The following is a 143401-nucleotide window of genomic DNA, read 5'->3' on the forward strand; positions in this document are numbered from 1 at the left end:
ACTTTGCCACCTGGGATGGCAGTGGAATATGATTTAACAAGATGCGTGATAGATGTGGTAGAGACATTCAAAAAAGTGCTCTAAGAAAGTACTTTAGTCTAATACCAAATCCATTGAGGGTTAACTTACAGCATGATCTGCTAATTTTAAAGTGCTCTAAGAGCTTTGAAAATTCAGTTCAGTTACAGCTTTAGAGCACTTTATGGGCACCTAATATGCAGTAGGACTAATGTCTGTGTCTACCAACTGTGAACACCTTGCATCTTTCGCTAGAACATAAGGTTCCTACTGCAGTCAGCAGCATGCTGCAGTGGATGGGCTAGTGCTCTGATTTGTTTTAGCAAATGTACTTTCCTGTGGCTGTACTGAACTGTTTTACATTCTGAGTCTCTAGGTCCTCATTGACTATATTATTTGAGACTGGTTTGAAATGAAGGTGATTATACATGGGTTGATTATTGTAACTACTCCTCCATCCTAGGGGAAAGAGAGGCCACAGGAAACAATAATTCTGAGCATTACTGAGTGGTCCAGGTATCATACATGAGTTATACTTTCATAAACTGATAGAAGCTTCTGAAAAATAATGGTAGTGTGTGATGCAGCCTCCTCTCCAACTCCATTATGTGTCAAGAAGAAGTGATGTTGTGTAGTAACATGGAGCATGGGACAAAGCATTATCCTTCCATTTTCATTCTTCCCTGGCTAAATCTTTGCGGGTCCTGTATTGATTAGAACATTGTTCTCGTTGCCATTGGTAGAACAGGCTAGGTTTCAGCATGCTCAGATGGGATGTCCAATGGCTCTTGAATCCTTTGAATTACTCATAGTACTCTTAAATAGTTTATTTTTTAATGAGTAGCCTCTATAGCTGGGGATAGTTGGAGATGGTTCCGCTTTGAGCAGGGGGTTGGACTAGATGACCTCCTAAAGTCCCTTCCAGCCCTGATTTTCTATGATTCTATGATTTTATTTTGGATGTGGATGGGGACCAAACCAGACAGTAAGAGCAAAAGTGAGGATGTGAGTCTTGTCTCATAGCATTTACATTCAAGACATATCTGTCCACTCCAGCTGTCCCATGTGTGTTATTTTCAGCAATACAGTAATCCCCAGGAGGTCAGGGGGTGGAATTGTGCAAATATATTAGGTAAAAAGGCTTGGGAGTCCTCAGGCACTGCCAGAAGAGAACTTTAATACACAGGGGAGAGATGATCATGGTTTGCAGACTTGGCTAATCCCAAAGGAAAGCAGTGAATGTGGTGCTTTTGTGGCTTGTGAAATCTGCCTGGTTGTTAGAGGTCACTTTAAGAGGACAGACCCATGTGTACGTGGCTTATCTTTTTTTACATTTGCAAGGAGCACCTGTTCTTTCCTTAACAATCTATATATTTCTCCTTCTCTGCGTTTATTTTTAACCCCATATAAAGGCTTCCAACAGGTTTGAAAGATGCTGCAGATTACACCGGTGCCTGGCAGCACTGCTAAAGTTAAGGGCTGTTCAGAGTTTCCATTATAAATCTTTGTTTTCAGAGGTGTTAAATCCTAATTCTATTATGAGTTAATGTAGGAATACCCACATTTTATTTAGTATTTTCCTAAACTTTCATAAACATCAATTTTGTTGACTTAACATTTTATATAATCACTTGGCCATTTGGCAAATTTGGAATATATATATAATCTTTGTAATGATCAAGATTTCCCAAAGGTAATGATTTTGAGGGCCTGGTTTTCAGAAAGTGCTGATCCTCCATCATCTGAAAAACAGGCCTCTCTCAATCATCTAAAGTGTGGGAGCAAGTTTCATAGTTTCATAGTTTCTAGGGTCGGAAGGGACCTGAGTAGATCATCTAGTCCGACCCCCTGCCATGGCAGGAAAGAGTACTGGGGTCAAACGACCCCAGCAAGCTGTTCATCCAGCCTCCTCTTAAAGACCCCCTCTCTTACCTCTTAAAGGGTAGGAGCTAGCACGACTTCTCTTGGAAGTTGGTTCCAGATCCTGGCTGCCCTGACAGTGAAGTAGCACCTCCTGATGTCTAGTCTGAATCTGCCCTCTGCCAGCTTGTGACCATTATTCCTGGTCACTCCTGGCAGTGCTCGGGGGAACAGGGACTCCCCCAGTGCCTGCTGGTCCCCTCTGACTAGTTTGTAACAGGCCACTAGATCCCCCCTCAGCCTTCTCTTGTGGAGGCTGAACAGGTTCAGGTCCTGTAGCCTCTCCTCATAGGGCCTGCCCTGCTGCCCCCTGATCAGGCGAGTGGCCCTCCTCTGGACCCTCTCCATGTTGTCCACAGCTGTCCTGAAGTGCGGTGCCCAGAACTGGACACGGTACTCCAGCTGTGGCCTGACCAGTGCCGCATAGAGGGGGAGGATCACCTCCTTGGACCTGCTTGAGATGCATCTGTGGATGCACGACAAGGTGCGGTTGGCCTTCCTAACTGCATCCCCACATTGCCGGCCCATGTTCATCTTGGAGTCAATGATGACTCTAAGATTCTTTTCCGCCTCTGTACTGACAAGAAGGGAGTTCCCTAGCCTGTAGGTATGGTGCTGGTTGTTCTTCCCCAGGTGCATCACTTTGCACTTGTCGGTGTTGAATCCCATCCTATTCTCATCCTGAAGACCAAGCCCTGGGGGACCCCACTGCCCGCATCCCTCCAGGCCGAAAATGACCCATCCACCACCAGTCTCTGGGTGCGGCCCTCCAGCCACTTGGCGACCCAATTGACTGTGTGGGTGTCGACATCACAGCCCCCTAGTTTCTTAATGAGAACAGGGTGACAGACAGTGTCAAAGGCCTTCCGAAAGTCCAGGAAGACTATGTCCACTGCTACCCCTGCATCTAAGGATTTGGTGATCTGATCATAGAAGGCCACCAGGTTGGTCTAACAGGACCTGCCACTAAGAACCCGTGCTGGTTGGCCCTAAGCATGACCTCCCCTGCTGGCCCCTTGTGGATATGTGCCAGAATAATTTTCTCAAACAGCTTGCCTAGGATCGAGGTAAGACTACAGTTCTCTGGCACCACACCAGAGCACCACGAGTGCTCATAAAGCCGTGCCAGGGGTCCTGCAATGACCTCAGCCAATTCCTTTAGTACTCTAGGGTGGAGATTGTCTGGACTGGCTGACTTGAATACATCCAATCCCTCCAGAAGCTCCCTAACTAGTTCCTCACTAATCCTTGGTATAGGTGTGCCTCCCCTGGGGCCTGAGGGGGACCCAGCAGGGGGGTGACTGTTCCGATCCCTGCTTAGGAAAGTGGAGGCAAAGAAATCGTTAAACATGTTGGCTTTGTTGTCTGGTGTGACGACCAAATTTCTTAGCGTGTCCTGCAGGGGTCCTACATTACCTGGAATCTTCTTTTTACCCACTATGTATTTAAAGAAGGACTTCTTGTTTTCCTTAATCTGGGAAGCTAGTCCCAGTTCCATCTCTGCCTTGACCTTCCTGACTGCCCCCTTACATCCCCGAGCAACTGCAGTATAGTCACCCTGGTGATGTCCCCTCCTTTCCATTGGGTATACGCCTCCCTTTTAGCTAGAAGACATTCCCAGATACTTTTGATGAGCCATGGGGGCTTGTGTGCCCTCCTGCTCCCTTTGATCCGCATTGGGATTACCTCCCTTTGGGCTTGGAGGATCGTCTTCCCGGGACCTCAGTGCTTCCCTGACTATTCTCCTAGGTTAATTAAAGTTTGCCCTCCTGAAATCTAGGGCTGCTGCCTTGCTGCAGGCCTCTGCCACCTTGCGCTGGATGGTGAATTCCAGCAGGCGATGATCACTATTGCCCAGGTGGTCGAGCACCCGCAGCCCCCTCACCAGGTCATCTCCCGTGGCTAGCACCAGGTCCAACAAGGCATCTCCCCTGGTGGGGCTGTGCACCTCCTGGGTTAGATGGAGGTCCTGTATCTCAGCTAGGAACCTACGTAAGCGGTCAGATCTGGCTGACTGCTCTTCCCAGCAGATGTCCGGGAAGTTCAGGTTCCCCATGACTACCACATCCTTAGACTTCACTACCTCCGTGAGCTGACCTAAGAATTCCTGGTTGAGCTCTTCCCCCTGGTTGGGAGGTCTGTAGTAGACCCCCACTGTTAAGTCTCTTTCCCCTTCACTGCCTTGTATTCTAACCCAAAATACTTCAGAGTGCCCTTCCTCTGGTTCTTTGTTAAGTGATGAGGATGGGTATTCCTCCTTAATGTAGAGTGCCATGCCCCCACGTTTCCTTCCTATCCTGTCTCTCCTGTACAACCTATAGCCCTTAACATTCACCACCCAGTCATGCGTTGAGTCCCACCACGTTTCAGTGATCTCCCCACAATGTCCAGGTCGGTGTCAGCTAGCAGGAGGGTGAGTTCCTGCTGCTTGTTTCCCATACTGTGAGTGTATTTAAGTTTATTTGTCTGTTGACAGTAACAGCATTAGAACTGGGGCTAGACCCATGGCCATATAAATCAAAGGATCTGCTGTCTAGGATAGCTACAAGTAGAACAACCATACCTGGGTTAGCACTGATATTGGCCCTCAGTTACCCATGTAACGAATACAATGTCAGCTGCAGAGTTTTGTGTTAAATGCCTTAAAGTTCAAAAGTAAGGGGGGAGGAGCCAGTGCATATAGTAGTGGTCAAATGTAAACGAAAAAGGTAACCCAGAATGTACACTGTTCTTGTGAAGCCTTATGGATTTGTTATTTCTAGTTTCTTCCTTCCTTTTATTCCCATCTGTCAGGTAATCAGTGATGATGGAGCCAGTGTCTCATCACATATTTGGCCCATGGTCTAGTTATCTGTTATCACCTTTTGGTTTGTATCTACAGGACCTAGGATTCTTCCAACTGGGTGCGTCTACACATTAATTAATGCACTTCAGGTAATGCACATTAAATCTACTACTTCCATTGTGAAGTACTAGAAAAATGCACATTAGCCTATTTTAACACACATTAGCCAAAGAGCAGTTTTTCATGATGCTTCAATGTGCATTGAAATAGGCTAATGCACATTAAAGCACACATGTAAACACATCCGCTGAGTATTAGCCAGGTTTAGGATTGCCTAGCTTCCATAGTGAGGTAAAGGCAGGTGCATTAATCCTGGGATAGTTATTCTTATTTCCAGTTTACACAGAAGGAAATGTAGATGCAGAGCGATTGAATGATGAAATGAATCAATAGCAGAGCTGGGAGCAGAATGCAGGCAGGGTTGGATTAACAGATAGGCAAACAAGGCACATGGCCCTAAGTGAAAAAGGGGCCCAATTGTGCTTATTTACATATTATAATTGAGTGAAAAAGTAATATGCAGTATTAAGTAGGGGCCCAAAAGTCTGTTTACCTATGGCCTACTAAAGGGCTAATCCAGCCCTGAACACAGGAAGCCTGGCTCCTGTTCTACTAACTAGGCCATATAATTTATATGAGGGTTTTGAAAGATATTTCTGAACTGGCTTTAGTACAAATGAAGGCAAAAAAGAGCCTAATATGAAGAAGTCAATGGGATTCTTTCCCTAGACTTCAAAATGCTTTGAATCAGGCCCTAAACCAGGATGAGAGGTGTGGACTGAGCACTTGGGAGCCAGGAACTCCTGAGCTCAAAGTCATGATCTCATGCAGATTGGCTTTATGGCCTTAAACTGGTCACTCTGTGCAACTTGGAATCATATTAGTGAAATGGAGATTATCCTCTCTTTTTCCTCCCTGCCAGTAAGGTTCTTAGTACAAAATCTCCTAATGTCTGTAAAGTGTTCTGAGGAAGAAAGCTAAATACTAATGTGTTGCTTTTGTATGTGTAAGGTATACCTTACAACAGTACTGTCCATGTTTTTTTACAGTAATGCCAAATATAGGGTCAGAGCTGTCATCCCATACAAAACACTTTTCCTCTGTCATCACCCATCATTGCTGTTCTGATGTATATGAAAGCTTTTGTAGTTATGTGTTTCTCTTGCTTTTTACTTTCCTACCTTTGATAGGAAATTACACAGCCCACATTACTGTAGTTGCTGAGTGCCTCTTAATCTTCATCTCAGTTTTCACCCTGTGCAGTAGGAAAGTGCTGTTATCTCCATTTTACAGATGAAGAACTTGGGCATAGAGAGCCTAAAGTCACACAGGAAATCTGGAAGACCAGAGACTTGAAACCCACTCTTCTAGGTTCTGGACTTGTGATATATCCACTGTTTTACCCTTCCTATCACTGTTCACCACCACTTAGCCCAGGTATTGAATTAATCAGTGCTCTCCAAAGTCACATTGCTTCCAGTTTTTGTTTCCTTAACTCAGAGTCATTTAATGATCCTGACTGAGAGTCTTTAAGAGGCAGAGATAGTTTAAAGTGGCCCAGGCAATGATATTCTTACAGTATTGATATTCTTCAAGTACTGTGTGTGCTGTCATCTTATAGTAAATTGTTGTTTAAAACCATTAGATACATTTAAGTGTCTTTCATGTAAGATACTTAAAGACCGGAAAGAAATTACATATGGTATCAATCTTCAGAATAGTAAAACCATTCTGAGAAAGAGTCTGGAAAGTCTATTTTCTATTTCTAGTCAAATACTAGAATAAATGTGGAGAAAATAATATTACTTAACCTCCAGGAGGGGAATGAGATCATGGCAAAGAACTAGAAGAATATTTTTCAAGAAAGAAAAATTCCCAATCAAACTTGATTGTAATATGATGAGAAAATAAAATGAATGGATGAGAGTGATATGATGGATCTTTTTAGGAAAGATTTTATCACCTGTATTCTTATTCCCAGTTACATTAGTTTTAAGTATTTTGCTAATGAATGTTGTTAAATAGATTGAAAACTGAAAGAAGAACCACAGTGCGTCAACGTAGGCTAAATTTGTCAGGACTTTAAAGGGCAAGAGGGACCTAAACTGGTATGTATGGTGCAGGGGACAAACCACACCCTGTGATTTGATCCTAGAATTTCTGTTAGAACGGACATATCTTTCTAAGAGACATATCTTGATTTGAAGCTTGTAAGAAAGAAAATATATCCCATCCCCTGATAAATGTGTTGAATTAATTACTATCACTCTTTAAAACTGGGCTTTTGCTGTGCCTTTTTCTGTCAAACTGAAGAGACTCTTAATGCTAGAGTAACTGCTTGTATATCAATACCAACTCACCTCTTAACTGTCTCTTGAATAAATGAATAGATTGAATCTCTGTTCTTTCTCTGTAAGATGTATTTTGCAGAAGACTAATCATTCTTGTAGCCCTTTGTAGAGCTCTCTAATTTGTTGATAACCTTTCACAAGTGACAGCACCAGGACTTGGAACATAGTACTCATGAGTGCCATGTACGGAGGAATAATGCCTCCACTTCCATTTGACATTCCTTTGCTTATACATCCAATAATCTTATTAGATCTGTTAGCTACAGCATTGTCCTGGAAGCATGTATGCCGTTTGGATTGAGGAAATCCATTGCATATCTACAAAGTGTATTATTGCTTTTTAAAAATTTAATATTGTCCCAATCTATTTTGAAAGGGGCAAAACCAGCATGCCAATTACATTTCCACACACCATATTTACTCAAAGACATGACAAGGTTTTTTCCCCTAAATAACATGGGGACAAAAACTCCTTCTCTTATATTTACATACAAAGAAATCTCATTAAGTCCACTGTAAGTGAAGAACAGATGTGCTGTGGCAGGAAGAAGATTATCACAGACACTGTGGTTGATAAGAGATGTATTTTCCTTTATTCAAGACAGAAAGTTGAACATGGTGATAGCAAACTTAAATCTAGAAAAGGCCTACAATAGGACAGAACGTAAGTTTCTATCTGCAGTCCTTAACAAAATGGGTTTCCTGGAGAAAACAATCAAATGGATCAAATTGTTGTATAGCAAACTAAGAAGCCATGACAGTGAGGAAATGGGAGAAGAGAAGATGGAGACCACATGGAGGAACAAAGTGGAGACAGTTATTCATATAAATCAAAGAAGATAAAAGTGGGGAAATGTTTAAAATGTTTTAAAATATTAAGTGTATAGCAATTAGGATGTTAAGTATAGACTTTAGGGCAGGGGTAGGCAATGTTTTTTGGCTGGAGTGTGGAAAAACACCACATTGCTTACCCTGGAAGGTGCCAGAGTGCCAGCATGCTAGAAAAACAAAATGAGGGCAAGGGGTACATGGCAGGATGCCCTGCTTGTGCCCCTTGCCCCCCCAAAGCTCCTGCTCCCCAGCCCTACTGCCCTTGCCCCCAACCCTACTGCCCCTTGCCCCCCACCTAAAGCCCCTGCCTCCCAGCCCTGCTGCCCCTTGCCCCGCCACCCAAAGGCCCTTCCCCCCAGCTCTACTGCCCCTTGCTGTGCCTCTTAGCTCTACTGCCCCTTGTCCCCCACCCAAAGCCCCTGCCCCCCAGCCCAGGTTCTGTGGCGGCCAGCAGCTACCCCAGCTCTGGGTAGCTGCTGGAGCCCGGGCTCCTCCCAGCAGGGCTTGCAGCATCCCAGCTGCCTGCTGGGAGCATCCTGGGCTCCCAGCTGGCAACAGCTACCCAGAGGTTAGCTACCTGGGAAGCTCCAAACAGCTGTGCTGGGCTCCAGGCTCCGGCATCAGCTCCCTACTGGTATATGCAGGCATGTCTCGGAGCAGGAGGTGGGGGAAGGGCTTGAGGCAGCGCAGCTCTGGTCTCTCCCTCACTCCCAGCACAGAGGTGATGGCAGGCTTCTGGGGCCCGTTTGGAGCCTCCTGGCTGCAGCCAGCCCTGGCTCTGGGTAGCTGTTGCCAGCTGGGACCCCAGGCTATTCCCAGTGGGATGCTGCAAGCTGTGCTGGGAGCAGCCCGGACTTCATTGCCGGCAGGAACTACCCAGAGCTGGGGCTGGCTGTCGCGTGCCAAGCAAAATGGCCTCGCGTGCCATGCTTGGCACACATGCCAGGGGTTGCCAACCCCTGCTTTAGGGTATAGAAGTATAAAAAGTTAAATTATGAGACTGTGTGGGTTGTTTTATATTTGGTTTTGGGGATGGGTTGTTGTATGTATATAGTGTTTGTAGTTTGTGTGTGTATAGATGTATATCTATCTATCTATTGATATATATATATATAGTTTTATAAACAAAAGTATGTGTATGGAGTACCTGTGCTAAAACCTGCAATATTTTCAAGAAAGTGAAAAATGCTTCAATTCTGGATGAACTAAGTCTATGGGTACTATATACATATTCCTATAGGCATATTTATTTCAAGGTCATTGTTTTCAAATTTGCCTTTTACTCATGCTCAGGGAGAGCAAGTCCTGATAGTAAAGGAACAGGGGAAGAGGTTGAAGGGGGATGAAGTTGTGGGGGGGCAAGAGTGCTACCTGATCCCCCCTCCCCCCCCCCGCTGATTTATTTTCCCTGCTGTAGCAGTGGGAGGGGAACAAATTCAAAGCTAACTTCCAATAACTAGATTCTGTAACTGGAAACTTATAATAAATATATAAATTTTCCATATATAGCATCTAAATTTTGGGGGGTCTTGGGTATGACCATAAACTGCATCCAACCAGAGGGCCTGGTGGCAACATGGTGGGGCTACTCGTGGAAGGGTAGCTCCTATAAAATACCAGTGCTGCAACCTCCAGAGTAAGGTGAGTATAGGGTGCCCCAAAACCCTAGCCCTCACTGCCTTGTGGGTACTTCTTGACTGGAGAAAGGCTAAGGGACATCACCCTGACAGAAATGTGCCCTTGCTGAGGCATTAGTAGTGTTTTGCATTTTCAGTTTTTATTGAAAAAAAAATTCCAGGAATTGTTCAGGTTTATCTTTCAAACATAAAAACTGGGTTGAAATCGGGATAAAAGGAAGAAAAGAAAAAAAATTGGTTTAAATCAGGGAAAATAATAGGTTTGTGCAAAACTGCTAATATTCACTTCAGATTCAGTTTTGGCCAATTCAGGGGCAGTGATTCAATCTGGTGATTCGAAATCACTGTCCTGATTCGATTCAGCTGAATCAGCCAGGCCCATCCCTCACCCTTCTCTGAGCCCAGCAATGGCTGCCCCAGCTCTTGGCACTTGTTAAAAAAAAACCTCTGGTGCTCACTGGGTGCTACCAGGTGGGAGACCATACCTGCTGCCCCCCACTGCCCCACGCTGAATGGGGGGCTCTGCTTGAGTCCCATGACTCCCCCTTTGGTCCCCTAGCCCCTGCACAGGTGCCCTCTCCAGCTCTGGCCCTTTAAGAAAAAAAAAAAAAGCCCAAAAACCCTGGGACTCACCACTCCTGCCAGTGGGGGAGGGAGGCAATCCCCACTGCCTCCCCTTGCCCTGAGCCACATGGGAGACTCTCCATGAGCCCCTAATGCCCCGAGGCCACATCAGGAGCAGAGAGTCCTGAGGCTTTTCTTGTTTTGTTTTTTCTTAAAGGCCTGGAGCTGGCCGGGGCAGGGCACCTGTGGTGGGGCCCGGGGAGCAGGGCCCCCCATGTAGCAAGGGGCAATGGGGGACAGCGGGGATCATCCCCCCCCCCGCAGCACCCAGTGAGCACCGGGGCTTTTTTTTTAAATACCGAGTTGGGGTGGGGGTCAGTGGGGTGGGAACCACTGCCATAGCTAGTGTCCTGTCTCCACCTACACGCATATGATTACCCTAGGTCAGGGGTATCAAACACATCAGATGTGCCAGCCAACTGAGTGATGTGGGGCCGGTCCACAGGCCAGGTCAGGCTCACAGACCAGGCCCACATGCCATGGGCAGCACAGGCACTGTGTGCAGGCCAGTCTGGGCTGTGTCACATGTTGCATGCGGGTCCAGTCCAAGACCCAGGGGCAGCACTATGGTCTGGACAATAGCACTCCACAGGCTGCATCTGGCCTGTAAGCAATATCTTTGACGCCTCTCCTCTAAGCCCATATAACTACTCTTTCCTCCCACCCGACTCCAGCATGACTGGCTAGAGCTATGGGGGTGCTGCAAGAGCAGGGGAGGTTGGGGGGCTGGCAGGGGTCCCCCCATAGTCCCCCTCCCCCACCCCTAGTACTTACCAGTGCGGAGTTTGCTGCAGCTTCCTGCTGCAGCCACCAGGGACTGGCCGAATCATCAATGCTCTCCTAATCTTTTCTGAAGATTTGGAGAGCTCTGAATCAATTTGGACCTTTAAACTGGTCCCTTGATTCGGAGATTATGCCACTGAATCAGGCCGAATCTCCTCCTAATCGAATCACCACCTGAAGCTTTGCAGAGCCCTAGAAAATAATAGTGCGTTCCCACAGCGGTGAGGGAGGAAGGGGCTGGAATAAGGCCCACCCTAGAAGCAATTCCCGCGGCCCCTCCTATCGCACCTGGGGTCAGAGCTAGGAGCCCTGTGCCCTCAGGCAGCGGCTGCAGCCACCCTCCCCTGGCCTCTGCATGGCCACCATCACTCCCTTCGCCCTAATCTGTCACTCTCTGGCAAAAGCTACAGCTATTAAGGCACTGAATGTATGGACTCAGTCTGGCCTTTGGATTCTGTCTCAGTGGGTCTAAAGGGGGAATGGTAGGTCTTGGGCAGCTTCCACTCCTCCATACTCTTGACTAAGTATATGCATTGAAGGTTGGTGTGATAGTCACAGGACTCCATACAAGCAGCTTCATCAGGCACCTGACTAGTCATCTTACATGCACGCCATGATCCAGAGGATCAACAATTGTCTGCTACTGGGTGGGGGTCATCTTCTGTTTGAGTAAATAAAGTTCTCAAGTAAGAAATCTGGGCAATGTCAGAAAAAAGGAACCTGGAGAAATGAGAGCCCTGAAGAATGATTCAGGGGAGATATAAATGCATTATCTGGGGAAAAAAACTCTAAAACCCAGGCATTCAGTAGGAAGGTAAATAAGAGAAAATGTAATACCTAAAAAACAAAGATAGAGGTTAAACTTGAGTTTTCACTGTGACCTTTCAGCAAAAAAGACTAATAGAATTTTAAGCTGCTATATAATGGTATGAAATGGGGGACATGCTAGTACCATCCTCTATGCACATACACAATGCTTTGTGGCACTGGGCTCTGACATAGCAGAAAGGTCAGGGTGGAACTGGGCACAGTTTTATTGAAAGAATGTCACTGGGCAATTATATTATACTACATATTCTCAAGCCACTTTTCAAATAATAACAAAGCTCCCAGCATCCATGAGAAGTGAATGCATATTATGTTTTACAAGTGAAGAAACTGAGAGATAAAATAAGTGAAGATCCAGATTTAAAAAAAACCCCCAATATTCAAAGGTAGGAGCTTATTAACAGGCTCCAAAATTAATTAATTAATATTTAGCCACCTAAACCAATGGCCTCCACATTATTTTTTTTTCACTTGGCACTCTTGAAAAGCAGGCCACATATTTAGGTGCCTAAATATGGATTTCAAGCCCTTCTGCTTCTAAAAAATGTTGTCCAAAAATCACATGGCAGGCCTAGATCTATGTGTACAACTTCAAAGCTCTCAAAACTCTCTCCATGAAGCATATATTTCTGTAGATCATGTTGTCTTTAGGATTTGCATCCTGTGAGTTTCTAGGGCTAGAAATGGTCTTGCTTACTAATCTGAGGGCTTTCAGGATTCATAAATCTCACAGATCTTGCATATGCAATCAGAAAGAAAATATTGTTATCCATGTGTACTGTGGTTTTGAATGGGAATTACTACTCATTATGGTTGGATAAAGATTGACAAAATCAGGTAATTATCGTTCTACTAAATCCACTTTGTGACATGTAAGTCAAGGGTCTGATTTTTAAGCATACCAAGGACTCAGGAGCTCCTATTCAGTCACAAGTTGAGTACTTAAATATGCATTTAGCAGCCTAACTTTATGCCCCCTTCTTTTTTTTTTTTTTGATCTTGGCCTTAGCCTGACATCTATCAGACTGATTTTCTTAAGGGTGTTTTTCATGTTTAACTCCAACTCCCAGGATTTTTTTTCCCCGGAAGTAAGCAGCTGGCACAGCATCTGCTTAAAAAAGAACTAAACAAAACAAGCAAGCACGTTTCTGAACTTGAGCTGACTGACTTCTTGCTATTTTGATTCCTTTTAAGGGTAGAAGCTAGAGACTACAGCAAGTTTTAGTAAAAGCCATTGCATACAAAAGAGAAGAGTGTTGGCCTGGGGCAACAGCACTGTGATAAACAGGAGGGTTTTGTTCTGACATCCTTTGCATATATTCCTAATATTCATTGGAGGTGTTTGTGGTTTTATAAGGCTCCCTGATCTTTTTTGGGAAGGGTGGTATATAACTCTAATAAATATATATGCTATTTTTGTATCATTGTCATGAACTTTTGGATTAGGCATGCATCAAGCATGCATGAGGAAATCCAACTCATGGCTGTGGACTGAAGTTTCAGAGCCTTTGGGTCTGAATAGTTGTAGATTTATTTAGGGAATCCACATCAATATAGAATTCCTAACAGCTTTCCATTGAGCCCCAGCCCTTTTGGTTATCGTGGGATGAGTTGAACCCAATGAAAGTTGGTCTCACCTGATGCAAATTCCCCTTGTATACTTCTAAGAAAGATGTACATATAAGGAATATACTAGTGCTGCGGAATCTGGAGTTTTATTGCAAAGGAGAACTAGACATTTAGGCATTTATGAAAATACCTGGAGATACTCTTCCTAACCTGAGAGTTATTTAACTTCTCCACTTTCCCCAAGGCACCTACTTTTTACCTTAATTTTTCCCAGTCAGGCTTCTGTGCTCTGAAATCCCTGTCTCTGTGTAACCTATGGGTAAGGAAAAGAGGTGCTGCCTTCTGGGTGCAGGAAATCTTTCTGTTAGAGAGTAGGGCTGTGCAAAGCTTCGGTCCCTGATTCAGTTTGGTGGAGATTCGGCCTGATTCGGTGGTCAAATCCCTGATTCCGAATCGAATCAGAGGACCCTTTAATCTCTTCAAATTGAATCGGAACCCTCCAAATCTATTTGGAGAGATTTGGAAAGATTAGGTGATTCAGCCAGAGACACAACTTTAAATGTTTTTTTTATATACATCTAGGTACCAGGCAGCTTGTGAACACTGCGATGCTGGGGCAGATGGAGCATCCCACAGAAGCATGGGGGGCTCCCCAGTGTGCTCAGCAGCATGGGGTAGATGTGCTTCCCCCAGAAAGTCTGGGGTCATCCCCTGGCTCCCCCTGGCTTGGCGACTGGTGCCTCCTGGGTCTGGGGGGGGGCACCCCATAGCTGATCATGGAGCTGGGGGGGCATGGCCCTTCCCCCCTCCCCCCCGGCGCACTCCCAGGCGGACCCAGAAGTGGACCAGAAGTAGTTCCGGTCCACTTCCAGGTTCACCGCTGCACATGTGGAGGACCCCCCCCCCCACTCCTGTGGGATGCTCCATCTGCCCCAGCATTGCAGCAATCACAAGCTGTGCTGGTACCTTGAGGTATGTAGGAAAAACATTTGAAGCTGTGTCTATTTCCAAATCTCTGATTCTCCTAATCAGTCTCGAATCTTCAGATTTGGATTCGGCCAAATTGAATCAGAGACAGTGATCCGAATCAACAAATCGAATCACTGTCCCTGATTTGGGCTGAATCCGAATCCGAATTGAATAGGACCCACTTCATACACCCCTATTAGAGAGCATGTGATTTTTCCCAAGCACAGAGACAAATATACTTTGTCTGGCAATAGGCTTGCCTTAGGAACGGGATTCCTTTCAAATGCAGTTTGTTCCCATTTCATAATTCTCTATCCTATGCCATATCCCATCACAATAGGGTTCAGATAATGTTTGCAAGATTTTTTCATGACGATTTCTATATGAGGTGTCTGCCCTAGGCTGAATTATTTATAGAATTTCAGCAATAATATGTCTGGAAAGTAGATTAGGGAAAAATACATGAAAACATAAAAAAAAAAAAATTAATACCTGTTTTATTAAAAAGTTCTGGTGCCCCCTTGCTTCTGACTTGGAAAGTTGCCTTTTGTTAGAGACCTACCTTTCACTCTTGTGAAAAACCACCCATGTTTGGTTAAGATATGAGTCTTCAGAAAAATCACAGATCGTCAGAGGCTTGTTACTGTTTGGCATCTGTTTTTTTTTTTTGAAAGGTCCATTTCTTTGAGTGTACCCAACTGGTTTAAAGCCAGCACAGGTATCTCCGCAGAATGAGATATAGAACAGTACTGTCTCCTGATTGAATGGAAAAGGATTTTGTATCTTACATGTATTATCACAGTGATCTTGCCACCTTCTCATCTCCTTTAGAAAGTTATTTTCTTTCCATTTGTAATACAGTTCTTGTAGAAATAAGCCGAGGAATGGTTGAGTTTTTTGTCCTCTTTGATTTCCTCTTTTTGCTTGGTTCACAGCAACATTTTAGGGCCTGTATTGTGACATTTTAAGTAGGTGCAACTAACTGGTAAAATGTATTGATGTTTTAAATAATAAAAATGCTCCTAAGGTAGACATAACCCAGAAAGACCAGGTGAGCAGTGACTAAAGGACATTAAAGCAGGAGTAAGACCTCTCATCAGACCAGCTAAGAAAGAAAGGGGGTTGTAGTCTCTTTTACTGTAACCTGTCCATGGAAGCTATTGATGGATTAAGGACAGGAGTCAGCAGTCTTTCACTAACAGTGGGCCAAATTCATAGATTCATAGATGGGAGGGACTGCAGTAGGTCATCCCCCTACCCTGGGCAGGAGAGAGTCAGATGACCCCAGCTAGGTGCTTGTACAGTCTCCTCTTGAAGACCCCCAAGGTAGGGGAGAGCACCACCTCCCTTGGAAGCTCATTCCAGATTCTGGCAACCCTGGCTGTGAAGTTCTTTCTAACGTCCAACCTGAATCTTCTCTCTGTCAATATGTGGCCCTTGTTCCTAGTTACTCCAGGGGATGCCCTGGTAAACAGAGCATCTCCTATTCCTTGCTGCCACCCCCTGATGAATTTGTAGGTGGCCACAAGATCACCCCTCAGTCTTCTCTTGTAAAGACTGAAGAGATCTAGGTCCCTCAGTCTCTCTTCATAGAGCCTTGCCTGCAGGCCTCTGACCATACGAGTGGCCTTCCTCTGAACCTTCTCAAGATTCTCCGCATCCCTCCCTCTTGAAGTGCAGCACCCAAGACTGGGTGCAGCACTCTGACTGTGGCCTGACCAAACATGGCCTGACCAGTGCTGCATGGAGGGGAAGCATCCACCCCCCCGGACTTGTTTGACATGCATCTGCACCATCATGCATGTTAAAGTGCAGTTAGCCTTGTTGATTGCTTCATCACATTGATGACTCATGTTCATGTTGGAGTCAACTATGACTCCAAAATCCCTTTGTGCTGCTGAGAAGGTCATCCCCCAGCCTGTAAGTGTGTTGGTGGTACCTTTTGCCGTAAGTGTGTTGGTGGTACCTTTTGCCGTGGTGCAGCATTTTTTACTTGTCTTTGTTGAACTGCATCCTATTTCATTCTTCCTATTTTTCCAACGTGTTCAGATCTTCCTGGATTTATTCCCTACACTCTGGTGTGTTAACTTTGCCCCATAATTAGGTATCATCTATAAACTTGGACAGGGTGCTTTCCATGCCTTTGTCCAACTCACTGATGAAGACACTGAATAGCACCGGTCCAAGGACCAAGCCTTGCAAGATTCCACTGCCCACATTTTCAGGTCAATATCGACCTGTTCACCACCACCCTTTGGGTGTGATGCCTAAACCAATTTTCCACACACCTGACCCAAATTAATGCAGTTCAATCTGAAGATGAGTCAGAGGCAGCAGTTGTTAAATATTCCACCATTCCAGGACATTTGGTGCAGACAGAAGAACAGCTCCTGTTATAACTCATGGTGCTTCACAGAAAGCACCATGAATTATAACAGTCTCGTGGACCCAACAGACATTTGCTGTTGGGTCCTGGGGTATTCAGCAGCTGTTTAGAGTGGCTGTGAGCCTGCAGCAGTTCTCCCCTAGCAATGTCCCTCCCCCACTGCCCCAGCCCCAACACTGTTTTCAGAATGGGATGGGAAAAACAAGTGTAGAGAACTCATTCTGAGGGTTGCTCAGCCAGTGGTGATCCACCTTGGAGGGACTCCGAACCACCACCTTCTAGCAGCAGCTGAGCAGCACACAGAATAAGCTCCCTCTACTCCCTTTCCTCCTCCTCATTCTGAAAATAGTGCCAGGACCAGGGCAGCTCAGCCCTTCTCCCGGAGCATGCAGATACAAGTTATTGAGAACACTTCTCTTTGGAGCACCTTTATCTGAACTGTCATTAAATGAGAGTTCAGATTTTCATGGGATTCGACCCTTTTAAAGCACTCTGCAGCCATACACTTGTTTGTTCATGTACAGAGCACTTTCAGGCCCCAGATCAGGTGAAAATTCTCATATTTGTCTGTGCTTATAGTGAGTGGTCTGAAAGATCTTTTTTTCTTCATTCTGCCTTTCAAGGACAAAGTGCATAGTATACTCTGAGAGTATGTTGCATACAAGAAAATATGGTCTTTGTAGGAGAATCCCCTAATTCCCTCTGCTGTTCCAGTGTATTTGGTGTTCAGGTGGGCATGCCTACACAAGATGCCATAATGTGCAGCAGGCTATTCTACTGTGCATTAGCATGTCATGGCAAAAACCGTGCTAATGCACAATAGAATTAGCCTACTGCACATTAAGCATCACAAAAATACCTTTGCTACTGTGCATTAGCACAGCTACTTCCCCTTTATGTAGTACCTCATGTCAGAGGTACTAAATTTAATGTGCAGTAGCAAAGAAGCATTAATGAACATGTAGATACACCCAGTGTAATCAACAACTGGACTTAAAATATTAATAATTTTAGCTACGTTGCTCAGTTGTGATTGGTGAAATAAGTCACATGGAATTGTTTCTTGGTACTAGGATAGCCATAGAAATATAGACTGAATATTTGCATATACTAATTTAACATTAGGGTTTAGAGAATGCCTCTTCTTGGGGCTGAAATTCCCTTTCCTCAAATATTTTTGTAAGTTAGATAGACCCTGTTGCACAAACATGTGTGGTAACCAGAAAAGGGACATAAGCGCATTTTAAATTAACTAAAAAATGTGAACAAATACTCATTGGAATAAAAGTATATATTTGCACATTTCTACTAATGAGAAAGCTCAGTTTTATCCTCTTTACCTTCATCCTATTTACCATGACTACTATAACCATGGCTTTCAGGAAGTGTTTAATCACATCCAGACACTAAATTCCTATAGCCCCAGAAAGAGCTTGAATTCTCTTGGTGATATAGGTGTCAGTTAATTAAGGAAAATGTAGTTATTATCTTAGAAAACCTAGAACACTGTAAATAACTATCCACAGTGCTTGGTGGATGGCCAACTCTTCCCACAGGAACACATGATTTGCCATTTTAGATCAGAACCGGGGCCCATTTAAGTTGTAATCCTGCCTGCAGCGGTGCTAGCATGGGGTGCTTTTCAGAAAGGAGTGAGAAAAACCCTCTTGTGGGCAGTCATGGAACTCATAGAGGAACCCCAGACAAGTTGGATCTACCACAGTTCATGAGTGCTTACAGCTTTCATTGTTCTGTGTTGTGAGTGCTAAGCTGGTTCAAAAATTGTGCCCTCAGCAATTGGCTTGCACCTTGAAGCCTGAGGTTTTTACATGCCTTATCCTCTCTAGTTTGTACAATGTAAGTGGCTGAGCTCTCCATTCATATGAAAGCCTGCTCCCTTTTATTTCAGACTCATCTTTTGCCTCAATGGCACTTTGTGACAGCAAGTCCCATGGATAAATTGTGTTTTGTTCATTTTTTCTCTCTCTTTACAATCTTAAACACATTGTTTGTCAATTTATTAAATGTCTCCTTGCTCTCCCTGTAGGAAATGGGCACACTTATTGTCTCTGGATCATTCATTATTTTGTATACCTCGGGTCCGCTTTTGTTTCTCCCCCTTCTAAACTGAACTGTCCCAGTCTGCTGTTTGGAAGGAGGGGAGAAGGCTGTCGTCATGAATTATTCTGGGTATCCCTGCTTTATTAGTTTTGGCATTAGGGAATTTTTAAATATAGATTTTATTTTTATAGGATAAAATACTTTTGCACTAACAGCCTGGCTAGACTTTGCTTGTTCTGTTCTCCTAGCTCAGGCTCCACAGCTTATAAGCAAAATATTGTGGAAGCAAGACAAGTGCTGGGATGTTAAGACAATCCCTGTGTCTGACCTGTGAGCTAGAGGAGAAGATGCTCCTCTGGTCTAAAACTCCATGGAGGGTGAGAAGCCCTGGTGTTATGAAACTAATTAAGCAGCTAGCACTCATGCTGCACAATTCGAAGTGCTCAGAATATGGAGCTAAACCCAATTGGAGGCTTCTTTTTTCAGACTCTTTTTGTAAAGCAAATTCTGTGCCTTGCCTTTCTAACACGAGTTGGAATGAACACCAGCCCTAAGGTTAAATTTAATAAGTATTTCTAATCTAGATCACAGTCTTACTGTCACAGATCCAGCTATCTTCTACACATGTTGTTTGCCTGAAATGACAGCACTTGCTCTCCTGTGCACTGGAAGTAAGCACTAACCACTCCTGTTGTGGTATGATTAGACAGGTGGCCTGGGCAATGGATTGCAGTAATCATAAGCATACAAGCTGTCAGCAGATGCAAACATCCATCCATCAAACATCCTCCACTTGTTATATCCAGGAAACAGAAACATCCAGAAAAGAATGGGAGAAGCTGAGAACTTCACTCTGGTGCACATATTGTCTTGGGAGCGGAGAGCTGGTGCCATTATACTGCTGTGGAGCTATGACTTGGTCTGAGATGGTTGGGTTTCAACACAGACAAGTGCAAGGTGATGCACCTTGGGAGGAACAACCGGCACCATACCTACAGGTTAGGGAACTCCCCTCTTGTCAGCACGGAGGTGGAAAAGGATCTGGGGGTCATCATTGACTCCAAGATGAACATGGGCCGCAAGTGTGGAGAGGCAGTTAGGAAGGCCAGCCGCACCTTGTCATGCATCCACAGATGCATCTCGAGCAGGTCCAAAGAGGTGATCCTCCCCCTCTATGCGGCACTGGTCAGTCCGCAGCTGGAGTACTGCGTCCAGTTCTGGGCGCCGCACTTCAGGAGGGATGTCGACAGCATGGAGAGGGTCCAGAGGAGGGCCACTCGGATGATCAGGGGACAGCAGGGCAGGCCCTATGAGGACAGGCTGCGGGACCTGAACCTGTTCAGCCTCCAAAAGAGAAGGCTGAGGGGGGATCTTGTGGCCTGTTATAAACTAGTCAGGGGGGATCAGCAGGCATTGGGGGAGTCCCTGTTCCCCCGAGCACCGCCAGGAGTGACCAGGAATAACGGTCACAAGCTGGCAGAGGGTAGGTTTAGGTAAGATATCAGGAGGCGCGACTTCACGGTCAGGGTGGCTAGGGTCTGGAACCAGCTTCCAAGAGAAGTGGTGCAGGCTCCTGCCCCAGGGTGTTTAAGAGGAGGTTAGATGCACATCTTGCTGGAGTCGTTTGACCCCAGTATTCTTTTCTGCCATGGCAGGGGGTAGGACTAGATGATCTGCTCAGGTCCCTTCTGACCCTAGAAACTATGAAACTATGAGAGATGCATATGAGCCAAAACCCCACAGGTTTGGCTCATATCTTCCTCTGTTTAGGAAAGTTGAGATGTGAACCAGAGATCAGCATCAGCAGTACTGTAATTGATAGGGAGGCAGGGTGGGGAGGCAACCAAGGCAGCAGCCTTGGGCACCCACTGAGTGGGGTGCACAAAAATAGTTGCTGTAATCAGCACAGCAGCAGTCTATGTTGCCCAGTGTGTCACGGCTGCCCTGGGCACAGATCTGGCCTGCTGCACCCCTGTTTGGATCCATTTCTTTTCCTAAAATAAGAATAGTCAGGCTTATAACCTGGATTGATGCCCTCTGCAAAAAACCAAAGGAAGGGTGTTTTAGTGAAGTGGCCCAAAGCTCAGAGAGACAAGTGCTTAGGTATGTCATGCACTTTTGCCTGCTCCTTCCTTAGGCCTGGGACCTCCCGCCTTCCCTCCACATACACACACACCTGTCAGCTGGGATGTGTACCTGAGACAGCCACACTCAGAAGTGCGTGCACACTGCTTTGAGAATTGGGGCTGCAAGAACTCATCCTTCTTTGTGGTGCTGCTGGAGATGCCATCTTTCTGCTGGTTGTTATTTGTGGCTTTGAAGGGTCCATATCATTTTCACCATGATTTGGCCCTAGCCCAAGTGTCCTCATCAGATTCCAGCTTGGGTACTGGTACTTCTGGTCTCTCTATATTTCTTTTTTGGGACCCACCATCCTTCCACCACTTCCCCTTCCCTCCCTCCCTCCCCTTGCCCCTCTTCTACCTTCCAACCTGCAAAGTTCCACGGACCTGGGAGATGATGTAGTGCGAAAAAAGTGGGAGGAGCACTTTTGTGTTGGACAAATGAGCAAGGAGGACAAGTGAGCAGGGAGAAGCTGGAGCTGAGGGAAGGATGAGAGCCTTTCAGTCAGCTCCATTTTCTCCTTCCCATACCTCTCTGGACAGTGGAGTTGAGGGAGTTTGGGTTGTACAACCTGATCTTGGGAAAAGATGAACACCTACAACTGCTCTTTGTAGGCTGGGATAATTGTTGGTGTTTAAGTCCTCCCAGGATTAGATGTCTTGAAGAGCCTTTCAAGGGACTGCTCCTATTCCACTGATTTGGGGGGAAGCAAGGTTGGAAGTAAGGACCAAGTTTTGCCACCCTTTCCCCCTATGGGCCTGTTAGACACAGAAGGGTGTCAGAATTTGGACCGTAAGGGCAGGCTTCTAAAAGTAGAACCAGTGGTGTTTTTGTATTGCCTATCTTTTCAGATAAACTAAACGGACTGGGGTCAGGCTGCTTACTTTACTTTACCAGTCTGTAAACCAGCTGTTTTCCAACATTTATCGTTAACCCTAGATTTTCCATACTGTCTGCCCACCCTTTCCCTTGGTCAAATTTTAGGACACTGGTAATGTTTGGGAAGCTGTGTAATTCTAGCTGGACAGAGATCAGGATGGATTCCCATAAATGCTCGCCACTCGTGCTTGCTTGCTTTGCTCATTCTTGGCCATTTGAAAGGAGAGACTTAAACAACAGGAGATGGAGTTAGAACTTTATTAGGACAAAACAGGCACAGTTCAGAATCTCTTGTTAAGGAGGCCACACAGCTTTGGGCTCAACAATCCATGCACATAAAGCACCATAGACAGACAAAAAAGCAAGTTAAATTGTTTTCCCCGGGCACGCACATGTGTGTGTGTGTTTGTGTGGGTGTGCAGGAAATTGTACCAAATCAAACCCCTCATTACAAGCAAGGAATCGCCATGCTCTCAGCAGCAAACGTTGGAGGGATAAGCAGAATCCCCAGTGAAACCATTCTCAGCTCATATACACCCAGCCCACTCATTCTGAAAGGGCGAAGCAGGGTAAAAGAGAGGGAGCAGGTTGAACCTTAAATGTAAACTTAACCCCTTTGTTTCAGTTATGTGGTGAGTAATAGAATCAAGTATGGTGAGGTGGGGGTCGTGGAAAAGGAACAACCCAAGGGTCTTCTCAAACAGCTCCACTTTGGGGTCCCCAGCATTTTGAGCTGATGACCGCTCAAGATCACTCGCAGAGTGAAAAGCAGCGAGGTGCTTGTCTATTTCTTAATGAACTAGTGCCTGACAGAAGACTCAGTATTTTAAGAGCCCTGATGGGCAGGCCCAGCAGAACAGCCAAGACCTGGACAAGTCACGGAGACCAGACAATATTCTTGTAATCAAAGTCCCTTCACAGTAAGGTTGAAGTGCAATGACAAGGCTGGTACAATCGCTGTCCAGGTTGCAGCCCTTCTGCAGGTAAATAGAGGATGTCATTCTCCAGGGAGGCATCGCAGTAGTGTGCAGCTGGCTTAGAAGTCTTGTTAAAGAGGAAAAAAAAAAAATCACAGCTCTCCTCCCACATGCTATTCTTTACTCTCTTTTTTTAGCAGTGACATTTGCTTCCATGGAAAATCCATTTGTGTTTGTTAGGGGGACCTTTCTTTTGAAACTGATCTAACAGAGTGTCTCAGGAAAGTTCCTTCAGCCCACTGTAATGGTTGTCTGGGTTGTATCCAGGGATATTAGGGTCCATCCACTGGTCTGACCCTGGGATCATGAGGATATTTCCATTGTTGGACACTGAGGCACTTTGATTTTGTGGAGAAAACAGACAGTTCTACAAGAAGGAGTTATATACATAGTTTCAAAAATTCAAGTAAAATTCATAGTGTAAGTAAGGCAAGTTGGTATAATGCATCTCAGTCCAGGCAGAGGAGGGAAAGGGAGAGAAGTTAAATATAAAGATTTTTTTCTAGTGTATTCTTTCTGGTTTCTCCTCAGGGGGGAGAAGCTACAGCTCATCGTGCTTGCAAACAAAATGGGATTGTCCGGACAATGTATGGCACTTGTGTTCAGTATTACAGCCTGTGGCCAGTCTCATATTTAAGGCAGAGGAACAACCTCAGAAACAGACAGGCCCTGGCAGGAAATGCTCTGAAGGGCTAAGAGCAGGTCCTGTAATCCCTGTGGGTGGCTATGACCTGCTGCTTTTTTTCGGTTGCAAATTAGGTGTGGTCTGGAGGATTGTGGCAAGTTGCCAGTGTACCCCCTGCTGGGTAAAGCACAGTCACCTGAGCTGTAAGGCACAAGAGGTGCTGTTTGGAGTATAGCAAAGCCATTCACAAAAATGGCAGAGCGCAATGAAAGGGAGAGAAGAGTGGCAACCATTTCGAAGCCCCACTGCAGAAGTTTGGCTTAGCACTGAGATGTCCCCTCCTTCCTTGCCCCACTTGGAAATCAGTCACACTGACAGGTCGTCTGACCTAGCCTTGCTGCTGGTGCGGCTGGTCTTGCTGAGCCGGCGTTTCTCATTGAAGTAGCCATTGGCAGGCAGGTGAGGAGAAGATTCGTTGGCTACTTCAGGACTCTGTGCATAGTTGATCTGAATAAATTGCTCTTCCCTGACTGCATCGTCTTGGTTATGGACCCTTTCAGTGGCAAAGTTGGCTGTATTCTGCTGAGAGGCCATTTTGTTGCTGAAAGGGCTGATGAATTTCCCGTTGGCGTTTGCCAAGCACTGATTAAAATCTGGAGGAGGAGTGCAGCTTTGGGCCATCTCCACTTGTGGTGCAGTCTCTGGCTTGATGCTGACCATACTGGGACTGGGTTTGTATGATCTAACACATTTCTCCTTTGCTTTTTTCCAACCCAGGTGGTAGAGCTCAGCTACACTCAATAACAGTGACAGCACTGCTACAGCAAGCATAAAGACGATGAAGACATTCTTCTCTGTGGGCCGTGAGACATAGCAGTTCACAGGGTGGGGGCATGGTGCCCGTTGACAGATGTACAGGGTCTCCAGGAAGATCCCATACAGGATGTATTGTCCAACAATGAAGGCCACTTCCATAGCGGTGCGGATCAAAATGCTGTAGACATAGGTGTTCAGCAGGTTGCCTCTGAGTAATATTCTTCCACTTGATTCCTCTTGATAGACAAACTCAACTTTCTCTGCTACAGGATATTCCTTTTGGTGGTATGAGTCACCACCACTTTTCATCTCCTTCCTACTCAGTTCTGCCTCCTTCATTTTTCTTTTCTCTTCCATGCGCACCTTGTGCATTGCATGTCCCATGTACAGCAGTGATGGGGTAGAGACAAAGATGATCTGAAGAACCCAGTACCTGACATGGGAGATGGGAAAAGCCTTGTCGTAGCAGACATTCTCACAACCAGGCTGCTGGGTGTCACACATGAAGTCGGACTGCTCGTCTCCCCAGGAGGACTCTGCTGCCGTGCCAAGCACCAGCATCCGGAAGATGAAGAGCACTGTCAGCCAGACTTTCCCCACCACTGTGGAGTGTTTGTGGACCTCCTCGAGGAACTCTCCCAGGAAACTCCAGTCACCCATTTCTGCTTCCTGGGAGAATAGCCTCTGTGGAGAGAATGACGGAGAGAGAGAGAGAGAGAGATGGTCTGAGCAAGGTGGTGATGGGAGAGAAAATGTTGCACTTGAAAAACTCACCGAGGAAAAAGTCTCTGAGGATTCAGCTGTTGATATATTCACTCAAAAAGCCCACTCAGAGAAATCACTCACACTTTTACTTCTCTGTACCACGGTGGCAGGGTTATGCCCTTCCTTGGAGCAGGTAGTTCTGGGGATCATCTCTTAAGACAGAGCATGTGGCTAGATGAATTTCTAGGTCTCTTTTGGTTGTGGCAGGTTTTAAAGTATAAATCAGCATAGGCACAGAGTAGGGCAGGGCGAAGATTTTATTCAAGCAAAAATTTAATTCAGTTGAGTCAAAACAATTTGCAAATTTAGGTTGAATTCTCTAAAGGGTTTGGCTGAAGCAAAAATTAAAAGAATTGAGGGGATTTAGGTGCCACTGGGGAAAGGATATGGGCTCCTGTCCTATATCTAGTAGTTAGGACCCTCACCTGCAATGTGGAAAGCCCATCCTCTCTACCTGATTCATAGCTGTGATTTGATCAGAAGTTTCCCACATTGAGGGAAAAGCAAACTAACCAGGAGTCAGTAGGGTATTAGGTTATTCTGGAATGGGGGATCTTGCAGTCTCTCTTAGTGGAGCTGGTCTAGGTTAGAAAAAACCCACAGTGCTGTGAAGTAGTGATTAGAAGCCAGGTATCTCCTCCTCCCGGTAAGTGCCTAGGCACCCAGCTATAGAGTCACTCTCTGTCTGTCTTTGGGGCCAAATAAACACTTAAGCATTTTATTCAAAGAGGAACTGCATCAACAGAAGCAAGGCCAATGACAGTGTGCCCAGTAATCTAGTGGTTAAAGCAATCTCCTAACAGCTGTAAGATCTTGGTTCAGATGCCTACTCTGAATTGGGCAGAATGAGGCTTTGAATCAGACACACTGATCTAATCACTGGCTAAAGGTTCCTCTTTCCCTGAGCTTTGCTGATCTAGCTTCTTTGAAAAACTCAGGAAATAAAATGGTTTGTTTGGGACTGAAGAAAATGTTTCATTTGGTCCAAAATTATTTTTGTATTGTGACAGCCTAGCTGGCAGTGACTTAGCCCAGGGGTTTTGAAAGGGCAAAAGATGATTGGAGGACTTGGGATTCCTTTTCCTCACCAATCAGGCCTCAGAGACTCACCCTCCATGTCGCCTGATTGGCCCCTTGGGTCACCTGGAGGGGGATAAAAGGGACAGCCTGGGCTGATGCAGAAGAGAGACCGGTGAGAGACAACAAGGAAGGAGCTTCACAGAGCTGAGCCAGCGGGGCAGGGGCAGTGCCCTGAAAGAGCAGGACCTGCAGGCAGCAGTGGGGCCCTCAGCAGCGCGGTGTGCGGCCGGCAGGAGGGGAGCCCGATGCCCTACGAGAGGCTGCAGCCAGCAGGAGAGGCTCCCCCCAGCTCCAGGAAGGATCTGAACAGTGACCTGAGGGGTTCCCAGCTCTGCTTCCAGCTCCTCCAACTAGAGGCCAGGCAGCTCGACATGAGGCCAGGCTCCGGGAAGGTCAAGACCCCTAGCAGCCTGGAGTATTACTAGTGCTGGTGGCTGTGTGGTAGAGTTTCTGCCCACCAGATGGGAGATTGTAGTTTAAGTCCTAGGTGGGGTGACTTGGGGTGAGAAATTCCTCCTGCAGTTGGAAGGGGCCATTGTGTTTTCCCCCTTTCTCCCCCTCCAGGTACCTAGGCCCTATATTCCTTGTCATTTGACATTTTGTATTCTGTGCCTTTTTATATTTCACCAACCTGTATTATTTGTTCTGCTGTTCGTGTTTTACATTTTGGTTAACCCTGTCTTTTGTCAACTGGATGAATATGTCTATGATTGTAAATGTCTAACCTTTGTTGAATCCTGCCCCCTCGGGGCGTTGTAGTGTCCCCTATGCCCCCTGGTTTATACTGGTTATGTTCCCAGTATTGTTCTCTCACTAAAAGGTATATGGTTAACTCCCCATTGGTGGTCTGGCTCTGCTCTATAGGGGGAGGAGAGTCCCTATACCTCCCACAGCGCTTGTGTACCTGCTTTGATCCCTTCCGTTGGAGAGGGGGTACCTCTTGGAGTACCACCCAGGTTACAGTATGTACAAAATGTTTTAAAGAAATGGTTTAAACCCAACCCAAACATCAACCCCAAATATTTTCTCTTACTTTTTTTTTCTTAGTTTGACCACTAGACTGACAAATGAATTATTTGAAAAGCTCTGATATAGGCTTTTTAGTGGACTGCTAAAATCTTTGAGGATGTACTAGACTTTCATCTATTTTCCTTGAATAAAATCTTTACATTGCCCTAATCTTATTTCTGAAAGACTGAAGTCTGTAGTCTGAGCTTAAATCTGTTCTCTTGAGAGATGTACACCCTAAGGTGGTACTTCTTCATCTGTATAAATGGCAAAAGTACTTACCTGTGATTCCCCAAATTTACCAATTCTTTGGGAGGAGAGATCAGAATAAAGCCAGAGCTTGCTGGCACCCTTATGCTTTCTCTTTTATATGCCAGTGCTGTCCTGTAAAGTGCATTCATCAGGGAGCAGAGATGCAGAAAGTTTAAAATGCTTGCTACTTCATCTTATCCTGCTGGGCTTCCCTTCCAAATTGAGTGCTACTATTAAAAGCAATGTGCAGAAAATACTTATCCAGCTACATGATTTCATTTTGTTTTTGTTGTGAGTAACCAATTCTGACCATTTTGGTCACAAATCATAACCAAATCAAGGCTCCCTGCCCTGTGCTTCCTGGGGCAGCAATGATTTCCAGTCCTCTTTTGGTCTTGCAAACCAAATTCTGATCTTTGATGTTTGTACCAGCATCTTCCTTTTCCAGAAAATCGAACAATTGGCTCCTGCTGTATTTAAGTTGCCAATATTCACTAACCAAGTGAAAAGGAACCTTCCCCTGAGATATCCACCAAAAGAAATAAACCTATTTAGAAAGATTATTAAAATGTCAAAATGAGAGGGAAGCACAATGGTCTTGGACTCAAAGTACAGGGTTAAGACAGGAAATCTGAGTTCTTATCTATTCCAGACTATGCTACAGGCTTGCTTTGGTCAATTTACTTAACTTCTCCATGACTCAGCTCTCGTGATTGCTAGAGTGGAAATAATGGGTTTAAATCATCCTTAGTGTAGCTTCTGGAATAAAGCAGGTCAATTTGGTCCACTTATAGTCACTGTGCTTTTGTTACAGGGACACTGGGGCCATGTCCCCACCTGCAGGGATGTGCTCTTGTAACGGCACAAAAAGTAGTGGCACAAATTTGTGCCATTACTTTTTGCCACTATGCACAACCCTGCACATGTGCTGCGGTGTGAGGCAAAATGCTGCACTTTGGGCAAACTGCCCATTCCCTGCTTCTTCCAGCTCCCAGCATGCTAGAGGAACCAGGGCAGACCTAGAGGAGGGGAGATACTCTTGTCAACAGCCTCCAATTGCTCTGGCCTATGCTTCAGGAGTGTGAGCTGTGATGCTTTTTTTTGGCACAGTTTTTTTTTTTTTATACCGGGAGTTTCTGGTATCAAATTTTGGTGTCACACTGCAAACTTGCAGCATGGTGAATGGTTGTACATGTGCCGTGTGCAGTTTGCAGTGTTTTAAACAGGTTGCAGCAACAGGTTTGAGGTGCCACAAACTGCATGACATACAAAAAACTAGAACTCTTGGTTCCAAAATGATACCTGTTATTAGACCAACTGGAGAATGGCAAGAAAATTGTCCTTTTCTGCAAGCTTTCAGGATCAAAGTGTACTCTCACCTGGGCATGCCCTGGGAGGCTATTGTTCTCACTGTTCATATTGTACAGAGATGCTGTACAAGTACACAGCTGTTATAAAATAACAGTCTCTCTAACTCACTTCTTTCAAAGGCATAGTATCTTATGGTCTCTTAACAAATTAATAGAAGACTTAAGAATAACAGTGATACCTGCAACACAATAAATACCACTAGATGAGAAAACTGCTGAAGCCACAGAGCAGCAAGAATGTGACTCCCTTTCCTAATCCTCCTTTGTCATGTCTACAGGCTGGCAATCCCTGCACAAAGAAACCTGTGGAGCAGGCAGTGTTAAATGTTGAGCATTTAATGCAGCAATGTACTAGAGATTTTGTGCGTGAAAAGGTAGGAGAACACAAAGATATGAATGTTGTAGGAACCACAATGCAGGAAATGTAGGAACCACGAGGCAATGAAAATTACAAAATGAGAATGAAAATTATCCCCCCCCCGGTTATATAACAGGGATAGGTCAAAGCAGCACAACAAATGCTGTTATGGGCATGTACAATGTCACCCTGTTACAACCCATGTGGCAATATCACAGACCTAAGCCTCAGACTTGGCTCTGGCTACTTTGTGCTGCCACAGATTGCCTTAACAAGACAGCTGAGAATTCCCCCTAGCAAAGGGAGATGCTAGGAGGCCGTTCACTTCCTTCCATTCCATGTTGGCAGTATGTCACGAGGGGGGAAAGGACAATGAATAAGGTTGTCGATCCTTAGAAGATACAGCTGGTTCTATGAGACTAATGTAGACCTTACAATCAGAGCAACCCTTGTGTTACTCTGAGTCAGCGGGGGCCAACCTTTCTGGCAAATGTGTCACAAACTAACCCCACATCCTCCCTGGGTACCACTCGGATCCCTCCCCCTTACTTGGTCTGTTGTTCTTCTTTTTGCTCCCTGTCCTGTGCTTCCTGACCAAGCTGCTGCTCTGTTTCCTGCCTTGTGTTCCCTGCCTGAACTGCTGCTCTGCTTTCTGCTCCCTGCCCTATCTGCTGCTGTGCTGCTTGTCCCCTCCCCAGTGCTGCCCATGCCACTTGTGGCATGTGTGCCACAAATTGGCCACCCCTGCTTAAATTATTTGAGGGGCTATTTCAGCCCCCAGTCAGCTCAGCCTTAGGGGACCAGAAACATGACTTAGAGTAACCTCTCTCACTCCCCCCTTCCTCTGCATGTAAACATGGTGCAGCTGGAATTTTATCCCATTGTCTGAATTTCCTGATTTTGGTATGTTTGCCGTTTCAATATTGTGGGGAGATTGACTATTGATTCTCCTATATCCGGAGAAGCCAAGGCAGGAATGTTGGTGTTATGAGTTATTTATATATAATCACTATACAGTATTCCATTGTTTTTCTCGTAAGGTGTGTGGTGACTTCATTGGGAATGACATGCTAAGTACCCGGTTACCTCCTGATAATAAATACTTCATGAACGAATGCTCTATGTCCGGTGTGGCAGAGTTGTATGTGTGAGATATTTTCCACAGGCCAAAAGGAACAGAGGTTTGGTTATACTCTTTTTCCTTATCTTTTCATAGTTTCATAGTAGCTAGGGTCAGGAGGGACCTGAACAGATCATCTAGCCTGATCCCCCTGCCACAGGCAGGAATGAATGCTGGGTTCACAAGACCCCAGACAGGTGATCATCTAACCTCTTTTTGAATTTACCCAAGGTAGGGGCGTGGACCACTTTCCTAGGAAGTTGGTTCCAGATGAGTATCTGCTGCTTGCATGTGTTCCTCAAGGCTTCTGCCTCTAATAGGCTAAAGTAGATGTCTAACTGATGCCATTGTACTTTATCGTATCAGGTTGACATGAGTTGACTTCTCCTTGTATGCCCTTGGTTAGGCATGGATTTGCAGTGTCCTGTGTTACAATAAAAAGACTTTAACCCAGCAGTTGCCATGATGGCCTGGAATCATGGTCTCAACACACCTTCCTGTTAACTCTAGCAGTTTGAGGCATGTAGCGGCTATGTTCAGCTTTGTCCTGGAGTCCCTACAGAAGTACAGCCAATATTATCCTAATGGCAGGTACTTTGCATTGTTTGGCATGTGGCAGGCACAGAACAGGAGTAAATGTGGAGCATGTTTTGATGGCTGCACTCCCATACATTCAGAGGCAGTATGGACATGACCTATAATGGAGCCTAGTGTTTGCCTTGGCCTGCCACCGCATGTGAAAAGGACTTATGGCTTTGTCTTCATTAGGATTTCACCCCAAATGAGTTACCTTGAGTTAAGAAACCACCTTTCTTCCTAGAGAAAAGGAGTTAGGGATGTATTTACCCAGTCAAACTTGTAATGGAAAACACATATATAAGCCTGTTAAATTAACGTTACACAAAGAGATCTTGCAATTTTTATTTTCTGGGTTTTTCATGCATTTAAATGTCAGCCTCATATTGTATTAATAGCATATTTTATATTTAATTCACATCTAGCACAGTGGATTTCTCTAACTTGGACAAGGTGTAGTAAGACTTCAATACTGGAACATTTTTTAACCTCATTTTCAGTTATTAGTGAGCTGTTCTTAAAATTTCAGTCAAGGTTCAGAAATGTTTCCAAGTGACGAACTCTTAGTACTAGTACTACAGGAAAAAAATGGTTCAGGACATGCTTCCCATCTAATCACAATCTGACATCTGTTGCTGTACTCCCTACTTGAGAAACTGTGACCTAAGCTTTGACCCCAAACTAGGATTTCCTTGTTTTTTTCCCTATCATACTTCTGTATCTTGGGCCCTAGGGCCTTTTTTCTCTGTGAATGAGTGGATGGACTAAACCCTTTTGTACTCCTAGGTTAGAGCTCACTGGACAGATTTGATCTAACCCTCCTATGACTCAGCATACATTTTGCAGGGGCCAGGCACCTGATATTAGCATGACTCCACAAATTAATTCTGCATGTACATAGAGTCTTAGACTCTGCCACCCTGTTAAAATCTCTTAGGCAATTAACATTATTTTAGATAAATGAAATGGCTATGTGGAGTCACGAGGTCTTGGCAACAGTGGAAATTTAACAGAGAAGGTGTATGTGACAAAGACCAGCCTTACATGACACAAACCCATCAAGATGGCCATGCTAGTTTTTCCAATCACCTGGAACAATATTAACTCAACAAAAAACCCAAATATCAAACAGCCAGACTATACACAGGAGTCAACCAACTTTGTGCCTGGCGACCAAAGAATTCCAAGATACAATACCTCATCAAAGGTAGCACCTGTAAAGACACTACACTGATGTGAGTACAAAGTACCTGTATCTGTCATAATTTGTGTTACCTTCTTCTATCCCCTTTATGATGACAATAACAGACAGGCAGGATTTAGCCAATACAGGAACCGTTCCTTCTTGCTCTGGATAATCTACTGACCTTGATCGTCTAGAGAAGGCTTCAGAAAATGGTTAGGTGAGTCACACTGATGAGGTGGGTGGGGCTGTGCTGTCTGGATGAGTACCCATACTTCCCAATCCTCTTCTTCCCACCAGCCTTCCCTCCCCTCTCTGCCCTCCTGTTGTCAGAAAATTCACCAGTTCCCTCTCCTGTGAGGACTGGTTTGAATATCATCAGCAGCGATATAAATAGCAGAGCAAACCACTTCACACAAACTTTTCCCACAAGAAAGTGGCAGGAGGATGCCAGCTCTCTGGGATGTTTCTAAAATAAAGTGGAAAGCCTGATTACAGCAGTACTTCTGCATTCTCTCCTCCCCAACTTTCTTCCCCCCTTGGCATGTCCCAGAGCCTAGGTGCATTCAAAGAAGCTCTGAGAGAAATATTTATTTGTACACTGCAAGTCTGTTAATTAGCAATGGTTACATTAAAGGGTTGATTCTCTCCCTGATGTGACATTCATTGGATCAGCTGGGGTGGTAGTTTCCATGGCTCCTGCTATAACTCCCTGCTTCTGTGGGCTGGCCTGCGCCTAAAACCTTCTCTGACTTTATGCCAGCTCATTGTGCCCATAGCAAGGATCAGCAGCATGGATCTCTTGCCTCCTCCAGCATGCAACTTGTGCCAGGGAGGGAAGGGTGTTTGGCAGAGGAGCCAGTTGCACTGGCTCCACACAGGGAGGGAATTATCAGCTGTTTAGTTATCTGGACTCCCTGGTTTCTTTGTGTTGGCTGTGCAGTACAGAGGACCAGGAAAGGAAACAAGACCCAGGTTCTTTGTGGGGTGTAGAAGTGCTAATTGCCTGTCTAGGCCTTTCAGAATTAGGGAGGGCTCCTTTGAGTCTCTCTGGGTGCATCTACACATACATTAATGAGCTTTTTCTAATACTTGTTAAATTTAGTACCTCCAATGTGAGGTACTAAATTAGTGTGCATTAGGGCACTCTAATGTGCAGTAGTGTTAGCACATGCTTTTTAGGTGATGTTTAACGTGCAGTAACCTGTTTTACTGCACATTAGTGTAAAAGCATGTTTTTTTTACATACTGCTTTAATGCACAGTAAAATAAGCTACTGTGCATTAAAGCACACATATAAACATACCCTATGTGGATCTTGTCTTAGTCCAAGAAAGCTCAGATACTTAGGTTCGCTCACAGTGCCTCTCATCTGTGGAACTCAAAGTGTTTTGTAAGCAACAGGGAAGCCGCCCAGCTCCCTGCAGATGGTATGGGAAAGATAACTGACTTGTTCAAGGTCACATTGATGAGTGGCAGGGCTGGTGACAGAACCCAGGAGTCCCAAGTCTCAAACCAGCATCCTGAGCTCTAGACTGCTCCCTCTCAGTTGTCATTGCAGTGACAGAGCTCTACTTTAACACATCCTGTCTCAGACCATAGCCTTTGGCTGTACTTATGTAAGCCAGATGCCTCTTTGCTCCTAGTCCCCCTCCTCAGTTCAGAGAGATTTGTGCAAGGTTCACACTGATATCTGGACCCTTGGGCCCTCGTGGAATCACAGACAGCTTGTTATTCCTTCTATGATGAAGTGTCCTTTCCCTCTGCACTCCAAATGTGGAAAATCTCAGAGTTCACAAAAAGAGTGAGAGAGAAGATAAGGGATTTGAATTAGCTGTCACCTCTTGGACACATACACCCATGCAGATGTACACAGAGAAACAGACACACGGAGATCACTCAACACCTTCAAGTGAATACATCAGGGATGTGTTGCACACACGAGCCACTATTGTGCTGAGTATTTTCATCTGAAGAGATGGTGGAAGTTTCAGACTCTTCTAGCTGCTGAATTAAATAGTTCTAAGCATTCTTAATGTTGGTCTGTCTGCGAAACTGCTGCTTTGTTTTCTTGATCAGTATGCATTGTGTAGAAGTGTGAACAATGTACAATTGTGCATTAACATAGCTAAATATTTGGGGGGCCAAAGTCAGCCCTGGTGTAGCTACATGAATGTCTAGGCTCTAAGGCTAGAAGGGACTTTAAATTCAGTGGTGTTGCATAAGGCCTGAATGTGGCCCATCCCATTAAGTACTCACAGCTGCAGCTGAAGTCATTGGGATCTCTTTTTTGAGCATATGAAGCACTGTATAATGCAACGTATATATCCTGGGCACCTCACACTTCATTGACACCTAAACTTTAACTAAGAAAAATGGCTAGGTATACACATTTTAAAAAGCCAGAGGCAGAATCAATCCAATTGATGTGGTTTTCTGAAAGCAGCATAGTTTAGATCATAGTTTCTCAACCTGCGGTACACGTACCCCTGGGGGTATGCAAAACACAGGTAGGGGGTATGTGGGTACCCAACACTCCGTCTTTCTTGCCCTCTTTTCCTCTCTCTCTTGCCCCCTTTTCCACTCAAAACTATGGCAAAAAAATTGGTAAATTCCTCAGTAATAATGTGACTCAGCACTCCTGGGTTTGGGAAATATCACTTCTAACTCAGGTACATACTTAAGTTGTGCACCCCTAGTGTAAAAGGTGGCAACCCTACCCACACCAGATCATACACGTGTCGTATCACGGCCTTAAATACACAGCCCTTCTTCCAACATACGGCACACATTAGTCTGTAAATATAAAATCCCCTGGAAAATTGAGTGTTGGAGTACTTATTAACATTTTCCGAACTGAGGGGGTACTTGCTACTTAGAAGGTTGAGAAACACTGGTTTAGATCAGTAGCAAACAGAACACACATTTGCCGTTTGGTGGGGGATGGTGGCAAATCTTAGACTGGGTTCCACCATTTTTAAATCAGTCGATGTGCGCTGAACTTCTGGTCTGTCATGGATATAGATCAGTTTCTGATCACTTATACCCATACACTTAAAGTGTAATGTCTGTACCTGGCAAGACTTGCCTTTAGCATGTAATGAGTCCCTTCTGATTCCCTTGTGATACTCTCCACCCCTGAAGGACTGGGCTCTTGGTGGGCAAAAGGAATGCAGCAAATTCAATAAAACTGGATGTTAGTTGGCTAAGCAAAGTGTTTGATACAGCATCATACATGCTTTTGCTGAAAAAAATCAATTCATTTTGAGGCAAACACACAGACAGAGATTGAAAATGAGCTGAAGGACCATAAATTGTGGGGAACAATAACTAACTGGTGTGTGTGTGAGTGTGTGTTCATGTCCAGTGCCATGCTTCAGAGATCACTGTTTTCTTTACTATCTTTTTCAGTGATCTCAGAGGAAAGTTAACTAGTAAAAATTACATTTGGAGAAGGCACTGAATTGAGAGGTAGTAGTACAATGGCAAAGATAACCAAAGTGGAAGTTATTATGGCATTTAGGAGCATAGGCAAGAAATAAGTGAAGTGGGCAAAAAGCAAACTCACATGGCTGGGAGAATTTAACCTGAACTGCCCATTTTCAGTGGAAGTAGTAGGCTTCAAGGGACTTTTGGGGGTAACAGCAGATCTCTCTTCCTTCTTCCTGGAATTCCCTCTACCTCCTTAAACTAAACATGTCCACAGCTGAAATCTCTGTCTTTCTAAACAATCACCTGCTCCCAAATTCTCTAGCATTATCAACCGCCACACCATTTCCCATGATGGCTGGACTTGTAACACAGGGGGTCACTTTCAACTGTTACTGTCTTTCTCGCCTAACATTGGAGCCTCACAAAATCCTGCTTCTTCTTTTATACAGTCTCTAGGAGTCTCATCAGTCCTCATCCATATTTCTCAACATAAATGATGGCAGCAGTTGTGGCTCTGTTTCCAAGCAGAACAAAATTGGTTTATTGCACACGTGCACATGCATACACACATACCCTATTTTAAAAGAGCTTTATTAATTAAGGGTCACATACTGAAAAGTGAGGAAATGCCGAAATCTAGATTTTCTGTGCAATCTTAATTTAAAAGATCTTACCTGAATGGTTGGCCACTTTGTGTATATACAGTAAGAGGCAATACTTAATCATATAGCACCTCTCCCTCATCCAGCACACAGGAATCATGTTACTCACTTAATGAAGAGCTATCCAGTATTGCCTTTCTCCTCTTTGTTCATTGTGCAGACACATGGCTTATTTACTGCACACTACTCAAACCTAACTCTGACGACAGAATTATTAATTCCTTCATTGGCTTTTGTATGACTTTCTTCATTATGGTACCCAACAACTTTAGATGTGTTTCTAGAACCTTCCCTACGAGGTGAGTGGGTGATATTTTACAATACCACTCAATTTTACAAATAGAGAAATGAGGCTGAGAGAGATGAGTGTCAAAGGTGACCACTAAGCGTGAGATGCCCAGGGTAGGAACGCAGCACTATAAAACACGTGCATGCTCAAAGGAGACTTCCACTGACTTCAGCTGCAGCTGTGAATGTTTGGCATGTCCACAAACCAAGCTCTAGGGGCTCAAGCTGCAGAACCAGAAAATAAGGAAAACATGCCTAGAGGATGTCTTTAAAAAGTTTAGTTTAAGTGACAGACATACGGGTCTGTGGTGGGGAGAGGTTCACATTTTCCAAGGTGGGATTCAATTGCCTTAAACTTGGGACTCTCTTCTTCCTCTTGTGCTCCCCTAGCTTTCACTACACGCCTTCCAACTTTTGTAACAAAAGGAGCAGGGGTCCCACAGATAAGAGCCACCTTTACTGCAAAACCCTGATTCAACCCCTCAGCAGGTCCGTACAGTGCACTTAATATACGGCACTCTTTTCCTTTTTGAGGGAAAAAAGGTTTCACATGAAAAAACGTTAGGCTGTCCAACTCTCCAGGCATGCTAGTAATTGCACCGTCAGTGAAAGAGAGGAACAGAAACCACCGGTGTAGCAACTTTTTAATGTCTCTGTTCTGAGAGGCTGATCCTTTGTTCCTTTACATATAATAGACAAATCTGTCTGTCTGTCTATTCCTTGTGTGGATATTTCAGGAAAGGCCTGGAGTGTGGAGTGTTCTTCATATAGATCTCTCTGTTTTCTATCGGTGGCCAGAAAATTGATTTCCTTGCCTCTTTATGTATTCTGATCCCCTCGTGGGGGCCATTTCTAATTTGAAGACTCTTTCCTTGTGCCTCAAACAGCAATACCCATGGTGTGCAACATATTCTCTGAAATGTGCTCCCTAACCATCAGGCCGGAGTGCTGATTGCTCATTCCTTCTAGTCTATTTTCAACACCGTGAGATAAGTCAGAAAACCAGAATAAATGTGCAGAAATGTGTGAAATCTGTCTGAAGGTCAAAAAGAGAAAAGGGTTTTGGGCAGGAAGTCCTGCATTTTCTGACAAGCTTTGAATTCCTTCTAGTAAAGCCCTGGAATTCCAGCTCCCAATGTATTGGGATAAAATATAATGTAAGGGAAAAAATAATATCCAATGCTTATAGCAGCAGGAATACTTAGCATAGTTCCCATGTGACCAGTGCTTCAAAAAGAGCCTAACCAGCATTTTGAACTCTGAACTCTCAGGAATTCTCTCAAACTAGGATATTTCTCTCAGTGGACAGAAAAACAAAAGTGTTGTGCTCCCTCCTCAGAGCTGAGACTTTCAGGGGGAAAAAAAGAGCAAACATAGTGCTATTTGGCTTACACTGAAAATGTAGCAATTGTGTAGGATTTTACAGTACACGTGCAAGTGTGCCTAATAAGTACACATATGAATATCTTTATTCATGGATAAGGGGCAAGATAAGCCATAGAAGAGCATACATACTGTCCCCCCAGTGCAGTTCATACCTGAGCTTTAAAACTCTGCAGTCCCCTCTCTGTAAGACAGGAACTCAGATGCTTTGTCCTAATCAGTCTATGGGCTTCTTGTCTCAGGTTGGCAACAAGGCTGTTGATTTAGTCCTTATGTGGATACCCGTCTCCTGTCAATTGGACTGAGATATCTACTCACAATTTATTTTGGACATTGAATTGACATCAGAATGACATGATGTCTACTAGGGACTTTGCTATTGCTATTGATTTTATTTGGAAGGAGCTTTGATGCTGCAATGACAGGCGTCAGTACAAGCCCTCCTTGATGGATCTGAGGTGTCACTACACACTTTGGACTGGATTTGAACTGACAATCAAGAGACGAAAGGCTCCATCTCCCACTTCTGAGCCCTGGGAGCATCTGAATAGCTTGACAGAAGGATAAAGACACCAGATTTTCAAGCTGATTATACCATGGAAACTGTCACCATAATACCAACACTACTACGTATTCAAAGGTAGATTAATTCTTGTTTAAAAGATAAAATTTAAAAAGCCTGAAGGGTGTGTAGGGGAAATAGGATTAAGAAAGAAGCTATTAGTACAGGTGGAAGGTGTTCTTCTCACTGGATTTTTGAGGTTATTGTGTATTAAAGGGGTTGGTTTAGATCAGGAGCTGAACCCAAAGGAAGTTCACAGAACAAAGATATCATAGTCCTGAGCGAACTTCGCATGCAACCCGTTTGCTAAAGACACTTCAGCCAAGCAACACTGTACATTTCCATTGCTCTCTCTAGGAATGTCAAGTAACAGTCTCAGTCCCCATGTCACAATTCAGCACTGGGATATGACATCCTCAAGAAAATGAAGCTGGAAAATTTTTAAACCCTTCTGCATGCCTTAAAATAAAGTGTTTTGTGAAGCAGTTGTACATAAGCAGCTTCTCATAACAAGCACTTCCCTGCACTCCTTACCCTAGAACAGCTTCCTTGCAAGCAGAGGGTTGCTCTAACCACATCTGCCGTCTGTACATCATATTCTAAGGAATTTTCTTTCTGTTTCTTATTAAGTTTCAGATTTTCTGGGGTCCCAGTTCAATTCAGGTGGGTCCCTCTGTAATTTCTGTAGCTGTTTAGAATGGAAGGAGTTACATTTTTAGGATGTTCAGAGTTGTCTATATTAGAAGAACGTATACTTACAAGCTCTTATTCCTTTTTTATAATTCTTATCTCTCCCCTTGCCCCACATTTGTCCTTGATTTTAGAAACCTGGCCTCCCAGTGACACTTCTGAACTCTATTATTTTTTTTCTAGATGACATTTTACTTACCTGGTTTTGACAGCTCTTCTATGGTCTCTTCTTCCTTGCTGGGGCTCCTTTCTTACTTAACTTGGCCTTTTGGTTCTTCTTTTCAGCGGCTTGTATTTTACTCTTTTAGTCTGTCTCTCTATCCCCCCACTCTTTTTCCCTGTCTTCTACCACTTTCTCTCTGCCTTTCCCCCCTCTTCTCCACCTACTTCCTTTCTGTGGCTCTCCCTCTCCCTCTTTTTTTTCTGTCTCCTCCCCACCCACCCCCACCTTCTTTTTCTTTTCATGTCATCCCCAGTGTCTCTCTCATGCCTAGTTACCCATCTTTCTCTCTTTTTAGTTAATAATTCTGTTTGTTTTCTCCCTTCCTGGTGCCTACCTATATTTCCTCTTCCCCTTTGCAGGGGGATGGCACTGATTGCTAGCCTCACTTTGCCCTTTTCAATTGCCAATAAGCATGTTTCACACACTGTCTCCTTAAGACAACAAGCCATGTTTTGAGCCTTTCTCTAAATGAAAAATGCTTAGGCTAGCCCTTCGCTTATCCTAACCAGGGACAAGGGAATTTTCTCCACATGGAGCACAAACCAAAGAGAAGCCTGGGTGGTGTTTTAAAAGGCCAACCAATCAAAGCAGAGTTTATGCCATCCAGGGGTCTTTTATTTTGCCAAGAATCTCTTGTACAAAAAAATATGAAGTAAACATTCTAAATATAAATATATATGTGGCTCCAAATATTAAAATTAACCCCAAATGTAGCACATACTATTTGGAACAGAAGAACAGGCATAACAGATCAGATTCAGAGTCTATTTGCTCCAGAATCCTATCTCAGAGAGTGACCATTACCCAATGTTTCCGAGAAAGGTGGGAGAAACCCCCTTATGGAAAAAATATGCCTATATTTGGAGGTATCCAAAGCTCTAAAGCATGAAGAACTATGCCCTTTCTGAGAATGTTTAAGTCTTATCTCATGTCAGATGTTCTCATTATCAACATCCACATCAAATCTTATTTTTCATTCCTATGATGTTCTTGGCCTCAGCGATGAGAATGAGAATTCAGATTGCAGTCCATTGGGCCCAAACCTGATGTCAGAAAGCAAATCCAATAAGAAGTGTGATCTGAGATTGATAAAAGCAAACCCTCCTCTAGAGACCTTTTATACCATGCATTCTGTGTGCTCTCCTGTGTTCCTGCACTCCAGTGATCCTGCTTGTAGCCATAGTTCATTCCCATCCAAAATGAACATTTGCTGCAAACCCTACATCAAGGGGCAAAGGGGCTCATGTAAATTGAGCACAGGGCCAAGAACAAAAGACTAATTTCTGCTCTGATACTGATGTGCTGCATCTCCTTGGTCAGCAAACCTTTGGCTTATTTTTCCAGGAAAGATAGTGTGCAGTGAGGTATGGTGTGTTGTTTCACACCAATTTTCCATGTGGACAGTGTTTAGTGGCACTAAGAGAACCTTTATGTATACCTCACTCCTCTTTGAAAGTGGAGTAACCTACCTTTCACTTAAGTGTGCACTAAATGTGTCCACCTGGGGATTGGTAGAGTATGGCTAATGACCTGTACTTTTACAGGTATTCCTAGGTATTTTGTGTCAATTTTGCTGGATAGACAAGCCCTTTGCCATTTTGCCCTTCATTTTCTTCTTTGCAGAAAAATCCCATGTAATGTAATATTATACAATATATAAAAGTTGCTTGAACCATTCTATGGGGCTTAATAGACAGTTATGTACCTGCTATGGAATTCTATTCTACAGGTTAAAAAACATCAAAGAAAGAAAGTACAAAGAGCCATTCCCCGTTAAATTATTTAGGGTTTTTTGGGAGTTATTTCCCTAGATCCTTATTTTTGTAGTTTTTTGCTTTTATCCTCATGAAATACCATAGGATTTTTTCATAATGGCTTATCTGTAAACGCATGATATGGCCTGACCTGACAAAGATGGTTTTAGAATTGGTTAGTTAATGCTTGTAAAGTGATTTCCATTTGCTATTTAGGTGTGAAGTGCTGCTGTTATATGTGTGGTCTGCCTGAAATATAATATACCCTCTTTGCCTCTGTTGGCTCCTTGCTGTTCAGTCAGCTGTGATCCCCTTTTCCTTGGTTATTTCTTTACTTTTTCTTACTCTAACTCTGTTTCAGGGCGATGCCTTATTGTTCCTTTGGAGATTACCTGTAATCCTGGATAAGATCTGGTTCTCTTGAATGAACACTGAGGCTTTTTCTAATATACATACATATCATATATACTAAGGGACTGATCCTGTCCTATTCCGATTCCTCAGTTGCTTTACTGTATCCGTTAGAATGAACTGGCCAGAGGGAAAACAACAATGGGTAGCCCTGAAAGAAGTAGCATTGGGCTGGAGGGAAGCTATCACTGAAGTTGTTCAAAGGTCAGTTTTGGGGCTACTCTTGCTTGATGCTTTTCATTAACGACTTTGTAAAAATGCCCATAATGTCTGTCCCTGGCCACAATGCGGAGAGTGTAATGATGAAATTTGCTGAGGAAGTATTGTCTATGCAGAAGATACCAGCTCATAACGACTGAGCTACACATGCAATACAGCAGTGAATAAGGCAAATGCAGTCCAAGGAGACAGTAGAGAGAGGGAATTTTTAATGCCTCTGTACAAGGCACTGGTGAAAACCTATCACTAGCAGGGTCTACAGTTCAGGTCCCCTTGCTCCAGGAAGATGAATTAAAAGTGGAACAGGTATGGAGAAGGTATGGATCACTACTACAGTGATCAAGAATATGAGAAGCCCGTTGTATGAGGAGACAAAGGATAGGTGTAACTGAGTCAGAGGAGTGACTGCAGTGCTGTGCAGGGGCACCCAGGCTAGTTTTTAACTATGTAGCTTATGTACAAGTAGCAGTTTAACCACAGTAACTAGGAATTCAGTGCAAGCTCATTTACTCTGCTTTTCAGGGACAAGAATGCACTAGGAGTACAGCAAGGGAATACACACCACAGTGAAGAAACACCATTTAATCTAAAGGACAATGTTGGCAATGAACAGACGAGTGTAAGCTGGTTATAAATACATTTAGACTAGAAATCAGGAGAAAGTTTCTAGGCATCTGAGTGAAGTTTGGATATAGCCTTCCAATAGGAGGTGTGGGGGCAGAATCCCATGACCCACCTTGTTTCCTTAATTCCTATCACTGCCCTATCCAAGCTGCCAAATCTCCCATGTAATGGCAGAGAGAAATTCTGAGTAGGTTATCAGCACAATGACATTTTAGAACCAATCCATACTTACTCTGTACCATCAAATTAAAATAAAATGATCTAAGCAATAAAAAATTGGTACCCTTAGAAAATTCTTGCAAATGCCCAGTGCAGGTAACAGCTTCCTGAGACTCATGTATTTGAAGGGGCTTCTTTGCATAAAGTAAATATTCCTGGAATGTTTTGCTCTACTGGGAAGGATGATTCATGCAGTGGTAAATGTTCTCTTGATACATTGGTGGCTTTGAAAGGTCATCCCAGAGGAAAGCACATGATTCCTTAAGCTTACTGCAGTTTTCTGGGAAGTCAGGGGGGTTGTTATGCCAAGGGACTGTGTCCCTTCTCTTTAGCTGTGATGAACTAGAACATTATAGAGAAAAGAATTCTACTATTCAGGCTAGAATCCCGGCTATTACTGCCATCATCACTCTAGGAACCTGCTCCTCAAAAGGCAGGAAACTATTGAAGAGGTGGCTAAACTCCTGCCAGTGCTACCTGAGCTATTAAACAGGTGAAAATATTTGTCTAAAATTCCCCATTGTAGACATTGCTTAGATTCTGGACCTCTGAGGAAGGTAATGTTGTGAGGACATCTTCATCCCCAAAGTCCAATTTCCAGGACTAGACTGGGTCCTTGGGTATAGGAACAGGGTGTTATGATAAATTCTTAGGAGTCAGGTGAGCTGTTTTATACACTGCTATGTATTTCATTTGTAGAAAAAATATGAAATGATTTAATTTTTACCCTAACCTCTGCCTATTCCAGAGTTTCACTTTAGCACAGGCTCATCAAAAAAGGTGAGACAGAAGAATATCATAGAATCATGGACTCCAGTGCCTGAAGAAGGGTGTTTGTGCCCAAAAGCTTGCAAAGAACACCTTTTCCAAGTATTTAGTTGGTCTAATAAAAGATATCACATTTACCCAAAGAACCTTGTCTGCCATTGAATCATGGAATCATAGAACGTTGGGGTTGGAAGGGACCTCAAGAGGTCATTTAGTCCACCCCGCCGCCACTCAAAGCAGGACCAGCCCCAACTAGATCATCTCAGCCACGGCTTTGTCCAGCCGGGTCTTAAAGGCCTCAAAAGATGAAGATTCCACCACCTCTCTGGGCAACCAGTTCTAGTGTTTTACTATCCTCCTAGTGAGAAAGCTTTTCCTAATATTTAACCTAAACTTCCCTTGCTGCAACTTGAAACCTCTACTCCCTGTTCTGTCACCTGCCACTACTGACAACAGTTTAGCCCCATCCTCTTTGAAACCATCCTTCAGGTAGTTGCAGGCGGCTATTAAATCCTCCCTCAGTCTTCTCTAGACTAAACCCAGTTCTTCTTAAAAGCCACAATTTCTCATTCAAATTCAGAAACTGTTTAATCAGTAGAAAATGAGGAGATAATTCATTCCTGTGATTCAGAAGTGAACATCTTCCCTGAAATACACAGTCAGCTTCCAGCCTGCTGTTAACCGTAACAATCTGCTGCACAGTCTCATCTAATCTTACTCATACTAGACCCACCTTTCACCCCCAGAGCACCTCTCAGCACATGGGAGTCTAATCTGTTGAGGAAGGTGAGTACCAGCCCTATTTCATAAAGCGGGGACTCAGTCAAGGGGAGGTTAAATGATTAGCCCAGGGCCTCAGCAAGCGCTCTGCAAAGTCAAGCGCTGAACCCAGGAAGCCTCACTGCCTACCCCCTGCTCTAGCACCAGACAGCTTTTCCTTTCTTATACATCTATGAACTTGTGTTAAATCGGTGACCATCTCACACACATACATAATCTCCATTTTTTAATGTAAGAAGAAAATAAAGTATAAACCATTACCTCTTTCTGCTGGTTCTGGACAGGTAGAGGGAGAAGCACAGAGTAAGGTGGGTGGAAGTGACTGAAACTTAACTTTGGCCCAAACTCTAAAGCATGCTGGAACCCACCTCTCTGCTGATGCTGAGCACCCAGGAGGGATCCTTGTCTGAGGGAAGACCCTTTAAACAGGATAGGCAGACCTCAGGTGGCTCCTGGCACTCAGCCTCTTGTAGTCTGACTGTAGCTGACTGGCTGGAGATTCCCTAAGCTTGAAGGCAAGAGGCTGGGGGATCCCAGCTCCTTTGCTGTGCCTGACATGCACTGGCAGCTGTCTGCCTACTATTCTTTTAAAGAGGCTTCATGGATTGGGATAAAAATGTGATCTTACGCAGGCTGCATTGTAAGCAGCAACTTGGCTCCAGTTCAGCTCTTTCTCTGGCTCCCAGCTACTCTATTTTTAATGAAGGAATTTGAGGCTATCAGAAAGGAAGTCAAATTGTTTTAGGAAAACAATAGCAAGGCAACTAAAAGTTTATTAGTTTCCTCCTGAGGGCCTGGGACCAACTTGTCAAACTTATTAAAATGATGGCAAGGCAATTTGTTTTAAAGGGCTAACTCCAAGACTCGCAACTTTATTTCTGTTTGTGCTGTTGTGAAACAAAGGGAGAAAGCCATAAAATAATGATTCAGGGGAGCAGATTTCTAGTCTGAGAAAAGTGCAAGTAGGATTTCCGAGTGGGCAACTCAGGGCACCTACTGTAGCAATGGCTACGGTGGGATTTTCATTATAAAAAGAATGCCTATCCGGAGATTTTATAACTGTCTTAGAAAAAGTCTCTTTCTGGTGGAAATTTTATTTAAAAGTTCAGAAGGAAGATTTCTTTGGTCATTTTGAGCCGTGCAAAGGATTAAAAAAATATACACCAGGCCAGTGACAGAGCTGGGAATTGAATCCAGGCCTCCTGATATGTGCTCTAGGGTTCTAGCCCCGGCCTATAAAAATATTCACATAACTTAGAGACAAATGCACCAATTTAATAGCCTTGTGAGTCCATTAAATCACTGGAGCCATGCTAGTGTACAACTGGTGTGGCAAGCCCAGGTACTGAACCTTTAAATGTAAGACATTCAGGCCGAGTAGGACTGTCATTTACAAAGAAAAAGAAGAAAAGAATAAAGCAGTCAAGCGATAAGCACTTACAAACTCTGTTTAACACAGGGCTGTATCACTTGTTTCTATTGCTATCTGCTTCCCTGGGGTATTCTCCTGTTCCTACTGAACACAGTGATGAAACTCACCTTCCACTTCAACGATGCAGGATTGATCTCCTGAAAGCCTCTTTCTGAAGGGTGCCGACCACACACAGCATCAAAATTCTCACATGCCAAAATTCTCTGAGCAGCTCAACAATCACTTGTAAAACAAGACACAAAAGAGGCCGCCACAAAAAGCCTCCTCCTCCTCTCCAGTTAGTGTGAAGGTGTTAAAAGCAGAGATTTAAAATATCACTATTCTCTGAAGCCTAGGACAATATTCAATCCTGAATCAGTAACAGCTTCAAGATCTTGTCCTTTATTTTGTAATCCAGCAAGGTTAGAATCGCTTGCTATGTTTTGTAGCGGAGCTGGGATTACATGATCTCTGGAAGATCCTCAAACTGGGACAGTCTGATATACAAAAGATATCTGATATACAAAAATATCTTGTGGATATTTCTTAGAAAATTTAACACTTGCGTCTTAACCATTTTGTCGCTCAAAGCTTCACCTGATGACTGAGACTCCAGTTCAGAACAGTGTCCCTGATCAGCAAAACCTTTTGGGCATAAACTGAACTTTCAGCACATGCTTCGTTTCCCTTGATTTTCTTGATCTTACTAATGTAAGTTTAAAGTTAAGCACCTCTTTAAGTGCTCTGCTGAATGTGACCGTAAGGCAGCCTGCTCTGTTGGCAGCATGTATGGCAGACATTAGCTATACAAAAACTGTTTCTAAAGGGCTTCTGTTCTAAAGTGTGCCCCAAGCAAAACACATGATGATGTGTGTTGATCTAAATGTTTTATTTGCACTTGTTTGGAATGGCTTATGTAATGTATTCATGGTTTTATGGCAAGTAATACTGTCATCCTAAGCTTATGACACTAGATCCTTTATATGAGCATCACACCAGCATCTAGTCTCTTAATAATCCCTTAGGCTCTAGGTCAGCCCAGACTTGGGCATGTGAGTAGCTTTATGTGATTCCTCTGACTTTGATGGGGCTACTCACGTGGGTAAAATTACTAATGTGCGCAAATGGCGGCCCATTTGTAGGTCAGTTGTGATGCAGGCAAACGTCTTCAGAGAAGGCAGGGTAGATTTGCCTCTTACAGACAAACCAAAGCAGATATAGACAGATAAGAAGAGCCACATGTAGGTCGAGAGAACATGGCTGGCTTCAGACGAGATTACTTGGAAACTACTGAGACAGCAGATGTTGTCAGATGATCAAATGTATTATGGCTCTTGGACCTGGAGAGCTGCCATCTGCAGGAGACTTCATGAGGCCACCTGCCTGCTCTCTGGTGAGGTACACAGATAGCTGCAGCGCTGCAGAACCACCTACTTTTAGAGCAGGAGCTTCTGTAGGAGAACGGTGCCAGAAGTAGGGCAACATTGCCAGTGCAGACAACTTCAGAAGGGAAGAGATGAATAGTCCAGATGGGGACTGCGAAGAAGGAAGACATACAGGCCTTGGAGGTACATTGCCTCATCCCAAAACATATTCTTTGCTGTATGGAAAGAGGACCTGTGGCCTGCTTCTCAGTACCTATGCTTGGGGATGGAGAATGGTGAAGACTGTGCTGTCTGCAGACTGAGAGCCCTGAAGCCTTGCCTAACAGGGAATGTCCAAGAAAAAAGAAAGTCTGAAGAAAAATATCCACACTGCTAAACTTACTTGAATGGCTGCAGTGCATTTAAATGCAGTTGTTCTGAATTACAGAGAGTTCCTCAGAAAGAGAGCCCATTGTTCAGAGCCTAACTGCTGTCTTCAGAGATTGGCTTGAGGCATTTTATGTCCCAGTGGGTAAAATTAGGAACTTGTTTAATTAATCACACAAATTAATGAGCAATATATCTTATTTTTCACTATCTCTTTTCGTGATTTTAGTGCTGATGACAGCTCTAGCGTCAAACGCCATCTTCTTGCAACAGAACAATTTATAGTAAGGGAAAGGGTGATGCTACCTTATCCTGTTCTGTGGGGTCAATGTGTCATAACCTTAAATGACTACCTCCAGGAATAAAATGGTGTTAATTCTTCACAACTGAATTTATCCTTGGCCTTGCAACTTCTCTCTGACATGTGGAGGATTTTTCTTGGTAATAGGTGTAGGAACTGGACCCAGGTTTCATTTTGTATGGGTCACTTGGGTTTTCAGATGAAGACTTTCAATTTCTGTTAACATGGAATGGTTTTAAGTACAGAGGTGAAGGCTTTACTCTTCCATTACCTGGTGTCTCTAGGGACACAAGGCTGTTGACCGGCTGCTTAGTTTAATCTCATCTAAGTGATAAGACAGTATGCTCTTGGGAATGACAAAGCATGTGATTACATCACTGAATGGCACAAGGACATCTCTGGCCAATAGCAACATAGAATGTTGCAGTTTCTTTTGGGAGGTCACGCACCTTTTTGAATGTGTGCACGCATGTGCATCTATATGTACACATGCACATGCACAGACATGCCCAGAGTATGTGGTCGCAGCTCCTTTAGTAGGCAAGTTTCAGCAGCTTACTCCACATTTTCAATAGCTGTTGCAATAGCCTAACTTCTACCACTTCTGCATCTCTTGGGTCACAGTCTGGTGTCTTCCAAAGGGATTTGGCACTCCAAAATCTGTAGAACTACCCTCTCAACCCTAGAAATGGTCCTTCCAGGTTAGACTGAAAGCAGTGGGACCATGTGAAGGGAGTCTGTACTCTTGCTGTTTGTACTGTACCTGCACTGTGAATCATGAGAGGACATCAGCATCCATACCTGTCAGCCTAGCACCTCCTATTTGCCCTAACAGCCACCAAGAAAAAAGGTAAAGCTTTGAAGAGGTTTGTATCCAGTTCCGTTTTTTGAATGAACCCAGGTTTGAGTCTGCACCTATTTTGTGTGAAATTCTTTACCCATCCTTACTTGTGTTCCTAGGCACCGTGTTTTTCAATAGAAAAAGGCATATTGCTGTTCATTTTTGATAGCACCCCAATCCAGCATTGCAAATAAGAACTTGCACTGTGCAAAGGAAACAGGTGTGGGAGCTGATCACATTCATGTATAAAGGGAAGGAAATGACTGCCATCATTTCTCAGCAGCAACCACCTGAGGCAATGTAAATAGCCACACTGAGAAACTACAAAGGAAGTCAGTTTAATTCTCCTTGGGTAAGGTCACCCTCCTAAAAGAGGGGTAATAGGTTGAGAAAGTCATTGAACAAATCAGCAATATATTGCCCACTGTATAACACAGGCACTTCCCAAGCTAGTCAATTGTTCATCATACTTTATTCATATTCTATCCAGTAGTCATTCATTTGTCATGATTTGTCTTACGCTTGAATCACAAGAGTTAAGAGTGCTACATAAATCCAGAACTTTATTCTCTCTGTTTCCTTTTTGCACTTTTGGTTGTTCTTTGCAAGGCATGATGCAGTGAAGATAAAGTGTAATCAAGTGATCTAGAACATCCCAGGATAAAACTTATAAAAATCTTATAAGCAGTACCCATATGTTCACACTGTGAGTTGCTGTTTTTTTCATGTCTCTCATCTTGACACCAGCTTATGACACCAAAGAGGGCAGATAGTGGTTCAGATCCTTTCTAGGTTAAATTTCACATATGGACTCCTACAGAAATGTGGTGCTAACACCTGGGGAGTTATTGATATCAGTTAGAGAGGGGGATGGAGGGGTTTTTTGAAGTTCTGAAGTTCAGAATTTGTATTAAAAAGAAGTTTTGTGGCTAAGAACTTTTCTTTGTCATTTTAGTGAAAATTTTCCATTTCAGCTTCAAATACACAATAAGACTCCTTAAGAGGGGCCTGTGGGAAAGTGTAAATTTACTGGAAAGAAATGTAAAGCAACAAAATTGTCAAAAAAAGCCCAAAAGGAGATGTCAGTTAAATGAGACATCAGAAGTGGTAAGGACAGCCTTAAATTCCGAGAAAAGCTGTTCCCCGGGCTTGATGGATGATTTGTGGCTCTGTCTGTGAGAAAGAGAGGGCACTAGCAGTACATGCTAATGTGATAGACTATTCTTGCATGTGATACCTATGTGGTTGACACTAGAATTTCACATAATTAGCCAGGGCCACCATGAAGGAAAAAACCAATCAGCTGGTTTTTCTCAGATCAAAAGGAACTGGAGACTTGTTCTGGAACAAGGTACTCAGTATGTGTGAATGCTGTCACCCAAGCAGGAATACCATGGGATGTGACTACGGAAAGAACAATGAAAAATATGAATAGAAATGGTTCAAAGCCAGGCAAAATTGTCCCAGATTGCTGAGTTTATGTAAAAATGTGAACTCCGTCCATTATCACAGGTCAAAGATTTCGGTTCCTATTGCATGGATGGTAACAGTTTAACAGAGCAGAAGAGAAAGCAACTTTGCAGTGTGCTGGGTGACATGATATAGCATCATTAAGTAAAATCTGGTAAAGGTTTTATAAATAACCTCATATTCATGTCATGATTCAGCATTTCTAGCATCAGTAGTTTTATGGTGGTAGTCAGTGAGATCTGCATTTTTAGGGGGAGGATAGATGCCTGCAGGCTGGGGCTTTCTGGGAAAATTTTTTTAAGGGTCCTGAAGTCTGTGGAAAGGGAAGTACTGAGATAATTTCTGGGGTCAGAAATTGGTATTTTCTGCAATTCCAAGACTTTTGGAAACCATGTTGAGATGTGGCTCAGAGGGTAGTTGTTATAGCTACCATTGCTGTAACTCAAACGATGAAAGATGGTGCCTTCACCAGGATCTCCAAGGGCGTCTTTACACGTGTCCCAGGGCTGAGGGTGGACTTTAACTAGAGCGGCTCCAAGAGCTGCTTTAAAGTGCCTGCACTGTCTCATGTATTCAGCATTCCGTGCTTCAGAGTGATGGGAGGGGTGCTTTAACTAAAGCTCATTTGAGAAGCTTTAGTTAAAGTGCTCTTGCTGCCATTTTGAAGCATGGGGACACTGAGTACATGAGATGCAGAGGCTGCTGGAGTGCACTAATTAGCATGCTTCATACTGTAATTACACTGTGTCGGAGATGTGTCCTTGGATGTCTACAGCGCATTGGAGAGGTGTCCAGCAGTCAGATGTTACAATGTGTATATAATCCCTGGAGCCTACAGGGCTGTCCACCCTATGAGGCCCTCATGAGTCATCTGTTCTTGCTTCTCCCCCACCAAAATTTGTGAGGTCTTTCTTCTCACTGCCGTCAAATGGTAAGTCTTTTCCCTTCCAGTCTAGGCTGCACAACTCTTCTTTCTTTGGGGGTCGGACTAGATGATCTGTCTAGGTCCCTTTTGACTCATTGATTCTATGATTGATTCTATGATTCAGTCTCCTTAGAACCTGGATGATTCTTCTCCCTTCTTCTCCTCCATCCAGGTCTTTGTGACCCTTCTCTCTGCCAGCAAATTTCCTTGGAGCTTAGTATAAGAAACACTTTTAAAGAGCTACATCATATACTAAGAAAATGCAGATGGCATTTTCCAGTATGAATCAGATTCCATCTCCAGTGCACAGGAGGTACTCTCATTTGAGACAGGTTTTAAATTGCAGTCAGGAAGAATAAACACCTGGGGCTACTAGTGGCCACTTTGGCTCTTGGTATTACTTAGAACAGCCTTCGGGCTATCCTAAATTCCGGCTGGCTCCAACAACCTCAAGGAGCTCTTCTGTTGCTAAAAGCTGCCAAATCACAGCAGTACTTTGCCCCTACTTTGAAATCCTTGGCACTTTTTTCTGATGCTGGGGCTAGGGCAGGATGAAGTAGACCTACATAGGCTAGCCCTACTGCCATAAAAGCATTCAGTGGGCTCCTTGGGTACTTGTTGAAGTTGGCTTCAAGGATTCTCAGCACTCTCAGTGAAGTGCAAAGCAGGTTTCACTGGGAAGTTGAAGGTTCAAGATTGGACCCCCCTACCATTTTCAGTGCTGGACTCCAAGATGAGACAGCGCTACAAAAAAAATGTCAGAAGAAATTGATAAGGTAAAGAAGAGAATGTCATCAGAAGCAGGTGGGGTAGACCAAAGGGTACTGAAGCAACTTCAGAATGAAGTGCCTGAACCAAACTATCCAATTTTTCATTAAAATTAGCTAATATACTGGAAGACCAGATGGTATACAACCAAGATGGGTGCATCCATTTTTTAAAAAGTCACAAGGGCTGTGACCACACATGTGGATGTTTGGCTCCCTGGGGAGAACTAGTAGTGGTGCACCATGTGCTGCTGCTAATCATCCCTAGGAAACACCTAGCCACATGTCCTCTGACATTTGGCAGGTTGCCCTGGGTGGGGTAGGGGAAGGCTGGGGCCAGCACTGTGCTGGCCCCAGCAGCCTTAGGTGGGGTCCTGGGGTCCTCCCAGGGCTGCAGCAGCAGTGATCCTGTCATGCAGAGCCTGGCCAACAGCTAGAGTGTGGCTCCAGCCGGTTAGGCTCTGGTGTTGAATGATGCACACTGCTCCCATGTGCGCTGCTTTGCATTTTTTTTGCAAAAAACCCCCAAAAACCTCTCCCCTGCATCATGCGGTGAGCCTTTGCAGCATGGAGAACAACTGAATGTGTAGTATGTAGCACCACAGCTCGTCTGGCCAGAGTAATCTTGGAATTACAGAGCAACTAGCCAAGACCTAATCCTATAATTGTAACATTTCTTGAAACAACAATTAAATACAGAGTTATTAAAACCCCTGTTGATCAAGATTTGGGGCAACAGTAGGAGGACCCACCTGCTCATGATCCCTGGTTCTAGTCTGGACCTTTGCTTCCCTGACCTTGTCTGTTCCTGATCCCCTGGGCTGTGATCCCTTAGGGTTGAGTCTTGACTGCCTACATCCCAGTCACACCCCTGATGTGGACCCTGTTCACTACTGAAGATACAATCCAGCAAAGAAGTAGGAAGTACAACATGCTGGAAGGAATACTTTGAAGTACTAATGCACTTTAGCTTCTAAAGTTATCTTCACCTGACATGAGAAAGTTCTAATAGGTATCATTACAGCCAGACAGCTTCCTGATAAAAGATATTCTATAGCTCACATACAAGCCATAGAATCAGTACCAAATCTATAGTGAAGTTGTTTGGTCTGTGCTATAAGAAGGCCAGACTATTTCTTATCTTATCTGAATCCATGAACAACTGCTCAGTGCACATTGGTACCCTGAAAAGCAAGGTCTGTTAGGAAGCATGAAGAATGAGAAAGGATGCTACTGAAAATGCTGGGAATAGCAAGAACAGGCCCTCAAACTGCATCCTGTTGTACTTGTATGTGTCTGCCTTTTTGGCCTCTGAAACTATGGATAAAGTGACAGAGTTGGGGAAATATGGCTGTCCCAAGGAATGAATGATAATATAAGGGAGCTGACATCATAATTAAGACTCACAGACTGGTGCAGATACTCTATAGGAACCAGATTTAGTGTGGTGTATATAGTAGTGGTAAAGGAAGAACATTTTTTGTATCCCAAGTAGAATGGATATTTGTCTGGGAGATTTTTCTGGGGCTGTTATCATTAATTTGCATGCTGTAGGATCAAACTGCCTTTGACCAAAAGTTCAAATAACTATTTATTTGGTTTTTTAGTTTCTGAAAACTGGAGAACCACATGTAGCTGAATCCTGACTGGGATTAAAAGAAGGCTCAGAGAGGAACCCTTGGATGAAATGAATGTAAAGCATGATAGGTCTCAGAAAAGGTTGGCTCATTCATTGTCTCTGTCTCATGTTTTACAACACCTTGCACAGAAAAGAGTAATGCATGATTACGGAGAATATTTTTAGATCCTGGAGAAATATTCTGGGAATGCTCAAAATATATCCTATGGTTGTGAGGTTGTATTCTGATAATGCATTCTGGATTTCCTAAAGTGAATTTGTGTGCTCAATTTTTTCTGGTCACTTACTATGGAATTTTTTTCTGTTTACTTTCTTAAAGTTAGAAAAGAACAAAGGACCTCAATATACAACCAAGTGGAAGTTTATGGGACTCTAATGGAAGTAGAGAAAAAGTAGTTGTATAAACATCATAACTAGCCACGTGAATCTACTCCCCAAGAGCAACCAGGGAGATTTTTGTTGCTCAAAATTCTGGCTGTCATACATGTGGCAGCTTTGCCCTCTACTAGATGAAATTACACCCATGGAAGTCTGTAAGACTCTCTTATACCAGTGGGTGGCCACTGATAAAGTGAACAGAAGTTTTATTTCTATTGTGAGCAAATGGTAGTTCTCTTCTAGCTCATTTGTCTGAGGTCTGTGTTTTAGTGAGAAGGTCATGTGCTCTAGCCCCTAACCTGCACACGGGCAGCTTATCTGGTGGCAATAATGTCTGAATGGATGTGACCAGGAAAGGAAGCATGCATCTCCAGAGTCCAGAGGAGAGCCACATGCATGATCAGAGGGCATGAGAACAGGCCTTATGAAGAGAGGCTGAGAGTCATGGGACTCTTCAGCCTGGAAAAGCGCAGGCTCAGGAGTGATCTGGTGGTAGCCTATAAGTATATAAGGGGTGAGCATCAGGATCTAGGGGAACATCTGTTCACCAGAGCGCCCCAAGGGATGACAAGGTCCAACAGTCACAAACTCCTCCAAGACTGTTTTAGGCTGGACATAAGGAAGAATTTCTTTACTGACCGGACCCCCAGGGCCTGGAATAGACTCCTTCCAGAAGTGGTGCAAGCACCTACTCTGGACTCTTTTAAGAAACATTTGGATGTTTATCTTGCTGGGATCCTTTGACCCCAGCTGACTTCCTGCCCATGGGGCAGGGGGCTGGACTCGATGATCTTCTGAGGTCCCTTCCAGCCCTAGTGTCTATGAATCTATGAAAAAAAATCTCTGGACTGCAGGCATTGCAGCTTGCGTAGAGATACCTGTGTTAGCTTTAAACTAGTTAGCTTGGGAACTACTAGTGTAATCATAACACCATGGAGCTTAACATGGGCTGAGATGCTCAGTAAATACTTGAGTGTTCAGCCTATGTTGATACTCTTTTGCCACTGCTAGCGGTATCTGAGCTGCATAGTTGAAGGCAAGCTCAGATGTTTTTACAGAAGCAGTCACAGCAGAAGTTGTGGTGCAGAGATACCCATATTTAGCTCTTCCTTCTGAAGAGAAGTTCAGATGTTATTAGTATATAGCAACTCTTCAGTTCTGAGCTCTTTTCTGGAAGATCATTAACCAAGTTTGCCTGACTGGTTGGAAGATGAAAACACAGCTCGTTTGGGGATGTTAGACAGCCGATGAACTAAATTGTGTAAAGTATGTAGGAGGTGTTTGTTTGGCATCAGATGTACATGCCATTCCCACAATGAGGCTGTCTGCTCCAATGACTCTCTCTCCTTATCAGTCCTATCGTTTTCTGTTCCCATGGGTACAGAGACCCTTACACTTGACATGGTGATGAAAGCACTTTTTAACACCAAAGCTGCTGTATTCCCACGCCTGGTGTTGTCATGAAGCAGGCCAGTGTTAAACAATAGTTGAGCAGTAAAGAATAGCCTCTCTAATCAATATCCTGCCTAGACACTGAGTCAGGTAGCAGCTTGGGCCTCTTTAAGGCTCTTGCATTGTTGCTGGTTTTTCATTTGATTGATGTTAATTTTTATCTTTAAGGCAAGAACACACACAGGAACCGTCTCTTTGCCTGTCCCCTCCCCCTATCACATTTTGGCTGTCTATATCTCTGCTCTAGTGTCTACCAGTGAAGGAAAGCTGTGGTTTGTTAGCCAGGGCTTTAAACTCAGTAGGATTTGCTACAGTTTGGACAAACTGGGGACTGGTTTGAAAGGGATTCCTCAGATGACATGAACCTACCAGACTTTGCTCTTTCTTTTCTTTCTTATGAACTTTTATGAAATCCTTGCCTCTTGTATCATTCCTTGACCATCCTGGCTACAACATCACTCTAACACTTTCTTATGACCTCATGGAGAGAAAAACCTAGTCCCCCACCCTCCTGTTTCCATGTGGGCTGATATAAAAGTGATTGGTCCTAAAATGGTCAGAGGGAAAGGCAGGAATGTGGATATGAAATCCTAGCAAATTTGTCCATGGAAGAATGTTTCCAGGAGACCTCGAGCCCCAGGAGGGCACTAGGACAACTTGGTTTCCAACAAACTTTTGGAGAACTGACAAAATTAATACTCAATTTAAGCAAACTAAGCAAGATACTTTGGCTTGGTTTCTTGGGTCTAGCTTAGCTGCAGTCAGTACTATAGCCAAAGGGGGAGGCTGCCAGCTTTACCCCATCTTTAAAGCTCCTCAGCCCTGAGGACTGGCCAGGTCTAATTTAGTCCTTGGTGCAATTGCACGTGTAAATGTGCAGTTTAGTAACTGCACATTTACACGTGCAATTGCTGCACCTGAGTAAACTCTAGAGCTTTATACAAAAGCCTGCACAAGGGAGTTGAAAACATCCACAGCAGGCTACCTGCTTCAGTGGAAGGAGCTCCAGGCATCTGGCTAATCCATGGCTCCTTTGTTTTGCTGAAAATTAATGGCGCATGTACACCTGTGCTTTAATGCACATTAACCTATTTTAATGCAAATTAAAGTATCACTTAAAAACTGTGCACTTTTGCTAAAGCACATTAAAATAGGATAACGTGCATTAAATATCACTTAACAACCGTGGGCATTTTTACACATGCATGCATTGCAGCGCTGGGTGCTTTGAAAATTGCCCGGTGCTGCGACTCATGCAGTTGTATAAGCAGAAAAATGCACGTCAGCACTGAGAAAATGGCTGTGGCACACTTTTGAAATAAAACAGCTCAGAAGTGCTTTAGTACACCACCACCATTTTTTGTGCTCTGAAGTGCATTTCGCCACTTGTACAACTACACGCAGCACAGTGCAGTTCACCTCAGCTTGTGTGTGGAACAGACTCAATTAATCAAATCTGGTCTGAAGCAATGGATCTCTGGCACATTGCTGCAAAAAAAGTATATGTATAAATGCCCCATGCTCTTTAGTTAATATGCATTAATGTAGACTAATGCCAATTTCCTAGTACACAATGGAGGTGCATCACAGTGGAGGTACTAGTGCACACTTTTCTAGTGCATCACAATGGAGGTACTAGATTCAATGCGCATTAAATAAAGCACATTAATGCATGTGTAGATGCACCCTTCAAGTCCATGTATAGGGAATTCTGGCCCTGAGGTAGGCAGAAACCCTTGGAGCTGAGAATTGGAATGCATTGTATGGACTGAGCTTGGGTATGTAGACGCAAGATAAAAACTGACCTAATCTTCACCCCCACCTGAATTTGAACTTTCTGAGATTTGACATAAATTAGATTCACTGCTTGTACTCATTTTGGGGGAAAATATTCAAGGCTTATGTTCTTTCTGGTCCTGTTTAGGGCTGGGAGCAGATAACCTCAGAGAGGCTACATTTGAGATGTGTCTATCTCAGACAAAACCAGGAAACAGTAGTGAAGCAGCCTGTTCCCAGAATAAAAAGCTAGAGTGAATTGAGAGGAATGTTTGGGATTCAGGGTACGTGTCCAAATCCAGCCAAAGCTCCAAACTCTCTTGAGGGTCACACAGAGCTATCACAGAGATAAATGAGAAGCTGACACCTGGAAAGGGGAGCACTTGGGCTAAAAGCTAGGGTGTAGGTGCTCAGCTACTGCATTGCTAGGCAGAATACAAAAATAGCTACAGGACTGGCAAACTGGGGAAGCTCAGAGTCCTATGGTTCTCAATTTTAACAAGAACTATTGCTGATTTGCCAGACTAATTACTTGGCTAGGGCAACCAGTGATGACCTGTCCTTGCCTTCCTTTGGAGCCACATAGCCCCTCCCTACGTTCACCTTCAACTTCCTGTGAGGCCTTTGTAATGTGTTTGCTTATGCACCCTCTTCTTATTCAGTTATACATTCTGGTCACATCTACACAGGATCCTAACTGCACAGTAGCCTAATAATACTGTGCAGTAGTGCATCACAGCAGAAACAGTGCTAATACGCTACTGTGTAGTATTATTTGGCTCAGTAGCATCATTAAAATGGTGTGCACTTGTGCTACTGCACAGCAATGACCATTACTGTACATTAATTTAGTACTTGATTATACAAGTACTAAATTCAATGCACAGTAACTATAATGCATTACTGAATGTGTAAATGTGCCCTCTGTATACCCCCACAGCCAACCTTGTGGCACTTTACTCCCTAGGGATACTCAGAAAGAAGGTCTTAGTGAGGACCCTAAGGATAGGGATGATATCTAGTTAGTATTGCAGAGGCAAAAGCATGGCAATGTAGAAGCTTGCCTGTGCATGTGGCCCACTGCTGCTAGCCATGTTTTGAACACCATTCTGCAGGAGTAGCCAGGGAAGCATGAAAAACATTCTACCAAACAAATGCCCTATTCATGATCCCCTTCCCTCCCCCGTCCAAGCTCTTTGATTGGCCAGTTCTAACATCAAAGATGGGAGGAAATTAGCATGGCAAAGGCCTGTTTCAAGGAACATAAATGGTAATTACTGGCTATGTAAAGGTATAAGTGAAGCTTTGTGGGTTGGCTGGGTTGGTTGTTTGGTCAGTGACAGGTCTCTGTTTCCTTAGCTGGTGCTTGTCAATGTATTTGGGTGGAGAGAGAGGGAGAAACAGGGAGAGGTTCATACAGGCACCTGTTAAAGGACAAAGGCGAGGTGGCTTGCAAATCCTTTATTTGCAGCCTGCTGAAGTCCTGCTCAGGAGGACACTAGCTGCATGCTAGCAGTACAACTGTAAAGGCTGTTGCAGTGGCCTCTGAGCCAGGGAGAGGGTGAAGAATAGACAGGTACAGTCTCACCAATCAGCCTTCTGCCTCTGATCCACCCATCTGCCATCTTCTGTGCCATGTTTAGCAGTCCCTCCGTGCCCTGAGGCCCCCTCCCCGCCCCCCCCCCCCCTTTTGGCTTGATGATATCTTTTTCATTTAAGGCTCCAGGAAAAATGGATGAAGTTGGCAGTGGACAAATGGGCAGGGATATGATCTGCATTTAGGACTAGTGCCTTTGCTATGTTTGGGAGAAAATAAATATGCATAAAAATTGTAGGCATTTCAGGTCATGCTCAGATGGCACCTGCACCACTTAAAGTAGCCTGGTATCTTTTATAACATTATTGCGCATGCTCCCTTTATAGTCTGACTAGGGGATTTGGGAAAAGCCACAGGCTGATGCTGCTCTTGGGTACTCCTAGAACAAAGTTGCATTATAGAGATTGCAAATTGTTGGTCTGTCTGAATGTCTCACTCTCTGTCATACACATACACATACACAGAGCCCAGTCCACACAGGGCTGTCAATGGGGTTTCCACCAGGGCGAAAAGTGGGAAGCCTCTTCCCAGGCTGAGCTAAGAGTAAGGGCAGCGCTAAGCTGCTGTCTGTACCTAGGTGGAAAAAAATTATCATTGAGCTCCCAAGGTTCAGTTTTATTAAAGCAGGGTAACAAATCTGTGGTCACATAGGTCTTTGCTGCTGCCACCATACAGCACACAGGCCATATAACCTGTTTGCTGACAGCAAGGATAGAGAGAGCCCAGATCTACCTGTTTCAAAAGCACAGAAATAATATTGGAATAAGAGGAGTCTACATTACCTGATGGAGCCTTTGAGATGCAGTGTCAATCCAGCAGGGGATGATGGTGAGACCCATGCAACTCTGGTAAGTTAATTACAAGAACTTTTATCAAGCTTCTCTGAACACTAGCTGGACATGGACCTCGATAGGCTGGGAAGGATTTTAAATATGAGTGTAGTCCTAGAATCACAAGGGATGAAGGAAGTACCCCAGAAGTGAGTCAATTAGTACTAATCTTTGTGAGTGGAATGAGAAGCATCCTATCTGAGGGGACACTCAGCTTCACACAGCTCCAGGTCACCTGGGACAGCTGTCACTGAGACACCCGGTCGGTCATTTGGATGGCAGTTTTTAGGAGTTAAAACAAAGGCAATGATGATCCTGTTTTGTCTGAGAAATTAAAAGTCTCCTTTCTACTTACCATAGAATGTGACCCCGCCAGGATCTCATCTCTCGGAGGCCTAGAGCAGAAGTTGTTGCTGTTGCTGCTGCTGCAGTCCTATTGGAAATGATCTGGCAAGAGTTGGGTTGCATACAGAAGGCTGAGCAGCAGCTGGCAGGAGCAGCACTGGACTGCACAGCATCAGGACACACATGACTGGTGGGGACGCGTGAGCACAACTGCAGTCCTTGTCAGAGGCACCTCGTTGACTTTTAACGCTTCCTTATCATCTCTGCAGTCACCTCATAGCGGTTCTGATAAAATACCATGCTAGGCATAATCTCCTGACCGAGCCTACTGAGAATGCTTCAGTGTACAAGAGACTGAACCAGCTCCAGACAGCCACCAGGATGGGACCCCGATCTACTCATGGTAACAAGGAAATAGCTATCACCTGGGTCAGTATTATGGCAGAAGAGCTTTCCAAATGCATGGAATACCGGATGGACTGGGTTGGTAATAAGACTGTAGAGAGGCCCAGGAGGCTGTGGTAAAGGTTCAGTGTTTGAGGGGAAGTTTGATGAGGTTGGGGTATACATTGCTTTCTGGTAGCCACTGAAGGTGGGAATGTAAGCTGTAGAGAGTCTTGAGATGTATTATTGATTAGAGCTGCAGGTAATAGGGAAGTGGAAGAAAATGTACAAATCTTTTCCTAGAACTTCTTATTTCTGTAATTTTTAAGGTCTTGAGAAGCTGGGTGTATCTTTGGAACTTTAACTTTGTGTCCCTGAGTGTTTGGACACAGAACACAATTACTAGTGGGTGCATCTACATGTGCAATTAATGCTATTTGGCTTTACTGTGCTGTAAATTTACTACCTGCATATGCGTGAAGACTAGATAGCATTCATTGCATGTATAGGCACACCTGGTAGTAATTGTGTGCATATGCAGGTAGTAAAATTACTGCTCAGTAGATTAATTCACTGCACAGTAAGCACCTGCATATGTAGACAATGATGCTTTACTGTGCAGTACATTAGTCTACTGTACAGTAAAATATCTTGTGTAGACATGACATGACCACTATGGGGTAATTTGCTCCCAATTTCACTTGCCAGTAAATGTGCTGTCATAGAGGGGACATATGACTAGTTCTCCCAAGCCAACTGACCATTAGATGACAGGGAGGTACTGAGCAAAAGGTTATCCCTGAATGAAATAAACTAGGAGAGTAGACACGTGTTTGGTATTCTGGTGCAACCAGTAACTTGCCGCTTTCCAAAGGGGTGCAGTGAATTACAGTATGGTGCAGGGCTGTACATTATATATCCACTCTACATTTTTATAAAGACAAGTTATCCTGGATTAAACATATTGTGTGCCCAAGCTGAAAAGATTTTTTCGTTTTAAATATGTCATTGTTACCCAGCCTTTCTGGCTGGGTTCACAGCAATTCAGTTCTTTGATGCAGAATGCCACTTATATTGATATCTCTCAGTCAGGCTTTTGCAGGGATTTAGAACCCGAGTGGTTGTTCTTAAAAGCACAAACCTCCACAGAATTGAAGGAGTAGGCTCATTAGCTTCATAGCAGCATCAGGATCATAAACCTCTGTGCATAGCCTAGACACTAAAGAAAACACTTGGCTACACGTTACAGAATAATTAGAGCTGGTAGACAATCCAAATTTCCATTTTGAGGGAAATTCTGACATTTAGACAAGTCATTTTTTTCCCAAATAAGTGACCAAAAGTAATTTTTTAAACATTCTGCTAAACAAAATTTCTGAAATAATGTATCTTGGGAAGATAAAAATATCTTATTTCAAGAGTTTGCTGCAAAGCGGTCAAAGACTTTTGATTTTTATGATATCAAAGCACTTCCTAGCCACTTCAGAATTTCAGCTAGTGTAGTTTAGTTGTGTCTAAACAACAGTCAGAACAACATGCTTTGACTTTACAGAAATGAAATATTATAACAATTTTACACTGAAAATTTCAGTTAAATCAGTATGAAATCTTTAAATTTTGTTACATCAGTACTTAAATTTTCCATCTAGTTCGAATAATACTATCTGCATCTGTTTTTCTCCATGCCAACTCTGCACTGTCTTATCCACTTACCGTTTATGATTCCAAATAATTTAAATAGCACCAGGGTTCGAATTACACTTTGACTCTTGTGGGGATGGGGTCTGCAAAAAAAAATTGGACTGCCCCTCACAATGCCATAATAAAATCAGAGACCCCCTCCCCCTGGTTATGATTTTCAAATCTTACAGGGGGGCTCTTGTCTCTTATGGCTCAGCCTGCCTTCCCTACTGAGCTTCCCTGTAATAGCACCATACATGTAGACATCACTGTATTGAATGTAGATCAGGTAAGAGCCAGGTCCTGTAGACCTTACAAAAAATGAAGTAGCTTAGGATCCCACTGTGTGCTGTCTGATCTTGCTGCCCTGCTTCTTATCCTCTAATTCTCCCTTGGGTCCCTTGCAGTATGGCAAATATCCCAAAACTCCTCTCACCAGGTTAAGTTTAAGGTCTCATGTTTCTCCTTGTCTTTGATTTTTGTTCTGCTTCCAATACTGTTTTCTCCCTTCAGTTTCACCCTTGGCCCTTTCCAACATATAGTTTTGTTCCTGTTTGTCTTTTTACACCCTCAGCATCCTTCCTGGTAGTTGCTGCTCTCCAATCCAATGTCTTTCAGATTAGCCTAGACCTTTTCTTTTCCCTCTGCTCATGCACCCTACTGGCCTTCCATCTCCACTAGCTTCTCCTGCACCGTGTCCTGCCAACATCTTAAGATCAGTATGGTGAAAACTGGGCTTCTTCACAACTCTGCCCCTCCCTACCTCCATCAGATTTCCACCATGTTCCATGATTGTAATAGCCAGGTTTACAAAATATGGCATCATACCCTAGCCTTGCCCCAATCCACCCTGCCGAAATCCTATTCAAACTTTCTCTGTGTCATCTCCAAAATCTGACATTGCCTCTTTATCTTTATCAGTCAAAACCTCACCTATTCTTCAGGCATCTTTCTTCAACGCTTCTCAGTCTTTCCATTGGTAGTCCAACTGATCACCTCACCTTTCTACACTCCATCTCAAGTCCTGCTGCTCTTGTCATGTCACTCTTCCTTCTTCAAACCCCTTCAATGGCTTTCTCTTGTCTTCTGCATCAGTTTCAAAATGCTCAGCTCCATTTCATAAACTCTGTATGACCCATTCCATGGCTATATCTTATATCTTAGTGCCTCCTATTTTCTTTTCTACTAGGGACAGTTTTCCTGAGCTCACTACAGTTCCTCTGTTTTTACCTTTCCATTTTCATCTTCATCCCTTCCCCCATGCTCCGCTTAAAACTCCCTTAGTTCATGAATAGTGAGATCCACCAAAGGGCTTGGGCATTCAATTCTACTGGCCTGATGTTGTGAGCATCTAAATCCAAAATGTAGATCCTTAAAACCTTTGATCAGCTGCTGCCTAATACTTGAGGTGTGTAAAGTCCATAGAGGTCTAAAGTTTCAGTAAGTAAAGTTGCCTCAGTGCCTAAAGGTCTGCTTCAATTCACATCAAGTGATGCCTGAATCCCGAACAGTGTGGGACTTACCTTGCATCTTGGCCTGTTGGCTTCTACAGACCATACATTCCTCCTCCTGTCTCACCTGCAGGGCCAGATCCACATGTGTTCTCCAAGCATATTGGAAAGAAAGCACAGCTGGAGGTGACCCTGTTTAGCTTTACATGTCAGGACCAGAAGGTGAAGTATCTGAGTTCTGTACCCTCCTTTTATGGAGAGATTTCACTGGCTTCATCGACTTCTCCCATCCCTCTGAAGGGTGCTGCCATGCAGTATGGCAGGTCAGGGACTTTTTGAATTCTTCCTGTTGAACCTGTTTCATTTTGTCTTTAGCAATAAAATATTCTTTGCATCAAAGAAAGAGAGAGTGTGTGATAGTATCCTAGTGATTAAGGTGGATCCTGGGTTCCATCCTCTGCTGTAAAGATGGTTGAAGTAAAGGGGGGACATGACCCCTGCCACCACCACTACTTGACATATGCTTTGAGAAAAGGTGGCTTCAGTGCCTGTTGTCACACTAGAGTGCAGGGCTGTGAATTGTGAGTAGAGATAGACACCTCTCTGCAGCCTGGATATAGGCACCACATCCCTGAGAGGGGCAGGACTCAAGTCACATCACTTTTCTCAGCATTTCTGACTAGTTGGCTTCTTTAAGGCATTGTAGTTCATTTGGAACTGAAGGATAGCCTCACACAAGCTCCAGAGGGAATACTCTGGCCACAAGACAGACTGAAATGCCAGGCATGAATGGGTTGCCTGCCAAAGCAAGGAGTCATAAGTTAGACTTCCTGAGGGAGGTCAGGGTCAGGGGAATTGTTTGTGTGGCTTTCAATATGTATATGGTTGCTCGGAGGAGACTCCAGGGACTCATGAGAGAAGATGGAACACTGTGAGCTGGTGTCTACTATTGGTAGCAACTAAGGGTTGACAAGTGATGTGTTTCAAAATGGTGGTCTGAACCCGTGAATGCTGCTGAATTGGGATGTACTGGTAGTATGAGGAGGAGGATAGTAAGTAGAGACAGTACTGCGTCACCACGGGATGGAGGTGAGTGTTACTGGGGAACAAATAACTGGAACTATTGAAGGTGTGGTAGGGTGCATTTATATGTTGCCCTATGGCCATGTTGTTACTGTGCCATGCACATGGCATATGGTTAGTTTTCACTGCTACTTTGTTGTAGCAGCGTGCTAAAATGGGGGAGCGTGCCGCTACAGCAAAGTAGCTGCCAGTCATGTGTAGGCCCATGTCAACCAATGTCGCTGCAGTGATGCACTACAGCAACATAGTGTCACTATGGCGACATAGGATGATGTGTACATGCACGCATAGTGTAGCAGGGAGGATAGCTGGAATTAGGAATAAATGAATAAGCCTATAACAACTGCTACTATAGCAAGGAGGGATCCCATAACTGAGGATTACTGAGTTTATAGATAGGGTGCTGATAGGCATTTGGTAAGTAGAGGTTTAGATGATCAAAGGGTTTAACAAGCCTTTCTGACTCAGCCTTTCCTTCCAAAAATGCCTTGTGGCTGTGAGGAAGGTCGGGTCCCAAGTCCCCTTAGACATTAATCATCCCCTCAGATATAGATGGGAGCTCAGATTGCATGGCCTGTGTAAACACTGGGCTATATGATAGTGCATTTGCTGAGCTGTAAGGTCTAGAGGTAAGGTTGATATCCGTAGGGCCAGGATTTTTGTAAGGGTGAGAGAAGAGATTGTTGTGGGGGAGGAAGAATTCCTCATCTCTTCAGCTGTTTGCCCTGAAAATGGAAGGAGAACACATTTCAGATTCCAGAGGTCTTTGTGGACATCAAGCTATATCCAGTCCCATCACAGTGTTGAGCAACAAGCATCTGGCAGTAATGAGGAGACATCCATTTGTCCCTGAAGTCTAATTTTACTGAAATGTGCATTCGTGTGGCACCAGCTAGAGGGGGGCTAGAAGTCTGGCGCTGCTGGTGAGGATGATCCAAGAGAATGAACATCATGAGATGGATGTTTCATGAGATGAATTTTTGGGGTAACACCTAGAAAAGGAATGGGAGACAGAAATGGAGAGCGGCAGAAAGAGAAGGCGGCGGGAATGTGGGAACAAGGAGTGTGGAAAAAGGATGAAATGGAAGACAGCTAGAAGGGAAGAAGCAAATAGATACAGACATTCCTTCAGATAGCAGCAAACCACATACACTGAAAGTGCCAGCCATTAAACACATCCCAGAAATGCTGAATCTGGGGTATGGTAGATCTGAGGTTACAGGCTGAGTACCTTGCCTGCAGCACTTACAGTACAAAGAGTGTCTCAAAGTGCTGCTATGAAAAGGTCCACCAAACTGAATAAGAGCAAAACTCCATGGCAGTTACAGATATGAATGTGTTTCTATTTCCCTAACCTGGTACAGGTTCTCTAGGGTGGATCTTTCATTGTGGGGTCCATGTTTCTACAAAACAGTTATAGCCCGGATGTTTTAAATGGATCTGTAGGCTGTTATGCTTCCACACCCCCTAGCACATTTTAGGATGTTCAACTGCTCAGGCCATTTCAACCATGCAGTCAGAGGTTTGTGTAGAGACTGTATGGGCACACCTGAGCTGGTGTCAGTTGAGTTAGCTTCGGTTCCATGAGCAGTGAAGTTGTGATGGCAAAGGAGTGGCACAGGCTTATAAAACTTGCCCAGAACCCTGGGATTTTAGAAGTAGTGAAGTCACAGCCAACATAGGTTTTAGGACCTAAGCTAGTGAGATTAAAGCAAACTTGGGTGGGTCTATACCCAAATATCCTGCAACCACACTTCTGGCAGCAGTGCAAACATAGCCTAAATGTGTGGAGACACAAGAGTGCTGCTAAAGTCATTGCTCTTTACTGTCTGGTCCCAATGAGTTGAGCCACTGTTACTGGTCACATGGCAGGGGTTGCTATCTACTGACTCCAGTGGCTACTGTTACACCATGTAACCCCACTTAATACAGCAGCCTAAATTGCCACCTGTTAGAAATGCCAAACCAGTGTGGTCTTAGATACGCTGGCTCCTTCTGTGGTATGTGATCTGACCTAGGGGCAGGTGAACCAGTTTGGATGACATGAGAGCTGCCTGCCCTCTCAACCTGTCATTCAACATTTAAACCTAACCTTCTGGGAGACAGGTTTTCTTACTACTTCTAGCTCAAACAGGGGAAGTACTGGCAATCTTGTTAGGAGAAAGCTCTTTCCCACAAGGCTTATGGTTACAGAACTTTTGATTAATTAGGATAAACCAGCTCTTCCCATCTTCTTTCATACTTGGCCTGACTACATGTTCATTAATGTGCAGTGGTTACTGTGCATTTAATTTGGTACTTGTATAATCAAGCACTAAATAAATGTGCAGTAACCAGAGTTACTGCACAGTAGCACCGGTGAACACTTTTAAAGTGATGCTACTGTGCAGTAGCCTAATAATACTGTGCTGTTTGTGCTGTGACACACTACTGTGCAGTATTATTACTAGGCTACTGTGCTATTAGTGTCAGATGTAGATGCACCATCTCTGACCCCATGGTGCAGCTGGAAAAAGTTTCAGGAGCTCATTCCTTTTTGTGACCCTGCCCCTGGTGCAGAACCCCTTGTGCACATCATTTCCTGAGTGACCTTGTTTGCTGAAATTAAATTCTAACCTTGTCCACTATTAATCTGAACAACAAGGAATTGTTTTGTAGCTACAGGTAATCATGTTGCCTTCCACCCATTGTGGGATATAGTTTGTAGTCAAGTGCACTGCAATATTCTTAGCTGTACTTCTTCCACATTGGGGACAGAAACCCATATTTTTGCTGACTCGTAATTTTGAAAGTCTATTTTGTTCAGTTTTGATCAATTAGGAGCCAAGAATTCTAACCCAGTATTTATGGGGTTTTTGTAATCACAAAATTGAAAAAAATGTAGATGCAGTTCTGGATTTGCAATTATAGGTATCTGATTCTCTCACTGTGTCGCTCCATTTGTCTTCTGCTTGTCTTTTTAGGCACAGATGCTGCAGACTGAAACATATTTAATCATATGTACTATGAGTGGCCCCAGGTAAAGGTAAAGTGTGTGCATAAGTCTTTGCAGCATCAGGGTCTTAGATTGGAAACTCTTTGGCCAGAGTTATTTTGGGGTATATGTTTCTCTGACACATTCACAGTAGCTGTGTCTACACGAGCAGCGGGCTGCGCAATTGTTCCTGTGCAGTCATTTAGTACTTGCATAAGGAACCTTATGCAGGTTGCATAAGCAAGTACTAAATTACTGAGCAGTAACCTGTATTACTCAGTACCATTGCCGCACGTTTTTTCCCCAATGCTCCTGACAATGCTACTGCACTGTAGCAATGAGCTACCGCGCAGTAGCTCATTGCTACTGCGCAGTAGCATCTGGTGTAGACATGCCAGTCTCTCTCATGCAAATATTCACATCAGCGACATGAGAGCTCTAACTCTTGTATATGTTCTGGTCAGGCCAGAAGACCATTGTTACAATAGGACAGAGAAGCTCCACTGTGGAAGGTACTGTGCAACTATAGACTGCCAGTCCTAGCTTCTAATTTGAAGGGATGCATCTAGGTGTGTCCTATGGCCCACATTATGCAAAAGACCAAAGTGAATTATTGCTGTGGTGCTCTCTGGCCTTGTAATCTGTGCTCTGGACTCAAGTCATCTGAGCTGCAGATCAGTATTCCAGTTACTTGCTAATGTCATCTGGAAATGGGTGAGGCTTTCTTAGACAAAAGTTGCACTAGATGCTCACTGAGCATGCTCAGTGGAAGATTATTTTTTTTAAAACTTGAATTTTTGTAACTCAAGAATGGCTAATGGATTTTTGCTTAAATCTTTCCCACAAGCTTCAACTTTCGCAGAGGTCAAGTTTGAAAAAGATATAAGCTTCAAAGAACTGTGTTCCTGAAAGTTATATATATCAGAAAACAGATTGGAAGAGATGAAAAGAGTTTTGCAACCATAAGCTAGATCTGTCGCTGCTGTAAATGGACTTACATCAAGGTCTGTGGAGTTTGGTTGATAAACATCAGCTGAGGATCTGGGCCTTTCATGGTAGCAAATGCGATTACCTTCTTTAATATAATTTCCCAAGAAAACACAATGGGCACTTGTATACCAATCCAGTGCCAACATGGTGGAAGAGAGCCAAAGTGTCCCCTTGGGAGTGGGATAAGGAAATTAAGGGGAGGAGCTCAGGCAAGAGATGCAATAGCACTTTGGGCCTATGAGCAAACTGGGATCTGAATGCAAACGTTGGGTCTGAGCATGAAGCCTTTCCAATTATGATTCCAAGTGGACCGTGTGCCAATCTAGCACACAATGTTATCACTAGAAGCCAGCACATGGACAAACCAGCCGTGTTCACACAATCTGGCCATCAGGGACCCTATCCAGTCCTCATAGCTTTCAGCTTTGATGACTCCTGCCACAGTTATGTCACACTCCTGTTCCTGCTGTGCATTTCCCGATGGTAATGGAAATCTCTTTGTTCCTTGATAACCTGTGCCATGGAGGTGTTTATCTGGTTTTTGGTATTGCAAGTAAATAACACTGTTAGGAACAGAAACATGGACCTCCGCTCCACCCCCTTCCATCCCTTGCAAGCCACATTTCATGCTGCTGACTGTTTCCTTATCTAAGTTTTATTGCTGTGTAACATAACTGAGGTAGTGACTCAGGAGGAATGTTCAGTACAGCAGCATGCAGGCTCCACCCTTTAGATATACACCCTTCTAAGGAAGTCCATTTTCCCTTATCATAACTGGATGTTTTCACTATCCCCATATAGCTGCTCTGATCTTAGACTCAGGACAGTCTTGTGGTAATGTGTTCACCGGTTTTGTGAGAAATACATTCACTTTTGTCAGTATTACATGTATTGCCTTTCAATTTCATCGATGATGGTTTTTCAAAGGCATTCACGTTTGGCTTAACATTCCTCCCCTTGAAGGCAGTGGGAGTTTTACGAATGCTTTAAAAGTAGAATTATGCCTATGCTGAATGCTTTAAAAAATTCCAGTCTGAATCCCCCTGTATTGTTGCATTATGAGAAAGAGTACTTTGCTTGTCTTGGTTTGTTAATTTCATACAGAAGATTTTTCTTGACTCCCTTAGGCTATCTTGCTTTCACTGTGAGACCCATGGTATGACCAATATATCTTTAATCCACAGTCCATTCATGGGAGGAAGGTCAGGAACACCTTTCACTCCCTCATAAGCATTTGCTTTTCTAGGACTATGCATTTTGTAGTGCAGTTCCATGCTCCTAGGATTCCCCTCTTATGCAGGTCAGGTAATGAGTTCAAAATGATGAACAACACCTGATGAATTTATAAATTAAGAAGTAACTTTTCTACCAGTAACTCTGCCAGGATGTAGGGGAAGAGGGAAGCCTGAACTTGTTACTTCCAGAAGTCAACCCCAATATGTATTTCTAGCTAAGTTTCAAGCCTGGTAAGATACACATAACATCTGTGTGTGAGACAGGCATCTGGAAACCAGCGTGTGTGACATCACTCGGATAAGTGGCCTCAAAAATAATATACAGCATATTACTGTTTTGTGTGTGAGAGACTAATATCAATGACTTACCCTTCATAAATCTGCACAGAGTCTCCAAACTTTGCCCAACTTTAGGCTGTGTTGGTTATTTGCCAGGAGCTGAGATTTGCATTTAATATGCATGAAATAGCTACCTTTGTTTTGAGTACCAAAAAACCTTCTGTGGACAGTACAAGTTCCAGTTTCCAACAGACTTTGATCTGATCACTATCTGCATGTCTCTCTAGGGTACCCTTTGCTGGATTCGCTTATGTTATATGTCTAAACTTTCACTTTCCTTACACACCCCTTTCCTTATGGTGCTGGCCATGACCCTTTCAAACCAACTCATATATGGACAAAAGGAGGGTGTGCTGCCTTCCTGGAGCCACAGTGTAATATGTCATTCTAAGAGTGGGCAGGCTTCTGAAGTCTATAGGTAAGGGCCCACTGATGATTTGTGCATATCAGCACTGGCATTGCTTATCCAGAATCCTTGCTGATCACAGATGGTTTCAGGAAACTTGAATGGAGCTGCACAGAACCAAGCCTTTAAAAATTGCACAGTGGAAACATGGGCAAAGTTCTAAGGTTTCTAATAATGAGGGAAAAGGTGGTGCTGAGAATTAAGTTTTTTACCCCAGCTAGGAGATGAGATATGGTATCAGATTTATCATGTGCTATTTGAGGTACCAGTGCTTTTCAGGTGTGGCGGCAATAAGAAAGGACAGGATGATGGAAAGTTTGGGCAATGAGTAGTTGTGAAGATCAGTCAGAGAATAAAATGTTGGTTACAGAGACAATATGACTTCCCAGGTCTTATTCAGGATTCCTTGTTTATACAGCTGAGGATTGTATTAGTTTTTTTTGGCAACAGCAATGCCCTTGTATTATCCATCCTGATCTCACATCTTACATCTTCTTTAGAATCTTTGCCTCTTAGGATAGACACCACCATCCTGAAGGGAAGACCTGCTTTTCTTTCCTCCTAAATGTATGACTTTACTTTTCAACATATTAAATTCATGCTATTTGATTCTGTCCAGTTTAGTCATCCAAATCACTTTGAATCGGTGACTGCCCTCTCCATTATTTGCTATTTGCTAATCTTAGGGTCATCTACAAATATTATTTGTGAAGATTTTAGATCTTCTAGACTACGGATAAAAATATTAAACAATGAATCGTGTAGGGCCGCTCTTGGACTCCACCAGAAAATGCTAAGTGATGATTTCCTGGTTATGTTTTGAGACAGATCAGTTATCCATTCTGTAATCCATTTAATGAATGGCATGTTATTTTTGTATCGTTCTAGTTTCTTTATCAAAATAGTGTACAGTATCAGCTCAGAGGCCTTGTAAAAGTATAAGTATATTATCAACACAATTACTGCTAACAACTTAGCTTGTAATCTCCACATAAAAAACCTATCTAGTTATCTTAACAGGATCAATTTTCTGTAAACCCATGTGGATTGGCATTAATTATATTCCCCTCCTTTAATTCTTGTTTAATTGAATCCCATATCAGCCACTCTATTGTTTTGCTCGGGATTGATGTTAGGCTGACAGGTCTATAATTACCTGGGTTGCTCTGTTTACCCTTTTTAAATACTGGCACAACAGTAGGTCTTTTCAGGCTTCTGAAACTTCCCAGGTCTTGCAGTAGTTTGTAAAAATCAATGTTCATAGCCCAGACAGTGCCTTGGTCAGTATTTGTAATGTTTTTGGATGCAAGTTACCTAGTTTAAAAAATGTCTAAATGTAGCTGTTTTTTGACATAATCCTGAAACAAGTATTGGAACAAAAACTGTTTCATCATTATCTATGATATGACAGGATTGCCTGTATTTATCCCAAATATTCAACAGAAGTATTTATTGAACGCTTCTTCCTTTTTTTGCATAATTGCTTCCAGTTCCATTGCCTCAGTCTAGGAATGGACCAATACAATTATTAGGATTATTTTTGTTCTTAACATAGCATAAAAAATCTTGTTTCCCTTATGTCTTTCAGCCATAATTTTCCCTTTGTTTCCTTTTGTTTTTTATCAGGTTTCTGTAATACTGAAATTTATGGTTGTTACCATCAATCTCCTCTTTCTTCTATTTATTAAGTGGTGTTCTAATTTTTTCTGATGACCTTCATCTTCCTTTCTGAACCAGGTTTCTTAACCAAAGAAACCTCTTTTCTTGGGTGTGGGATTGAGTCTTTTGGGGGATTTGGTAAAATGTCTTTGAGCAGTTCCCAACTACTATTCACATTTTTCTGTTTATAGTCTTTCTACCAGATTATTTTGCTTATGAGTGTTTGCAGTTTTGTGAAAGTGACCCTTTTAAAGCACCAAGCATAGGGATTAGGCTTGGACTTTATTCTGCTTGCACATACCCAGTGTGATCACGTTATGATCAGTTGTACCTAAACTACCACTATTTTTTAGCTCTGCAATGACTTACTCTGTCTGGTAAGGTATAATATAGATTTTTTTCCAGGTTGGAAGCAGTGCTCTTTGAGTTATAAAATGCTCAGCTATCATATTTAGAAATTCCAAGAATGTTGTAGTACTAGCAGCATAAGACTTCCAGCACATGGTACTCCAATTGAAGTCCGTGACAACACAGCTTTTATTCCAACATATTATAGATAGACAACACAGCTTTTGTTCCAACATATCACAGACAGCTGTTTTAGTAACTGATCATTGTATGCTCTACTGTGATTTGGTGAAGAGTGGCAGACACAATATTTCCCCTCCCTTCTTGTGCTTTATTTGCTAGGTCATTGATCCAAAACCTTCAGGATCATTTTCTTCAAGGTGGTCTTTAACAAAGAAACAGGTCATTCCATTTTTGACTTAGAGTGCCATTTCCACTCCCCTTTTGCTTACTGCCTCTTTCCTAAGTAGGTTATAACCATTGATTTTAATATTGCAATAATATGAATCATCCTGGCAGATTTCATATTTCTTATATTAGCAGTCTCCCATTCAGGCTAAGCTGAGTATAAAATGGAAAGGGATTGTGAAGATTTCTAAAAGAGCAGGTGCTATCTGAAAGGATGTGGCAACAGTGTATGCACCTACTGTGGTGGTTACCCAAGGTGATGTACCACATGGAAAATAGAAGGCTGAACATTTTGTTCTTTGGGCTAAAGGAAAATCTCCACTGGCTAACATTAGTACTAGGATTTACATTCTCTTTTCAGAGCTCCACGCACTGGAGAGTGACACAAGCTTGTTTTGGTGCATGCCCCAATGAGATACTATCAGTAATAATGCATATTCTGCTCGGGCCTGCAGGTCAAACAACAGTATGGCCCCATTAAGCTATATACTGTACAAACAGAGAGTAGCAGATAGTCCTGCCCCAAAGAATTTGCTCTAAAGCAGCCCACTCCAAAGATCTCTAGCGATCTGCTGAATAGCCTGGACCAGTGAAGGTCCTTACAGCTGCTCAATGAAACTGACAAGAATGTCAGTTTCACTGAGTAGCTACAGGGTCCAGGAGCTTCTGTTTTGCCAGAAATATTGAGAAAAAAAACGGAAAACACTGACATTCCCTGTGATCCAGAAATGCTGCTTTTTGGCCAGCTCTCAGCAGAGGTGGTGTTGGTCACAGTACTGCATTCTCATAAGAGGAGATTGTTCCAGGGCTCCAAGAAGTCCTCGGTCCCTTTGGATAGATGAATTGTCTGTGTGTGGGTTATCTCCTCTATCAGGAAAAGGGACCCACAGTCTCAACAGCTTCCAAGTTGAATAACCTTTTCTTTTTAATAAATTGCTGCAGCATGAGCAGCTTCCTTTCCTTGCTGGCATCTTTGCACTATGCCCAGAGAAACAATCATATCAGGCTCAGGAAGGCAAGTGGTGGGAAGGGCAGGGAAACAGGAACTGTCCCCACGGATGTCCTCCCCAGAGGGAGCCTGCCAAGCTACTGGGAAGTTACTCTGCTGTGAGAAATGGGAAGCTGGGTTCAGCCAGAGTCTCACAGTGCAAGGCAGGTATCTGCTTCCATCAGGACCAATAAAACAGGGACTGCTTCAAGTGCTGGTCCCTCAGAGACTACCCTCACTATCTCCATCTGTCATTTGAATCACAGCTGGGATGCACTTGCCTGTGTGCAGCTCTCTGTCACTATGCAACTCTGTTGTGGAAGGCAAATGAATAAAAAGAGGATAGGGGTTGGGAGGTGCTGGAGGGGTGGGAGGTGATAGCACTCCTCTGATCTTGCCACTCAGCTTTTAGATATTGATAGGGTGTTAAGAGAAGGAGAAGAGAGGTGTGGAAGAAGAGAGAAAGGGAAGGTGTGGAAAGGGCAAGAGATGGAAGAGGAGAGGACAGAAAGAGATGGAAGAAGAGGGGAGGGAAGAGCCCTCGTAACTGGTATGTCCCAGGGCTGATGGTGACTGAGTACCCATGGGAAGTTCCTAGGAAGTTTCTAGGGCTAGTTCTGGTCCCTTCAGCACTTTGTCCTGCCCTAACACTTTCCATCTGAAGATCTCAAAGCATTTTGTAAACTTTGATGAAGCATAGCCACAACTCCCCTCCCCCACAACAAGATACAGGGATATATTATTATCCTTTATTTAACTGGGAGATTATCACAAGTATTCCCCTGGCACACTTTATAGAGGTTACAATGGCAGTAAGCAGCATTTCCCCCAAAGCAATCACATATAATATTTCATCACCCATAGTAGTAGCTAATCCAGCTCTTCTGAGAGGATGTCAGTGGTGTTACAAGACAATAGTCTAAGAGGCAAACTCAGAAAAAAGTCTAAGCTAGTGGATGCTTTCAGAGTGTAGCATACATTTGTGCAGACACACATTCCCACATTATTCAGTACCACATAACTTACACCCTTACATTTCACCTCTGAATTCAAAGGGAATATGGAAAAGGAGGGTGGAAAAAGGGTGTGAACAGGTAGGCTTCTCCATCTTTTCCTAGCTCTTGATGTGTGAGTTATAACTTGCTACTCCTAGATACCTTTTACTCCTTGATAATGTTTAACTTGCACCTTCTACTGCATCGCTCCTGAATATGGCAGGTTGCAAGACCTGCAGTAAGTGGTAAAATGACCTGCACAAAATCACTTCTAGTCAAGGCCTAAAATAGAACCCAGTTGTCATCTCTGAGCACAGTTCACATTGCTGTTCATGTGCCTTAGCAATTTGTTGTTTTTTTCCTTAGCCCTTTACCTGATGATCCTCTGAGAGTAACATTTCTAACCAGGTCAACATAGCAGTGGTCCTGCCTGGTTTAGCCACACAGAGTTGCATTTCTGGGAAATCCACAGGTCTCTCTTGACCACTTTTCAGTTGCATTCAGCCAGGTTTTGTTACAGTGCTCCATCAATGGAGAAAATAAGTGGGATAAAATATAGGGGCTCTTAGTGACAGCACAGATCCTGCACTTGGCCTCCCTCTAGGCCAGCATTTGAAAGCTAGTTAGCTAAATCCATATGAAGACAACCATCTGATATGGCAGCATCTCCAAGGTGCTGGGTTCCCTGCAGCTCAGTGTACGAGCTACCAAACAGTTCAAGATATGTCTGAGGTTTACTTTCTTTTTGCTTACACATGCTTTCTACTAGAAGAATTCTATCTTCAGCAGTGGAGTTGCTCCTCACCACTATAGTGTTAGTGAAGAGTGGGCACGTTTACATGTGCATTAAGGCACTTTTTCTAATAAGCATTAAATTTAGTATCACCAATGTGAGGTCCTAAAAAAATGTGCATTAGGCTACCTTAATGTGCACTAATAAATACACAGTTTTTAAGTGACACTTAATGAGCAGTAGCCTATTTTACTGAGTATTAACATAATTGCACAGTTTTTTACATGATGCTTTAATGCACAGTAAAATAGGCTACTGTGCATTAAAGCACACACGTGTATGCGCCCCGTGCATTATACACTTAGGCCCAATCTTCATCAGAAAAACCTTTGCTGGTATATCTATCCCAGGACAGCTCCTAACTTAGACACATGCTACATTAGCAGAGGAGTGCTTTTGCCAACATAACTGAATCCAGCTTCCCAAGTGAAATAAGCTATATGGGTACAACTGCTTATTATATGCCAGTAAAACTTCATCCATTCCAAGTCTTTTGCTGGTCTGGGAATGGTATAAAACAATCATACTAATAATCAATATTATGCTATTGGCAAATGCTTCTGTTAGAGATCTGGTCTTAGATTTGTTACTGAAGAAGGAGAAGCCTGAGAAGTATGTGCAGTATGTGCAGTATGGGGTGGGGGGGACAGAAATTAGGAAATAGATAAAACATAACAGCATAAGCATATTGTATCATATTGTTTTCCTATTTACAGCAGCATGTTTTACTCTGAAGAAGTACAAGATGTTGCTATGATAAAGCCTGAAAAAGCTCATGCCTCTCTGAGCAAGTTAGTCTATAAGGTGGCACCTTGCTCTGCCTTTCCCCTGACTTCATAGTAACACAGTGGACCACTGTATCACAGCAGTGGAAGAGTGAGAAAATATCGCCCTCTGGTGGGTTTAGACTGATGACTTCTAAAAGACTGAAATATCAGCTCCTAGGTTTTGCTTTGCTGGTACTGCTAGAGCAGTGTTTCTCAACCAGGGTGATGTGAGCTCCTTTATGGCGGGATGCAGGAGGAGTGAGGGGATAAGCAGATAAAAGGAGGGCTCAGGCTCCAAGTGTGAGAAGATAAGCAAATAAGGGCAAGCTTAGTTTCTCCGTGCCTGGCTGTTCCCCTACCCTATTGCCCAGCCTCTCTGCAAGGAGGTAACCCCTGAAATATACACATTAGTTGTTGAAATGGGGTGACTCTCAACACATGAAAGTTATAGAGGGGTGCTTCAAGTCTAATGAGAAGTGCCTTGAGTCAAAGGAGGGATGCTTGAGTCTAAAAAAAGGTTGAGGATCACTGTGCTGGAGCAATTTTGCTTGAGAAAGGAAGGTAAGCTGTCTTTCTACTATCCTATTGAAAGCAACATTGAAGGAAAAGGTGAAAGTTTAACTTCTAAATAACTAGCCAAAAGGCTCTTATTTATTTCTTTGTTTTGAACATTTTGGACATAGGGTGAATGCCTACTTGTCTTGATTCTTGGAATTTCTTGTTTCTTTTGTATGGTGTCACTGGTCACACTAATAATAACAAAAATAAATATTTATTCCAGTTAGCTTTGCTGCATCAGCCCAGCATGGGAAAGTGAACTGCAGCTGTGCCTGGCTCTTATGTCATAAATAGGAGTGTTAACTATGGTCCATTTGTGAAATTAGTAATTTTTTGACTGATACATAAGCCAAAAAGTTTTCCCCTGGACTCAAAAAGTCTAGGCTGACTTTTTAAACTGACAATTAAGAAAACTTGGTTCTTAATTGAACATATTGCAGTTAAACATATTTAGGTGGAAATTGTGGGGAGACAAAGCACATGAAATCATAGTAGTCTTGGGCTGGAAGGGGTCTCTGGTCTATCCCTCTAGGATCCCTGAGGCAGGATCAGGTATACCTAGATCATCCCCAACAACTCTGTGCCTAACCTGTTCTTAAAATTCTTCCATAAAAGGGATTCCATAGCTTTCCAAGTTTCCTGTTTCAGTGCTTAATTATTCTTATAATGAGGACATTTCCCCGATATCTGACCTAAATATTCTTTGCTGGAAAATAAGATGATGACTAATCTTAAGACTAGTGGACATGGAGAACAATTAATTACTGTCCACTTTTGGGGGTGTAGGATGTAGCCGTGTTGGTCTAAGGACACAGACAGGCAAGGTTCTTTGGGTAAATCCAATATGTTTTATTAGACCAACTCAAATAGTTGGAAAAAATTCTTCTTAGCAAGCTTTTGGGCACAAACACCACACTTCTTCAGCCTGAGAAAGGGCATTTGTGCCTGAAAGCTTGCTAAGAAGAAATTTGCCAACTATCTGAGTTGGTCTAATAAAAGATATTGGATTTACCCAAATAACCTTGTCTGCCTCTGTACATTTTTGGTAACTTCTTACATATTGAAAACTAGTTACTATGTCCTCTCTCACCCTTCTCTCTTCTAGAGAATAGGCACCAGGTTCTTTAGCTTCAGTCCTTTCTCATGGATTACTTTGCCCCTGCAAAACTCTTGTATGTGTTCTCCTCTGGAGTCCCTCCTCATCTTTCTTTAAGTGTGGAGCCCAAAGTCTCACCAACACTGAGTGGAACAGAAAAATTTCTTATGGCTGAGCCTACATGAGACGCTGACTATGCAGTAGCTCATTACTACTGTGCAGTAGAGTTGCACGGCAGGAAACATGACATGATGCTACTGCGTAGTTGTAATGAGCTACTGCACAGTCAGCATCACAAAAAAGCTGTTCAGTGATACTACTGTGCAGTAACTCAGGTTACTGCACAGTCATTTAGTACTTGTTTATACAAGTTTTTACGTGTTTATACAAGTACTAAATGATTGTGTAGTAATGACTGCACAGTCAGCATCTTGTGTAGATACAGCCTGTGTCTTACATATGACACTCCTGCTGACATATCCCAGAACTAGATTTGCTTGTTTTGCAACAGCATCACATTGTTAACTTGCATTCAGTTTATGGCTCACTATCACCCCACATCCTTTTTTTGCAGTACAGTTATTCTCCATTTCTGTATTAGTATTTGTGCATTTGATGAATCCATCCCTTATTAAATGTTATTCAGTTGTTTTCACATCATATTTCCAATTTGTCAAGATCCTTTTGAATTCTAATCCTGTCCTTCAAAGTACTTGTATTCTCCTTGGCTTTGTGTCATCTGCAAATTGGATCATTGTACTTTCTATTCTATTATTCAAGCTATTAATGAAAAATATTAAACAGAACTAATCCAGGGCAGGCCCCTGCTGGAGCCTACTTGAAATGTCCTCCCAATGTAACCACAAACTATAAGTGTGTGTATGTGTGTGTCTGTGTGTGTGTGAGAAACCTGGTGTGCACCCACTGAATGGTGATCTAGATCACATATCTTTAGTTTGCTTATGAAAATGTCTTAGGGAACAGTGTTAGAACCCTCATTTATGTCAAGATACATCGCATCGACTACTTTTCCTCTTACCCATGGGGTCAGTTTTACCCAGTCAAAGAAGGAAGTTAAATTGGTTTGGCAGATCTATTCCTGTCAATCCATGTTGGCTGTTTCTTGTCACCTTACTATCCCCTGAGTGCTTGCACACTGTGTTTAATTCCAGAATTATTTCAGGTATCAAACTTAGGCTGACTAATCTAGAATTCCCTGGGGCTTCCCCCAGTGACATTTTTTGCAGTCCCTTTGCAGAGTAAAGTTTCACTTTAAGTTAAACAGAGATTGAAAAACATCCCAGAGAGTGCAGGGACACTTTGGCCTGGCACGTCTTCTTTGTTGCTTCTGTTTTGTTCCATTCTTTCAGCTGAACATCAGTTCACCTTCAGTTTCAAGGACCTGCCTAGCATAACAGTGCCCCAGCTCTGTTCCTTTTGGCCCTTTCCCCTTTCCTCACATCAGGACACTTCACTTTTGTTCCCTGCCTTCTTGCTCCTCCTCCCAATCCCTTCTTCCCTGTGTGCTTGGGATTCCCCCTGCCGTCCTACCCTGGGCACTAAGCAACTGAGATATTGTGCAGACTGAACTCTTGTGACTGACACGGACTTACTGGGGGAAATTAGGCGAGGCAGAGCTTTGGCTTCCATTCTCCATCTGTCAAAAAGTGGGAATGCTATGTACCTCAGAGGCATTTTGCAAAGCCTAAGGGTTTTTTCTACATGTGTACAAAACATTACTGTGACCAATAGGGGGCAGAGTCGGGACTAGAATGCATAGCTACCTGCTGGGTTCCCTTCACCAGGTTAGACCTACAGGCATATTTCAAGCCAGTCAGTCAGGATTTTCTCTGGTGTAACTGAGAGCAGGATTTGGCTTGCCATTTCTTGCAGGGCATCTGAATGTGACTGCCTAGCGTTCATCTTTGGTGATAAGATTTACATGTTCAGCACAAGAACAGGAAGCTCGCTCCACTTCGTAGCTAAGCAGATCAGGAGAAGATAACTTTGTTATAGGGAGCAGCCCAGTTATCCAGGGTTGTGGTCTGTATAATTGGCACAGTCTGCCCTCATGCATGAACTGAGCTGTTCAATAGAGTAGCCCTGCCTTGCCCTGACATCATGTCTGTCCTGGAAATCCTCTTGGAATTGCAAATCTCATATTCCCCAAGTGACCTTGCAGTCTGATGAGAAGGTCAGGCTGCAGCAGAGACTCGTCTTTCTCTGTGTCACTGTAAAACAGGAGGGCTCAGTGCACAGCCTTGCAAAGTGGCCAAAGGACAAGAAGCTAGTAAGAAAGAGAACTCCTTTTCTTGGTCAGAGGTCACAGGAAAGGCCTCCATTTCTGTACGGATAAGAATAACTTGGAGTGCCATTGAATCTCACAAGAAATGAAGTCAGCTGCTTTGAACAGCCAAAGCACAGCTGCAGTTCCTAGTTCCTACCCACCCTGGTTGCTCTAGCTACTAGCCCTACTAAGAGGGGGTGGGGGAGCAAAAAAGAGCCATAACTGGCACAGCTATGGGTATGTTGACACAGCTGGCTGTACCACACTGCTGGCACTGCCCCATGCACTGCCAGTGCCCAGGGTGCAGAGCTGAGCTGTTTCACTTCTGGCTCCAGTTGCAGCTGCTAAGCTGTTAACTGCTGACTTTATTACAGTGGGAGCTGCAGGTGCACAGCACCTCTGAAAGTCACCAAGCCTGGACCCAAAATACAAACTGAAGAGCTTGGCTGTAGGTGCATTTGTTTGAAAATACTGGCTAATAATACTGGGTAATACTGTGGCTTCTAAACTGCAGATCCCTGACCTGGGCTTTGTGTTCCCCTGGGACAGGGTTGCCATAGGCCATTAGTTTCAGCTTCCTCATTTCACCTGCACTGTTGGAATAACCCAGGAGTCAGCATTGTTTTTGGGCAGGATGCCAAAAAACCCTGCAATCAAGATGTTGGCATGCCAGGAGTGGATGGCAGGTGAGCTGCGAGGAGCCTGTTCTTTGTGGTGGTGCAGTCTTGGTCCCTTCCCTGGTGTCTGCACAGAGTCACATGTGTACCCGCTGCCAGAAATGAGCTGGGCTGGAGCTCCGCAGACCCCAGTGCAGCTGCTTGCAGCCTCCACACCACCTGCTATGAGCAGCCTGCGGTTTGTGGTCGGCAGCAGCCTGAGCCAACTGTCAGGCCGAGCAAAATGGCTTCACATGCCATGCTCTGGCACATGTACCAGGGGTTGTTTACACTGGGAATAACCACTTGGAAGGTCAGGTATAATACTTCATGCTACCCCATGAAGTCCCCTCCTCATTGCACTGCCCCATCCCTTGCCCATCCTTATACTAGAAGCATTTCCCAAGGGCCAAGTGCAGCTTGTTAAAGGCTTCTTCCTGCCCCTCTGTTGGTGCAAAGTGGCCTCCATAAGCTGGAGGCCCAGTGTTGACTGCAAGCTTTTCTTTCAGAATCCCATGGAAGGGAAAGCTCAGGCTCTGCTGGTGTAGCAGTGTTCACATACAAGGGCTTCGTAATAACTTATTCCAACTTGAACTAGAGGTCTGGCCTCATACCAGGCAGAAGGATGGTAACACACATTCAGGATTAGGACCTTGGATACTGCATTTGCTGAATAGCTTTACCTAGGGGTGGCCAACCTATGACACAAATGGCATAGATCAGGGAGGGGACAGGCAGCACAGCAGTAGATAAGGCAGGGAGTGCAAAGCAAATTGGTTAGGGAGCACAGACAGAAAGCAGAGCAGCAGATCAGGCTGTGAAATGGATTGAAGTGGCAATTGGGGAGGGTGCAAGGCTAATTTGTGGCATGCCTGCCAAAAAAGGTTGGCTCCCACTGCCTTAGACACTGGCAAAATGTCTTTCTCCAGTCTAATTAGAAAGTACTTTGACCTTAGGAAGTGTAGATACACAAAGGATAAGAAGGAAACTTCCAAGTCTGCAGTAAGGTTAAACCTAGAGTGAAACCTGAGCTGCAAGGTAACTGTGATGTTTGGAAGTGAGTGGGCCTTGGTGACTGGTTCATCCTGTTTATGGGTAGGACTCAGCCAGTGCTTGTGGACCCCGCTCTGCTTCTCCCAGAACGTCTCGGACCTGGGCTGTCAGTTTGGGTTCATGTGCAATTCTCCCCTTTGACAAATAACCAATGGGGTTCTAAAGTTTGCAGTCTTTTTTCAGAGGGTTGATGGGCTCTCAGTTTACTCCCTTCTGCCACCCTTTAACCTTGAAAGCATGCAGTTTGACTAAAAATCTACTTAAAGATTTCATTTCTAAGACAAGATACTGGTTTAGGGTTCCACACCAGCTACCGTGTGTTCTGGGAGGCTGGGTGGGGGCGGGGAGGAAAGCTATGTATTGAGCTGCCACTGAGGACCATATTAGCATGGTGTCTGTATCACTGCATAGTGAAGACAACTTCCCATAATTCTATGCCCTAAAATACTGCCATCTTTAACATTCTGTACCAAGGAAGTGTTCAAAGCCATTCAGATGGAAATACTGGAAGTGACATTCTCTGACTTCCATTTCTAGCCATGCTCACAGTGGGATAAATTTTGTTTGGGGACCATATAAGTGGTTATGGGGCCTTGTTTGTCTTGCATATACCAGTGGTTGCAGTGATTGGCTTCCTGTCTGCTAGCCTATTGGGATCTGATTGCATTAATTAACAAAGCACTTTCATTTAGATCATTCTAGGTGAAGTGTTGGGAGGAAAGGGTTGTTTGAAATATGAGGTAAAAATATGAAGACACTGAGGACCAGAACCCCAGATGGTGTATACTGGTATTGTTCTGTTCATGTCAGTAGACCTATGCTGATGGATATCAGCCAAGGATCTAGTCCGTCTGTGTATCTTTATTTTCATATGTGTTTGCAAATGATTAAAGATCTGGCTTAAAACATTTTGTGATGCATCAGCAAAAGCATCCTTTAGGCCAGGGTGGGCAATTATTTTGGCCAGAGGGCCACTTAATGAGTTTTGGTGAGCTGTCGAGGGCCGCACATGCAAAATCTTTTAGAAGATATCATCTTAACAAATTATAGATTAAAAAAAGCATATACTACAAATCAAACATCTACTATAACATATTTTAATTTTATTTAAAACTATAAAAATAAGTCAGGACAAAAATTATGCAGCATAATAGCTCAAAATAGGCTTACTTTTGCATATTGTGTGTGTTGGGAGTATGTGCATGGTGGTATGTGTGGGGGGAATGTGGGGTGTGTGTGTGTGTGGGGGAAGGGTGTGTGTATGGTGGGGGTGCATGTGTGTATAGGGAGCTGCCTGTTTGCTAGGTCCTGGGAGTTGCCTGGGGGTGGGGGAAGGGATGGGGAACAGGGATTATATGCAGCAGAGTTTGCCCAGGCAGTGTGGTCCATTGCTGCCCCTGTGGCACTCCACATAGGGCTGAGCCCTGCCTGGTTCAGCCAGCACCACACTCCCACCTGTGCCCTCCAGCCCCAGCTCTGACCAGCAAGCACAGCTGCCCAGCGAGACTGTTCCTGGTGTGGCTGCAGTCACTTGGGTCCTGCTCTTCTCCCCCACCTCCAACAGCTCCTCCTCCTCCTTCTTCTGCTTGTGCTGTGCTGCTTTGGGTGGGAGGGGGAGTGCTGCAGCCAGGTAGCCATATGCAGGTGGTGGAAAGGGCAGAAGGTGGCTGGGAGCTTGTGTATTGGGGCAGGAGCTATCTAGCTGCAGTTTGCACCCCTACTCAGAGCAGCACAGCAGGGCCAGGAGGAGGAGAAGGAGCTGCTGGAGGCAGGGAGAGCTGCACAGGGAGGAGCCCCGCCTGGAAACCCATGAGAAGTACCACGGAGGCAGCCACAGCCTGGATGCAATCAACTGGCGGGAGCCCTCCATGGGCCAGATCTAATCAGATAGTAAGCTAGATCCAGCCTGTGGGCTGTATTTTGCCCACCCTTGCTCTAGGCATTTTGTGTTGGAAGTGAGCTGCCAAAGCTGGGTACATGGTAGTGAAGAGAGAAAGGTCATTTTCATTTAATCAGATATGCCATCACAAGAAGGGTGCTTCACCAATGGTCCCATGACATTTAAACACAATAGTGTGCAAAAGTGGATGCATATCTGTACCAAACTAGAGCAGACCAGTGGGGATGCTTTTCCCCTTGCTTAACTGTGCAAACCTCTCTTATGCACATGCTAAATTTCACTGCCTGTTGCCTACCCCTTGCTCCCTCCCCTTTCATGATCAATGCATCCTCTCTGTCTCTCTCCCCCTTTTTCCCCTATTGTTTTCCATGTCACTAAATGTCACTCACTCCATAAAGCCGTCTGGCTCAGAGCTTAAATATTGCAGGGCAACTAAAATCCACCTATCAGAGCCAATCCAGTCATATCTGCTCAGTCGTGCGACAAGGTTGGGACTTTTAGGGTAGGGAAGAAGAGAGACAAAAGTTCACTCTTCACTGCAGAGTGCCAAGAGAGAAGGGGGATACATTTCTTCGGTGGAGCCTTTCACTGTGGCAAGTTGTTTGCTCAATGGCTTTTCATCTATATATGCTTTTTTTTTTACTTTAATCTTTATCAGATCATGACATTTGGAATGTAAGGGTGAGATTTTCAAAGGGAACTAAGTGAGGGAGGAGCATCATGGATTTTCAGACAGATTTGTGCACCTCCTTCCCTGAGACACTTCTGAAAATCCCATCCTAGGATTATTGACTTTAAAAGCTAACAGTCCAAATTTAATACACTGGAGCAGGGGTAGGCAACCACTGGCATGGGTGCCAGAGTGTGGCATGCAAAAGCATTTTGCTTGGTCTGCGCACCTCAGGACAGACGGTGAGGAAGGGGCTGGGGCTGTGCTGCCGTAAGGATTGGGCTCCGTGCAGCTCCCCCACTGTCTGCCCCTGACATGCCAACATCTTACAGATTGAGGCTGTGGATGTTTTCAGCCCTCTGTCCAAAAACATTGCCGACCCCTGCACTGGAGCCTATTGGGTGTTGAGGACTTGGTGAGTCATTGGTAGAGTACTACAAGTTAGATTTGGTGCTATTGTTCACCTCCTGCCAATGCAGGATTGTTCCTTGCAATATATTTTTCTCATCCTTTGCACAGTCAAATTTTTATGGATGACTGGAGGTCTGTGCTCAGAAGAGCAAATAATATATCATAAGAACCAGTTCTTTTCCAAAGCCACTTTAAGTAGGAGATGGTCAAAGCAGACTTTTCTCTGACTAGTTCAGAGAAGTTCCTGAGTAGGTTTATCCATGTTACAGGTTGCAAGTAAGATTATAGAAGAAATTAGACAGAAACTGTTTTTCTTTCTCTGTTACACTGAGCTGCTTATAAAATAAGAAGATATATCACGTGTAAAGGTGCCACTTGTCCCAGCTGAAGCTGATGTGGTTAAAGGGCATTACTATTAGATAATTACACAGAATTGCAGGGATTATGTTCACTACACTATGTGTATAAAGTAGTTATTTTTATTGTGTTGCCTGTGATGGGTAACTATTTGGTTTGCTAATCAGTAAATATATGCGAATTTCTCAAAAATGAGTATTTAAATAAGTTTAGCCAAACTTCCATTTCATTTGTTAACGTTTGAGCCCTTGCACACTTCTCTATATAACTATAATGGCTAGAAAAGTAGCACTTTGCTATGATGTTTTTATTGTCTGTGACCTGACCCTGCAGTTTACCTATCTGCCACATGGGACGTGAGGGTGTGTGTGTTAACTGGAGAGCTATATCACATTGCCAGTTTTTAGCATAAAGATATAGACTAATATGTCCATGTATTACAAAGACCAGAGTAGCGACTCCAAACTGTTAGGGCAAAGTACTTCATTTAAAATTCGTGAAATTCCTGGAGTAAGCTATCTATATTCCTGCCTCCCCCCCAGTCTGTTCACTAGTGTGGAGATGGTATCCATGTGATAAATGTGATCAATAAACTTCTGAGGCATCTTCTACTGCCTAACTCACAATCTTCAATTAATCAAGCTCCCTGGGATTTTTTTGTAAGAAGCCTAAGCTGAGCTGGATTCATATGTGAATATGTCACAGCTTTAAAATTCATGCCTGCAGGGCGAGAAATGGAAGCACTGAAAAAGGGATATTCTGGCTTCCCAGCAAGTGTACACAGCACTGACTGGAGGAACCCGAGTCAAGCTGTGACTTTTTTTTACATAGAAATATACTGCCTTGACTAACTTTTATGGCTCTGAACTTAAACCAGGGTGACTGAAGCTTTTAGAAGGATGCAAAAAATTGTCCCAGTACTATTTTAAAAAGCAATCTCATAGATGTCTAAATATATTTGATGTTACTGGTGTAGTCTGTACAGAATTCAAGATGCATATAACTTAAAATGATAGGGACACTAATGTGAGAGGACCTGTTTGATTCCCTTGTACTCTTACCATTAGCAAACAGTGAAGTCTTCCCAAATCCCAAGCTGATCAAGCCTTCATATCTCACTACTATCATGTATTTATATACAGAATTAAATGGTATTCATGTACATACAATTGATCATGCAAAGACCAACAGAAATGCGTTCTCAGCTAGGGTCAAATATACATTCTAGCTGAGAAGTTATTGAGCATTTAAAGCTGAGGAAGAAAAAGTATAGTGAGGAGATTTCCCTGGCTTCTCAGTCCACCCCCATCTAATGAATGGCAAAAAAATATTTTCTTGAAACAGGCTATACTGGGGAAATATATGTAATTTAAAGGTATCATCAGCACATTAGATCTCAGGAGGTAAATTCCTCAATTGATTTTGATTTAATAAAATTTATGGTCATTCTCTTTACTTTCTCTTCCCTTAGACAGGAGGAGATGGGTGACTGGAGCTTCTTGGGGAACATTTTAGAACAGGTGAATGAGCAATCCACCGTCATTGGGAGGGTTTGGCTCACAGTGCTCTTCATCTTTCGAATCCTGATCCTGGGAACAGCTGCCGAATTAGTCTGGGGAGATGAACAGTCAGACTTTGTGTGCAACACCCAACAGCCCGGTTGTGAGAATGTCTGTTATGATGAAGCCTTCCCCATTTCCCACATCCGTCTCTGGGTCCTTCAGATCATCTTTGTCTCCACACCTTCGCTCGTGTACTTTGGGCACGCTGTGCATCACGCACGAATGAAGGAGAAGAAGAAAGAGAAGGAGGAAGCTGAGAGACGTCGGCTAGGTGAGATGGAGAATGAAGGGCTAAACTTAGCTCCAATCCAAATGAGGGGGGACAAGAAGTTCCCACTGGAAGGAACATTATTGAGAACCTATGTCTGCCACATCATTTTCAAAACCCTCTTCGAAGTTGGGTTCATTGTAGGCCAGTACTACCTGTATGGGTTCCGAATTCTGCCCCTCTACCGCTGTGGCCGGTGGCCCTGTCCCAACCTTGTCGACTGCTTTGTATCCAGACCCACTGAGAAGACAGTCTTCATTATGTTTATGCTGGCGGTGGCCTCATTATCGCTCTTCCTCAACCTCGTGGAGATCAGTCATTTGCTCATGAAAAGGGTGCGGCTGGCTTTCTGGAAGCCTGAGGAGCCACCACTGGGGGAGATCTCAGACAAACCCCTACATTCCCTTGCAGTGACTTCCATTCAGAAGGTCAAGGGCTACAAGTTGCTGGAGGAGGAAAAGCCAGTGTCTCACTATTTCCCCCTAACCGAAGTGGGGGTTGAAGCTAGCCACCTTCCATCCTCCTTCAATGACTTTGATGAGAAGATTGGTATGGGGCCTCTAGAAGAACTATCCAGGGCTTTTGATGAGCGGTTACCATCCTATGCCCAAACAAAAGAGCAGGAAGACAGCAGGGAAGCAGGAGGTGAGCAAGAAGAGGAACAAGAGATGCTGAAAAGAGATGGGCAGGGAGAGGTGAAAGGGTTGGAAGAGCGGGAGCCATCAGCACCTGCTGAACTGACAGCTGATATGAGACCCCTCAGCAGGCTTAGTAAAGCCAGCAGCCGGGCCAGGTCAGATGATTTGACTGTATGAGGGTGTGGGCTGTGCGAAACAACTGCCAAAAAACAAGAAAAAAAAGAAAAAAAAAACCCTCCCCAAAACAAAACAAAAAAGAAAGAAATCCCCAAGTCCTTGAATGTTTTTAAGCAAAGTCCTAAAATGGTCACTTGAAAATTATTTCCTATTGAGAGTCTCAATTGGAAAGGTGCTGTCATGGTAACTGTGTCCTACTTGTCATGTAAGTCCCAGCTTGCTACCTACAGTAGCTTTACTATGCATGGCACTGAAGCGTTTTAAAACCCCAAATAACAGGAAAAGCAGAATGTCTCCATTGTCAGCGTACTTGCTGAGAGTTGTGTCCCACATTTCACGAGGATGTGGGGCGTGTGTCTCTTTAGCTAAATACTGTAGTAGCTCAATCCACAGCTCTCTTTTTGTGCTCCTTATTTTGTTTAAGCTAGTGGCCTACTGACCTTGGCCTTCCCTTCACTGCTGGCATGTGATTGTACCTGTTTAATTCTCAGAAATGGATCCTGGGTTCAGTATCATGAAACTAAGATCAGAATATTGTCCCACAAAAGGGAAGAGAGGTCAAAAATGCTCCTCATTTCTTTGTGAGCGCAAGTTTGGGCTACTTAAAAAGATCTTTCTAGCAGCACCTACAAGCATTTGTGTTCTTTTGGTGGCTAGAAAGGTTAAAGCTAGCTCCCTATTAGACTTTAATAGAGGCCTACAAATGGGTTATTTGTTCCCAGCAGAGTTGTTTGGCCACAAGTCTGTATCAAATAGGAGAAAAGAATAAATTAAAGTGGTATTTGTTGTTTAGTGTTGTGACCCGAGGTCTCGAAATTGATGCAGAAAAGGAGTTCTGTGAAGGCCTTTGAAAGTAAATGAACAACCACAGCTTAAAGAGCATGACATAAAAGGTAAGACACCCGGTCCTGCATTTGTGGCTTGATCCTGAAAGGTGCTTAGTTCCTGCAACTCCCAGAGGGTTATGGGCACTCAGCAAATCTCAGAGACAGACTCCTGGATGCATTGATAGGCATTTAGGAGCCTAAAATGTGGGTTTGGGTGGCCAAGTGATTCTTTAACCACCCAAAAGTAAAATTGATGGTCCTGATTTTGGTGGCAAGCTTTGAAAATCAGACCTCTTGTTTAATTATGTAACAACAGTCTTTAGACATGCTGCTGTGTTGGTTGTCTGACATGACACTTGCTTTGCAGGAGGTTTCCAACAATCTGTTTAGCTGCAGAGTGCAGCTGCCACTAATGAAGAAAACAAGGCCTTTCAAAGAATCACTGGTTGTGGACAGACTAAACAGCAATACCAGTTTGAAATTGTACCAATTCATCACAGGTCACATTCAACTGATGTAACTGTTTCATATGCCCACTCCTATACAGGTATAAATGGAGCTAAACCAACGTAACATTAAACCTGTTCATATTGGTATAGGAGTGGAAAGGCAAAACAGTTGCATTGGTTCAGCTAATTTACACTTCTGAGCAGTATGTTCCCCACTCTTTCAAAATGGAATATCAGTTCACTGCCAGGATTAGAAAAAATATCTGTGCCAACAGGTCCAAAGAAATGCCACAGACCTCCAATGGAGTCTGTTTCTGACCCTTGGAAAAAAGGGAAAGCAAGCAACTGCTTTCTCAGTCAACACTTGCTAATGCTTAGAATGTCTGTGGATTTCTAATTTGGGGGCCACTATGGTGTCTCTCGGATGGGACAGAACTGTGACGTGTTCACAGGTTTGAAGTTAACCACTCTTTCCCCAAAAGACTGAGCCCGATGCCAAAAAAAGTGCAGGTATGCACTTTCATCCTTTCTGCTTTTCAGACCTCAGTCCCTAACAGCTCAGCAAATTCTTTCTGTTCTGCAGTAGGCAATTTGCATTGTTTCACGTGTGGGATATAATCCAGCTCAAAAAAATTCTTTAGTATGAGACACAGAATTCGGCTTGCCGCTGGCCAAAAAAGGCCCTATGGAATCTTTCATAGGATCAGGGCTGTAAAAACCTGACTCAAAAGCCATTGAAGTCAGTGAGAGCCCTTTATATTCACTCCAGCGGGCTTTAGATCGAGCTCTCAGGCCTGATGTCCTAGCTAAATTCCAATGCAGTGAACTGTATTCTGTTCTCCTGCACTAAATCCCCCCAGTAGTTTTAGTTGGATACTATCGTTTTTGTTTCTCATGGTCCCAAACTCTTTTGTAGAATTCCTGTGCCATGTCCTCTGGTTCCTGCATTCAACCTCAGATGTGGCTGTACTTTATTAATGGTTGATGTGGTTACTATAGGTCTCTAGAAAGTGTGTATGTTGTGTCAGAATTCTTCAATGCTTTAACAGTGCCATGTATTTTTAAATATTAATTATTTTGCTCCTCTCAGGATTGTTTCCCAAAATTTCAGCCTGAGCTTCCAACCTTTGTTCTCCTGACAGAGATCATCAGAGGCAGGGAGAGATTTTCATCTGAGGAAAGATCATCAAGGTTGAGAGAGCTTAATTTAGAGGGGGAATATGATGGAGCAGTGTAAAGGTTGATATGATGAAAATCATTTGGATGCTCCCATTCACCTGATTTCATGATTCATGAACAAAAGAGCATTCAATGAAAATAAAAAGCAACAGACAGGAAACTGAGCAGAGCACACACTTTTTTTCTGGCTGAGAGGAGCATTGCCATGTGACTCCACTAGGGCCAAGACCTTGCTAGAATTCAGAATGGGATTGGACTTTAATATGAATAGTATGAACATACACAGTTCCATCCGAAAGGCCCTGATGCTTTTTTTTTAATTAAAGCAGGGACGTAAGACTTCCTGTTTCCTGACATAAGTGAACCCACTAACTGAGAGGGAATAAGAAACTCACTTTCTCTGTGGGTAGGAAAGTCAATAAGTATTTATTATGGGGTTTCTTTCACCTTTCCCCAAGGCATCTGGCACTGCCAGATATCAGAATAGTGGATTGATTGGGTGCCTGACCTAATGAGGTCTAATTTTATACTTCCAATGGCTTTATACTGGAAAGGATATAAATAACTGTCCACCTTTTTATTGATCGGAGATGTTTTAGGGCTGATTTCTGGTCTTTGCTGTACATACAGCACAACTATCAAAATCATTGGGGGTTTTACATCAACATACCAGGCTGTTTATACACGTGCTTGGGGGTGGGCAGGGGGTGTTTTAATTAGAGCAGTTTCCAGACAGCCACTTTAATTAAAACAGCTCACCATCATGTGTATTAAGCCCCTGCACACTTCAAAATGGCTGCAGGATGCTTTATCTAAATGTCATTTGATGACGTTTAGCTAAAGCACCCTCATAGCCATTTTGAAATGTGTGTGGGCTTAATATATGTGACCATGAGGCGATGCTGGAGCTTTCTAATTACAATGTGGAGGAGACTGAGTTAATTGAGTCTGCTCTGATGCTATGTAATTAGAACAGGAGCGAGTACGTCTATAGGCATCCCAGAGTCCAGAATCTGGCTGGCAACTCAATCCAGCTTCTGGATCCAAGGTGTGGAATATGTCACTTTTGCTGTAATGCGTGGACAAAATCCACTGTTAAGTGTATTTGTGGCATATTGTGAGCCCATGGCATGGCTGCTATGACATGGTGCTCATGGTACCCCACTACGTTTTCTCCATATGAGTTTCCATAGTGCAATGATAAACCACACTGTTCTTCCTGTGGCATCCAGCCAACTGCTTGTGTGGTTTCTCAAACCAACTTCAGACTGCCCTATTGCATTTCTTAAAGATTGTAATTTCCAGGTATATGGTGTATTAGAGACAGTGTTCCTAGCAGTCCGAACAAGTGGCTGGGAGTCAGGTCTCTTGATTTCTACCCTCACCTCTGCCATTAATTCACCGAGTGACAGTGGACAAGTTACTTTTCAAGCGTGTAAAAATTAAGTTAAGGGGGAAGGGATTAGGAATCTCCTCTGCTTCTCCTTACAAAGGAATTACTGACTAATTGTATGTTTTTTTGCAAGAAGTATAGGTTGCAAATGTCAAGTTCACTAAAGTAGCGGGTATAGAAGAGGGAGGCAGTGTCTTGACTTATAATAGCACAAAGGAGTTGGTATTCTCCAGTGTCTGGTGCACTGGACCATGGATAAAAGTCCTAGCTATATTTCCAACTCTTCTACTGACTTGCGGTGAGAAATCACTAAATCTCCGTGTCTCTGTTTTTCCATCTGTAAAACGGGCATAGGAATTTCTACCTACCTCACAGGGTTGTTGTGAGGCTTCACTAATTCTGTTGTAAAGTGTGTAGGGATCATATGATGAAAGCACTATCCAAATGCACAGTATCATTGCTATTCAATGAGAAAACTTTTGGGTTGGTTAGAATAGGATGCTGTGGCCAGAAGTGAAATAGATTCAGAACAGAACACCACATTGTACTGTGGGTGTCAGTGATGTAGTGTGCCTGTGGGTTTCAGAACCCCAGTTAACTTGGGCAAGCCAAATCTTCAGCTACTACAAACTGGTGTAGTTCTAACAACTTCAGTGGAGCAGCTGAGGCTCAGACCCAATGATATCAATCTCTGGTGCTACTAAATCCCAGTTTGAATCAGATCCAAGCAAGCATCCAGCAGGTTGCAGTCCTAAAGGAAAACTGCATTATAATTTATGGAAGATGGAAAAAACCCTGCCATCCACATATGCATCTGCAACAAGTATTCTGTTTGTATGAATATTTCCAGTAAGTGAGACTTAATACATTCTCTTAAGCTTGAGATGAGCAGATTAGTTCTTCAGTGTCAGAGGGGAGATTGGTTGGGAAGGGTCTGTAGTTCAAGTCTATGGAAGCATGAAATCTGCTTCCTGAGGGAGGAGAGCCTGGTCTTTCCCCATACTCATTAATTTCCTGACTATGCAGTTTCATGTTAAAAAAGCTGCCATGCTACACAATGCTGAAAACATGTCAGTTTGCTGTTTGTGTATAAAGCAGCTTTTCAGGCTCACAACAGAGAGTAATCCCAGCCTGAGCTCAGTTTTGTTTTATAAAGGCAGGGACATCCAGGAGAAACAGATTAAACTCTTCTTCTGAAACCAGGGTGCTGGGTGTAGTAAAACAATGTGTAGTCGCAAAATTCCTGATCTGGGGGGAGGAAGATGAATGGTGCATATCAGGGGAGCCATCCAGGTACTGGAACTAGTTTTTACCAAAATGAATGGAACTACCTTTTCTTAGTCCCTGTGTAACACTATGAGCTTCTAACATGGCTCTGGTTAGGTTGTATGTTTGCACAATATGTGGTTAATACTCTTTTTTGTGATGATGGCAGCTAATAAGAGTTTTGTTATTGCCAGAGACCTGCCCTAGCATATAAATCTCTTCCTGTAACTGGTTTGGCATGCTCCTATTTTGGCAGTACAGGCAAAACTTGTCATTGTGTGTTGTTGTGTCAACAATTTGGACTAGTCCTCTTTCCTCTCAGCTCTCTGTGCGGTAGGACATACCAGAATGCATTGTCTGATGTGTTCCAGGTATAGTCAGCATTGCTGAAGCTTCTCAAGTTTTTCCCAGAATGCATTGGTACAAACCCAGTTAGGCAGCATGGTAGACACTGGTGTGAGAATACATTGATCTATGCTTGTAACGTGAGAAAAAAGCTGCCACACAAACAGAACCATATTTAGTATAACTGCATCAAATGAGCTTCACTAGCTACAAAGATATGGTTATCTTTCAAGGCTGAGATACTCAAAATGACTGAAGGGATTAGACATACTGCTGCCATAAGCTTCACTGGGGACTTGGCATCTAAATTCATGTACAGATCTCAGCCCTAATGCAAATAAGGGTTTTAACATCTGCTTTATTAGAAATTTAGCCCCTTAGAATAAGGATAATGCTGGACCTCAGTTAAGTATAGCTGAGAAGAAAGAGGATTTCAGGGTTCTTTTAGAAAGCATGAGTGGGAGAATTGACTTTGACTTGTAACCATTTATATTTGTTAGGTCCAGAATTGCACAGGCAAAGGAAAACAGGTCATTTTCTGGTTAGCACAAAAGCAAAGGCTGTGTTGCTTTGGGAATTCATGGAATGGCTAACGGCAGGTTTGCAAATTTGTACTGTCAAAATGTATGGCATGAAGACTATTACTAGCCTATGGAAACACAGCATAGAAAAGATTTCTGAAGGCTGCTTTTCTACAGTGTCTCTCTGCAGCTCAAGGCAGTGCCAGACTGAAGGCGAATGGATAGTAAAATGAACAGCAGGTTACAAGAAGGAATACAAATGCATCAGATTGTAGGTAGCTACCCAGCAGATACCAGGTCACAGGCAAACACTGTGGGTCATATACATTTGTTCATCAGTTAGGTGTCAGGATCCAGAGCAGCTCACCTGGTGAGTGTCAAGATGCCAGGGAGGACTGAGATTGTGTTGCAATTAAATTCACCAGATGAATGTCAGGTTGCAGGTGCAAAGTAGGAAAGGGCAAACCAGCATGAGCTTTCATATCACTTGTGGATCATACCTAACCCAATATTTTTGAGGTCTAACAGACTTCAGAAACTATTATTATTTTTTTTAAATCTACATTGTGGCAGCCTCCTTGATTTTTGCAATGATGAGAAACAGAACTAGTGAAAGCAGAGCAGTTCTCAAAGTGATTCAAGCCTAGCTGCTGAGAGGATGTACTACAACCATGATGCAAAGATAAGTTTGGACAAGGCTACATATTTTGGATGCTTATCTGATGCGAGTCCATAAATAACCACTGTTGATGAGAACGGAGCTGCATATCCTCACTAAGTCTGCACGAACTGCATTCAGAAGAGTTTGGACATCAGTGCAATCTGTGATTCTTCCTAGCTTTAAAGATTCTGATCCCAGGAAGAGCTGAATAAGAATATGACTGGCCAACTGCCAGCTAACCCTGGATATCATTACTATGTCCTGGAGAACCCTGCAGACATACCTGCGGTTTCCAAACACTCACCTCGCTGACACTGTATGATGATAGCATTCATTCACAAGGTCGTCCATTCTGCTGTTTTCCTGCTTTGTGTTGGTGGTCACCTACCGCCTTTCCCCAAATTGTGTAACAGTCTCCACACCAGGGAGCATCAGCAGGGACAGAAACAGGAGCCTTTTGTTTTAAACACCTGAGTCTTCAGTTCTTGAGCTTTCCGTTACTTTATTTGGTAACAGTAAGGGGCCCTTATTTTTGCAGTAGTCCAGCCAAAAGAGGGCATATGGAACATGCTAAACCAGTGAATTACCACTGCACCAGTTCTTTTTCTATGCAATCTTTAGTTATTTAGATTTTAAAACCAAGAATAATAGTCAAGGAAAACCAGTGCGAAGGTAAGACTATTGCCAACTCTAGGAAAGAAGTACCAACTATCACGGGTGATTTATAGCTGTGTAGTGTTTCCATAAAGAGCTATTCTTGCTTATTTATCATTGTTTCTTCCCTCAACATTTTCAGATGGCTTCTCTCTCATCCATCTAATAACACCTGTAGAGATGGAGCTGGTGGCCTTCTAGTGCTTGCTATGGCTATCCTATGAGTGTCTCATTTTGCAGCAACTGATGATTAATTTGGTTCTTTTTGGACTTCCACAAGATCTTTTCTGAAATGACCTTATGCGGTTACTCAGTAGTCTGAGATGCCAAGTGTCCAAGAAATGTTCAGGTTCCCAAAATGGGTTAATTCCTTGCTTGGAGAAGAATGAGTGGCGATATGTAGACTCAGAAGAGTCTGTCACCATCTTTTTTTTTATCTACAGTGTAGCCAATACATATACATTTGGCCACTTAGGTCTATATTTATGCACAGTGGTCCAAGCATCCAAAATTCTCAAAATTAACAGGGTATGTGGGTGATCAGCACCTCTGAGGACTAAGCCCACATCTGAAGACACCTAAATAGGGACATAATTGTCTAACTTTAAGGAATCTTATCTGAAAAATGTGGCTGTGCATTTAGGCTTTGATCACATACTCACTGACTCAGTAGTAAATCTCCCATTATCTTCAGCGGTGCACATGTCTTTGGGTTAGCTTTCCCTCAGTAAGCTTCCTACTCTTCTGTCAGGTCCTTTAAGTTATCTCCCATTATAAACTGATCAAAAAAACTCCCACAATCTTTATTTTTTTAACTGTAAAACATGGAACTCATAGGGAACATGCCAAAAAAACTCCACCATTTCTTTTCCTTTATGTTGCTCCCTTTTCATTCCTGCCATCCTTGTCTGCATAATGTCTGTGGAGGTGTGGACACATGACACATTTACTATGGAGTGATTCACCCCTGATTTTACTCTGCAGTAAATTTATTGAGTGCTAAGGAGTGGACAGACTACAAGCTTGCTGCCTCCTGTGGGTGCTATTGCAGTTCCTGACCACTAGCTGATGGAGCAAAAGCTATCCCTGACCACTAGCTGGATACTGAGCAAAAGCTATCCCTGGATGAACTTGACTAGGGAAGTGGATATACAACCGGGACACCAGTATAACTTACACTAATTTACCCAAGGAGCAAATTTACCCTGGAGCAGAATAATTTACACTGGTGTGCAAGGCTTTGTACCATATGTCCACTCTAATTTTATTCCAGAGTAGGGTCACATTACTCCAGACTAAGTGTGTCATGTGTTTGCATGCTGAGAGTGTAAGCCCCTCAGAGCTGAGAATTTGTCCTGTTACATAACTGTGAAATACCATGAATATCAGTGGCATGGTACAAGTAATAGAAATATGGAATAGGTCTCTCATATTCTTTTACCCTCTTTTAACCTTCACCACAGGACTGCTTCTGTGGGGGAAGGTATGAATCTGAGGCCTTTTGATATAAAGTGTTTTGTTCCCTGTGTGTATTTTTCATTGCTCAGGGATCAGCCATTTCCAATTAAGGAGAAACACTTCAAGGATTTTTTTTTTTAACCAGACACAAAAGTAGAATGTTTTAATGGTGAAATCTGCCTGGAGTTATTCTCCTATATTAAAACCATTATTAAAAATACTTTTACAAAAAAACCCAGCCCAAAACCAAACCAAACCAAAAAAACAAAACACAACTAAAACCTAACAATCCCCATGGCTTTAATTGGAATCAATTTTTAAGTAGAAGTAGATACAGGAAGGAGGAATTGGAGAAGTCAGACCTCAGTGTTATGACAGCAGACAGCAGTAGCTGCAGTTATGAGAAAGGCCCCAGATCCTTCTGTAGTACTCTATTCCTTGAATTCTTTTCTCTGTTAGAGGTGATGTTTTTCTTCTTCACAATGCTATCAGCAAGGTAACAAACATCAGAGCAAGAAGATTGGTGATGAAAGTGAAGCCCAAAAGATTGAAAGAGACTTTGGGACCAACCTGGTGACTCAACAGAACCAAATGGAGAATCATATTCTTGGTGAAATGAGTTGTAATTAATAAAGGTCCCTGATTTTCAAACAGTCAGTGCTTCAGTGCTTTACTGAATTAAAACTACCATGCTTTCTTCTTTTTTTAATACACATTTATGATGGCTGGGTCTAGCAAGGGTTGCAGATATTTTTTGAGAAATAAGTAAACATAAAATGCTATTAAATTCAAACAAGCACCTGACTGTAATGTTGAGGTATAGATCACAAGCTGACAAGATCCAGGAAATACCATGGTTGAACCCTGACTCTCCTTTTAGTTCATTCCCCACTATGCTATTATTGCAGGGTTTCAGGGGCCAAATTCACCTCTCCAATAGGCACTCTACACCTTTTAGACATGCCCAATCCATGCAATGAAGAGGGTCTTATGTGGCAAATTATTTCTTGCTGCTGCAGGGAATTTGGTCTGTTTATGTAGGATGATGTGTGGGCCACTCAGAGAATATTTCTGTAAGGGCCAGAAATTTAATTCTTCTGAAAAGGAGCAACCTGATTTGTTTGGGGGAAGAACCAACCCTGCCTCTGGACTGGTGTCTTGGTTACATTTTTAGATGCTAAAATTTTACTTTAGAAAATAGGGACATTTCTAGGGGTGATATCTGTCTCTGTTTCCAGTTGATCTCAGCCCCTGTGCAGCCCCAGCTGGGGTAAGCAGAAGTGGCTTTGGAGCTTCCCCCGCCCCCAGGACAGCAGGAGCGACAGGTAAGGGCGGGGGCAGGCAGGGAGCAATAGGGGAGAGGATATGCCTCTGAGCACCAAGGGGAAAAGAAGGGGGTTTTCATCTACTTAGGGACTTAAAAAAGTCCTGGGGAGGCTCCTGCCTCAACCCAAGGGGAGTGGTGCAGCTTTGTCACTGGGCCACCTCTGGATCCCCACCTGTCTTGGGAAGACTCTTCTTGGTGCTGCTGGAACACTAGGGAAGCTTTGGGACCAAATATTTCAAGATCAGGGTAAAAGTACTGCTCTAGGGACTCTCTGGGGACACAGCCATGAAGTTCTAGACTGTCCTAGAAAGTTTGGGATGGTGGATCTCTCTAGTGAGACTGCAAGCCCTGAAGACACCCACAATGCAATCAAAGAGCAGGAGCTGTGTAGACAGGGGGGACATTTTGGTGCCAGGACTCTTAACCTTGACACTAGCGCTTCTAGGGCTTTATAGAGCTTGGGTCATGCGTTGGCAGAGCTGTTGTCTCCACTCATGTTTCCAGTGCCCACGTTTCAGTCCCAGGTCCCATATTGCAGACTGCTGGTCTTCTCATTCCCTCACTGGCTACTGAAGCAAGTACCTGCCTGGAGAGATGACGCTAGGGGAGTGCTTGATGTGGGGTCAATCTGATACAGCACAACTAAGGAAGGAGAAATAATGTGGGGTCAGCACCATGTGCCCCACCAGCCTTGCACAGGCGGCCACTAGCCAGGACCCAGCACTGGCATGTTTAGATGAGAGATAGTTAGCCAAGTTAGTTTGAAGCCAGGGTAGAGATGCACCTTCCTAGGCCCCTTCCACACATTACACTTATGGCACGATTCACCAGTTAATCAGGTCTTAAATTGTGACCCGGGCATGCATTAAAGCAATCAATGATAAAACAAGGACTAAGCCACAAAGTTATTGCACAAAAATGCAATAAGGGGCACTTTGTGGCTTGTTCTTATCACACCATTAATGGCACACTGATTAACATCAGTGCACACTGCTGCTCCCTGGCAGGTGAGAGCCCCAGCTGCCCACAAAGCTCATAGCCACAGGGGTCCACCACGTGCTGTGACCAGGGCTGCCATCCTCCTGGATTGGCCGGGAGTCTACTGGAATCGGCATCCATCTCCCCGACTACTGAAAGCCATCTGCGAGATGTTAATAGGATATTTTAAGAAAATGAAATTAATGACATTGCATCACATACAGAAAAAAAAAGTCTCCCGGAATAGGGTCTGTCCGAGTGGGCAGCCTAGCTGTGACCTCTCCCCGGGCCCGAGCTTGCTCCTTGCTTGTGGTGGCTGAGCCCGGCGGCGTGACGGCCGCAATAAGGGGCAGTAGGATCCGATGGTGGATCCCACCTTCGCGCCTCCTGCCACCAACGTGTGGTGCGTCCTTTACCCGCAGGGTTAGAGGGGCCACGGCCTGCGGAGCACCTGAACCGGGGGTCCCAGCAGCCCTCTGCAGCTCCCGTGGCGGGGGCGGGTGCGCACTGAGGGGCCCGCTCCCTTCCCCCACCACAGGTTCCGCAGTCCCTTGAGAGCCCCCAGGCTCTAGCCCCTGCCTCGCCCGGCCCCCTCTCTCTGGCCCCGCCCCCGCCCCCGCGATCTAGTCCCACCCCCTGCCCCTGGCCTGCACCCAATCGCCACGCCCCCTGACCGCTGGCCACGCCCGCGCTCTCCCTGCAGCGCCGCGTCCCAGCTCGGTGGGCGGGGCTATCGCGTCACTGGGCCCACCCGGAAGTGTCCGCGGCTCAGGGGAGGGGGTGGGCCGCGCTTGGAGAATAGCCGCCGCCGTTGCCGCCGCCCTCCCCCCCCCTCCCCTCCCCCCACAGCGCCGCCATGAGCTTCCTCGTGGACTCCGGCATTATGGTCACGTCGCAGGTGCGCCCCCTTCTCCCTCCCCGGCTGGCGGGGCGGGGCTTGGAGCGGCGGCGGGGAAATGGGGGGAGCGCGGGAACTGGGGAGACCCGGACTGGTGGCGCCTGGGGAGGGCAGCCTTCGCCTCTAATTAGTCCTTAGTACTAATTAGTCACTAACTAGCAGCCTTTTTGGACCAGGATCCATTTGGAAGCATCGACGGCCAGTCCCAACCTAGTGCCTTTCACTCCTGACCCAGTGCTCCCTGTCCCCCAGTGTGTGGGGTAGGGGGCCCTAAGCAGCCCCTTGCAGGCCGGCGCTGTGGCTGCTGGCAAGGGGAAAGCTGTGGTTTCCCACGTTTTTCTCCCTTTTAAAGTTTGGTCAGGACCCTGTTGTATATTCTTGCGATCCAAAATCAGCGGTCAGGTCTGACTCACTGGCCCTTGCTCCCAGGCCTTCCCTAGAGCTGTGATACTGGCAGTGCCATTTCCAGTCCAAAGCACGAGCACTTCCCACCCAAGAAAGGCAGCAGTGGTTCTGCACCCAGTCATGGCTGTAGGGTGCTGCTTGTGCCCTTCCCTGCACGGCAGGAAGCATGGGCAGAGGGAGGGTGCTTCTGCCTCTGCAGGAGCCTGCCTGCCTTCCCTCTCCTGCTGTGTTGTGTACAAGCGGGACGCTGGCGGCCCTTGACCTGCTGCAGGGTCAGGTTCTGTGGCAGGGTTTGGTTTTGTTTAGCATAGAGGTTATGTACAGCTTTTCAACCTCCAGGTAAGACCGATGTAGAAGGCGGTCATCCTCAGGTGCCAGGGATTGCTGATGGGCAACGCAGAGTTTAGAGTAGGGGTCGGCAATGTTTTTGGACAGACAGCCAAAAACACCTGCAAACTTGGCTTGTAAGGTGTTTTATTGTGTCAGGGCAGATGGTGTGGGAGCTCAAGGGGCTCAATCCTTGTTGTGGCAGTGCAGCCCCTGCCCCTTCCCTGCCATCTGCCCCAAGGTGCATGTGCCAAGCAAAATGCAGTCACGTGCGACACTCTGGCACCCATGCCAGGGGTTGCTTAGCCTTGGTTTATCTGGTGGTTGTATGGGATGGTTTGGGTAGGGCTGATCCTGCCTTGGGCAGGGGGTTGGACTACAGCAATGTTTCTTAGCCCCATGGGTCATGACCCAACAGCAGGTTGCAAGAGTATATGAAAGGGTCATGAGCAAACTTTAAAAATGGATTGTCCTTTAAAGGAGAAAAATGTGGGAAACTGCTGGTTTTCCCTTGCCAGCTGCCAGAGCTCCAGCCTGCAAAGGGCTGCTTGGTGCCCCTCATCTCCCACACACCCACCCATGGCCCCATGCACAGTGGGACTGAGGGCAGGGGGCAGCAGGTTGGGAGTGAGGGGCACAGGCAGGGCCAGGGGGCTGTTTTCTACTTAAACTACTTACTGGGTGGGGACTGGCCATTGATGTTTACAAATGGGTCCTGGTACAAAGAAGGTTGAGAACTGCTGCACTAGATGACCTCCGGAGATGCCTCCCAGCCTGACCGCTTTGTGACTGTGACCCCCTGTTCTTACTGCTTCATGGTTCTAGGCCCCTGTGGCTGGGAGCCCCCTCTGCAGGTGCCCCCTGGCCACACGTGCAGTTAACGGTGTGATAGGAACCAGGTGCAAAGGTCTTCCCCCTAATTTGGGGAATAACCTTGTGGCTTATTCCTTGTTCTGTTTTGTGTCTTTCTTTCCTTGTTTTGATTGTGTTGCATGAACAAATGGCCAGGTAACCACTTAAGACACAATCTGCTGGTAGACCAGGTTGGCAATAGGCAAATGTAGAGTTTTGATGATGGATTTATCCGGGATGGGTTGGATAAGGATGATCCCGCTGCACACAGGGGGGTTGGACTAAATGGCCTCTGGAGGTCTGTTCCAGCCCTCCTGCTCAGTGACTCAAAGTATAACATGTGCCAGGGGCCTTGGATTCAACAGGCTTCCTTCCGCCCCGGCCACCTTCTGGAGTGTGGTCTCCCTGATGGCTGTCTGGCTGCCTTTGGACTGCGTCATGGCACCGAGTCAGGCTTTTGTGTGGGCACCCCCCCGTTCTTTGCCTCTGATGAGTTGGTATTCTCTGCTTTTTGAATTCAGCCTCACTTCTCATATTGATCACCTACTCTGGAGGAAGTATCTCCCTGCCATTTGTTTTCTGATTGCATGCCTTGCATCAGGACTGTCCAACCTTGGAGTGGTTGGGGGCTGTATGTTGGTCAGGCCATAAGCTGTGCAGTGCTGTGTAGTGAGTGCCTTTGCACCACACTGTGCCTCCACTGCACTGTGTGGCAGGCATGACCCTGCAGTACCATGTCAGTGACCCAGTGCTACATTGCATAGGGTCCCTGGGGTCCCCTGAGTTGCCCACCTACAGACTTCCTTTTCCTTGCTGTGCTGCCGCACCCCAAGGGTGGAAGCAGGAGGCCAAAACTCCAGTGGCAATAGCGAAGATGTGGCCCACAGACCACCAGTTGGACAGCTCCTCCTTTCATCATTACTTCCTTCTCTTCGTTTGTGCTGGAGGCTTTGTGTCTTCCCATCATCTTCAGGGGCATCAGGTTGGTTAATTAAATTACTCTGTGTCTTTCTGCCAAATTATTACTCTTGCCTTTCTTCCCATCCTTGATTTGTCAGAGTTGCTTGTGGTCTTTTATATTGTAACCTCCTTGGATTGTATGTCCTCTTGTGTGTCTGCAGTTTTGGGGATATTAAATTAATACTAATCTTTTCTGTCAGATGACAGACTTGCACTTCTAGTTTATAGCTCTTGTTTCCTTCAGCTGCTCTTTACTAGCCTTAGAGTTGGAATCATTTTATGCAGATCGCACTCCCTCATTGTGCTTTCTTGACGAATGGCCTGAACCTAAATCTGGTGGTCATAAGTGTTGCCATTTTTACCCTTTTGCTATCAATTGCTTTTGAATTGCTCCCTTCCCCAGTTTCTCTGGCTGCTATCATTCCTGTCATCATTCAGACTTTTTGCTTTTTTTTTTTCCTCCCCAAGGCAAAACTGTTTGATCTTCCTTAACCCAGATTTTGGGCTTGATCTTCCTGTCTGTAAATCTCATCCTTCTATATCCAGAGTAGTGAGAGAAATTGTCCTCGCCATGGCTATGTTTCTACTGCTTTAGTTTCCTCTGTGTTCGTCCCTAAAGTTCACGTCCTTCTACATCTTGTGTCCAGAATGCTCACCTTTTCACATGCTCTCAGAATGACACAATTGGTGCTATCCTCTCTTACCTCCATTGATTTCTTGCCTCATTTCTCACATCAAAGCATTGTTTTTAAAAGAAATTTCTATGCTCTGTTTTTATTTAGTGTCTCTTAACTTGTATTCTTCCTTTTTTTTTAGTTTGATAGTTTCTGGGAGGTGGCTGTAGGTCTCTGGATAAAGTAGGAACTGGGGTCAGGCCTCCTTATTGTTACAAAATTTCTGAAACTAATTTTTTTAGCTAAGTCACCTTAACTCAGTTTCTCTGAATTTGCTTATCTCTAAAATTGGTATGATACTTGATCTGCTTCCTGTAAGGGTACTTGAGGCTGTGCTAAGGTTTATTTTTAAAGGATTTTGAATCACTGGTGATGGGTGTTTTCTGAGACAAAATGTTATTGGCTTACCCTGTGGGTCTAGTTTTTCCCTTGTAACTTTCTTAAGGACTTGCTTTTGCTTGTTTTGCCATGACTCTTCTGGAACGCCCTTTTTTACCTTCAAAACCACTTTTCACCTTAAATGCATTTAACTTAGTTGCTCTTGCTAAAGCATTTTGAGGAAGTGCATTAAGGCTAAGGGGACCAAAATCTTGGATACAGGGAGTGAAATCTTGGGATGTCTGTTAGAAACTCTGAAATTGATGGCAACTAAGCAGTTTCATGGCCCCTGTGACTGCAAGGTTTGCAAATGCTAGGCATGTTCAAGGCATTGCCTGGCACTAATGTGGGACCAGTTTTTTCAGATTCAGAAGGAAAGACTGATTTCGAGGAGTCCTTGGGATGCTGGGATCCAGCCCTGAAATGTGGAAGGAACTATGTTACCAGTTCTGCAGGTGGAACTGTGTTGGTTTGGAATGGGGAAAGATTATATCCCGTAACTGATGTAGTATATTGCCTACTTAACCTTGCTGTCTTGCATTATTAGGAGTGAAGTAAGGCAGCATATGCTGTCAGCTGCTTTTCATCTCACTTTATCCTCTCATTCTTTCCATAGTAATGTCATCTTGGACCTCCCTGGAGAAACTGCTTTGAGAACAAGCTCTGTTCTTTCTGTGCTTTTTCCCTTTTCTTTTTCTTTTACAGATGTGGTGTGCCCCAGAAGCGTTTGGGCTTCCCATTTTGCACACTGCTTCCTAATGCCAACTCATTTGCATCTCTTTGTAGGTGCTCTTCTTTGGATTTGGGTGGCTGTTCTTCATGCGTCAGCTCTTCAAGGACTATGAGGTGAGGAGGGGGCCTTTCATTCAAACAGTCATTTGGCATATGGCAAAGTGATGCTGTTGCCTTTGAATCAAATGAGTAAAAGGTACTTTCAGGCACTTCCCCTTCCTTTGAGTTTTCAGTCTTTTTTTTGCTTTTACAGTTATACTTTCCAGTTATTTAAAAGGAACATTTTTCCTCCTCATTTGTGGTCTGAAAGGTCTGTTCAGACAAGAGGGAAAACTTGTGGTGATACAAGAGAGAACTGTGTAGGCTAGGGATGACTGGAGGGCAGGCCTAATGCAGACCTGCAGAATTTTATAGTTGCCTCCCACTGCTCTAGTGCAGAAATGGGGCCAGCTGAGACTGCAAGCAGTGCTCCATGTTTATCCAAGTTTATCTTTGCTGCATGCTGGAGTATGTGTTCCCCATAAACAGCCCTCTATATTACGCTGCAGTCAGCTCTTGTATGACATGGATGTAGGCTTCTAGTTCCTAACAGCTGCTGGTTGATCTTCGATTTTGGTAAGGGAAAGCACCCCACATCATAGACTCTGCTGACTAAGGCACCTCATGTTTTGTGTCTGATACGTACATGGACAGCAGCTTATGAGGATGGAAGTAACTCTTGTATCCTGTTTGCTCCATTGCAGGTACGGCAGTATGTTGTGCAGGTGGTCTTTTCTGTGACCTTTGCCTTCTCCTGTACCATGTTTGAGCTCATCATCTTTGAGATCTTGGGGGTGCTCAATAGCAGGTGAGTGTGAGAGCTGTCATGGCAAGTCTTCCTAAATATGGACATAGCCAGTGCTGGGTTCTCTAGGGGCTCTGGAACTAGTTTTGAGTTAATTATTGCTTCTCAAGGAAAGGACCGGTTTGGAAGGCAAAAACTACCTGGTTCCTATGTGATCTCTGCTCCTGGCAAACTCTGGGTCTTGAGGGCAAGTCTTTTACCTCCCTGCCTTAGTTTCTCTGTCTGTAAAATAGGGTTAATATTTGCACTGTTCCTTATGGAGTATTTTGAGGATTAATTCAGGTTATGTTAAATGATGTTAATGTTAACAGCTAAAGCGACAGTTGGAACATAAGAAAATTAGTCTGGAAGGGGTCTCCTGAGCCACTGGGTCCTGTCCCCCTCTTTTTCAATTAATAGTTTACCCAAGAAATCCCCAGAATTTCCAATTTAAATGCTCACATCTACCTACAAGACACAATACTGAAACACCCACAGAACCCTGCAATATGACAAATAAGAGGGCTACTACAAGGAGGAGGAGCTGCTCTATACATCATGATGGTTTATGCAGTGATAAGATGTTAAGTTAACAAAGGAGCAAAAATTATACTGCAATAAGATGATTGTATTCTATAAATCAATGGTACTTTGATTTCCCTTCATGCTTTTAAGCTTTTTAGATGAAGCAAGTCTTCCATATAAAGAGAACCTTCCATTAGGTTTACCTCAGAAAAGAATCCAAGAAGACACAAAATAGAGAAAAATAGTTTACTCCAGTGCTCCTATTTAACTTTTTATTCTTACTTACTGAGAAGAGAGTACTCCGAGAAATTTTAAGGCAGCACATTCAAACCTGATGAAAGGCAATGTTACTTCACATAATGAATTATTAACCTATAGATTTGCTGCCACTCGTATCAGAAGGACTATTCTCTTTATTGTGAATCATACACGGAGACATCAGTATATACAAGCGCATCTACAGTTTCAATACCCAGAAGAAAAATGACAGATGTTCTTACTAGTGCTTGTACTTTGGTTCAACAGTAAATGCAAAGACATTTTGCCTAAAGCTAGGTGAAATTTTTCAGTCAAACAATTTATGCATCAAACCCCACAATTTTAGGTCAACCAAAACAATGAATATATGGGGAACTAGGTATATAATTTCTGCAAAGGGAGTTGGGGGGGAACGAACAAAACTTAGAATGTAATTTAAACTTTTTAAAATGCATCTATATTTAATTAGAAAAAACAGCCCATCTGAAAATGAATATTTGGTCAGCATAGCATCAAATTTAGGTTTGGGTCAACCTGCATATTTTTTCCTGATTCTTTTTTTGTTTCAGTTGGTGAACCAGAAAGCAAGTATTTGCTTGGCTCTAATTTTGCCTTCTTGCACAATTAAGTGCATTCTGGAGTTAATGGTGTTGCCATTATGGGCACGGTATGTGATTCGAAAGCCTGTTGCTCTCCTTCATTTAGGTACATAGGAAGGGATTTGTGTTCTTGAGGTCTCCAGCAAGATATAGCCAGGGCTGTCCTGGGTTTTAGTCCAGGGGTTCTCAACCAGCGTACTGCAAGCTCCTTCCGGGGTGTTGCAACATGGGTGCTGCCACAGCCAGGATAATCTTGCTACAGAGGCAGATCAAGAAGTAGCTGCTGCTCTTCCTGCAGTTCTTCCAGTCTAAGCCCCCAAGCTCTTCCTGGAATCAGAGAGCACTGGTCATGTGGTAACATGCACCCCTCTGTTCCTGGGAGGAGCATGCAGGGTCAGACTGGGAAAGACTGTGGTAAGAACATGCGCTCTGGCTGCAGCTCTTTGCACTGCCCATTCAGAGGTGTCTTGCTGTGTTGGAGCTGCCATTTGCATTGCACAGCCAGAGGAGCTGGATGTTGGCACACCTGGGGCAGCAGATAAGACCACGCTCCTTCCTCCCAAACACAGACCTCAGCGGCATGAGGAATTTTTCCCAGAACACAAAAGTCATGAGTTATCTCTGCTCTTTCCCGCTTTAGGTTTATCATAAAACCCTAATATAGGTAAGGAGCATGAGGTAATACCCTGTTGAGAACCACTGAGATAAGCAGAGGCATCTCAAAAGTGGTTTTCAACCAGGGGTGCTGCCAAATTCAAGAAGTTGTGGAGGGTACTGCACTTAGGCAGGCTGAAAACCATTGTCTTAAGCCAGTATTATTCAGCTGCATGGCTTAGTCACAAGGGGTAGCTGGTGCTGTATCTTAACTTTAAGAGGAGTCCTTTGCATTTCAAGTAGGCACTGAGTAATCTTTTTGTTCCTTTCAGCTCCCGGTATTTTCACTGGAAACTGAATCTCTATGTGATTTTGCTCCTCCTGGTCTTCATGGTGCCTTTTTACATTGGGTATTTTGTTGTGAGCAATATCCGACTTTGTGAGTATGCAGTCTCATGATGGCAAGCTTGCACAGTTTGTGGGCAGACTTTGAAAGATATTACCCTCTCCTGCTCTGACAGTGTTCCTGTCTGGGGAACTCCTCTTTGCCTGTCTCTATGAAGATCCTCAGGGCATCCAGCATATTGCAGTGTATTTCTTATAGAAATAAAATATAAATAAATATATATCCAAGCTTAGTAAATTCCAGCCCTTTTCATAAGAGCTACAGTAAAATCCCTGTTATCTGGCATTTAACTAGCTGGAATACTCTGTTAACTGGAATTTCTGGCCGGCTGGACGCAGGAGAAAGCTTGCATGTGGTGGCTACTGCCACAGTGTACGGCCACTGCCCCCCCCCCCTTCTGCTCCACCAGCTGGACACTGAGGGGGGTGTGGGAAACTTGCATCTTCTGTGTGGGCTACCCTGTGCTGCCACTGCTCTGCTACACTGAGTGCTGCTCCGCAGTGCACTCTGCAGCTGCCGCTGCTCTGCATTCAGCTGCTGCCATCTCTGTACTCCATGTCTGGCCACCACCACCCCCCACACTTCCTGGCTCTGCGTCCAGCCAGAAACCCCTGTGCTTCAGGTAACTGGCATTTTTAGATTACCGGCACCTTCCGTTCCCCACTTGTGCTGGGTAATAGGGATTTTACTGTAATTATTTATTGCTCCCTGCTTGATTTTAGCCACTGCTCTTCCAATTATTTCTACTGCACCCAAACTATAAATCCTTTCTTTTTCCCCTCCTAACCACATTTCCTGTTCTTTCCTCCTCTGTTCATTTGCTAGATTTTTAGTTTTCTTTCTAAGTCTGACTAGTAGAGAGAGCGCACCAAATTCAAGTCTTGACATCCCCTGTGGATTTGCAAACCCTTTGTAAGGAGGTTGGGAGATTATTCTTCTCTTCCATATGTTGTTTTTCTTCATGTTCCTTCCCTTTCTCTTAGAGGTAACTTAGAGATATCTGGTGCCTGGTGATAGCCTTATTAGGATTTTACAACTGTTTGAAGTAAACCATAAACCCTTAGAGCCCAAAGTGGGACAACAAATGAGACACAGAAGCCTAGTAAACTAGTTGTTGCCTTTTTTTTCCCACCATGTCCAGATGAGGCCTCAGGCTGATGCCTCTTGTTATCTGGTTCCTTTTCCGTATGCTCATTCTTCCCCAGCCCTAGTTGCTGCTGATTGCTATCCATTATATTGCAGCTTGAGGGTAGAAGTAGCCTATTAAATATACTGACTAGGGACAAATATGAAATCCCTGGCAGGGGGCATTGTCTGTTGTGTGTTGACTTGGGCTTCATACAGACATTTGGTTTCTCTTGGGAGAGCCACTGCTGTCCCTGGAGAAATCACAAGCGTACAGATGCTCAGATTTTTTTTTTGCCCAGAGTAGCAATGGCTGCTCCAAGAGAAACCTAACTTGGGCATAATCAGAGATAAATAAACTTGCTCTCTCAGGAGAGTTTCATCTTTTGGGAGTGCAAATACCTGTACATGCTGTGGCTTCTCCCGAAGACAACATAGTCCTCAGGAAAACCCCCTGCATAAAGCCCCGGTAGACAGTGTTGCTCACTGGACTCTGCTGCTCCTTCACTGCTCCAGTCTGTCACCAAGCAGACAAGAGGAGCATGCGGTGCATGCTGAAATGTGTGCATAGGGCTGCACAATGTCAGCACTGCAAGCTCTTTAGTCTTCAGGCCTCAGCATTCAAATGTCTATACATGTGCTCCTGGGTAAGTTTCTATACCAGGAGATCAAACCTAGGAGAATTCTTCCAGGTTATTTGTATTTGTCTATGCAGCCTTAGTCTCACTTCTCAGGACCGATATCATTTTCCTTCCTTTCCACCATAGAAATCCTTGAGATTGGTTAGTTTTTAGCGAGCACCACTCTTTGCTGGCTGCACCCTTACAACACAATTGGTGTTTGTACCGTCCTTAATGCTTCCTTTCTGTGTTTTCTTATTTTACCTCTCCTGTCTTCCATCTCCCTTCATGTCCTCTTTACCTTCTGAATTTTGATCTGCTCAATTAATTCCTTGCATTCCTTGTCATATTTCTTTGGAATTGTCAGTTGTAATGGTGCTAGGATTTCTACACCGCCTTCCTCACTGATGGGCTTGAGTATTCCCTCTACCTACTGTCTCATACAAGCTAGATTGCTTAATTCTTAGGGGGAAATTATCTTTATTTAAAAGTATTATTTTTAATTAGCAGAACACTTGTGATGGTTAGCACTCAAGACAAGTATTCTGTACAGTCGTACGTGTTTGGTCACATACAGGCATGCAGCGATCCTGCTGGTTGTCACATTTCTTTCCTGGTTTTCCATATGAGTTTATAAATAGGGTTGGGGTCCTTGAACCCTCTGTCCTGGCATCCCAGCCTCTGCAGCAGAGGGCTATTGCTGCATTCCTTTAGTTCCCTCAGGTATATGGCCCACTCCCTTTTAGCATGCTGTTGTCCTGTCCCTAGGGAGAAGTGATTGGAAGGTAGAACTGGGGCTTTGCTCTTTCTCTGCACTGGTTAGAAAACTGAGTGGGGACATTGCTTCTCCTCATGCCCTGTAGTAGCATGTGACGTCCTAGGGTGTGGGTTTTACATTCCCCGTGGAACAGCCCCTTCTGCTAGTGCCTTACTGCATGCCATGTCTGGTAGGTGATAAGCCCTTTGGAATTAGCCAGGGTTCTTAGAACTTAAAGCCCTAGAAGTATCTGGGTTAGGTGGCTCCACTTTTGACCACTTGTATGCAATAGTTTGGGACCAATGTAGTGATTTGACTGCCCTGAATGAAGCTTAGGCAGGGAAACTTCTTAATAATGGTTGCTTTTTTTTTTCCTTCTCTCCCCTTTTTCTCAGTGCACAGAAAGAGGCTGTTCTTTGCTTGTCTCGTTTGGTTGACATTCATGTATTTCTTCTGGAAACTGGGAGATCCATTTCCTATCCTCAGTCCGAAACACGGTGAGCTTCATGCACATGCTGCTTTCGCCTCCTTGGTGGATATACTGCTTCCTTGTTTACGCTATCTGGCTCATGCCAGCCTTGTGAACTGAACCGGTTTCAGTAGAGGGAGGAAGGGGGATCTGGAATCCAGAAGAACTTAACGTATTTCTTCCAGTTTTTAAGGCACTGGAAGGGTGTGGGGGTATTTTCCAGAACTCAGACAGCTGAATCTGATCCAAGGGGACCCCTACTTTCACTCTTTTGAAAAGTATTACTTAAAGGAAACCCAAAGAGGAGCGGAAAATGACAGAATCAGTGACTCCAGTTGACCAGTCTGAACCAAATTCCTGAAATTTGTTCTGTGCTATCACGTTATTCTCCAGCTCCCCTTGAAACTGCAGAGAATTCTGTGCATTGAGGTAACTGCAGAATCAGGATTTAAAGGCTTAATTGATCAATCTTTCCTGTGTGGGTCTTCTCAGATTGGAAATAAGAAGGGAGAAATTTACAGGCTTGTCTGATGCCTTGACTATTGACAGATGTTATTTTTAATTCCCAAGCATTTTTATTCTTCTGAGCAGTTATCACCACTGAAAGTTCACTCATCAATGAAGTGTTTCCTCCCTCCCCTGGGATGGAATACAACAGGGGATTAGTAACAGAACAACACTGCACACAGCTAGAGAGGCTGGAGGAGAGTGCTGAGTATCCATCAGAAGCTGCAGAGAGTTCTTGAGCTGGCAGATTAACTACCCTGGTGGGATTTGGCCAGAGTCCTGGGGCTAATCCTCTTTAACTTTGTGCAAAGTGCCAGACAACCTTTGTCATCTGCAGGTGTCTGGTACCTCATTATTTTTTACATTTCTTACATGGGCACGCTTCTGGCAGCATGGTGCCCTTTCCATGCCAGGGGCCTCTTGGCTTGAGAGATTCCCGAGAGAAGAGCGCCCCCTGCTGAATTAGCACATTTTGTACATTTACATTCATTTCTCATTAAAACTCCTATTGCTGCCATGCTCACTTTATAAAATGAGCACTTTCTGCAATCTCCCCCTGATTACAAGAGAGGGAAGCCACAAAGACTTAGAAACCCTGCTTTAAATGTCATTGAAACAGCCTGTGCATTTTAAATGCTGGTACCTGCTAGCACGTCAGGCAGGAAGCCAGCGTGCTGTTGTCCAGCTTGTAGCTGGTGTAAACTTCTGTGTAGCTGTGCATGACTCTGTGGTCCCAGTCTCCTTTTGTTAAGCCTCTCGGCCTTGTTTTATCATTTATTCCCCTTCCCTGAAGCATGAAATGTGGTCTGGCTCTCAGCCACCTCAGCTTCACACTCACATAAACTCCAAATAGGCTGTGTGGCAGCTGCTCTATATTTGGTTCTACACCCCAGAAGAGTCACTTGCATTTAGATGTGCATGGCACAGGGTCCCAGGAAAGCTTGGGCTGAATGGAGGACAGGAAAGGGCAAATGTAACTTAATCAGGACATCTGTCCTTGGTATGGTAGCAACCCTAGTTGTAATGCAAGCCCTACTTAATGCTTTATTACACTGAAGACACACTTTGTAGTATGAATTTAATGCTAATGCAAAATGCCACTTTGATAGCAGGCCAATAACTTTTGTTCATTCCCTATATGGATAGACGTAGCAGCAGCATACACTGCTTCTCTCATGCCACAACCCTACTGTCCTGCAAGGGTGTGTTACATAGGATATGAAGGGATTGCTTCTGGACATAACAGGGTAGTTCTAGGGCATTGCAACACCCTGGGAAGGAGCTTGCAGCACCCTAGATGAGAACCACTGCACTAAAACCCAGGACAGCCCTGGTTGTATTTTGGTGGAGACCTCAAGAACACAAATCCCTTTCTATGGTTTAGTTAGTTTATGGTGCCTTTGCTGAGAGTAACTGCACTGGTGCTGTGTGTGCTAGTTGTGGCAGTGGGTTTTGTATAAGGGACGTATCGGACAGGAAATGTAATAAGACCAAAGAGCACTGCTGAGACCCCACTGTGGGCCAGAAGGGCAGTGGGGGAGCCCCTTCCCAGTCTTCTGGGGGTCCCTTCTTAGCTCAGGTTTCCTGACTGGTTTTTAAGCCTTAGAGTTCACATGCCTCCCTGAGTTTCATTCCTTTCCTTCCTTCCCCATCTGCTGCCTGCACTTGCTTCTAATTGCCTTCAGCACCTGGACTGTGAAGGCCATTAGCTCTGATAAGTAATTGAGTGAATGAGCATGTTCCATTGTGAGGACACTGATGTCTTGAACAGGACAGGAAAAGCAGATGGTTACTGATATTGTCTCCTCTCTCTCAGGGATCCTGTCCATAGAGCAGCTCATCAGCCGGGTGGGCGTAATTGGAGTGACACTCATGGCTCTGCTGTCGGGGTTTGGTGCTGTCAACTGTCCGTACACTTACATGTCCTATTTTCTCAGGTAAGAGCAGCCTCATGGAATTTTTTCTGTACTTTCCTTCTTGAGATTTGCCCTTCAGGTTCCCCTTTAGGCTTGGCCTTGGTGCCTTTCCTTTCCCTAGCCACTCAAGCACACTGCCCTTAGCTCTCCTAGTGCACTGCAGGACCCCTTCCATCACAGGTATGTGCTCTGCTTGCATGGGTCTTTCAGATCCTGTTTGTTTCTCCCAATTAATTCTCTGCATCCTTCCCATTCTCCCTGGAATAAACTACCATGGCTAATGGAGTGCTGCATGCCTCTTGCAGGAATGTTACAGATGCAGATATTCTTGCACTGGAGCGCCGTCTTCTTCAAACCATGGATATGATCATCAGCAAAAAAAAGAGGTGAGGAGAATGCTGCAGAGGAAAGATGTTTTAGCTCACAGGTTTACATCTTGTGCAGATAAAATCAACTTGGTGCCATCAAGCTTTTAGCTGTCTGACGTACATTCCTGGTCAGCAACAAAAATGATTAGAGGCCTGGGAAACATGACTTATGAGGAAAGGCTGAAAGAACTAGGGCTGTTTAGTCTGGGGAAGAGAAAACTTAGTGGAGCCGGGGGGCGTTTAATAATAATCTTCAAGTACAAAGAAGGGCAATTACAAAGTGGATGGAGATAGACTTTTCTCTGGGGCCATGGGGCAGAGGACTTGGATCTATGGCTTCAAACTGCAGCAGAGGAATGTTAGGATAGAGATGAGGAGGAACTTTCTGACTATGAGGGTGGTCAAGCATTGGAACAGGTTACCTAGGGAAGCTGTGGACTCTTCATCTCTGGAAATTTTCAAGAATAGGTTGGACAGACACTTGACTAAGATGGTTTTGTCCAGGTTGACCCTACCTTGAGCAGGGGGCTGGACTAGATAGTTTCTAGGGTCGGAAGGGACCTGAGCAGGTCATCAAGTCCGACCCCCTGCCATGGCAGGAAAGAGTACTGGGGTCAAATGACCCCAGCAAGATGTTCATCTAACCTCCTCTTAAACACCCCCAGGGTAGAAGTCTGTACCACTTCTCTTGGAAGTTGGTTCCAGACCCTAGCCGCCCTGACTATGAAGTAGCGCCTCCTGATATCTAACCTAAACCTACCCTCTGCCAGCTTGTGACCATTATTCCTGGTCACTCCTGGCGGTGCTCGGGGGAACAGGGACTCCCCCAGTGCCTGCTGATCCCCCCTGACTAGTTTATAACAGGCCACAAGATCTCCCCTCAGCTTTCTCTTGTGGAGGCTGAACAGGTTCAGGTCCCGTAGCCTCTCCTCATAGGGTCTGCCCTGCTGTCCCCTGATCATGCAAGTGGCCCTCCTCTGGACCCTCTCCATGCTGTCGACATCCCTCTTGAAGTGTGGCGCCCAGAACTGGACGCAATACTTCAGCTGTGGCCTGACCAGTGCCGCATAGAGGGGGAGGATCACCTCCTTGGACCTGCTCAAGATGCATCTGTGGATGCATGCCGAGGTGCGGTTGGCCTTCCTTACTGCCTCTCCACACTGCCAGTCCATGTTCATCTTGGAGTCAGTGATGACCCCCAGATCCCTTTCCACCTCCGTGCTGACAAGAGGGGAGTTCCCTAACCTGTAGGTATGGTGCCGGTTGTTCCTCCTGAGGTGCATCACGGGATCCCTTCCAGCTCTACTGTTGTGCGCTTCTATGAAGCGTTGGAAGTAGTTGTATAACTGACTGAGAGTTCTTGAAACAATTGACCTTACCAGGTTGGAAATGTTTATTTCATTGTTGCATTGGTTCAGTGGCCTGATAGCATGATCTGTTTTGTTCTGTCATGGAGGTTTATGCCCTAAACAGTCTCTGTTTCCTCTGAAGTGGCACTGAATAAATTGCTGCTATTTTGCAGTTTGGCTTGCATGAAATACATGGTTAGCTTCAGCCTGTTGTCTAATGACCGAGCATCTGTATCCTCTAAAACCACTACAACTGGACCTTTCATTAGCAGTTTCAACCGTGTAACTGCTCCTTTGATACTGAGCTCTCTTCTGTCCTCTAGATGTTTTGTTTCCTGGCCAAAGTTGCGGCATGTTGACAGGCCAGTGTAGGGAAAGTTTTACTATTGTCTGGGGCCAGGTCTCAGTCTGGAAAGCTCTGCTGGTATAACCAGCAAAGTTTACTGCACTGACAAGAGTACTCCTAGTGTGACTACAGCTTAAATTGACAAGACTGCTTTTGTTGGCATAGCTTGTTCCATGCCCTCTGAGCACAATTAGGCTACAAGAGCAGAAGCATGATATATCTGTATCTCCACCAAGGGTTTTGTCTGGCACAGTTTTGCAGCTCACAGATTATACCTCCTTGCAGCCCTGACCAGCCCTACTATGCCAGCAACAGTTTATAGTGTAGGCTTGGCTGTATTCTCACTGTAGATCATCAAGGACTTGATCTGCAGTATGATCTGTAGCCCTCTAGTGCTATTTGGCACTAGTATTACACAGCAAAGAGATGGAAGCAAACCCCTGAATATGGCTCCGGGTGCATGGATGCCATAACACGTCTGCTGTAGGACAACTTTTAGTTTATGTATCTTCTTTAATTGTTCCCCTTCAGATACTTATTTAGATTTTACATGCCAAAGTGGGTAGGAGAAAGACAAGTTTAAAGTCTTAGCTAATGAGCAAAATGATATAGCAAGTAGTAAGCAGTGAGGGACTCTTTCAAGCCCAAGGTGACTTCGTAGGGGCCCACAGTTTTATAAGATGGTTGCTAGCTGTCTGCACACTACAGAAGTGAAGTCTGTGGGTTATAGTGCTCAGTGGTTTGTTGTGACCTACAGTGTAAGTCACCTCAGGTCTCTGAGGGGCATGTAGTTAGGATTAAGGTATGGGAATCATTGGGACTTGAATCTGCCAGGTCTTGCCTATCTTCCAGTAGCCAAACAGCACCCAGAGGGTTTAGCATGTTTCCCATGCTATTAAGAAATGGCATCTATTATGTGTTAAACACCTGGGGATTGCATTCAACTATATCCTTTCATGTAAAATGCTGCAGACTCTTAGCAATTTGGAAAGCTATCTTGGGAGCTCAAGTTTTGTTTTTCCCTGACAAAAGCATTGGATCACTTGGACACAAATGTGCAGATAAAGGTAGAGCTTCAACTGCAGACTTCTGCCCATCAACACTGCACTCAGATTTACAGAAGTGGGAAAGAAATGAGTGATGTTTTTCTTTGTATGGCTACCATTACAATCCTGTCAGCTGCTTGATTGCCACCTTTCAGAATTATTGGTGGAAACCCAAGTCTTCCTGATGGCCCCTCAGGCTTATCAGGCGATGTGGTGGTGGGAAGTGATTTATTTTTCCTTTTGCTAGACATGACATTTCCTGTTTTTCCTCTCTTAGCAGCACTCATACCCAGCCTCTTCCTCCTCAGTGGTAGAGAAGCATTGAAAATAGTTTTCCCACTAGTTTTTTCATGGGAATTGTTCTCCTACATTTTGCTTATTTTCCTGTGTGCAGTAAAGCAAAGGCTGAACCAGTCTCAGCTTCTTAGCATGGTAGAAGTTTTTTGCAGTTATATGCAGATGCACAGTATTGGAAGCCTTGGGTTTGAAATGTCTAGACTCTCTAAAACAATATTATCAAATCTGCGTAGGATCAGATCAACCATTCTTCTATCTAGACAATACATTCAGCCCCATACAATTTTTGTTTGGGATCTTCAGTATGAGGTCTTCGATTCTTGAGTTCCTGGCTGGTTTGTGTATGCATATTAAATATACCGGTACTTCTTAAAAGTGCCATGCAATTTCATAAAATTGTAGCAAATTAGGGTTGGAAGGGACCTCAGGAGGTCATCTAGTCCAACCCCCTGCTCAAAGCAGGACCATCCCCAACTAGATCATCCCAGCCAAGGCTTTGTCCAGCCAGGCCTTAAACACCTCTGAAGATGGATATTCCACCAGCTCTCTGGGTAACCTGTTCCAGTGCTTTACCTTCCTATTGACAAAATTCTTCCTAATATTTAACCTAAACTTCCCTTGCTGGAACTTGAGACCCATTGCTCCTTGGTCTATCATCTGCCATCACTGAGAACAGTCCAGCTCCATCCTCTTTGGACCCCCCTTCAGGTAGTTGAAGGCTGCTCTTAAATCCCCTCTCAGTCTTCTCTTCTCTGGACTAAATAACCCCAGTTCCCTCAGCCTCTCCTCATAAGTCATGTGCCCCAGCCCCCTAACCATTTTCCTTGCCCTCTGCTGGGCTCTCCAATTTGTCCACATCCTGTCTGTGGGGGGGCCCAAATTTGGACACAGTTTCAGGCCATATCTACTCCTGCTGTCCTTACTGTTGTTTATTTGGCTGTTTGCTGCACTTTGTCCTAGAAATAACTGCAGCACTGTCTTGCGTGCAGGTGATAAGGTGTTTGGCAATCTTTAAGGATAAAATAGGGCTGTAAATAGGGACTACGATTCTGCGGGGGTGGGGAGCAAGGTTAAAAAAGCTATTCTTGTTGGAGTGGGGATACATTGGGAGGGATTAAACAGCGATAAGTTCTCTGTTATTGGAAGTCCGTGGCTGTTGCTCCTCCTCTGGAGTGCTGGGGTCACAAAGGTCAGTATTTTGAGTTGGGAATGAAGGGTGATTTTGATTACATTGTTTATCAATGGTCTTGGAGAGGGCTGGATGCCAAATGTGGCTATGCTGCCTGCAGATAACAAAAAGGGGCCCCATAAGCACAGTTGAATGGCGGGTTGCATCAACAGTACCATGAATAGGTCTCGGCTTAGGGGTGGATAAGTAGTTCGCACGTTTCAGTGGAGAGAGGTGTGAAGCAATGAGGCTGGAGACAACAACGTTTGTAGGGATTATAACACAGCATAGATGGGGACATGAGGGATAATGCACAGCAGCTATGTTTGCATTTGAACCAGTTTTTGAGGTCGTGCAGGTGGTCGAAGGCAACAAAGCTTCCAGTTCTGTATCGCCATGATGAGAGCCTGCTTCATTAAAGCTGGTCACCCAGCCCAGTAAAGACTGAGTACCAAAGAGTACTGCTATGCATCATCCAGTTGTGACAGCACTGGGGAGGGGGCGCTGGTCCGATGACAGAGAAGCGTATTGTGGGAGAGCAGGATGTGACAAGCCTTGTGGTCTTCCTTGGGATTGTGAAGCAGTTGAGTCACAGGATTAGGGGGAGCTTATGGGAGAAGGGAGGCTGGTAGGCCACGTGGCTGAAAACACATGTGACTCTGTAGCTGCATTTAAATCCATTTTGTAATTTTTAAAGAGAGGTCAAAATAATGCGTTGTTTGACAAGTGAACAGAGTAGCAGCTGGTTTGACAAGGTAGGGTGTAGGGTTGACAAGGTAGGGTGTAGGGTTTCTCTTATGGAACAGGATTGGTGGTTCCACTTCAGCAGGGGTATCAGTCTGTGATGAATGAGTTTCATGGCATCCTTTAGTGAGGACTTGAATTCTCTCTCTTTTCAGGATAGCAGTGGCCCACAGGACCATGTTCCAGAGAGGGGAAGTGCACAATAAGCCCACTGGCTTCTGGGGCATGATCAAGAGTGTTACAACATCTGCCCCAGGCAGTGAGAGTATCCTTCCTCTGTGTGCTGGTGCCAGACTGTTGGGCTGCAGCAAAGTGCCCTCCTGAGATGAAAGGAAATGTGAATAGGAAAAAACAGATGTGGAGGCTGGTGCATTACCCACCATACAGCACTTCACAAATCACAGGCCCCCATATATGCTCTGCCCCAGGGAGCTTGCGCAGTGTGAGATGCCTGCTCAGGTATGTGCAGGCCTGGGGAAATAGTTGAATGACAACAGGATAGGAAGGGTTCCTGCAGGGAGGAAGGAGAAAGGGACCTTGGTCAATGGTTAGAGCTGTAGAGAGGCAGTAATTTCTGCCAAACTACCTAGACGGCTTTAAAGTGTCCAGTGTTAATAATACTTCAGTGGAGAGGCAAGGAGCTTTACTTAGAGCCCTGTGGGTATGGTTCTGTAGCCACGTGAAGGCCAGAGGGATGGGGAGTAGGGAAGCGATCCAATCTGTAACCCTCAGCAGGAGTCCTGTAGGTGGAGGAGATGGGAAAGTGGCATAAGGGAGTTCAGGGGGTGTGAATGTTGTAAGAACAAAGCAGTTCATTTTTGGGGGAGACCCAGTTCCATTTTTTCATGGCTGTCCCTCCATTTGCAATGCAGATCCCCTTTCAAAGGAGTTGTATTACCTAGCTATGCTGTAGCAGAGGGCGCTCAGATACTGGTTTCATACTAGGTGTTTTTCACATGGTATAAGGAAAGATTGTGTCTCTGCAGGGAGCAGAGCAATGGAGGGAGCCTCAGAAATGTGTGTTAAACTATAGGAGTTCCTACCCTTGACTTGCATGATTTGCCAGATCTGTCCCTTATCCAGCAGGAAGTGGATGCTTTGGAAGAGCTGAGTCGGCAGCTTTTTCTGGAAACTGCTGACCTGCATGCAACAAAGGTATGGAGCAGGGAAACCATCCAGATGTCAGATACAAGCTGACAGAGATGACAGTTTGGGAGAGGAGAAATGGAATTAGGCAGGAGGAACTGAATTCATATTCTGTGGGCCAAGTTGAAAACTGCTGAAAGCTTGAAAACAAACAAACAAACCTAGGGAATTGGATTGCAGTGTTCCCCCAGCTCAAATTTGTCTTGGCTCCAGTATCCTGCCTTAAAAGGCAGTGATTTGAGCTTGTGCTAGGAGAGCAAAGAGGGGGAAGCTTAGGGGCTTTCCTGCAGTTCCTCTGTAAAGCCCTATCCTAGACTTCTTTTGCAGCCTGGTCTTTCACTATAGTGCAGCCTCTCCTGGCCTCTCACTGTACTTCAGGGCTGAGTTCTCAGATTCTTCCGAAGTTCATGCTGATTTGTAACGTGAGTTAATGCTGTAATTTAAGAAGGGGGCACAGTTTAGTGGCAATCAGAACTGTCAGTCTGGAGGACCTGTGTTTTCTCTCCAGCTCTGTCATTCCATTAGTAGTGTGGCACCTTTGGTAAGCCACTTACCCCTTCAGTGCCTTAATTTTCCCATTTGAAAGAGCAGACGCTATTTACTGGCCTCTCTCACATGAGTGTTTAGCTTTCTATATTAACATAAGGGTGATGGAAATTGTTGTGGAAGGACAAGGTAGTCGTGAGTATTATTGATGCTGGTTTAAAATGTATGAACAGAATTTCTTGTGATGAACATGGAACTATTATGTATTTTTCCCACTCTCCAGGAGAGAATAGAATACTCCAAAACTTTCCAGGGGAAATACTTTAATTTTCTGGGCTACTTTTTCTCCATCTATTGTGTCTGGAAAATCTTCATGGTATGTAAAAGTCTTATTTTGTTGTTTTTAGATACAGTTTACCTGGAGAGTTGTATCTCTCCTAGATTGTACTTTGCACACAGCTTTGGGCCTGCATCTTGAGAGTAGTCTTTCAGTTTTTCTTTCTGTTCCCTGCTTTTGGAGTCTGCAAATGGGATTGCTATCTGTGTGAGGTAGCTCTCTGCATGTATCTGACTCTATAGTGCATCAGAACAGCAAGGCCCATGCATTTTGTATGTTCTCATTTAACTTTATTTTAATCCCTGATAGTCCTATACAGCAGAAAATAAGGAAAAGATGTGCATGTATGTCTTACTCATAGCTGTGGTGTGTATGCCATGTTCTCTTGCAGTGATGCATATTTCTCTTTTTCAGGCAACCATCAATATTGTATTTGATCGAGTTGGGAAGACTGATCCAGTCACAAGAGGAATTGAGATCACTGTAAATTATCTAGGAATCCAGTTTGATGTGAGAGCCATTTAAATTCCTCATTCACTTAGTAATTCCTGTTTTATCCCTTACAACATAACCTGCTATTGAGTGAGTTGGAGTGGAGGGGAGGGCATGGGAATCAAGGGGGTTCTGGGTCACAGATCGTAGTCCCTTTTCAATTTTGAGGGTGGGAAAAGTAGTGGGAACTTTGCTTTTGGTACATTAATATATGAGCATAATTTTGTGATGGAAAGTGTGACCTTCATGTATTTCCTATTGAAGTACCTTTTACGACATGTTGACTCCCACCTGTCCCCATGCTAGAAATAGATGTAGTCTGTCTCTGTCCATAGAAGGCAGGGTAGATGTGCACCTTTATAGACTAACTAAATAAGATGTATAGGGCAAATCTACATGTTCATTAATGTGCTCCTGTTAAGATGCATTAAATTTAGTATCTCCATGGTGAGGTACTAGAAAAAGGTGCATTAGCTTATTTTAATATGCATTAGTGAAAGCACAGTTTTTTTGTTATGCTTTAATGCTCTTAAAATAGGCTAATGCGCATTAAAGCTCACCTATAGATGTGCCCATATCTGAGCACAAGTTTTCATGAACCCAAGTTCACTTCATCAGAGGGTGTGAAAGAACAGTGTAGAGCAGAGTAATCTTTACAGCATCTGATGAAATGAACCCAAGTTCATGAAAGCTTCTGACTGACTTCAGACTAACATGGCTAACTACCTCCCTCTGTCTAGCCATAGTCATCAGCCTGTCTTATAAGTGATAGGTAGGCAGATCATTTGCATAGAGTACAACTTTTAATCATGTTTCTAGCAAAGTTAATAATGAGGATTATCTGCCATTTATTTGCCCACAGAACAGGTCTAATGCAAGTTAGTGGATCACCACACTGCTCATCAAACTATTTCAGCCTTGACCTTGAGGGACAGCCTATAGGGGAAGCAGGGCAGTTCAGCTTCTATTCCTCCTTCTTTTCTTTACTGTCTCTGCTGAGACACTAACTGGGAACAGTTTTCTGATGTGCTTAGTGGTTCTCCAGGGACTGAACAGATGACACCACCATTTTTCATATTGACTAAAATACCATCTGCACTCTGTTCCACCTACCTGGGTTTGAAATGGAGCATAGGCCTAGAAGTGAAAGGCTATATTCTTTTACCAAAGGCCTGATCAACCAGTCTGTTCCCTACATGTGCATTTTTATGTAAGTTGTTACAAAGTCTTCCATATTTAGTTTGTTTTACAAATCTTTGAATTCTGTGCAGTATCTCCGTTCTCTTGTATTTAACTGAATGACTGTCTTCATACTATTTCCATAACTAGTCTCAAATTGTGCTCCATCCAAAGTTACTCAATTTTGTCAGGCATAATTCTATAACAGGTTTCAATTCTTTTGCTTCCCCAGGGGAAAGTATCACCTCTTCAAACGGGGTGACAAAGAATGCTGTGTTGCGTCCCCTTTGTATTGTGCTTTTTTGGTTAGTGTAGTTTGTAGTCAGTCTTATTTGTTGATGATTTTCTTTTACTGGACCAGGGAGACAGACTTCCTGTTTTCTTTGTCCTGGCTTCTCTCCCCTAGTCTGTCAATTGGGATGCTAGTGTTCTGACGCACTTTCTTAATGCAGTTGTTTCTATAGGTCCTCTCACTAACTGGCAGAGAGGACTTTCTTATACTGAGAACTGGGAGCCAGGCAGTCTGGATTTTATTTCTGGCCCTGCTGTTCAATTGTACAAGTTCCTCATTTCATTTTTCCCATTTGTGAAATGAGCCTGCCTGACAGGAGCTGTTGAGTCTAAATTAACTGCTTGCAGAGTATTTAAATAGCAGGTGCTGTAGAAGGGGCAGTTTCCTGATGTGTCAAAAGGGAGGAGAAGACACAGCATCCAATATTTTGAGTGATCATTTTAAGTGATGAGTCTGAGATGACAGGTCAGATTTTTTTTAGTCTACTTAGCATTACATAGCCCCAAATCAGTTGAAAACAGAGCTTCCTCTGACTTCAGTGCAGTCGCAAGTGAACTGCAGATCAGACCCTAAGGTTCCTAGTCAGACGTGTAGAAAATGAGAATCATAATTATCAGTTATCTGTAAAAAGCTCAGTATAAAGAACTTGACTGGCAGGACAGAGGCAGAGATGAAATCCTGTTAGTTCTCATGGGATAGCATTCAACTACCTTAAGATGAGACCTTCTTTGTCTTGCAGCCTTTTGTCGCATTGGCTACACACCTTCCAAATACTGCCATGGAAGCAGGGTTCCTGCAGACAGTGCCCTCCTTCATTACACAGCCCTGATTCATCCTTGGAGCAGTTCTTTATTGGGCACTGAAGAAGATAGTAATCCTGGGCAAAAAGCAGCATGCCTTCATGTAATTAGACAGTGTCATGTGGATGTGCATAAAGGATTTGGATTAAGGTTGCACAAGCATTTTCTATCTTTTGAGCACTTGGCTTTGCTAGTTTAATAATGCTGTCCCATCATAATAATGTGTGTGTGTGTGTGTCTGTCTGTCTTCCAGCAGCCTGGGTTTTTTAAAATAGCTAACTGAGGAAAAAAATGCATCTTTTAGATACCCACAAGAACTGTGCTCAACTCGAGCATTTACCATTTGAGGTAGGCAGCTGACTGGTGAGACTCAGTAGGAGGAATGTCAGTTCTGGAAGGTCCTTGTCAGAGGTAGGCTTTTCTCCTCCTCCCCAAAACTGTGGCAGTGCCTCATCCTGTTCCAGTCTTCTCTTTTTATAGCCCAGGCCCACTTATCCCAGGCTCATTCTCTTTACCTCATCTGTCTTGAAGTGCTTCAGCACGTGTGCACTGTGATTTCTGTGCCCCGCCCTCCTTCCCCAAGGCTAATAGCTAGGCCAAATGTAGGTGGATTTTTTGCAAGGACATCTAAAGGTACATCCTTGATGCACAGTTCTCCTGCTACCAAATTTTATATCTCTTGCTTCAAAGAATTGGGCACTGGTGCTTTCCTAAGAAAAGATGGTCAGAATTATTTTCACACAAGTAGAATAGTACATTTTCCCCTAACTTTACTGGAAAACAGCTAAACTGTTTTGGGTTGAGATTTAAAAGCAAAAATGAAACCAATAGCCCAGTACTATACATGCACAGGGACCAAGAATGGAAAATATCAGCCCAAACTCTTTGATTGGCGCAGTTAGAAACATATGCAAGATAGAGTTTCTGAGACTCTTTGGGCAACCTTAATGAGAGATGCTACCAAGACCACTCATAATATTAACAGTGTCTTCTGTAGGCTATAGCCAGAAGAGGGCAGTGGTTCATGTCGTTTTTGGGAACTGATGAAATCACTTCAGTGGCCTTGTCTCATATATTGCATTTGTCTACAAAGCAATCACATTTATATACGTGCGTATTGTGTGTGTTCTTGTGTTTACTTTTCTGTAAGGCACCACTTTGTGTTCACAATTACTTCATTCATGTAGGTTAGATCTGTGCATATACCATGTAGGTGTAATTGCACATGTTAAGTACAGGTGGGTACATTTGTGTGATACGAGTACGTGTAAGTACCTAAATCTGACTGCAGCAAGTGCCTGGATATGAGAATTGAGAGATCTTGTTGGCTGTACACCCGTGCATATTATATGCAGGGATAGCTCTAGGGATTTAACCATTTCCTGTTTTTGTTGCCACAGGTAAAATTCTGGTCACAGCACATTTCCTTTATCCTTGTTGGAATAATCATTGTCACCTCCATCAGGGGCTTATTGATCACACTTACAAAGGTACATCTGGCCAGAAGCTTGTCATGTAATTGTAGTCCATGAGACCTGTGTTTTTCTAACTTAGGGAAGGAGGACACACTGTAAACTTTCTAGACCTGTAGGACCTGTGATATCTATATATAGGGAGTGAACAAATAGGATCTGAAAAGGACTGGGATATTGGTCCTTGCTGGGAGTGGGTCTGGGGGGTAAAGTTCTCATAGAGATGAAACAAAGGCTAACTTTTTCTTAATAACATGGAAAAACTTAACAGAACCATCCATAGCCATTCCAGGCCCTGAACATGGTATAAGAGCCTCCTGTTTGCACAGAGCAATGCAAGAAATGTTAGGGTTCTAACTAGCAACTAATAAGTTTTTTATAGTCTGTTTTATCATGAGCATGTTCCTACATTGTCCATTGGTTGCTATAGCTTTAACCACCAGCTACCTGTGTGAATCACGTCTAGTGGTTATGGCCCTAATTGTTGCCAGGGGTTAAGTCTACATTCATCCCTAGTGTTACCTCTGAGAAGAGTGGGAGATGTTAAGAAAGGAAGTGTGATGTGGCAGGTGGGATTTGTTGGTCCAGCCTACGGACTGGTGTGTAGGGAGGGTCTGGATCGCTGCATCTAAATGACAGGGCATTTCTGTAGAACTGGCAGAGAATTAACTCTTTAGTACAGTGATAGGTAAATCATGTCTGCACACAGTGGGGAGGCTCAGCTATTCTACGCTTCAAATTGGACTGGGGTGAGGGGCTGGGCTAGAATCTATTCTGAGTGGCTTGAGTCTACACAAGCTGGCTGAACAACATTGGTAAATTGTTCAGTGAGATGTGCTTAAATGCTCAGCACTTGGCTGTTCTGCAGGTGGGGTCCTGCTCCTTTTAAAAAGTGTGTATAACCCCCCAGGAAGCATGGTATATGTTTCTTTCAGTGCTGGTTTCTAGCACTGATGGGGAAAGATTGGAATGTGTACTCCTTCCACATTCTGATGCGCGGGACCACAAACCTGCCCAGTGCCAAGAAACTATTTCCAGTTGCTTTTTTTCCTCTTTACAGTTCTTCTATGCCATCTCCAGCAGCAAGTCTTCCAATGTTATTGTTTTGCTGTTGGCACAGATCATGGTGAGTATGCAGACCAGCCAGCAAGCCTTTGCTACGTTGTCCCATCTCATCAAGAGCAGCCAGTTGTGAAATACTTAGCTGACCCATTTCCTGTGTCTTTTTTGCAGGGGATGTACTTTGTTTCTTCAGTGCTCCTGATCCGAATGAGCATGCCACTAGAGTACCGCACTATCATTACGGAAGTCTTGGGGGAGCTGCAGTTCAACTTCTATCACCGTTGGTTTGATGTCATATTCCTGGTTAGCGCCCTCTCCAGCATCCTCTTCCTCTACTTGGCACACAAGCAGGCCCCAGAGAAGCACATGGCACTCTGAGGCTGTACTGGTTTAACCCACTGTTCTGGTACCTCTCCTTTTGGCTGGCTGCAGCTCTGTAGTACCGACAGGTATAAGAGAAAAGAAGAGCAGCTCCTCTGTGCTCAGACAGTGTGACTGGCTCGTTGAACTTCCATGATTGTCTTTTTTCAGCTCTGTGGCTCATCCTGTGTGAGTGTCATGGCTTGAACATGCAGAAGAGACAGAGACAAGTAAAGGACAGCTGAGAGTCAAGGAATAGGACCCTCATGTGACAGTGACGCCTTATAGGACTTCAGGAGATATTGACTGAAGGGGAAACCTTTTACAATCAGGAATGGAATAAAATCTTCAAAGGGCACTGTGGAAACACAGTATGTTAAAATGAACCATTCTTAATCTGGTTTTGGAGGGTGGTGATTCTGGAGCCAAGTGTCTAAATCTGTGGAATTAAATCTGTTTTTTTGTAATACCTCACACTAGCACGTCAGTTGTTTTGTGTCACCCCGAAAGACTCTGCTAAGCATGGATCAGAGTGTGTTTCTGCCTGGCAGAAGGAGGGAGATAAGAGATTCCAGGGAGACATATTTCAGTAGTGTCCAGCTTCCTTTGGATTTGGATTCGTATCTTTGTTTTCTATCTAATGAATCTGAATCCAGGCCTCAGGTTTTTTTATCCTGTAATTTAAATGGAACCAGGGCTTTAGGTTACTGTTCACTCGAGTCAAAGATCACAACACCGCCTAGTTTGTTATATTATAAATTCAGTGTTCCCCACTGACCCATGGATTCTTCTACATCAGTCTACATCCCTTGTTGGCTTAATTCATTCACTAAAGTAAATTTAAGTCACATAATTTAAACTTGTAGCTTCCTGAAGGCCATCCTCCCAGGCTTTGTTCATTTTGAAGTTGTTCTGGGACATACATCATAGATGGCAGGGGTAAGACCTGAGAGAGAGAAATAGCCGCTCTGAACGATTTATTGCAGCATTGTCTCAGACTTACAGCATAGCAGACACTATCAGTATTATAGTCGTGCTCACATTGCATTAGAGACAGTGTGTTGGCACAGAGTTAGGCAAAAGCTGGACATGCTGTGAATTACTTACATTGTTCTAACTGCTGTCATTTGAAGCTGCAGAGAAGGAAATAATGCTCAGAGGTTCTGAAGAGCATATGATTAAGTTAACTTATTGTTGTGAAAGGGACAGTATCCACAGTTCATTAGCACAAAGGAAAGGAGTGCTCTGCACTAAATATATTGGCTTATGATGTATTGCATCTGCTGGGTTGGAGTGATTGTATTACAGTAAACATGGGATGTAATTGGCAGAGTGAGTGATTCAGTTGATGTGCTTTGATTAGTAGGAAAGGTCTCTCTCATGGGAGATGATGGATCAATTCCTTTGCAGTTAGCTTTCATGTCCTTAAAAGGCTAAAATACATATTGATTTGTGAATCACATTTCCTCCCCCTTCAATGATATACTTAATTATATCCCTTATTAGTCATTTAAGCCTTCACAGAGCACTAATACAAGTAAGTAACTAACTGCCCACTTCACAGTGCAGCAAGCCAATTAACTATGATTTGCAGCATTTGTTAAGTGACTAGGAGTTCTGCAGAGGATTCCCTTCAGGGAGAGTTGAGTTACAGGAGTGTCTGGCCTGCTGTTCTTCACAACGATGACGTGCCATGGAATGGTTTGGCTCTGGGCAATAAAAGAACAAGGACTACATGGAAGAAGAGCACTTTTTTCAAGATTTGAGAGGCATCTGTCTTGATTTGTCTGGTACAGTCTGTCGTATCACAGGTCCGTGTTGTCATCCTCGTCACCCTTTTTCTCTGATGAGGTAGTTGATAGTGAAGAGGAGGATGAGCCAGCCTGTAGAGTAGCAATAAGGAGAATATTCTGAATGTTTGTGCATATTTCTTTCAACTAAAAAGGCAAAGGGGGGAACCCTAGATCTGCCTGTACTTGAACCTGTGCTTACCCCTTGGATATCTAGTAACTCAGGACTACCCACCCTCTTTTGATTCCGGTGAGGTCCTTTCTGGCTCTGCTGGAAGGCTCTTTCTAGAAACAGGAGAGTCATTTGTGTTGTGCAGTGGTCTACCATAGAGGCAGTTATAGGGATAATCTAAGACTTGAAGTATTCATGGACAGCTTTTGTGCACACCAGCAGTGTCAAGCTATCACCACAATCCTGTACTCTTGCCTGTCTGCTGTGACATAAATAGTCAGTGAATAATTTTAGTAATGTATTTTAAGAAAAGTCACCGATTTGTTAAATCCTGTCATATGGGATCTTTGCTCTTTTCTGGCTTCTGTTCCAAATCTGTCAGGGTTGCCTACAAAAAGGGAAAAAGTTTGGCTGTAGCTCTGAAAACCCAGGCTGATGTGCTAAGACCCTCACTGAAAGAATCTGCAGAGTCAGAACTTAACAGGTCGGGTGGTGGTGTGTGAATAGGAATAGCATCTAGCTCCTTCTTTCCTAGCTCCATGCAGCTTGAATTGATAGATCTCATGTCAAATGCACACAGTGACTGGAAAGATTTACTTTTTCCATCCCTTGGTAATCAAGTAACTTGGGACTACCTACCCTCTCTCTTGGTTCTGGTGAGTTCCTTTCTGGTTCTGCTGGAAGACTCTCTGTATAAGCAGGAGGGTCATTTGTGTCAGGTAGTGGATCTGCCATAGAGGCACTGATAGGGATATTCTGAGACTTGAAGTATTCATAGGCAGCTTTTGTGCACACCAGCAGTGTCAGTTTGTCACCACCATCCTGGACTCTTGTGGCCGTCTTGTCATAGGGTTCATTCTGGATGTTCACACCATTCACTTCCACCAGAACGTCATTCTCTTCCAGGCCTGCTTTGTCAGCTGGCCCACCTTTCTGGATCTGCAAACACAGGTTCTATGTGTGATATTAGCTCAGTACCAGGAAAAGGTATGTTAACATGCAATATGGTAAAAGGAGAGTGCAAGGTCCAAGACCTCTTTCAACGCAGGAGGGTAATGTAGGGTTTGGAGAAAGTTATCTTGGAGCACAACTTAGTTGGAGAAGGAGAAAGGAAAGAGACCTTATTGCAGTTAAAATTGTAACAGTCTAATTTTATCATCTGCCCTTGGATGGGGTTTACCGCAAGACTTTCAGTGAGGGGAAGTGAGTGGAATGGTGGTAGTCAATACTCTCTAGTTGCAGCAGAGAACAGGGTTAGTGCCAACTATACAACTGAGGAACAGGAAAATTGACTGACATATGTTTTTCTTCTTAAGCACCCCATGGCTTTCAAAAATCTAAAGAGAAATATTTATGAAAATGGAGTGTGTCCATGGGATAGAGGACTATTAAGGAAGAAGAAGGAAATAAGACAAAAACATGCAAGTTAGTCCAGAAATCTGTGGACAAACTGGCAATAAATCCTAGGCCCCTTTTCTTCCAATCCTAAATCTTAACCTCCTGACAGTAATCATGCAGAGACTTGCCCTCCATCCTGGTTTCAAAGGCCTAACTTAGCTAAAGGTGTATAGGACAGACTTTGCCTTCTTGCTATGCGTGGGTTAGCCTGGCTTGTCTGGAATGCCACTGTGAGGGAAAGAAGGGAAGAGATGTTTGTTGCCCAAACATTTCTTCTTTGGGTCTGCTGCATGTTCTAGACTGAAGCCCATGATTAGTACCTCTTGGAAGAATTGCCCAGGCATGTCCTTGCTTTCTTTCAAACAGAAGCCAAATCCGCTTGGGCCCTTCACCAGTTTACAGATTTTGGGTTTGTGATTCACCAGTGGCTCAGCAGGTGAGGCCAGCCTTTCTGCTGTATTGGCTGGAGGTGGATCTTGCACCTCATGGTAATACAGACAGGGAGAAACTTGAGCCTGAAAGAACAAAGGGAAAAATCAATATTGATGTAAACTGCTTTTGCAAAACCTGTCTTTAGGCTGTATCTCATATTAAACATCTTGTTATCTTTAAACATTCACAGCTGTTAGTATAAATCCTGCTTCTAGACTTCATGCTCTTGTTCTTAGATGTCAACTTTTTTATTTTTGGGGGGGGGCTGGTGCCCCTCACTCTCAACCAGCTGCCCCTCACTCCCAACCATCTGCCCGCTGCCCCATCTCCCTAGTGTGTGGGGAATGGGGTAGGTGTATGGGGAGGGGGAGTGTGGGCACAGGCGATGTGTGGGGGGGGTTGGAGGGGGCACAGGCAATATGGGGGGGAGGTGGCAGAGCATATGCCCTCTGAGATTTCTGCACTCACAGTAGGTGTGGGGCTGCAGCTGGGCTGGACTAGCTCCAGGCAGGAGCTAGTGTAAAAGGGAGTGCCACACTGCCATGACCACCAAGGTGAGGCACCTCCTGCCTACCTGGCAGCAGTGGGGGCACAACTCCATGCCGCTGTCATGCCCCACGGTGGCTATGGCTGTAGCCCTGTGTGCTGTGACCCACTGTGGGTGCAGAAATCTCAGGGGCACATGCCCCCCTCCTGCATCACCTGGGTTCCCCTGCATCCACAATGCATTGTCTTTGGCCCCTCCCCACCTGCTCTCAGACTTAGCTGGAGGGAGCTGCTCTCCACCGCTGCTTGGCTGCCACGTGCACATGCACATGGCACCCCCTACCTCCAGTTGCCCTGCCCGCTCCCCCCAGCTCCAAGCACCCCTTGCAGGTTTGGAGTCTGCCAGCCTGCAAGGGGAGACCCATGGTTTCCCATATCTTTCTTCTTTAAAGGATAAAATCTGCATTTTTCTTCAGTAAATGGAAAACCTGGATCCCTGGTAATAGCTCAGGGCCTCAGTCATAGTTCCTAAACGCATCACGTTACATCTAGCATACTCAACATAACTGAATCCATTTTTTATGACATAAAATAATATAGAAATATTATGTAATTTTCCTCAGGTTTGGGCCCTGACAGCCCTGTTCCTGAGGGGGGCCAGGGCCCTCGGGCTCCAACATACTCAGCGCCAATGCTCTTATTAAAATCTTGCCAAGTGACTGGAGGAAAATTGCAAAGTTGGCATAAATGTAGACCAGGATTTCTCTAATTCATGCAGAGAGCTGTTTTGTTGCTGTGATTAGTGCTACAATGTTAATTTTGTTATCTCTGCTCTGACATGCTGTAATCTAGTATTGTTGTAATGGTGCATACAAATACCTGGGATGAGAGAATAAACTGGAATATTCAGTGACATGAGGTCAAAATCTATGTGACGCAGGAGACCTGAAGAAAGAACTTAGTTGCAGACCTCTGCCATAAGCAGGGCCATTGCTAGCGGGGGGGCGAATTGGGGTGACTGCCCTGGGCCCTGCACTTTGGGGGGCCCCGCAGAGTGGGGCAGAGCAGTGATGGCGTGGAGTTGGACAGAGCGGTGGCTCTGTGTCCAGTTGCTTGCTACCCCCTGCCACTGCCAATGGCAGCTTCTTCAGGTCCAGGGTCCGGAGCAGGTGCGGGGCCCCACATTGGCTGACTTGCCCCAGGCCCCATACTTTGCTTGGATCGCCTCTGGCCATAAGGAATACTTAAGGAGGGTCTGAATAAAACAGCTTTTATTCAAGAATATGCTTCCATTAGCATGAAACGACTGCTTCGGTGGACCATCCTTTTCTCCCCAGGACTTTATGTATTGATGTGTAAATTCATGCATTCCCCTTCACCTCCATTTCCTTACCAGTTTATACATGGCATCTGTCTCCTTATTCACTATCAGCAATGTGGTTTTTTCTCCGCACTTCTTGATCCTTTGTACCACGCTGTCATGATCGAGGGCCTCTACTGCCTCCCCGTTGACAGCCACCAAGATGTCGCCATCCTTTAGATCTGCCTTGGCTGCGGGGCTGCCGGCATCAATGTCCTTAATGAAATGACCTATGCCCCAAAACCAGTACATGAAGAAGACTTTATATGATTGAAGAAAAAGGGTGTTCAATTGGAAGGATATTTGCTTGGGATGGTGAGAAGGGACTTGGGGTGATAAAGGTTTACTCTCTGATCAGGACTTTGAGGTAAAACACATTCTCTGACTCAATGCCTTCTATGTTTTCCTTTCAGAGAGTCTAAATTCTCTTATTTCACCCCAAGAAGACCACCTGAACATTGTGGCTTCCCTAGTTGCAAAATTATGCAGGGAGAGTTAAATCTGCTTACACTTGACCACTACTTAGCCTTCATTGTGACATGTTTTTGAGGGTGTCCCTTGAGCATGCCACAGAGGAGCCGGGGTTCTGGTGTGACTCCATGTGTCATCACTCTGGACACACTGCTGATCTCTAAAAATGGGAAACTTTCTCCAACGGGAGCTTGGCTGTAGTGGGCTACAGTCAGCCAAATGGAAAGTTCCTCTGCCAACTTGGGTACGTGCCTGCCTATGCAGGGGAGTTTGGCCAGATCTTGCCTCTCCCAGCTATCTTAGCTGTGGGAACAGGAGAGAACAAGTTCTGCAGGCTCTCTAAATGAATGCTGCAGCTCATGCAGTAGCCTGGCTGCTGGCTTAGTTCTTACCGCTGCCATTTGGCTGCATCCTCAAGTAGAATCCATAGCCATCGTTTCCCTTCCTGAGCTCCACAAGGCGAGGTTTGAGAGGAAGCAGTTTCAGGCTGGCTGCATCTCTCTTCAGCATCATCTGGTTGGTACTGTAATACTGATCAGTTTCTTCATCTGACACCAGAAACATAAGGTGGTTCCCAGACTTCCTTACCTGAGGAATGGCCTGGAAGTTACTGTACAGTTTGGGCTTGGGATTGTACTCTACAACATGAACACGCTTACAGGGCCTATAGACGTTCTCTGATGTGTTTTAATTTGAGTCTGCTCCAATGCATTTTATTCATTAGAATACTCCAGCATGCCTCACTGTCATGTGTATTAAGCGTCCCACATTTCAAAATGGCTGCAGGGGAGCTTTAACTAAAACCTGTTGAATGAGCTTTAGTTTTAGTGCCCCCGCAGCCATTTTGAAACATGGGACATTTACTACACATGATTGTGAAGTGTTTTAGTTAGAGTGGCTCTCCAGGACCCACTCTAACTAAAACACCCCTCCTCACCCCAGAGCACATCTGTAGGCAACCATATTGTGTAGTGTAGTTGAAATGAAGAGTCCACCAGGCCTATTATACATTCAGGTCTTACCATTCTGGATCTGTTTTGTCTCTCCATATGTTCTCCATCCTTGCCTGTGTTGGCTTATTCCTATTGCCTCACTGCTTCTTTGACCCCCTGCTTTGCTGACAGAAACACTTGTTTGTTTTTGGTTGTGTCACCTGTAACCTATGCTGTCACCTTCCACAAATTTTGCAGTTCTTTGGAAGAGGAAATCCCACTACCTAAGAAACCATCATTTTTTCTTAAGTCACTGTCCACATTCAGATTCCACTTATCCTACATGGCCACCCAGGCAAATTTGCAGGATTTCTAGAACTGTGCCATCATTTATTGAATCAAGTTTATGGGCCTGTCTTGATATTCATCTCCCCAAATTAGTTCAGAGTATCTGGAGGTCTGTCTCTAACTTTCAATTGCCATCTTCTTCTGCAGTCCTGGGCATCATCCACCCTGATCCTCTCAGCCAGCAGTTCCTCTGGTAGGAGTTCAGATCCCAGCGGCATTGTGGGTAGAGCTTATGAGCCTCAGAGATCCCGCAGTTCCCTCAAGCCTGCAATTATAGTCCATGTGCCTGTGAGGGTAAGGTAGGTGAGGTCTGGAGTGAGATCTTGCCATGACTTAGCTGCTCTGTGGTAACTGTCCCTCTGCCACTGATTACCTTGTGGCAAGGGAAAGTTGCTGAGGAAACTTGGCTTTCTTTCATGCAGGGTTATTTTGCCCCAGTTTAGCTCTCACCAGGAAGTAATTGTGGACATAGGAACTCTCTCAGCCACCCCTGTGTAAAAGTCAGCTTTGCCCCATGTTAACTGGGTCATGTAAAGAGTGCATCAAGTTCTTCATCTGTAAGTGGGGTCATTACTGGAAAAACAGTGGGAAAATGCTGGCGTAAGTAATGATTAAGCCATGTGGGGAGTATTGGTGGGCCTGGATAAAAATCACCCTCCCACATAAACCATGATGCCATTCAAACCAGCTTGAGCCTTATAGCTCAGTTACTCAGGTGCATAGTTGTGTAACTAGTCTGAAAAAAGGAAGAAGAGGGAATCATATAAACATACCTTTTCAACCACTTCTTCATGTGTGTCATTTTCCACATTTGTTCCATTAATTTCAATCAGGCGGTCGTTATTTTGGACTCCAGCCTTCATAGCTGCTCCCTGTGGGGACAACTCTATGACGGAGACCCCATTCTTACCTGAAATGGGTTGAAGAATGATTACGCAAAGAAAGTTACTGGAATGTGCTGCCTTCACTGATGGCTAAGAAAATCCAATCCCAGAAAAGTAGACCTGAAGGGACAACTTTGGACACCATGGGGCTCCATTTACTTCAAAGTTGTAATGGCAGCGAAACTTTTTTCCACACAGGTTCACCTGCATGCCTCCTCCCTGTCTTAGGGGAATCACCTCTGTGGAAGACAGCGGAGTTAATTTATTAGTTATTGTTAAAATAATTGTTTGCCTCTGTTCAGAGTGCCTGAGAGGCCAATTATGGTGGTTTGAATGGGTATTTTTGTTGCTGGTAGTGCTAATGAGAATGGAGTCTTTCTCAAAGTTTGAGTTGATGAAGGCTGCTCATTGTTTAATGTGGCTTATCCAAATTTCTGAATTTTCTGTGTTTGGAAAACTTCTAGTTTTTAGCTTTGGGTTACTCCCACGTAGCATTTGCATTGTGCCACTGTTCTCCATCTACTTTGGCATTGTCTACATCTGCAATACAGATGTAGACAATTATGTTCATTCTATTGTCTGATATTTTGGAAGAGACGAAGGTTGAAGGGGTTGAAAAGGAAAACAAAATCTCTTTGTTCAAGCTGGGAAACTGGCTCCGTGGTCAGACTCAGAGGGTTGTAATCGATGGCAGTCACTCATCATGGTGCCCTGTGACCAGTGAGGTCCCTCAAGGCTCTGTCCTGGGCCCCATCTTGTTCAACATCTTCATTAACAATGTGGACATTGGAGTCAGGAGTGGACTGGCCAAGTTCGCCGATGTCACCAAACTTCGGGGCAAAGCATCCACGCCAGAAGATAGGCGGGTGATCCAGGCTGACCTGGACAAGCTCAGCAAATGGGCAGACGAGAACCTGATGGTGTTTAACACCGAAAAATGCAAGATTCTCCACTTTGGGAGGAAAAACCTGCAGCACCCTTATAGGCTCAGCAGTGCTACATTGGATAGCACTACAGAAGAAAGAGACTTGGGGGTCATCATTGACCACAAGATGAACATGAGCCTCCAATGCGATGCTGCGGCTAGTAAAGCGACCAAAACGCTGGCTTGCATCCATAGGTGCTTCGCGAGCAAATCCCGGGACGTCATTCTCCCCTTGTACTCGGCCTTGGTGAGGCCGCAGCTGGAGTACTGCGTCCAGTTTTGGGCTCCACAATTCAAAAAGGATGTGGAGAAGCTTGAGAGAGTCCAGAGGAGAGCCACGCGCATGATCAGAGGGCAGGAAAACAGATCTTATGATGACAGGCTGAGAGCCATGGGACTCTTTAGCCTGGAAAAGCGTAGGCTCAGGGGTGATCTGATGGCCACCTATAAGTTTATCAGGGGTGACCACCAGGATCTGGGGGAACGTCTGTTCACCAGAGCGCCCCAAGGGATGACGAGGTCGAATGGTCACAAACTCCTGCAAGACCGTTTCAGGCTGGACATAAGGAAGAATGTCTTTACTGTCCGAGCCCCCAAGGTCTGGAACAGTCTGCCAGCGGAGGTGGTTCAAGCACCTACATTGAACACCTTCAAGAGTAAATTGGATGCTTATCTTGCTGGGATTCTATGACCCCAGCTGACTTCCTGCCCTTTGGGCAGGGCGCTGGACTCGATGATCTCCCGAGGTCCCTTCCAGCCCTAATGTCTATGAAATCTATGAAGTCCTTGCTTCCCAGGTGAAAGCATGTCTAGATTAAAAGGGGCTCTTGGCTTTTTTTTCAACCTGTGGATTTTTGGTTTCTGTCACTTCCAGCTGCTTTTCTTCAGTTCTCTCAAAATCTTGTGGACTATATTCTAGGGTAGTTCAGAGGATGTATGTGGGACACAGTGCAATGGCTTTTAGGGTTCTTTTGGCATCTGAGGAGGGTTAGTAGAAGTGGTCTTGGCAAGTCTACTACAAATTGACAGGAACTAGGAATAGACTTATGAAGAACAAGCTCCTCTCCCCTTCTCACAGCAAATGAGAAGTACTGGCATACCTCTCTCCCCCCACCTCCCCTTTATACCCATTATTCTTACCCGCTGTGGTTCTCAAGGAGAAGCCATAGCTGTTTCCCTCCTTCACCAGGTAGCAGAGACGAGGTCGTGGAGCTGGGGTACCCACTCCATTCCTCACTGGGGATGGCAGCTGCTCATGTGGCTTCTGGGGTGTCTGCTTACCCAACTCTTCCAAGTTCAGTTTTTCTTGCTCAGCCTTTTCATAAGATGCTTCATCCAGAACGAGCAATACAACAGAATTCCCACTCTTTTTAATCAGGTCCGCCACCTGCAATGGATAGGTTGAGCTCTGAGGTACTCATAACAAATGCCCAGATGACTGATCTAAATTTCTATCTTATTGGGATACAGTGAGTGCTAGCTATGGATCTTCTACTGCCCTTGCCATTTCATCAAGGACTTTCTTTCTCTGCTCAGGTTCCAGAAGACACTAGGATTACAAACAGATGTTGGGCAGCGGAGGTCAATGAAAATGGTTAGGAGGCTGAAGTACATGGTTTCTGAGGAGCGGCTGAAGGAAGTGAGCTTATTTAGCCTGCAGAAGAGAAGACAGAGAGGGGATTTAATAGCAGCCTTCAATTACCTGAAGAGCGGTTCCAAAAAGGATGGAGCTAGACAGTTCTTAGTGGTGGCAGATGATGGAACAAGGAGCAATGGTCTCAAGTTGCAGCAAAGGAAGTTTAAGTTCAATATGAGGAAAAACTTTCATCGTTTCATAGTTTCTAGGGTCGGAAGGGACCTGAGCAGATCATCTAGTCCGACCCCCTGCCATGGCAGGAAAGAGTACTGGGGTCAAATGACCCCAGCAAGATGTTCATCCAACCTCCTCTTAAACACCGCCGGGGTAGGAGCCTGCACCACTTCTCTTGGAAGCTGGTTCCAGACCCTAGCCACCCTGACTGTGAAGTAGCGTCTCCTGATATCTAACCTAAACCTACCCTCTGCCAGCTTGTGACCGTTATTCCTGGTCACTCCTGGCGGTGCTCGAGGGAACAGTGACTCCCCCAATGCCTGCTGATCCCCCCTGACTAGTTTATAACAGGCCACAAGATCCCCCCTCAGCCTTCTTGTGGAGGCTGAACAGGTTCAGGTCCCATAGCCTCTCCTCATAGGGCCTGCCCTGTTGTCCCCATATCATACGAATGGCCCTCCTCTGGACCCTCTCCATGCTGTTGACATCCCTCTTGAAGTGTGGCACCCAGAACTGGACGCAATACTCCAGCTGTGGCCTGCTCGAGATGCATCTGTGGATGTATGCTAAGGTGCGGTTGGCCTTCCTAACTGCCTCTCCACACTGCCGGCCCATGTTCATCTTGGAGTCAACGATGACCCCCAGGTCCCTTTCCGCCTCCGTGCTGACAAGAGGGGAGTTCCCTAACCTGTAGGTATGGTGCTGGTTGTTCCTCCCGAGGTGCATCACCTTGCACCTGTCTGTTTTGAAACCCATCCTATTCTTGTCCACCCACCCTTGTTACCTGTCTAGGTCTGATTGTAGCCTGTTGCATCCTTCCAGTGTGCCCACGTCCCCCCACATCTTAGTGTCATCCGCAAATTTGAACAGGGTGCTTTTTACCCCCTTGTCCAAATCACTGATGAAGATGTTGAACAGTGCGGGCCCGAGGACTGAGCCCTGCGGAATCCCACTGCCCACGTCCTTCCAGGTTGAGAAGGACCCATCCACTACCACCCTCTGGGTGCCGCCCACCAGCCAGTTGGCGACCCATTTGACTGTGTGGGTGTCTACACCACAGCCCCCCAGTTTCTTAATGAGAACGGGGTGAGAGACAGTGTCGAAAGCCTTCCGGAAGTCCAGGAAGACTAGATCCACTGCTACCCCTGCATCTAATGATCTGGGGATCTGATCGTAAAAGGCCACCAGCTTGGTCTGACAGGACCTGCCACTGATGAGCCCATGTTGGTTGCCCCTAAGCATGCAGTCCCCTGCTGGCCCCTCCTGGATGTGTGCCAGCATAATTTTCTCGAACAGCTTGCCTAGGATCGAGGTAAGACTAACCGGCCTATAGTTTCCTGGATCCTCCTTCCTCCCTTTTTTGAAGATGGGGACCATGTTGGCCCTCTTCCAGTCCTCCGGTACCTCACCAGAGCACCACGAGTGCTCGTAAAGTTGTGCCAGGGGACTTGCAATGACCTCAGCCAGTTCCTTTAGAACTCTAGGGTGGAGATCATCCGGGCCAGCTGACTTGAGAGAGCCGGCTCACTAGGAGAGAGGGACTAGAACAGGTTACCTAGATAGGTGGTGGAATCTCCATCCTTGGAAGTTTTTACAACCTGGCTGGACAAAGCTTTGGCTGGGATGATCTAGTTGGGGGATGGTCCTACTTTGAGCAGGGAGTGGGACTAGATGGACTTCTGATTTTCTATTATTCTATGATTTGTCCCAGGACAAACCATTTTATCCTGGGATAAAGTGTAGTTATTCAGATGTCCTGAGGATAAATTCTAAAAAGTTTCCCAGGATGATAAATGCTAACAATTTATCCCAGGACATCAGGATAACAAAAGTTATCTTGGGATGACAGAATTGGTTAAATTATAAAGGAGAAGCAGTGCATGCAGCTGCTCAGTAGACCCTGGTAAGGTGATGTGTGTACATGACAATCCTGGGATATATCTGTTCTGGGAGAAACACAAGCAGAAATTCTCCAGGGGCAAATGCAACATCTGTTCCTAGCCCTAAAATAAAGCAGGGAGCACAGTTGTATAGCTTTTATATTTCCAAAGGATTGTTGTAGCAAATACCTAAAGTGGGGCTGGAGTCTTGGAGTACAGCAGGGCCCCCAAATGGAAGTTATGCATACCTGTGCATGTTCTTCCTTGTCTACAAATGCACCATTGACCCTCAGGATCCTGTCTCCATCCTTCAAGCCAGCTTTTTCGGCTGGACTGCCCTTGTCCACATTCCGGATGAGATGTCCTGAAGTGTCTTTTTCGATCCGTAGGTAGAATCCATAGCCCTTTTTGTTTTTCCTCTTTAGTTTGCATTCTCGAGGCTGGAGAATAGAAGTCATTTCTGCCAAACAGGGTAGAAAAAATACAAGTGAAAGTATCATGGGGAAAAATAGGAGGTACTTTTTTTTTTAACTACATAATGAACTGGTCTCTGCTATGGGAGCTGATTCAGCAGTGCAGAGCATGAGTGTTAAATAGGGACAGCAGGAAGAAAAACATCCAACTTTTGTGTTCTGTCTCTCAAACGATGGAGAATGCAGAGAACAGAGCTGTCTGTCTGAAATTAAGGTGAAAAAAAACTAGAGGTTAGGCTCTATCCCAGAATAATGCCTCATAGGATAGAACAGTGGCTGGTTCAGCTGATAGAAGCTGCTACTAGACAAGATGGAGGATTAAACAACTCTGAGAGCAGAAAGCAAGATGAAGGGAGAACCTGGCCTCCTTGGGAAAAATGGCCATTGCCCAGTAATTTTGATGAAACAGAATTACATTGCAACAAAAGAGGGATTTTTTTTTTTGGAGAATTATGCTTAATGAGGATAGAGATAGTTTGGAAGAACATAATATGAAAGGAGTCCAAGTCTTCATGTCAGTTTGCAGCTGTTGATCTGTGTTGGCTAGAAAATGATATTTAGAGATTTGTTTTTGGGACCTGGCTTGAAGGTAGAGTAGATATTGTAACAGCAAGTGTTCATTGGCTTCTAAAAGCCTATTAGTGACAAAGTTTGCTTCAAGGCCCACTGTATTTGAAGCCAGCAGACAAACAGGCTGGGAAATTGAAAACATGTACCACTCTAATCCATAACAAAAGATAGCTTTGCCACATTGGAGCCAGGTCACAGTGACTAGTTGCAGAGACCTTGTGATTTCTGGTTTTGGTGGACAGACCAAATGAGGAGAGTGGGGCATGTCTAAATTAAGGCACTGGTAAATGATCAAATTAAGATGTGTGCATTTGATGGGTTTGTTGGAACAAAGGAATATGCTGACAGAACAGAACGTGGACAGTATGATGACCACAGGGAGACCAATCAATGATGCCCAGAAATGAAGAGTCAGCGGAGGAGAGAGGGAATACAAAAGGGAATACAAAAAGAGTAGCAAAGGGTTCCTGAGGTGGGATTATGAGGCCACCATGGACAGGGGGCATATCACCAGCCCATCTCACCCACCTCAATGTGGGGGGGAATGGGGTGGGAGTGGGTCTCCAGGCTGCTGACATCTAAGAAAACCACAGGATCAAGCTCGTATGCTGGCCAGATGTACCTTCCTTCTGTGACAACCCTAGGACTGGTAGACATAGAATTGGGAGGTAGGAGAGGTGTGTATTTTATTTGCCTTGCCTGCATTATTCTTGTACGCTGTCATTGTGTATCAATAAAATTTGCTGATTATTGGACGGAAGAAGTCCTGGTTGGTCTGAGGGTTTGGGTCCACTCAGATTAAGATATCTGGGTCATAAATCCAGTGCTAACAATTGGCACCTATTTACAAAGCACCTTTCTCTGGCCAAGTTCACTGTTTGGTTCTCCATACCCAAGCATTGTCTCCACAAATGATATGCTTACTTGGCCAAAAAAGGACTCAATGATCTTTCATCTCCCTTTCTGCTGCTTATGGAGCAAGACTGAGGGGTCTACTAGTAATTTGGATGTTCAAGACCACTATCCTACCTACTAAATCAGAATATTTTATGCATGAGACTACTTGGTGACCCTCAGATTCCAGCTAGTTCATTGCTGAGTATTTTAGCAGAAACAGCCAGATAAATATGCTAATCCTAAATTACCTCTTTGGCAGGTAATAGAATCTGTCCTGGAATGTTTCTTTAGCTTGGTGATGCGGCCATGTGGCAGGGACAGCTAGTTCTTTTGCATACTTGGCTATGAGTACCACTACTAGGCTGAATAGTACACTATCCCTTTGGATGCCTGGCTATTTTAGAGAAAGTTGTCATCAAAGGGCAGTTTTAAGGTACAAAAAGCAAGCAGAGAAAGCTGCTTCTTTAGGAATGGCTCAGGGAAGGTGTCTCAAGCAATCCTACCAAAGAACCACATTGATAAATATGTCCATGGGATGAAGTGGTGGCTAATTTGGACAACTTTGGTTCTCTGGAAATTCAGGTAATAGTTGTCATGGAAATTTTTTAAGTGTGTGCTGCCAGTACAGAAGAGGTTAAACTGACATGCGCGGTTTGAAGCTGTGAGTGGAAATTTCCAAGGCTCACCCAGTCCTTGCCCCCTGGGTGACCTGCGGAGCTGTCAATCATTGTTGACCTACTTTCCCCACAGACGCATGCTCAGATTGTGTCAGCTCCTGACTGAGAGCATGCTCAGTCAGAACCTGACATGAGGTAATCGGACTAGAAATTTCTCTGCGGAGAGCACGTTGATTGGCTACTAAATTGATATAAAAGTTCTGTGAGCCCCTCCCTCGGGGGGAGATCGCGCGGACCAGAGACAGAGGCTGCTGCTGCAGGGACTGTTCTCTGAGTCAGGCTTCAGGGCCTATTGATCTCCTCCTTCGGTGGCTTCATAGTACTCGTTGTACTACGGTTTTGACTACGTTCATCTGGCTTCCTGACTTACCTTTCGAACTGATTAACGGCTTACGATTTCGGATCACCCTATGGACTTTGTTTAACCCGGTTCCGGATCATCGACCTCGGCTTTCTTCACCACCTACGACTCTGCTCATCCCTCCAACTGACGTCTCCGCTGCTGCATCTTCTGGCTACTGACCTCGGCTTTTCTCATTCGACCACCCGATTTGTCCATTGCTGTGGACTGGCGTCACGCGGTTCATCATCACCGTGTTACAGTTCGTTTTATTGTTTGTTTCGTTGTTTGTAATCCCCATTTATGAGCTGTTGACCAGCCCTGGGACTAGGTCTTCGGACTGAACCTCGTGGGCCAACAGACCCCTTTGTTGTTAATTGTTTGTTTGTGTTCCAACTGTAACTGAAGACCTTTCTGCCTACACCTGAAGCGTAAGTCAAATAAATTCACCTGTTCTTTCTAAATCCGCTCCGAGTCCCTAACTCCAGACTCTACGCCGCTAATCCCACCTGTCCGTATCTAATTGCCACCCCGGCCCACCGTGACCTTGGGGCCCGATCCTTCGGTTTTCCCCGACATGGCGTCACGAACAGGATCAATGGGAGGCGTATTGGAGTCGGAGATTATAAGGAGTTGCCCATGGAGCAACCGAGTCCGGCAGACCATCGGTGCCGAGGACTTATGGGACCACATAGCATTCCATCAGGCCGCACCAGCTGAAGGAACTGTGAGCGGGTACCTGTCCCTCCGGGGAGAAAGTGGGGAAGAATGGGCCGTTCGGCTCACCCCAAGTGCGCTGGGTTGCATTATCCAGGATCCTCGGGCCGTTTACCGCCCAAGGGGGGAGACCGGGACCGTAGCCCTGGCCTGTAAGAAACCTTCGGGCATGGCAACCTCAGGCCCGGATCGAGAATTTGCCCGGTGCATAAAGTATGTGAAGGAGGGTGGTGAGGATACCCCTCCTGACGGGTTTAACTGCCCGACCCTTGCCATTGGGTCTAGGGGGCATGAGCTCTTGGTCCAGCTACGAGAGTGCCTGGAGAAGGACGGCAGAAAAATAAAATGGTCGGGACCCCGTTGGAAGAAAGGCCGTATAATAAATGTTCTTTTTCGGGAGTACGTTGTCTTACTGAGGGAGCTAACTGACACTAGGGCCCAGCTCATGGCAGCAACCAGAGCTGTGACACAAAAATTGGCCGAGCGGCCATTACAAGATGGCACCGACCAAACTGTCAGCGCGCCAAAACCGATGCTGACGTCACGACGCCCAGCTCCACCCATCCCGAGCCTGCCTTCCGGGAAAACCCTGTCTATGGTTCCGCCCACGGAGAGCCGGCCTCCCGCAACAGCGCCACCTGCTGTACGCAAGCCACCGCCCCCGTACGTCAGCCAGCGCCACCAGGAGGATGTACGGGAGAATTGCACCCAAACGGACAACGAAGACTGCAACAAAGTAATTAAGCACAGCACAGGAACGGAAACAACTGAAACAACAAGCGAAGATAAGACTAACAACGTAACCATAAGGAAATCAAGAGTGAGCACGAATACTATTGGAACCGACACGAATGATGTAACAAGAAGCTTAACGATTAAAACGAGTACCATCGGAACAAACACAAGCAACGGATTAATAGAAATGACTAAACCAGTAACCAAGATGAATTATACAAACGAAACCATAAGTGCTGATGAAGCTGAGAACGACTTCATAAGGGTAACACGAAATAAACCAAGCCAACAACACAATGATTACACCGAAGAATTAGTATCTGCTTTTCCCATTGCAGTTCAAAAATGGGTGACTGATCCTCAGGGTCAGACAAGACAGACCATCACGACACGAACTAGAACACTCTCTGAGATGAATGAATTGAGAAAGGAAACCGGCATACGAAATGATGAAACACCGATTGCCTGGTTGGGGCATTTAGTAGCAGAAGCAGGGAGTGAGACCATCAATCAAGATGAAGCCTTGCAGCTCGTGCGCAATTCAGCTTGGAGCCGAGCTAAAGTAGTGGACCCGGTGCCAGTGCTGGCCAATTATTATTGGCCAATACCCATTCCAGCTCTGGTTACCGAGGCACTTCAGAGGAAGATCCACACCTGGCACGAGGGACATGCGGGTCGTGCGAGTGCTACC

General features: G+C 44.4%; 4 protein-coding genes across 10 annotated transcripts in view; 2 read left to right on the forward strand and 2 right to left on the reverse strand.

The window, feature by feature from the left end:
- Positions 1–22069: 22069 nt before the first annotated feature.
- On the reverse strand, positions 22070–59539 carry GJA5 (gap junction protein alpha 5). 4 transcript variants are annotated; one of them, XM_090059520.1, is made up of 2 exons: positions 59464–59539; positions 22070–24927 (listed from the first exon to the last, which is right to left on the reverse strand). In XM_090059520.1, the coding sequence occupies exons 1-2, from the start codon at positions 59464–59466 to the stop codon at positions 23794–23796; spliced, it is 1137 nt and encodes a 378-aa protein (XP_089915646.1). In that variant the 5' UTR covers positions 59467–59539; the 3' UTR covers positions 22070–23793. The 4 variants fall into 4 exon arrangements, with proteins under 4 accessions (XP_089915646.1, XP_089915664.1, XP_089915655.1 ...); XM_090059538.1 differs by lacking the exon at positions 59464–59539 and adding an exon at positions 44339–44573; XM_090059529.1 differs by lacking the exon at positions 59464–59539 and adding an exon at positions 44232–44573.
- Positions 59540–86422: 26883 nt separating this feature from the next.
- Positions 86423–87649, forward strand: GJA8 (gap junction protein alpha 8). The gene has a single exon (XM_090031618.1). The coding sequence runs from the start codon at positions 86423–86425 to the stop codon at positions 87584–87586; it is 1164 nt and encodes a 387-aa protein (XP_089887744.1). The 3' UTR covers positions 87587–87649.
- An 11753-nt stretch (positions 87650–99402) lies between these two features.
- Positions 99403–125887, forward strand: GPHRB (golgi pH regulator B). 4 transcript variants are annotated; one of them, XM_090059582.1, is made up of 14 exons: positions 99403–99542; positions 103925–103984; positions 104614–104717; positions 107002–107108; positions 109973–110074; positions 112370–112490; positions 112775–112855; positions 117943–118052; positions 118854–118942; positions 119703–119795; positions 120171–120266; positions 123920–124009; positions 125052–125117; positions 125225–125887. In XM_090059582.1, the coding sequence occupies exons 1-14, from the start codon at positions 99501–99503 to the stop codon at positions 125429–125431; spliced, it is 1368 nt and encodes a 455-aa protein (XP_089915708.1). In that variant the 5' UTR covers positions 99403–99500; the 3' UTR covers positions 125432–125887. The 4 variants fall into 4 exon arrangements, 3 of the variants coding, with proteins under 3 accessions (XP_089915708.1, XP_089915717.1, XP_089915699.1); XR_016443778.1 differs by lacking the exons at positions 99403–99542; positions 125225–125887 and adding exons at positions 101917–102108; positions 122459–122669 and having other exon boundaries at positions 125052–125084; XM_090059573.1 differs by lacking the exon at positions 99403–99542 and adding an exon at positions 101938–102108.
- A 486-nt stretch (positions 125888–126373) lies between these two features.
- PDZK1 (PDZ domain containing 1) overlaps positions 126374–143401 on the reverse strand; it is a 24022-nt gene continuing 6994 nt past the window's right edge. The window contains exons 2-9 of the mRNA XM_090059556.1: positions 138550–138761; positions 135752–135998; positions 133576–133712; positions 131915–132110; positions 131085–131281; positions 129094–129288; positions 128015–128314; positions 126374–127296 (exon numbers count right to left, since the gene is read on the reverse strand). Of these exons, the coding sequence (XP_089915682.1) occupies positions 127219–127296; positions 128015–128314; positions 129094–129288; positions 131085–131281; positions 131915–132110; positions 133576–133712; positions 135752–135998; positions 138550–138759 (1560 nt within the window). The 5' untranslated portion in view covers positions 138760–138761 and the 3' untranslated portion in view covers positions 126374–127218. The remainder of the gene's footprint in view (positions 127297–128014; positions 128315–129093; positions 129289–131084; positions 131282–131914; positions 132111–133575; positions 133713–135751; positions 135999–138549; positions 138762–143401) is intronic.

Source organism: Crocodylus siamensis, chromosome 1 (genome assembly GCF_052110815.1).
Source record: "Crocodylus siamensis isolate JL-2025a chromosome 1, ASM5211081v1, whole genome shotgun sequence".
NCBI lineage: Eukaryota > Metazoa > Chordata > Crocodylia > Crocodylidae > Crocodylus > Crocodylus siamensis.

Coding starts and splice junctions, on each gene's coding strand:
- GJA8 (XM_090031618.1), top strand. CDS start 86,423: ATGGGTGACTGGAGCTTCTTGGGGAACATTTTAGAACAGGTGAATGAG.
- GPHRB (XM_090059573.1), top strand. CDS start 102,001: ATGTGGCCCACAGACCACCAGTTGGACAGCTCCTCCTTTCATCATTAC. Junction 104,718..107,001: donor TTGGGGGTGCTCAATAGCAG/GTGAGTGTGAGA, acceptor TGTTCCTTTCAG/CTCCCGGTATTTTCACTGGA. Junction 112,856..117,942: donor ATCATCAGCAAAAAAAAGAG/GTGAGGAGAATG, acceptor CTCTCTTTTCAG/GATAGCAGTGGCCCACAGGA.